Below are 144,179 nucleotides of genomic sequence, written 5' to 3'. Positions count from 1 at the left end.
CTTTTTATTTATCAAATTCTTTTTCAAAACAATAATACCCATCTACATGTATTCTTAATAATTCAATAGTTCGTTTTTCATTTTAGGCCTTTTCAATCGTGAGATCGTGTCACAAAAACGTATTCATGAATTATATTTTGGGGATTAATATTAGAATAATATAATTTTGTGTATGATAATTTGGATAGTGTTATGAAAGTTGTTACTAGAATTGTGATTTCATGTTATATATGAATTTCGTATATATGTTACTTGGAGTTATTTGCTCCATGATTGACTAATATGTATTTAATTTCTAAATCTAAAATACAAGATATTTGCAACTTTTTTTATATAATTATGTCATATATATTTAAAGGTAACAGCCAAAAAATAAAATGCAGATTTGTAGGTTTCTTTCATAGGAAATGAAGATATAGATAGGTATTAATATTTTCATGGTTAGTTTGTGTAATTATTTTTATATTATTTTTTACTCTCCCAGATTTTTTATACATTGAATGTTTTTTTTTCCGATTATATTAGCCTTTTTATATGTGTAAATATATTTTTTTTTATATAGTTCCCACGTAAGATGCGGATTATAATCTAATATATATATATATATATATATAGGGATGAGTTATTTTGATAACCACTACAAAAAAGAACGCGAGAACCAATTTCAGCCCTTCATTCATTAAGATCAGAAATGACATGTTTGTCATTATTAAAAAAGTTGTCCAGCACTCTCTTTCTCTCTCCTCTTATTAAATTAAAAAAATATCTAAATCATTAAAAAACTTTTATCTCACAAACCGTACATCGTTAGACGAAAAAAAAAGCATGGGTAGTCTTGAAATTTCGTCCTCTTTCATTAGAGATGCGATTCGATATACTTTTGACGACTTTTTAAATTTCTTTTTTTTTTATCACGTTCATCCTACACATGTGTAAGTACAACCTACACATGTGTTGGAAAGACCTAGAAGTAGTGAGTTGTATAACCTGCCCATGCGTAAGTACAACCTGCCCATGGGTAAGTATAACCTACACATGGGTAAGTTATTTATAAAGTTCAAAAAAGATGAGGACGCATTGTAAAACCCTAAATGCTAAACCCTAAAGCTTAATTTCTAATCCGATGAGGAAACTACTTTCTAAAAACCCTGGAAAATCTAAACCTTAAATGTTAAACCCTAAAAACCTAAAACGGACGAGGGTTCCCACTCTAGGGTTTAGGGTTTGAAGCCCGAGGCTAACCCTCGACCTTCAAACCCTAAACCCTAACGGCTAACCCTGCAACTTCAAACCCTAAACTCTAAAACTTAATTGCTAATCCGAGGGAACGCTACATTCTAAAAACCCTGGAAAATCTAAACCCTAAAAACCTAGAAAGGATGAGGGTTCACACACTCTAGGTTTTAGGGTAACCCTCGACCTTCAAACCCTAAACCCTAGAGCAAGATGTATTAGGGGTAAGTACAATTTGCCCATGGGTAAGTACAACTTACACATGTGTAAGATGAACTTGATGGAAATTTTTTTTTTTTAAAAAGTCGTCAAAAGTATATCGAATCGCATTTCTAATGAAAGAGGATGAAATTCTAAGACTACCCATGCTTTTCTTTCGTCTAACGATTTACGGTTTGTGAAATAAAAGTTTTTTAATGAATTAGATAGAATTCTATTAAAGTAAGAGAGAGAAAAAAAAGAAGCTGACGAAAATACCCCTCTAGTGTTGAGAGGAGTTTTTATTTTTAATCTTGTCCATCCATTTTCTTTGATCCAAAGGTGTAGAGGAGTACTTGAGTTCTTTTTTTCTATGAGTTCTCAAATAATCCCTCCTCTATAAATATATACTCTCTCTCTCTCTATATATATATATATATATATAAATAAGAGATGAGAATATAAGGCTGTTAGGTATCTAAGCTTAAGTGTGGAACACTCACATTTTTTTTTAATCCATAAAATTCATGGGGGCCCAAACATTTATTCATTAATCAAGAAATATTAAAAAAATTGTATAGGAGGGGTTACATACCTAAGATTAGGTGTCAGACAACCTTATATTCACTTTTCCCCTATATATATATATATATATATATATATGGGGGACCCTTATTTTGAGAACCTATTTTTTTGTAAGAACCGTAAGAACTCCTAATTTTTATATTCAATCACATGTTTTTTTTTATTCGTTCACATGTGAAACGTTGTAAAAATATATGTTGCAAAATTTATTTATTTTTAAAACCTTATATATAGTCGTTTATCACATGTGAAAATAAAATGTGAACAGATTTTTTCACAAATTCACAAAAGGATATTTTGAAGGTTTTTTCAAAAAGTTTTTCTACAACATACATTTTTATATTATTTCACATGTGAATTAACAAAAAAAACATGTGAACAAATATATAATTTAAGAGTTCTCATGGTTCCTACAAAAAAAATGGTTCTCAAAATAAGGAAAGTATATATATATATAGAGAGAGAGAGAGAGAGAGAAAAGTGAGTGTGGGCAGTTATGCACCCAACTTGGGTGAAAACCCTTCACATATCAATATTTTAATAGTTTGAATACCAATATTTTAATATTTTGAATAAATGGTTACCCTCGTGATTTTTATGGTTTAAAAAAAAGTATGTAAGAAGCTTTTCACCCAACTTAGATGCCTATCAGCCTCATATTCCCTTCCCCATATATATATATATATATATAAGGGGATGGTAATATAAGACTGTCGGGTATCTAACTTTAGGTGTGGAACACTCACATATTGTTTTTTTAATCCATAAAAATCATGGGGCTCATACATTTATTCATTAAACAATAAATAGTAAAATATTAATATGTGAGAGATTTCACACCTAAATTTAGGTGTTAGACAGCCTTATATTCCTTTTTCACTGTATATAAAGATTCTACTCGTATTTGAATAGGACTGAAATGTGAGTCCTGACTCCTGACCTACTCGCCTCAAACATCATATCGTGGACGTGGACCATCAACAATAAAGGTACCAAGAACGTGTTTTAGAAAATGACCATATGTAGGATATTAAATTAATGATGTACAGATTTGTTAGGTTTACAACGAGTGGTACAAATTAACTTGATTAAAATGCAGACACATCAATAGTAAAGCATAATACATATATCGAAACTGACGCACAATATTACATGAATATCTTCATATTGGACCAACCCATTGGGTGGAGAATATATAACAATAATAATTACTCCATATATAGGAGTAAAACCATATATATGCAGAAGATTAGCTGAGCCGACGACAGAGGGTGATTCCGTCGCCAAGAGGAAGCATACAAATTTCGATCCTTGGATCAGAAGCCAATGCTTTGTTGAGCTCCAACACGCAATCTCGATAATACCTTACAAACCTTTTCATCGGTGCATCTGGAGGGGCGGCCACGGAGCCACTCCATAAGGTGTTATCGTAACCTATCAACCCGCCAACCTTAACCAAATCGATTAGCCTTTCGTGGTAGTTGAGGTAGTTGTCCTTGTCAGCATCCACAAATATGAAGTCAAATGTTCCATGATATTTTCCCTGAAGATCAATATATATATATATATATATATCATTCATTCAATTAATTACTCAAAAATGCTCTGTTAATTAATTAGATACGTACGTCCTACAGGAAATATAATTTCCTAACATAATTAACATGATTTAAGAAACAAAAAACGTATACAAATGAAGAAACTTAATTAATTTGTCATGATACATACATTGGCAATCAGTTCATCAAGAAGGGGCAAGGCAGGGCCTTCTTTAAAGTCAATTTTGTGAGCAACTCCAGCCTTTTCTATTATGGGACGTGTCAAATCATAGTTCTCACGGTTTATATCCATAGCTAAAATCTGTAATCATAATACAAGTAATAGTTACAAGCTAGCTACTTATTATTACTCTAATTTATTAGAGACAATTATATATATAGTATATCAATTCGTAACATTTTGGAACTGTCGATATAATTAACTAAAATATCTTAAGAAAAGTATATATACTATACCTTGCCATCCTCAGGAAGAGCAAGGGCGGTGGCAAGGAGAGAGTAACCGGTGAAAACACCGATTTCCATGGTGTTTTTGGCATTTATGAGTTTCACTAACATGTTTAGAAATTGTCCTTCATCAGCTGATGTTGTCATAATATTCCTGAATATACATATATATTCATCATAAGAATAACAACTTTGGATATAAACTTATACTACTCGATCAGTATAATATAATATATGGGTTTAACTTGGATGCAGTTAAATCAATTTATTTTTATGAAGTTACCTTGCAAATCGGGGGAGCGGGGTGGGGTGAGGGGATATTTTTGTAAAATATCAATCATTTATATGATTTATGTGTGTGGCTCCATTTATAAATTTTACAGTCAACGATAATTATGTTATGTAAAATTAAAATAACGAAAACTTTAGTAATTATAAACTAAGGAGCGAGAAAACTATAAACAAGATGAATACATGATGTATTGTTATGCATTTGAGAGCTAAATACCTTAGAGAAATTGAAAGATCTAGAATATCCAATAATAATGGTATCGTTAGAATATATGTCAAAACTTATAACACACATATTAACCCTTCATTTTCAAATGTAAAATGATATTTCCTCCTAAATAATTTTACTACTTCCATTTTAAATCATGTGGAATCTATTCTTTTTTCTTTCTTCATATTATACATTTGATTAAGTGTCATGTAGTTTGAACTAATAAAGTTTAAACACAAATAAGTAATTAGAACTATACTAATAAATAGTTTCAAAAACATTTGACATTTCTGCTATATTTGTGTGATGTCACGATGTGTATAAATTATATGAACTTCAATTTCTTTACGCTGCGCATACGTACATATACAGAGAGACTACTTACATTGGATGTTTTGCCGTGACCTCTCTAAGTTCTTTCATAGATTCTGGCTCCCATGGATACACACTCGTTTCAAGTATATACTACAAAACACACAAATATTGAAATAACTTTTAGACGTCCATACTTTCATTTATTATAATTATTTCAATTAATATTATGTTAGGTGTATTATATATATCATGAATCATTGAATAATTTACACGGGCGTATATACGTACCTGATAAAGAGCATCGCTTTGCAAGAGGCTCTTGTGACCAAATTCTTGGAGCCGGCTCACGTGCTCTCCATTTGTTGACTCGGTTTTAGTCTCAATGTTACTCGTCTCATTTTTCGTCTCTCCATTGATTGCCATTTCTTGGTCAGATTTTCAAACCGTGTGTGTTTTTTGTCTTGTACTTAAGAAAAGGAAAGTTATTTTTGTTGTTGGATTTGTGACATGCTGTACGTCCATCCACTGATTTGAGTTACCAAGGCAACATGGAGAGGTGTACATATAATGGATGTGAAAGACCGGTTCAGCAGGTCATGTTAAAAGTAGACCGTTTCAGCAGGTCATGTTAAAAGTAGACCGGTCAGCAAACCCATCGGGGTTTGGTGTGTTGCAGTTGGACCGTATGAACTAATGGCGGGGCCTAGATTTTCATCACCAAACAATTATTATGATACCAACAATTATAAAATTAAATTGTAAAATTAAATTACACGAGTCTATGGTTGTCAATTAACTTTAAAATTAAATAAATTATTAAATTAGTTCTAAAATTGTAGAGTTTTATAATTATGGAGTTGTCATGGCTACCACGTAGCTCCGTCGCTGCCCTCAACCCCAACAACTTGTTGCTTTTGGATACTTTAATTTGTTTTTTAAATTATTTAACCTCTTTTTGCATTAGTTAAAATGGCCATAGGATACTATTTTGATTGGTTTTAATGGATGATCTCAAATGTTCAGATTTGTTAAGTTATAACAAAGTGATACGAACTTAAAATGTAGACGATGGAACACACAACATAGAATTTACAACTTCAAACACGACACGAACACGAATCCTCAAAAGGACTTGACTCTTAAACAACACACCGTCGTCCTTTACTTCTATATACTCCTTGATTCGAACTGACGGAATATCCATGGGACATAGAGATGAATCCTTCAGGATGTTGTGAATTCAATTTTATGGAACAACTCATTACTATCATTTACTTTATATGACATGTGTTCTCATTTGTCTATTTTACAAGTTTCAGGATTTCCATTTTATGGCTCTATTCATTTACTAACGGATATTATAACTTTATCACATTAAAAGAATTCCAGCCTCGAAATATAAGACGTCTCATGCAGTAGTGTCATTGACCAGAATATCATGTTCTAGCTATATTATCTAAAACAAAATGTCAAGCTATATATGTCATAATGAAATTATCTAATCAAATAACTTGTATGTTATTTTATCCAGGAGTTAAAGAAATTACGATCTACTCTATATAGGGGTCCTTATTTTTGGAATCTATTTTTCTTTAATAATCTTAAGAACTTTTAAATTATGTATACATAATGTTTTTTATTCATTCACATGTGAAACATTATAAAAATACATGTTGCAGAAGAAAGTTTTATTCAAAACCTTATATGTACTCATTTGTTAAAATGTGAACGAAAACGTGTGAACATATTCATTCACAAGTTCACAAAAGGCTATTTTGAAGGTTTTTTTAAAAAGTTTCTTCTACAATATACTTTTTTTATATCATCTCACATGTGAATAAACAAAAAAAAAACATGTTATCCAATACATAATTTGAGAGTTCTCATGATTTTTACAAAAAAAATTGATTCTCAAAATAAGGAATGTATATATATATATATATAGGATAAAGTTATTTTGAGAACCTTTTTTTGCGAGAACCTTTAAAAAATTTTCAAATCAAGCCCAACCAATGATTGTTTTTTACATGAAAATTGTTTTTTGACTATTTTCTGAATAACTTATGTGTAATTTTGAAGTTTATAATTGTGTGAAGGCATGAATTATCATCCGTTGTACAATTATGTGAAGATTTGGATTCTTGATCACATGTGATCGACTTGCATACATGTGTTCGTAACAATATTCGTGCACATGTGATCAAGAATCCAAATCTCCACATAATTGTATAATGGATGATAATCCATGCTCCACACAATTATAAACTTCAAAATTACACATAAGTTATTCAGAAAACAATCAAAAAACAATTTTAATGTAAAGAACAATCATCGGTTGGGCTTGATTTGAAAAGTTCTAAAAGGTTCTCGCAAAAAAAAATGGTTCTCAAAATAACTTTGCAATATATATATATATAAGAGATCAAATAAGAAGGTGTCTTAAGAAGAGAAGGGAGAGAAGGTCTTATGAACCAATCACAACGCGACATGTGGATTTAAAAAAAAACGCGGTGACATTTTTGTAAATAAATCAAACTTTTATCAGCCTGGTTTTGGGTCAGCTTGGGTCTGGGTCAGCTTGGGTTATGATCAGCTTTGGTTTGTCAACTTGGTTGGGTCAGCTTGATCAGCCTGGGTTCTAGGTCAGCTTGGTTGGTCAGCTTGGGATCTGATCAGCCTGGGTTCTAGCCCAAGCTGACCCAAACCCAACCTAACCCATCCCAAGCTGACCCACCGACCCCAAGCTGACCCAACCGAACCCCAAGCTGACCCAAACCCGTAATCTACATTTGTGTAGATTAATCTACATTTGTGTAGATTGTGTCAAGCTAACCCAACCCCAAGCTGACCAGACCCCAAGCTGACCCAACCCGGAACCCAAGCTGACCCAAAACTCATAAGCTACATTTGTGTAGATTATGTGTAAATTGTGTCAAGCTAACCCAACCCTAAGCTGACCCAAGCTGACCAGACCCCAAGCTGACCTAACCTGACCAGACCCCAAGCTGACCCAAAACCCATAATCTACATTTGTGTAGATTATGTGTAATTGTGTCAAGCTATCCCAACCCTAAGCTGACCCAACCTGACCTGACCCCAAGCTGACCCAACCTGACCTGACCCCAATCTGACCCAAACCTGACCGAACCTAGAACCCATAATCTACATTTATGTAGATGTGTAGATTATGTGTAAATTGTGTCAAACTGACCTGAACCAGGCCCCAAGTTGACTAAACCATGACCAAAGATGACCCAGACCCCAAACTGACCCAACCCCAAGCTGGCCTAAACCTGACAAGACCCCAAGCTGACCCAGACAAACTGACCCAGACCCAAGCTGACTGACCAAACTGACCCAAACCAAGCTGATCCAACTCAAGCTAACCCATCCCAAGCTGACTCAACCCACTGAGATCCCAAGCTGACCAAGCTTCACAAAACTTTCATTTATTTACAAAATTGCCACCGCGCTTTTTTTTTTTTTTTGTCACATGTCGCGTTCTGATTAGCTAATAGGATCTTCTCTCCCTTCTCTCCTTAAGACACCTTCTTCTAGGATCCTCACCCTATATATATATATACTAGGTGTTTTACCCGCACGATGTGCGGTTATTAAATTTATTTTTTGAAAATAATTTTGACACAAATTCCATAAACCCCAATATCTTTGCCATATATAGAATTTTTGGAATTCATTAAATATGTTTAAATAAGATAATTATTATAAATATTTATAAAAATGACACATGGGATAAAAGCTTATGTGTCAATTTTTAAAAATAGCTTTAGATTGAAAAACGTTTTAAAATATTAAGATAACTACTCTTTTAATAGATATATAGATATATATATATATATGGAAAAGCTCTCTTAAAGAAGCAAGAATTATTAAAAACCTTTTGAATCAAATGTAACCATTAGAGGAGAGCGATGAATGGTTAATATATTTTGTAAATAAATTGAGGGAAAAAAAAAAGGTTTATGCTTGTAAGGGTAAGATTGGTATATCAATCTTAATTAAACACTCCAAACAATTCTCTCGGCTTTTTTTACCGTCACTTCAAATATCCTTGATTCTCGTGGTTAGTTACAACTTACAAGCATGAATCATTTAGATTGAAATTAATTATTTGACTAATTACTTAATCAATTCCATCAATTATATATTGGAACATGACATGATCAAATATATGTTTTAAATGGATCCGTATATATATACTTTTCTTTTCTTTTTTTTTTTGAAAATTATATACATACTTTTATATTTTAGGGTATTTTATAATTAAATATATGTACATTGAATTTTACATTATCCATATACACATCAACTAATCTTATGAAACATCATTTACAAATTACTTGAATACATATGATCTGGTCATGCAGATCCTTAACTAATACTATGAAAATTTTATTCAGAAATTATTTACATACATATGTTCATTGTAATGTTCATGCACATATGTTCATACATGCATACATACGATCTTATGATTGGTCATTCACATATGATCGTCAACTTAACTACATATGATCACTGTAATTTCATGCACATATTTGCATACATGCATACATATGATTGTTTATGCACATGCGATCATCAACTAACTACATAAAAACATCATTTTATAAATTCTTTACATACATATGATCATGATAATGTTCATGTCCATATGCACATACTTACATACATATGATAAATAAAAATACATTCTCATACGATTGCATATATGCTTATAAAAAAACATGAATTTATACATAATTGCATTTGAGAAAAAAACATAAATATAATAAAATAGAAAAATAAAATTCCACCGCTTAAACTTCTATTTCAATTTATTGATTCTATGGAGCATTGATACATGGATGGAAACACGAAAATAGACCCCTGTGTGTATATTATATATTATATATATATATATATATATATATTTTGTTGGTAGAGCATAGAGAAAAAAATAAATTAAACTTTTAATTTTAGCCATCTGATCGACGTCGAAGTATCAATCAAAAATAAAACCTAAATACCTTATACTAGATAGGGTAAGTGGGTATCGTTCCCGCGAGGAGCGTCTGTGGTTATAGTCAAGTTTTAACAATTTTCGTTTGACAACTTATTGCGAGTTAATGATTTGTGTCGAGTCCACCTAGTTTAGGGATTAAGACAGGTCATCTAATTAACATAGGTTGTGCCCAAAACTGTTCTTGTCAAATAATAAAATTATGTCTATGTAATTTAGAATAAATACTCGGTAAAGTTTATTAGGTAAATTAACGCAACTTTTGGGATTCGGGAGGGATGCACTTTTTATTATTGTTTACAAGTTCTCTTTATAATATTGTCTTGTTTTATTAGTTAAGTCTAGTTAATTAATTTTATCTTTGCTTTAGTTAATTAAAATTAGTTTTTATTTTTATTTTTAACACCAAACGAAAATTGTTAAAACTTGATTATAACCACAGACGCTCCTCGCGGGAACGATACCCACTTACCCTATCTAGTATAAGGTATTTAGGTTTTATTTTTGATTGATACTTCGACGTCGATCAAATTTTGGCGCCGCTGCCGGGGAGCGAGTGCGCTTGTAGTTCAAGTTTTATTTTTCTTTATTAATCTTTTCTAGTTAGTTATTTTTATGTACTTTTAAAATTTGAAAAAACCAAAAAAATTATAAAACTTTAGAAAAAAATACAAAAAGATTTTCTCTTTTTATTATAGTATATTTTCTGCATTTATTATTTCTTGTTCTATTTTACGCGTTTGTTTTTGTTTTTATTGGTTTCAGTTACTTTTAGTGCATGCATACTAGAAATTCCGATAGGATTTCACCATTGTTACACGATCCAGAGATTGAGAAGACTGCTAGAGCAAACAGAAAGACGGCAAAAGCATCAAGTAGTGAAACTATTGAAAATTCACTAGTTGCAAAGGAGTCACAGTTTGATTTCAAGGATTTAGAAGATTCATCATCTGACACAAACATGGGAGATCAAGAAGAACGTGGAGTGGATTCATACTATCGTCCGGGAGTATACACGGATGCATCACCAATTGCTTATCCGGCTGCTGCTGCTAACAATGCCAACCGGAGGTTTGAAGCTCGACCTCAATTGATTAGCATTCTACCTACTTTTCGAAGGACTGCATCAGAAGAACCATATGAGCATCTTACAGAGTTTGTGGAGATTTGTGCTACCAATCAAGTTAATGGCTTCACCGAGGATGAAGTAAGGTTACGTCTTTTTCCTTATTCACTTAAAGATAAAGCAAAAAGATGGTTTTTGTCATTAAGGGCGGGGAGCATTACTACTTGGGCGGAAATGAAAAAACAATTTCTTGAAGAATTTTATCCAATAAGTAAAACTTCTGATGTTCGAAACCAGATAAAATCTTTTAGACAATTGCCTAATGAACTTTTTCATGAAGTTTTTGAACGTTTTAAAGAATTGTTAAGGTCATGTCCTCATCATGAAGTGCCAACATGGGAGCTTGTCAAAAAATTTTATGATAGTCTTGATTCAGCAAATAGACAACTCTTACTCGCTGCCAGTGGTGGTGTATTTTTAACTCGCACTAGTGAAGAGGAATGGACATTTTTCGAGAAACTAAGTAAGGGTTCCAAAACCCAAGCTTTAGTTGATCGATGATCATCTAGTAGTGCCCCTGTACATGCTGTCTCTAATTCAAGAAATTTTGATAATAGTATTCTCAATGCACTTAATAAGAAACTTGATCTTGTACTCCAAAATTTCGGGAGTGGTAGTACTAATGTTTTGCAGGTACAAGATGTGTGTGCATCATGTGGAGATCCGGATCACTTTGCTAACTCATGTCCCATATCGATGCCACCCATTATGGAAGAGCAGGTGAATGAAGTGCAAGGTAGGAGATATGATCCATATTCCAACACTTATAATCCGGGTTGGAGAGATCATCCAAATTTCAGATGGAATGGTGATAATGCAATGAACTCGCAAAATCTTAACCAAACAAATCAACAATTCAACCAACCACCAAAACCCTTTCAACAAAGGCCTCAACAAAATTTTCAAAATCAGGCTAACTTTCAGAGGCAACCTCAGCAATATGGTCAACAAAAATACCCGAACCAACCACATCCATATCAAAACCAAGGTCAAGGGTCATTCCAAGGGCAAAATCAGAATCAAAATGCTAATCAATCATCTAGCTTAGAATCACAAATGCAGTTGTTCATGGAAGATATGAAAATGATGACCCAAGGCTGGGATGTGCATATTCAAAGCAATAAGCAACAAACCGAGGCAAACTCCAAATCTATTGCTGCTTTAGAAAGACAAATGGGACAACTTGCTGAGCAATTGGGGAGGAGAGAAGATGGGAGGCTTCCAAGCTACACAAATTTAAATCCAGCACACAAGCCTTAAGGTCAGGGACATGTAAACATGATTAGCTCACTTCAGAATGGTAAAGTGTATGACAACAAGGTTCAGATCCCAGACATGCCTACAAACAGGTATGATCAAGGTAAGTTTTCTTTTTCTAGTAATGATGATGATGTTTTGGAAAATGATGACGGGTTTTCATTTAAAAATGGGGAGGGTAATGAAAATAATGAAACTTTTGTGAAACCTCACACTCAACCCAAAGTTGGGGAGGATGATGTGAATGTTAACACCCCACCATTCCCAACAGCTTTAAAGACATCGGTCTTCTCTCCCTATGGGAAAAAGGGACCAAAATCTGATGATATGTGGGAAATTTTCAAACAAGTTAGAATTAATCTTCCATTAATTGACGCAATTAAGCAAATTCCAGCTTATGCAAAATTTTTGAAAGACTTGTGCACCCAAAAACGGAAACTTAAGTCATCATTGCCCAAAAAGGTGGAATTAACCGAACAAGTTAGTGTTGTTATATCTGGCTCACTTCCACCAAAGTTGAAAGATCCAGGAACGCCTTTTATTTCTGTAACTGTTGGTAACGTTTTTATCAAAAAGGCGTTGACGGATTTTGGTGCAAGCATCAATATACTTCCATCTAGTCTAGTTGATCGGTATGAGTTAGGTACTTTAAAACAAACTGATATTATTATTCAACTCGCTGATCGGTCAACAAGGATTCCAAGAGGTATTTTAGAGGATGTGATTGTGAAAGTTGAGGATTTTTATTATCCAATTGATTTTATTGTGATGGATACTGAGGCATCGTATAGGGATACCCCACCGACGATCATTTTGGGTCGTCCATTCTTGGCTACAATTGATGCACGCATTAATTGTAGAACAGGGGCCATGGATATTTCTTTTGGTAACAAGAAGCTAAGAATCAATATTTTTAATACAGTATCGGCTTCTATTACTAATGATTGTTATGCTATTGATGCTATTGATGAACAGGTCCAAAAGCATGCAACTCGTATGCTTAAGGACGATGTTTTTGAGTGTTTTTATGCAGATGATGAAGAATTGTTAAAGGTAGAGGAGGTGAATGCTATTGAGAAAGCAGTTGCTAGCACAGTAGATTCACAAATGCCACCATGGTCATACAAGTTTGAGCCATTACCACATAGCATTGATACGGCCACTAAACCATCATTGGAGACACCTCCTACTCTTGAACTTAAACCTTTACCTTCTCATTTGAAATATGCTTTTCTTGGTCCTAATAAAAGCTTACCAGTTATTATTGCTTCTGATCTTTCAGGACCACAGGAGGAGGCATTAATGGAGGTGCTTGGAAAGTACAAAGCTGCTGTTGGATGGACCATTGCTGACTTAAAGGGGATAAGCCCATTGTTGTGTATGCACAGGATTGTAACTGATCCAGATGTTAAACCATCTCACGATGTTCAAAGACGGTTGAATCCCAATATGCGAGATGTGGTAAAAAAGGAAGTGCTAAAATGGCTGGATGCAGGTATTATCTTTCCCATTTCGGACAGTCAATGGGTCAGTCCGACTCAGACTGTTCTGAAGAAATCTGGCATCACCATTGTTGAAATGGAAGATGGAGAGCAGATTACTACCCGTCCTGTCACGGGATGGAGGGTTTGTATAGATTATAGGAAGTTGAATCTTGCTACTTCTAAGGACCATACCATTACCCTTTATTGACCAAATTGTAGAGAAACTAGCTGGCCAAAAGTTTTACTGTTTTTTAGATGGCTATTCAGGTTACAATCAAATACCCATTCATCCTAATGACCAGGCCAAAACCACTTTTACTTGTCCATATGGCACCTACGCCTTTCGAAGGATGCCATTTGGTTTATGCAACGCACCCGCTACTTTTCAGCGTTGTATGATGAGTATTTTTTCTGACATGGTGGGTGATTCCTTAGAAATTTTTATGGATGATTTTTCTATATTTGGTCAATCATTTGAAGCGTGTCTAGGTCAATTAAAAAAGGTTTTAAAAAGATGTACCGAAACAAATCTTGTTTTGAGTTGGGAGAAAAGTCATTTTATGGTTAGGGAAGGGGTTGTGTTAGGGGATGTTGTTTCTGAACGTGGTTTTGAGGTAGACCGGGCCAAAGTACAACTCATTTCCACTCTCCCACCACCGACCAATGTTAAGGGTGTCCGTTCATTTTTAGGACATGCAGGTTTTTATAGGCGATTCATTAAGGACTTTAGTGCTATTTCTAAACCATTGTGTAATTTGTTGTTAAAAGATGCACCATTTATTTTTGATGAATCTTGTCTTAAGGCCTATAACTTGTTGAAGCAAAAGCTGACTGAGGCCCCAATTTTGCAATCACCGGATTGGACAAAACCTTTTGAAATTATGTGTGATGCAAGTGATTATGCAGCGGGGGCGTTTTGGGACAACGGGTTGACAAGAAGCCCGTTGTGATTTATTATGCAAGTAAAACTTTTTCTGAAACTCAATTGAACTATACAACAACTGAAAAAGAATTACTTGCTGTTGTCTTTGCTTTAGATAAATTTTGGTCTTATATTTGGGGGTCTAAAGTTATTGTATTTTCTGATCATAGTGCTTTAAAACATCTATTGGAAAAGAAAGATGCAAAACCTAGACTGATTCGGTGGATTCTTTTGTTACAGGAATTTAACCTAGAGATCCGTGATAAAAAAGGTTGTGAAAATGTTGTTGCAGATCATCTGTCTAGGATTCCTCCACCGCCATTTGACCCAACTGAATTGATTCAAGAAAACTTTCCTGATGAAAGTTTATTTAATGTTTCTAATCTACCTTGGTATGCTCACATTGTTAATTATTTGGCTACGCAGAGATTACCAGAGCATTGGAACAAGCAGAAAAAGGATTACTTTTTCTCTCAGCTGAAGTACTATATTTGGGAGGATCCGCAACTTTACAAGATGTGTCCGGACCAGGTAATTCGTAGATGTGTGCCCGATCATGAGCACAATGATATTCTTGCACATTGTCATTCTTTTGCATGTGGTGGTCATTTTAGTGCAAGAAAAACAGGGCATAAGGTACTTCAATCTGGTTTCTTTTGGCCAACTATTTTTAGAGATGCCCATTTATTTGTTAAAGCATGTGTTAGGTGTCAAAAGGTTGGTGGGATATCTAGACGGGACATGATGCCTTTGAACCCTATACTTGTTTGTGATATTTTTGATGTGTGGGGCATTGACTTTATGGGTCCCTTTCCTACTTCCTTTGGGTTTGAATACATTTTAGTGGCAGTTGACTATGTTTCTAAATGGGTAGAGGCTGAAGCTACTAGGACTAATGATCATAGTGTAGGGCTTAAATTTGTTAAGAAAAACATATTTGCTAGACATGGAATTCCCAAAGCTATTATTAGTGATGGTGGATCTCATTTTAAGAACTTTAAATTTGGTAAATTACTTAAGCACTATGGTGTGAATCATAGAATTGCTACACCCTATCATCCACAAACAAGTGGACAAGTTGAAGTGTCAAATAGGGAAATTAAAAGGATTTTGGAAAAAACCGTTCGACCTGACCGCAAGGATTGGTCACAACGATTGGATGATGCTTTATGGGCATATCGAACGGCATTTAAAACCCCTATTGGCATGTCACCTTATCGACTTGTTTATGGTAAAGCTTGTCATTTACCTGTTGAACTTGAGCATCGTGCAGAGTGGGCTATTAAGCAGGTAAACATGGATTTGGATGAAGCTGGAGTGGCAAGAAAACTTCAATTGTCAGAGTTAGAGGAGATGAGACGAGAAGCTTATGAAAATTCCAAGATCTACAAGGATAAAACCAAAGCTTTCCATGATCAACATATAGTGAGGAAGTCATTTCAGGTAGGTCAAAAGGTATGGTTATTTAATTCTCGTTTAAAGTTGTTTGCAGGTAAGCTGAAGAGTAAATGGACCGGGCCGTTTATTGTCACCAAAGTTACACCTCATGGAGTAGTGGAGATTAAGAATTTGGATGGTGGCGAGCCATTTATGGTCAATGGTCAACGGTTGAAGTTATGTTTTGAGTTGGAGAAAGGTGCAGCCATGACTATGGAGGTGGTACATTTTGTGCCATCTCAATCTATCAATTAGGCTCCAACCAGGTATCGTCAAGTTGATGACGTTAAACTAAGCACTGAATGGGAGGCAACCCATTAATTTAGTTAGTTTTTGAGTCTTTTTATTTTAATTGTTTTTTAGTTATGTCATTAATAATACAATTGTTCATCAACTTTGACAGGGTCAAAGTTGGGGAGGGGTTTGTATTAACTTGTTTATTTGTGTCAACCCCGGGAGAGTGAAAGATGTGAATTTTTGGACTAATAGACTGATCTCTAATTTTGAGCATTGAGGGCAATGCTCGGCTCAAAGTTGGGGAGGGGAGTCAAATTTATTGTTTTGTTGTTAGTTTACTTGTTTGTTAGTAGGTTCAAGAAGAGAAGAAGGATGGTGCAATAGAAGAAACACAATGATGGTTGCTATGCATTTTGAAAGTCAACCAAGCATCAGAGTGCATCATCTAAACCCGGGAAGTTTCGTTTTTCTTATACTTTTTATCTATTTTCCCTATTTTCCCATAGTTTTAATTTAGTTCACTATACAACTTGGTTGTCGGGGGGAAGTAAATAGGAAAAACCGGGGTAATTTTGAACTTTTGCGATGTTTGTCCTCAATGTTTGATTACTTTTTGCAACATAGGAATAATATAGTAAGTAATTGAACTATTCCTTTTTGGTACAAATTTTTAATCGGGAAATGTAAATCTCAAATGATTGATAGGGCGATCCCTTCTAGATTGATAACATGACTAGCACACTTATATCCCAAAACACCAATTCTGTGAGATTCTTGATCATTTATAGATATGTTAGGTGTTTACGGATTTGGATTGATTGGCTTTGTAAATTTGTCTCTCTCATAGGCTTTTGAATTTATTCAAGAGTAAGGGTTCTACTTAGAACTTTGAACTATGATGTGCAAGTTTGAGGTTGGTTTTTCCATTTTCCGGCTTTCTTCTTTGATATGAGTGTGCCGGTGATCGCATTGATTCTAAAACTTGTCCTAGTTGATCATTTCGAGACCGCAGTGAGATCACTTCAGTGATATAGGTATGACTAGAAGACGAAGAGGCAAATTAGGATTAAACCCTTTTTCTTTGAATTTCACCCCTTGTTTTGTTATTTGTGTTCATATTCATTGTTATGTGCATGTTTTTAGTAGCTAACTACACTGGTTAGTGAACCACCACTGTGAAACCCTTGTTACACTCATTTTTAGTGTAAGATACAATTAGAAAACCTGTTGAACCTAGCCTATTTCTTTTGTTTTAAATCCACCCCAGATATTTCACTTATCCTAGCCATACCGATAGTCGAAATCCTGGTGGGTCATTGGTTGTCTATGCTAGTTGGATGGTTTGGGTTTGTTAAGTTGTGTTAGTTTGATATATTTTGTTAATGCATTGTAAAGTTCAAATGAAATACCAATTAGACAGGGTAAAAATAGTTCACAGGAAAAAAAGAGAGGAATAAAACAGAAAAACAGAAAAAAAAAAAAAAAAGTAAAAAATGAGAAAAAATGAACTTGGACTGTCAATTAGTATTTCTTACATTTAAGTCAAATTATTATAAGTTGGTATGTTAGTTAAAGCCAACAATGGTTTGTTATGGTTGTTTAAGTCGTCTTGAATGTAATACACCACAATGGTATCAGTTTTTATTGGTCTATTGAGTTGTATTGTCAGGATTATTTCTTTGGGTTTATGGATAAGATGGCAACTAATGACACGGGTTGTGTTGGACTAGACTATGTTTTTGAATTTTTAATTTCTATTATATTATACATTTTACAACAATTATCCTAAATATACCATATCCCTTATTTTTAATGACCTTTCACAACATTACAACCCTTTAAAAGTCCTCTTCTTATGGTTGTACCTGGTGCTTACGCCATGTCGGTGGAGATTTGATTCTAGAACAAGCCTATGGTAAAATAGTATGCATCACGATTAGGCGTTGAGTGATTATGCATTATACAACCCAATAGTTTGTTAGTTGGAGTGTGATAGTGAGATATGTTTCGTTTCATTTGAGCAGTGCTTAGTCGTATTCTATCGAGGCTTGAGAATCATTTGAGTATTGTTAAACATTTCAGTTTTCATTTAAGATTAAAACTGTCTAACCATTTTAATTCTTTTCTAATTTTATGGTTTAGCTTCTTTTTGTTAATTGTCATGTCTTTCATATTTGTGTACCGAAGGAATAATAAAAGATTTTGAAAGATGGATTTGCTTGAGGGCAAGCAAAGCTTAAGTTGGGGAGGTTTGATAAGTCATAATTATATTTATATTAAATGGTCTAAAAATAATTATATAGATTAATTTTTTATAGAATAGGCCTACTTTGATATATATTTCGCGAATTTCAAATTTGAGTTAAAATGATGAAATATGGCTTAAAATAGTGATAAGCAGATCAAAAGCCGATAGATGATGGCACTGCAATATTACAAATCAATTAAATCATCAATGTACAAGTGAATAAAGGGGGCGTATAAGTCTTCAAAAGCACAAGCTAGATACAATTACATGCGCTATATTTGAAGTTATGAATTAATTCCATCTACGTGTTGGTTATTTGGAACTCACGTGCAACAACATAGCAAGACAAAGTTAATAGTTTGCCATTGTAGGCTTATTTGTCCAAATGGGCTGTATACCACATCTTATGCAAGCAAAAAGCCCATATGATGGTATTGTTTTTGTATGTCGGTTTGGAAGCTAATACGTGGGCATCAAGAATTAAGAAGACTATATATATAATTGTTTATCAAGTTTTGAAGGAGTATCTTTTTCAGAGGGATTTGGAGCCGACCATAATTCTCGAAACACATAATATAATTCGGCTGGCAATTAATTCGAAGGGGATTTTGGTCGACATTTAATATCATTCGACATAATTCTCTTTGGCGGCTCACATATTTTCGGACGAACAGAAGACATACGCGAAGCAATATATCACCATCGAATTCATGGAGCAACTCTTATCAATGGTTGGTGATTTGAAGACTATGTCCGGCTAAAGTTTTTGTAATCTCTCCCGATGAACAATTGTTAGTTAATTTTATTTGATGAACTTTACTTTCAGTCGCGTAAACATTGTTCTTTTTATATTATAATTCATATGACTGATTGAGTATTTTATTCACTATTATTTGATTTGAATTTTCGTAAAACAACTTATTGCGAGTTAATGATTTGTGTCGAGTCCACCTAGTTTAGGGATTAAGACAGGTCATCTAATTAACATAGGTTGTGCCCAAAACTGTTCTTGTCAAATAATAAAATTATGTCTATGTAATTTAAAATAAATACTCGGTAAAGTTTATTAGGTAAATTAACGCAACTTTTGGGATTCGGGAGGGATGCACTTTTTATTATTGTTTACAAGTTCTCTTTATAATATTGTCTTGTTTTATTACTTAAGTCTAGTTAATTAATTTTATCTTTGCTTTAGTTAATTAAAATTAGTTTTTATTTTTATTTTTAACACCAAACGAAAATTGTTAAAACTTGATTATAACCACAGACGCTCATCGCGGGAACGATACTCACTTACCCTATCTAGTATAAGGTATTTAGGTTTTATTTTTGATTGATACTTCAACGTCGATCAAATTTTGCCATATTCATCATTTTAGCTCAAACCTGAAATTCGCGAAATATATATCAAAGTAGGCCTATTCTATAAAAAATTAATCTATATAATTATTTTTAGACCATTTAATATAAATATAATTATGACTTATCACCATCTAAAATCATAACCTTTTAAATCTTAACCATTCAAATTAAAAGTCAACTTTAACTAACTTAAATATAGTAACTCTTTCATTTTAATTAAGAGTATTATGGTAACTATTTAACACATGATAATTACATTTAAATGGCTCCAACCACAACACGAGCAACATAGATACGAAAGTCAAAAATGCATGACTAAAATCATATTCGATATTTATCTTATACTAATATGAAAACACAAACATGTTCATTTCATTTTAAAATGTCAAAATTTTATACAGAAAGATGAAAACAATTTACATTAAATTTAAACATCACAATTTAAAATTTTCTAATCATAACAACTATTTAATTTTTCTTTTCTTTAAAAAAAGTTATTACTTCAAACTTTATATTATATATATATAGTCATCATTACATAGAAAAAAAAAAGAGTTAACTTTTATTTATATCTAGCCATTTAAAATTTTAAATCATAGTTAAGCCCTTAAATCTTTTTTTCAGATTCAAAGTCAAATTCTTAGAAATATAAAAGTAAAAAATGATAAAGATAGAAACTTTAATTGTACTAAATATACTAATTGTTGTTAAAGTTATTACATTAGTATACCAAGAAAAACACAAAAGTGATCAATTATATGATTATAAAAAATAAGAAAATGCTAAACATAACCCTTAGGTCTACATTTAATGTGAATAAAAAAAATTTGTACCTTTCGTATGAAAAGTCAACCCCTTTAATTTTATGGTAAGCGTACAACATAGAAAATAAAATAGTAATACCTTTTTAGAGCTACATTTAAGATACAATAAATAATTATACATTTACTATAAAATTTAGGGCTAAGATTTTTGAATGAAAATTACGTTTTTTAATGAAAAATACATTAAATAGTTGTATACTCACCATACTTAAATCAAATTTTAAAATGATGTTTATAAACTTTACTTATGAAAACAGGTGAGGGTGACGACGATCCACTTTACTAACCGTCGACTTTAAAATTTCTAATGCATGAGTTAATAATTATAAATAGAATTTTAATTAAAAAATATATATAAATATAAGTATAATATTATTAAAACGGGTTTTGGCTAAGGGGTCCAGGTTGACAAGTTGTCATACCAACCCAAACCCGACTTGATATCAAAATCGACTTGGAAATCAAAACCAAAACCTACCAACCCGAACCTACCCACCATCACAAAAAAAACTGGTTGGTAATGGGTTGGTGGGGTTGATTTCAGGTCATATGAGTTGATGGATTGGTAGGCTGACACATTAAATGGGTTGATCTCATGTAATATGGGTTGGTAGGTTGACAGGTTGATTTCAATTCAACCGTGTTGTGGATTGTCGGATCAATGAATTGGTGAGTCGACCTATTAAAAAACATTATATTGATTTAGGTCAACCCGACTTTGAAAAAAAGTTGGCGGGTTACCGGGTAGATATTCACAACCCTAACCAAGTTTTCTTGGTCGGTTTCAAGTCAAATTTCGACTAAGTTCGAGTATTGACAATCTTAATATATATCAAACCAACTCTATATATTTTATATCAATAAGTATTCAAATTAAGACTTTATTTTAACATTATGATAGATCGATTTCATAATAAACTTTATTTTTGAAAAAAAAGTTAGTAAGTTTACTCAGTAACCCGGTCATCGACCAGATATTAATCTAGTTCTATTATGTGTATGTGTATATGGAGTACAAAGAATAGTAAGATATGTATTTAATAGGTTTTGTTACTGCGGGAACAAAATAAGGGATTTTTTCATAAAAAAACTAATTATTTAAATTACAATGGTACCTTATATTGATGGAAAAGAGTTTCTAAAAGTTATTACCTTTTAAAAGGTTTTCAATATAACTTTTCGATATAAGAATATATATATATATATATATATATATTCAATTTTTAAAAGAAAACTATTTGATTCATATTATTAAGCATTTCTTATATAAAAATATAGGTGCACCACCAAATATTAACATGACATTTATAGTCATACATGCAAAACAATTTCTTTTAACATTTTAGTATTATATTCTTTTATTTTGATTATCATTAAATTATTTACGTTTGAATTTCATTTGACTTTATTTGGTTCTTTAAACTTATTTAAAAGATATTACATTGACAAACAAATTATAAACAAAAATTTACAAATTTATGTGTCATAATTAGAATATGAAAGAGAAACATGAAAGAGGAAAACATATTAATTAATTTTCCACCTCACATTACATGTAAGTTTGTAACAATTTGTTTCTAAAATTTATAAACTTATGTGTTACCAATAGAATATAAAAAGAAAAACATGAAAAAGAAAACAAAAATTAATTTAATTGATCCACCTCATATAAAATGTAAGTTTGTAACAATTTGTTTGTCATTATAGAATTACTCTATATATAAATCTTATTTTGAATATGTTGTAACAATTCGTATATCACTGGATTAAGTCTAGTTTAAAAAACATAAACCTTTTAAAGTCCAACAATTGATAATTTAAAAATAACAAAAATATAAAATCAATAGTAAAATTGGATAATTGAAAAAATAAAAACCAAACTTATCAAACTACCCATCTAAACATCAACTCATACTCTCATAGTTTTATAGCCACATGTACAACCTAACCATATCAAACCACTTGCGTCATCAAATTTCCTATGTAAACAACTGACCCACCAATTAAAAACACTCCCTCGCCTACCAATACATGACTACCAATCAATAACAGTTAAACACTACGAAACAAGTAATTATTATAAATTTACTGTTTTTCGTTTTTAGTATTTACTATCTAGACTGAATTGCCTTCTCGCTAGATAAATCTGTTTGCTACCTTCCTTTTATTTTTTTGTTTTTAGTAGTTTACTTAAGAATTCGTGACAACCCACAACCACTAAAATTACCCATATTATTAGACTATATTTTGGCAAGCGTCCATGTAAACGATCTCATACTTAACACTTGCCATTCTACACGCAACCGAGTTCTTTGCCCGTTAATGTGTTCTAAGTTTGAGGTAATTACTTGCACAACATTTATAAATTTAAAACCTGTATTATTTTCAACTTAAAAAACAATTTTGCTTTTTTTCTAAAAAAAATACATCACCCGACAAATGAGATTGGCCGCCAATCAATGAACGTAAGAACCTTGCGAGAGATTTTCTACAATTCCCACTCGAATGGCTACGATTGATGGATCAAGACATCCAATTTGTTGTACAGCCTCACGATCATTTAAACGAACCCGTGTGTGGCATAGCCTTGCAAAGAAAACGCGACATCGTTGACCCGCGATGGATTGGTTTAGTGATGTTGTTTTAGTATTTAGGTTTTAGAATTGTTTTTTTTTAATTTAGTAGTATTGTGTTTTTTTTTAGTTATATTGTGTTGTTTAAGTTTAATGAAAACTAGTTTTTTATCCGGGCGTTGCCCCAGAGAAATTAAGGATGCATAAAATTTGCGACACGTACAAGGTGGTTGATACATATAAATAAAAAACGTAGGTGCAAAAGTTTATTTAAAAGGTATAAATAAACTCATAAAATAATTACACTACTATCTTTTAAATCAATGCCTTTGGGGGAATCCATCTGGGTTCGAGTCCCACTTCCCACATTTGTGGGGGTGTATTAATGGGCATTTTTCGAGAGTCATGGGTTTCATCCTAGACATGCGTGTAATTTAGGAGTAGGATTAAATTAAAATGTCATTCTAAGAAAAATACATTAATAACCTACACCACTCGTCATCGCCGCTATCACCACACCATCCCCACTAACACTATCGTCGTTGCATCATGCAAATACACATTTAACATTACCCAAAACTTTTATTGTAAAAGTTAAAAACACTTGAAGTTTACTTTAAGGGGAGAAAGTGAAAAAAACAAGTGACCAAGGTTAGCAAGTTCAATAGTTTGATGATAAAAATTTGAAAACATAAAAGTTTATATAAGAGGTAACTGTAAATAAGTTTAAAAATATGTAAATAAGTCAAAAAATCATGTGGTCAAAATAAAAGCTAGAAAACCTAGGGGTGCAAAGTGTAAATAAAGACAAACAAAATTTAGGAGCAGAAAAAGAATTTGAAAATTTGTGGTCAAACTGTAAGCAAATCCAAAAAGTTAAATGGTTAAAAGTCATTGCTAAGAAACCTGTGGGGTTTAAACTTTAAAATGAAAATGAGAAAAGAAAAATTTTAGGAGACAAAAATAGGAAATCGAAGTTAGGGGTAAAGCTAAAAGCTTAGAAACTTGAGGGGTTGAAAGCAAAAATTAAAAAGAGTGAAGTTAAGGGGCAAAAGTAGAAAATAAAAAAGTTTGGTGAAAAAGTCTAAAAAAATGAAAACATTAATATTCCTAAAAATGTCTTAAATATATATATATATATATATATATATATATAATGTGAGGCTTAAAGTATGACCCTTATTTTGAGATTTTTTGTAAGAACCTTGATAATTCTTAAATTATGTATTAGATTACATGTTATTTTATTTTTGTTTATTCACTGATTCATATGTGAAGTGTTATAAAAATACATATTGTAGAAGAAAGTTTTTTCAAAACCTTATATATACTTATTTGTTAACATGTGAACGAAAACATGAATATATTCATTCACAAGTTCACAAAATGCTATTTTAAAGGTTTTTAAAAAAAGTTTATTCTACAACATACATTTTTATATCATATCACATGTGAATGAACAAAAAAAATATGTGAACAAATATATTATTTAAGACTTCTCATGGTTGTTAAAAAAAAAATGATTTTCAAAATAAGAAAACTATTATATATATAGTATATATATAACTAGATCATTATCCCGCGTAATACACGGGATGAACATATCTAACTAACGACTTTAACGTTTTTTAATACTGTATACATGCATAAATATCAATAAAACATATCAGATATTTATATGATTATTATCTATGAACCAATAACTCTTTATATGTGATACTAAAATTTAAGTATATTTTTGAAAAAGAAATAATATAAAAGGTAGATGTCAATCTTTACTCCATTCTCGTATTGAAAGTAATGGTGGAATATTTAAACTAAGTGAAACAAAAAACAATATGAAGATTACTTCAATGAACGCCAATGAAACGATGGTAATATCACCTACAACGAATAAGTCGAATATCCACACATATTAACCATATATCCGCACTTAAATGTGACACAAGTCAATAGTTTTTGATTAGAATGGACACAAGTTAATACTTAGTGTAAATATAAGTTGTGTGATAAATTAAATTTGAAAATTAACATGCACCTAAAATTGTGGAAATTAAAAACTCTACATTCCTTAATGTGAATAAATTCTTACATATTTTTAAGTGTCTATTATTATAGTTTATCATAACTATTTCTATACTCTGAAAAGTGTGAAATTTTAATTTAATATAATTCTACACATTAAATCACAACTTATGGACACATCAAGAATTTGACATATACTTGTACAATAATAGTATGTCATGTTTTTCTTTTTATATGTATAAAAAAGATCTAATGCCAGATAAATAAATAAATAAAAATTTATTAAGCTAACTATCCAAAAATAAATAAATAAGGTATTCAAATTTGATTTTAAAAAAATTCCAAAATGTACTCAAACTTGAGGTAATAACGAAAGATAACATTTCATTAAGATAAATATATGTGTGGATAATATATATGATATATCATAAATATAAAAGTTATGCATCATTATATTTTCATTTTTTTTTATAGGTGTGGATCATTTGTCGCAACAGATGATCTAGCTTATGTTGTCTTAAGCGGGTTCACGCTAAAGAATCCTTCACCCTCAATACCTAGTAGGAAGGGAAACTCCCAACTAAACCGTTCGAATACACGACATTTAATTAGGATAAAATCATGTCCCCTCTGCAATACTCAAACTTGTTTCACTTGAGGACTTTATTGTGAATCTAGCTAAAATAATAATTTAATTTAAAATATAGAAAAAAAAAAAAACCAACAACTATTTTAAGAACCTAAAATAAATAGATAAATAAATGAATGAATAACTACCGAAGTTTCCTATAGCTATATTTAATTTAATTAATCGATAGATAAAGACATTACATTTTACATAAGAAAGAATTTCATATGACATATATGGTATGTAATTTAATATTTAGTAAGTTAATGAATTTAGGGAATATATTTAAAAAAGTTAAGTGATGTAAGCAATATAATCTAAGGGTTAAAACTCAATTTTGACTTTCATTTAAAAACTATTATTTTTTTATAAATGAATTTAGAAGGTTGTTTTATAATTATTGGTATTATTTTTTTATAAATGAATTTAGAAGGTTGTTTTATAATTATTGGAAGATGTATATAATATGAGGCTTATTTGGTAACTTTTGGCTTGGGATTTGACAAAAAAAATAGCCCTACACCCTTCAATTTGGTAGATTTTTAACAAGAAATAAAGAGAACACAAGATAAAAGCCTATTGGATTAAAATTTACCAAAACTTGTCGATCTGTGGCATTACACCCTTTCCTCTAATATTATTACTTTTGTTTGTTTGTTTTCATGTTTAGAACCAAAAAGTAGATTATTAGTGTAAGATTAGACATGGGTGTATCATGTATGAGTGTTTTGAGTTTCTGATTCTATTTTGGGTAATTTTTGTTTTTTGAGTTTAATCTATATATATCTTATGACTGTGACCTATGATATATATCCATATCCATCCATATCCCATATCTATAAAACGATATTTATATGATACGGATTACGGAGTACTGTATATGTGGGAAAGAACATGACAATGGTCAATGGAGCAAATGAGTAATCATGCTCCAAGCTTGGTCGCTTATTGTTAAGCCCAGTAGGGCCGTAGCCCGTAGGGGTGTGACAAGGCTGGTCCAAGATCATTTGTCCAGACTGGGTTCAATATATTAGCCCACATAGATAACAGACGAATAAGGTAGTATTAGGCTTATTAGCTACCTATTTATTGCAAAAATAATGGGTAAGCACCAATGCCGCTTTATATGGGTTTTGGGTCTTAATGATATATAAGAGAAGTTAAAATGTAGACCGTCTTACCCCTACCACAAGGATATATAGAGGCTGCTTTCAGCTTCCATTGAAGATTAAAAAAAATAACCTTTAGCCTTACAAAACATGAGTATGGAACATTAACATTTGTTTTCAAAAGAAAAAGTATCAACCACTTACGCAACCTTGTTGGTTTTATTGCAAAAGTAATGATAGTATAAATTACGAATACCAACATACCAACTCTCAGTTATGGTATCCTAGTGCATGTTTGGCGTTGTATTTTTAAAAGAGATTTTGCATTTTCAAAATAAATTTTGCGTTTTTTAAACTGTGTTTTAAAAAGGCATATATGTACATGTTTATTTAAAACTGTGTTTTCATAGCAGATAATCACTTTTTCATCCAAACATATTTTTAAATTATCTGTGTTTATAAACTTAATAACCAGATAATCACTTCAAAACATAATCACAGCCATCTTTTGGTATTAGTGTTGGTTATAGCGTTTAGAAAACACTGGTTAAACTTTTGAATCATGTAATACATTTGCAATAAGAGCATTCACAGTGCCCAGAACTCATCCTCCAAGGACTAGTCTCTGTCAGCACCATATCAGTCCAAGGACTAATCAAGGACTCATCCTCCAAAACACCCACAATGCCATGATTAGTCTAGGACCCACAATTTATTTCACTTTACACTTCTATCTAACCAAAGAAAAAAAAATTCAAGGACTCGTCCATGATTTTTTAAATAAGTATATATATAATATTAATATGGGAAAAATAAGTATGAGACTATTATGTATCCAACTTGGGTGAAAAATATCTCACATACTAATTTTTAAATATTTTGAACAAATGTATGGGCCCCATGATTTTTATAGTTTAAAAAAAGATATGTGAGAGGTTTTTTACCCAATTTAGGTGCCTAATAGCCTCATATTCCCATCCCCTACTAATATTGATGTATTTAATATATGAGTTTTTTTTAATGACAGCCCTTAGGGTTGTCAGTATTAATTAATTTGATGCATTAAAATTTATACATTATTTTGCAAAAACTCAGGGGGCGATTATTTATATATAAAGTACTACTTTTTATTCATGTAATAAGTTGTTAACGACCATCCTTAGAGTTGTTATTATCATTTTCCTTAAAAATATATATGATAACAAAAATATATATACTTAACATCGTATTTGACATTAAGTAGAAAACTGAGTAAATATAGTCATATCGATTAACTCAAAATAATAAAATATTTATTAAATAAAAAAGATATGTGGTAATCAAGGAATGTGTCACCTCTCATTTAAAGAATATTTAAATTCTGTTTTAGTATGTTGATGCATGCCTTATTATTTTTCATTTTTATTTTTGTATGTTTATCAAAATTCAATAGTCAAAATCTTATTTTATTTATTTAGATAATAAAAATGCAAATATAAATCTAGAAAAATGACGAGTGATTCGGTCATTTTGGTCGTATGAGAGAAATATTGGTCATCAACGAAAAGACATCAAGACATGGTTATTATTGTATTTATTTAGTCGAAATCATAAAAAAGTACAATGTCTACGATTGAAAAAAAGAACATGGTTACTCGTGTTTGATATTCATAGGTCAAAAAAGTATATATAAAATTAATTAACAATGGGCAAAATTAAAATAAAGAAGAACTAGTTGTTTACCCCGGCGTTGCCCGGGGTAGCAGTTTTAGTGTTTCTCATAATCGTTTATCTTCTAATGCACATTATGTTGAGTTTTAATAGGTTATTTATAGGTTTTGCGATATCGTACTATTTTATATGCTCTGTGTTTCATAATGATGCATCAACATTTACATAAATTTAGTAGATGTTAATAAAAAAAATAAATTCGCGCATTGTCGCGAGAGTTTTTTTTTTCGTGCCTGAAATTACAACTTGTAAAATATTTGTTAAAAATATTCTTTTAAAAAAACTACACATGTGATCACATATTTCTATTAAAATAAAAGAATTTCTAGTCATTGAGAAATCAATAAATGAAATATTTTTAGATCAAATGTTAAGTGTTAATAGAATAATAGTCTGTTAGTCAAGTGCATTAATATCCATTCACTAATCACTACGATAAACTATTTTAGTTGGGAAAAAGTATATAAAGTCATAAGAATTAATTAATTTAACAAAAAATATTAATCATCATAAAAATCAATATATGAAGTGATGGAAGTGGAATACACGGAGCACGTGGGCTAGAAACGTGGTTATCCATTCAGCTAACATTTTGTCATCTACTCACTGAATAACCGAATGCAAAACCATGGGCTAAAAGTAAACCTTCATCAATAAAATCTCGTGTACGTCAAATTTTAGAGAAGATTTAAGTTAGCTACACGAAGACTCGAACCATGTTATCCAACAAAACTTAAGGCTTAACTAATGACATGATGTATTGATGTGACCGACTTCTTTCCATAATTAGGAAGTGAATGTGTATGATCTAATAGAATCGAAAAACATGTCAAAAGTTCGAGAAGAAGCTACATGAAGACTTGAATCAAGTTATCCACCAAAACTTGATGCTTAACAAAAGACATGTGATCGACCAGCTCATCTAAACATGGCCATGTAAAATGATTTATTAATTAAACTGGAGTCAGATTTTGTTAAAGTTTTGTATTGTGTTAAAGTTTTGTATTGCTATACGAGCTATATATTCCAACACAAAACTCAAGGTTGGGGATCGAGGCAGCATGATTTTTTGAAAAATCAAATCGGGAAAAAAAAATTCAGATTGAGTTTTTTCTAATTAATATACTAATAACTTATAAAGGTATACGTGATAGGAAAATTAAAAAAAACAAAAACAAAAGGAAACTTCAAAAGTAATTGTCTAAAAACGTGAATACAATTTTTCAATTCAAACATTATTTCTAGGAATTGATTAATAACATAAATCATCAAATAACTCACGATCCGGCCATGTTTGACCAAAGTTGATCCGAGTGTATGATATTGACCAATTTTTAGTCCGAGTATGAGAGACTTGTATCGATAGTCCACCAATATACCGTCTTTACCACTCGTCGCCACTGTCTCCCCCGTCATCATCACCCATGCCGCCACCACCATACCGTCGCCATTATCATCATCGTTGTCATATCTCATAGCCACACAGGTATGTGTCTAGTTATTAATTAAAGAAGACTAAAAGCAACCATACATGTAATTCACATAGATTGAAGTTTAAAGGATCATAAATTCCTTATAAACCCTAACATGTTTAGACAACCAAATTAAATCATAAGGTGGTGTTTGTTTAATGACTTAATAAAAAAGTCTTCGATTTAATCAAAAATACATAATTCATTAAGTTTTAAAAAAGTTTGTCTTTTTGACTTAATAAACCAAAAATAAGTAGATTGACTTAATCAATTTAGTCACTTTATTATTCAGCAACTTAATGACTAATAAAACAAATGGGAAATGATATTTGTATCATTGTTTTTGATTAATGTACCACAAAGTACAAGTTTTACAGCTGATTGTACAAGCCAGTATTGCACATGTGTGGTACATTAATCAAAACAAATGGTACCAATATCATTTCCCAAAATAAATAGGCCCTAAGTAACATCACATCTTTTATATGCGAAGGAATATTTCCCTTTCTGGAATCTGGATTTCTATCTGTTACAAAAATAATAAAATAATAAAATAATTAAAACAATTGGTGTTCATTGTTATGCGTCATTCTGTATCCATAACAACTCTAAATTGATAAAATGGTAAAACCTGATGTGACGCTGAGGTGACATTCTGGATGGTTTTGCGTAGAGCAACCATACCTGATGCTCTTACTAGTACAAGATTGAGGAATAAAAATCAATGTTTGGGTTAATCGCCAATAGTCCATTAGTCTATTACTGTTAAACTTGAACTGGGCCCTACTTTACGTTTGAATGTAGGCTAGCTATCGGTTAATCGCTAATTGCGTTTCCACCCTAAAAACCTGGCCATATGCAAAATAGCTAATGAGTTAAAAAATGCTACAGAGATCTTAAGTTTTTTTTTTTAACCATTAATTGGCTTAATTGATAAAATGACTGAATAAATAATATCGGTATGAATTAAATCAATATAATTATTTTTTGTTTATTAAGTCAAATAAACAAACATTTTTAATGACTTAATAAATAAAATATTTTTGACTAGGTCAGTTTTTTTATTAAAACTTTAAACAAATACTACCTAACAATAAAGGGTGCCCATATTGATACCACTTTTTCCCATTATTGTGTCATACTATTCATCTTTTATCGCAAACAATATACATAAACAATGCATAAAAAAATGATAGATTTATAAAAACTTGTGGTATTATTATCAATTCTCGTTGTTTATTAGGAGTGGATTTGACGTGGTAGTCATGCTAAAGTTAGAGTTGATGAAAAAATATAGGCTTTTTGTCTTATAATCAGATTACAAAAGTTGATTCATTTGAAGCAAATGGTTTTCAAACAATGGTTTCTTCTTGAAATTCGTTTCTTTTGTAGATGTTTCATCTCGAAATATAAGTCTAATAATCAATCTTGGAATCTGAGTTTCATGGTGAGCATTGATCAAATAATAAGTTGTCGGTTTTAAATGAGAAGGAAAAAAGATAATTTGATATTTAATTTGTGGTTTCTTTTTTTCTAGGTACCCTTAAGAGTTAAGATAAAGTATTCAAGTGTATGTGTGTAAAATAAAATAAAAAGTGTACGTAAAACATTCATGATTACTCAATCAACACAATACAAACCTTCACAAACTTAAATAATTAATTAAAGAAGGCATTTGATTTTTGTGTTCATGTTTGTAATTTAATAAACAAACCTACATAAAAATAGAATTGAGCTGATTAATGGTAATGAATTCTTTGCTGAAGGTTCAATTTACATGTTATTAATCGATTGTATTTCCGAGTAACGACAAAAAAGGAAGGAAGATTCCAGTACACTTAAAACTCATACTACACCTGATTGAGATTAATTGGGACATTAGAAGTAGGTCTTATGAAGTTATTTTTGAAACCAACCAATAGTCCATTCAACAGTATGTGGGATTGTGGGTGACCATTAGAAGTAGGTCTTATGAAGTTATTTTTGAAACCCTGATACACTTGTCCTCTCATACAAATTTATACGCACTCTTTAATGTCCCGTTCATTCTCAACCGAACCCCAAACCCATTTATAAAATTTAAACTAAATCTTGAACCAAATAAAAAAGCCACTGTTGTCTTTTACGGGTTATATAGGTACAATACATTGAGGTTGTATGAAGGATGTTAAGATTTAAACAAACCTTACCTCTACATAGATAGAGACACTGTTTAATTACGGTTCAATCTAAATGATATAGATGAGGATCGAACCTCTAACTTATGTCTCCAAAGGCCAGTGTTTACCACTGATCCAAATCACGCTGCTTAAACTAAATCTTGAATTTCTCTATTATTCTAATTTTACGTTTATTGGCAAAAAAATAATTTTATTTCTAATAACTTAAAATGCAAAAAACAAGTATATTGCATATTTTACTCATACTCTCTCAACCCACATTAAATGTCTAATTTTGACTTGTCAAATTTTTTGTTTTTAATTTTGACCGTATAATTTTTTATTTGTATTTATAATACTTCATATAAAATATATATATTATATATACTTTTCATAGATATAAGTCATATAACTTTCATTAATTATATAATATAAATTAAAATTAGATTTTATAATGCGACAAATACTATTTTAGTTTATGTGTGTTGAATTCTTTGTTTCAACGACATTAAAAGATATTTAACTATTGAAAGTATCCAACGCTGAATTGTAAGATAGCCCTAAGGCCCCTGGGCTTAGGGGCGGTACCACATGGGGGCCAAAGAGGGCATTCCTCACTCAAAATTTAGATTTTCTTATGTATTTTTAAATTTTTTATTGATTTTTAAAAAATTTCTTATAGGTTTTTAACATTTTTACCCCTTATATATATATATTACGGATTTTTTAATTTTGTCCGCTCTAAAATTTTTTCTAGTACCTCCTCTGGCTGGGCTTTAAGATAGTATAATTGTGCACAAAACTAAATAATTGCGCATGGTTTGAAACATATACTTTTACTCACTAGTCACTACACAGAAACAAGTTTCCTAACAAATGCCTTCGATTTCTATGTATGCGGCATGTTACTTTTGTCTTGCAAATTATTGTTGGTACTATTTGTGTTAATACTTCTTATTAAGTGACATTCAAAATAAACAATATTGTCTTAGCTGAGTTTACGATATTATAAAAAAACCTTATAGGCATGTCACTCGGATCAAAATCATGACAGAGAAACCCTTACTTCACTACAACAAAAAAGTCATATATTCACACTTACTTTTAAGAGGTGTGAAAAAATTTCGTAATTTGTTCACACTTAAAAATGTTTAAAAAGTATACACATTTAAAAGTGTGAAGAAATTTAAAAATTTATAATTTTTTCACACTTATATATGTGGAAAGAAAAAGTTCACACTCAAAAGTGTGAACAAATGTCAAACATATTCACATTTAAAAGTGTGAAAGTTATATTGTAACACCTAAATTTTTCACACTTCTCTTGTGTGAAGAAATTTAGTGTTACAAATTAATCCTCACACTTTTAAGTGTGAATAATTAAGATAATTTGACACACTTAAATGTGTGAAACTTTTTTTTCCACATATATAAGTGTGAAAAACTTATAACTTTTTAAACTTCTTCACAATTTTATAAGTGAATATTTTTTATACTTTTTTAAGTGTGAACAAATTAAACAATTTTTTCATACTTGTTAAAAGCAAATGTGAATAAATGAAATTTTTTTTGTAGTGATTATGTAGATTTGCTAGTCATGCGACTTCATTTTGTGTGATGGTGCTCGTATTTAATTTAGGTAACATACACCACATAACCTAAAAAACATAATTGCATACATCACATAGTCACCCGAATAATTCACTACATTATATAAATATTTTTTCATAAATGGCTACATCCGTATGCCTTTAAATTAAAAACGAGTCAGTAATATAGTATGACCAAAGAGGTTAGATAATTAAAAAATGGGAGAAGTACTTTTACCAAGACCGTCCAACAAAAGTATCCAAAAGCAACTGATTGATGGTGTTTGGGGTTCCACGCGTTGGGTCCAACTGTAAACACACCAACCCCAACCGGTTTGCTGACCGGTCTACCTTTAAAATAACCGAGTGAACCGGTCTTTCACATCATTATATATACCCCTCTCTAATGTTGCATTGTTAACTCAGATTAGTGGTTGGACTGCTTGTAGAAAATCCAAAAATAAGAATAACTTTCCTTTTTTTACGACGTATACAAGACACAAAAAACACACACGACCTGAAAATCTAACCAAAAAATGGCAACCAATAATTATGGAGAGACGGAAAATGAGACGAGTAACGTTGAGACTAAAACCGAGTCAACAAATGGAGAGCACGTGAGCCGGCACCAAGAAGTTGGTCACAAGAGTCTCTTGCAAAGTGATGCTCTTTACCAGGTACATACTATATATATGCGTAAATAATTCATTTATTCGTGATATGACACGCGCAGCTTAATATGAAAATAATAAATGAAAGTATACATATATTTCTGCCGTTTAAAAAAAATAATAAAAATAAAAATATGGATGTATAAAAGCTATTCGAATATTTGTGTGTTTTGTAGTATATACTTGAAACGAGTGTGTATCCAAGGGAGCCAGAGCCTATGAAAGAGCTTAGAGAGGTCACGGCAAAACATCCATGGTAAGTAGTCTCCCTAAAACTTGTACATATATATGCATGGTATAAAGAACGCCCACCATATCCCAACCAAGTTTTTTTGGTATGTCGACCACACCTACTATTTGCAGTGCGGACCCCCTGCCTGTAATGGCAAATCTGGCAAAAAATAGCGGACCCCTTGTCAGTAATCGTTGCAAATAGTTGGATATGGACAAAAACACCACAATTTGCAACGATAGTCTGGTTTAATTACCAAAAGTCTGGTCGGGATACCCGCCGACATAACGAAAGTTCATTAAATAGTGACATCACACATACTGACAGATTTGTTTTTAAACTTTAGTAGCAGCTCAAACTTAAAATTCTTATTTAAACCAAAAATTAAGGGAAAAAAAAAGGTTTGAAAAAAACGGGCCATAAAGAAATAAAGTTTTTGTAGTTCCTGACAGCATAAAAGATATTAAAATATAACATGAAGAAGTATAAATCACTTTTTCCCTATTTCAATAAAGAGTGAATATATGACAAACAAGTGCGTGACACACTCGCTACTAGCTTGCATGACACATTCGTTTAGACTTTAGAATTTAAAAGATGAAGGTCGGGCTCAAAAGATAACGTTTATTAATTACAATGGATATATATATATTCGATGGATCAGGAATATTATGACAACATCAGCCGATGAAGGACAGTTTTTAAACATGTTATTGAAGCTCGTAAATGCCAAAAACACCATGGAAATCGGTGTTTTCACCGGTTACTCTCTCCTCGCAACTGCCCTTGCTCTTCCTGAGGATGGCAAGGTATATATATTATATATATATATATATGTAGATAAAACGCGCAACTTTATATATACGATCGAGTACTTTTTCAAGAAATTAAATATATATTATTATGTCGACAGTTACAAAATGTAAATATTATTATGATATGTTACAGATTTTAGCTATGGATATAAACAGAGAGAACTATGATTTGGGACGTCCCATAATAGAAAAGGCTGGAGTTGCTCACAAAATCGACTTTAAAGAAGGCCCTGCCATGCCTCTTCTTGATGAAATGATTGCCGATGTATGTATACATATATGATGACAAATTATTACTAATTAAGTTTCTCCATATATTAATTAACTAGTACTCAGACCCGTCCATTGGACGGGTAGTTTCAAGATATATAAATCTTATAATTATTGTGAAACAAAAAGTGTATGATCAATATCACAATTTAATATATACAAAACCTAAAGAAGAAACATATGAAAATTAACACGATATAAATATTGATTCCTATCTTTTTTTTCCAACTTTAGTTAATTAAAAAGAGAAACAAAAAGTGTATGACCAATATCACAACTTAATCAATACGAAAGCTAAAAAAAACATATGAAAATTAACTCCATATGAATACTGATTCAAGTTTACCCTTTTTTTTCAACTTTAGTTAAATAAAAAGGGAAACAAAAAAGTAGATAATAATAATAATAATAATAATAATAATAATAATAATAATAATAATAATGATAAATATTTTTTAAAAGATTTTTTTATTAAAGGTTGGTTATTTTTTATTAAATAAACATTAAAAAAATAGAGAATTAATGAAGAGGGAGTATTAAGCTAAAGGAGGAGGATTAGGGGTGTCAAGTGTACCCCCAACCCCCTCTTTTAGTTATATTATAGATTTGTATCTTTTGCTTGCTATACGTTTATATATATATATATATATATTTCATATAATTCATGTTTTTGATAAATTAATTTCCTCTATCTAAAAGCATTTTGTTTTTGGGTAATTAATTGAATGAATGATATAAATATTGATCGTTAGGGAAAGTATCATGGAACATTTGACTTCATATTTGTGGATGCTGACAAGGACAACTACCTTAACTACCACAAAAGGCTAATCGATTTGGTTAAGGTTGGCGGGTTAATAGGTTACGATAACACTTTATGGAATGGCTCCGTGGTTGCCCCTCCAGATGCACCGATGAGAAAATACGTAAGGTATTATCGAGATTTCGTGTTGGAGCTCAACAAAGCATTGGCTGCTGATCCAAGGATCGAAATTTGTATGCTTCCTGTTGGCGACGGAATCACCCTCTGTCGTCGGATCAACTGATTTAATTTTTCTGCATATCATATCATATGATTTTATTTTTATATTATTAATTACGTTGTCCACGCCCAATGTGTGTTGTGGGTTGGCCCCAATATAAAGAGAGTCATGTTTATGTTGGTATTATGGTTTACGATATGATGGATCGATGTGATAAGTGATGGGGTCCTCAAAGTGTATTATATTGAGTATATATATATATATATAGAGAGAGAGAGAGAGAGAGTGTTTGTGTGTGTGTGAAGTTATTAGGACATGATTATGTTTTAGACGTGTTTTCATTAGTATAATTTTCATCAAATTTTATATAACACAAAAATATATATTTGAGATCAAAGTTTATAAAAATTGACTTTGAAAATTCAAATTATGACACTTTTGATGGGACGGAAGGAGTATATTTACTCTATCTATTATATCCTGTTTATGTTAAAATTTCAAAAATATATATTTGAAATCAAACAAAAGAAATAACTTTAATTTTATTTTTTTTATATATATTTACTCTATCTACTATATCCTGTTTATGTTAAAATTTAAAATAAACTCAACCTCAATAAATAAAAGTTACACAAAGTCTTGTGTTATCTTGAATTAATCCGCACGTTTTAATTACGTAGTAGCTCTAAACTTAAGCACAACTTATTTGATTATTTCCAACCTTGTAATTATAATGATTTGTGGGAAGATTCCATATTATATTTAGTGATGTACGTACGTGTGTAAGTGTGTTATTGATGGCCGGATCGATGTAACTAACCAAAATCGTCCTCGCTAGCCATTAAAGTATTAATTAAACCATTCATTCGGGTTCTATATATAACTAGAGGTTTCAAATCGTTATGGACCACTCTAGTATATATATATCTCTATATCTATACTATATTATAAAGCAGATCTCCCATGTTTATATTTTAAGTTTCAATATTTACTTTCCCAAAATACCCATATATTAATTCTATATTTACCTAACACTCTTTCTCTCTCCTCAAATCTCAACCAATCATTTCTATTTCTCTCTCCTCCATAAATCATTTCTTCCTCCAACTCATTCAAAATCTTTTATCTCAAAAACCGTACATCGATAAATTATAAAAATTATATGGGTATTATTAAAATTTGATGCTCTTTCATTAGAGATGTCATTCAATATACTTTCGACGAATTTTTAAATTCGAGGGCGGAGCCCGTACGGTTAAGGCATTTGGCTATCACACTCTATGACCTATCACCTCCACCATCTCAACGCCGCAACGCGCGGGTACTTGCCTCGTATATATATATAACCACAGTCCACAAACCCAAAATATGAAAATACACTTAATTTTTTTTTAAAGGTGTGGATGATTTGCTCGCAACAGTAGATCTAGCTTACGTTGTCTTAACCGGGTCCGCGCTAGAGAGCTCCTCGCCCTCAATACCTAGTAGGAGGAGAAACTCCCAACTAAACCGCCCGAATACACGATATTTAATTTGGATAAAACCGTTAATCTAACTAAGGATAAAATGTGTTTCTTTTTTTTTCTTCACAAATATCCCTTTTAATAAGCCCGGACTTATAATAAAACGGGTACAATAAAATCTCGTGTACGTCAAATTTTATAGAAGATTTAAGTTAGCTACACGAAGACTCGAACCATGTTATCCAACAAAACTTAAGGCTTAACTAATGACATGATGTATTGATGTGACCGACTTCTTTCCATAATTAGGAAGTGAATGTGTATGATAATAGAGTCGAAAAACATGTCAAAATTTCGAGAAGAAGCTACATGAAGACTTGAATCAAGTTATCCACCAAAACTTGATGCTTAACAAAAGACATGTGATCGACCAGCTCATCTAAACATGGCCATGTAAAATGATTTATTAATTAAACTGGAGTCATATTTTGTTAAAGTTTTGTATTGCTATACGAGCTATATTCCAACACAAAACTCAAGGTTGGGGATCGAGGCAGCATGATTTTTTAAAAAATCGAATTGGGAAAAAAGAATTCAGATTGAGTTTTTTTTAATTAATATACTAATAACTTATAAAGGTATACGTGATAGGAAAATAGAAAAACAAAATAAAAAGGAAACTTCAAACATAATTGTCTAAAAACATGAATACAAATTTTCAATTCAAACATTATTTCTAGAAATAGAATAATAACAGAAATCATCAAATAACTCACGATCCGACCGTGTTTAACCAAAGTTGATCTGAGTGTATGATATTAACCAATTTTTAGTTCGAATATGACGGGCTTATATTGATAGCCCACCGATATATCGTCTTCACCACCCGTCGCCACTGTCTCCCCCGTCATCATCACCCGTGCCGCCACCACCATACCGTCGCCACTACCAACATCGTTGCCGTATCTCACAGGCATGTGTCTAGTTATTGATTAAAGAAGACTAAATGCAACCATATATGTAACTCACACAGCTTGAAGTTTAAAGGATCATAAATTCCTTATAAAGCCTAACATTTAATCAACAATACTAAATTTATTAAGTTATCAAAATGTTTGTTTTTTTAACTTAATAAACTAAAAATAAGTGGATTGACTTAATCTATATTACTTATCAACTTAGTCACTTTATTAATTCAGCAACTTAATGATTAAAAAAACAAATAGGCCCGAAGCCAACATCACATCTTGTATATGCGACGGAATATTTCCCTTTCTGGAATCTGGATTTCTAACAGTTACTACTTGTTAGTTGTTACTAGTACAAGATGGAGGAATAAAAATCAGTGTTTGGGTTAATCGCTAAGAATCGGGGTTGGACCAATAGTCCATTGGTCTATTACTGTTAAACTTGAATTGGGCCTACTTTACGTTTGAATGTTGGGCTAGCTGTCGGTTAATCGCTAATTGCGTTTCCACCCTAAAAACCTGGCCATATGGAAAATAGCTAATGTCAAGTTAAAAAACGCTACAGAGATCTTAAGCTTTATTATTATTATTATTATTATTGTTATTATTATTGTTGTTGTTGTTATTATTATTATTATTTTTAACTATTAAGTGACTGGATTGATAAAATAACTTAATGGATAAATAATGTCGGTATTAATTAAATCAATATAATTATTTTTTGTTTATTAAGTCAAATAAACAAATATTTTTGATAACTTAACGAATAAAGTTATTTTGACTAAGTCATGATTTTTTTGTTAAAACTTTAAATAAACACTACCTAACAATTATTGGTACCGTTTTTTCCCATTATTGTACCACACTATACAACTTCTATCGCAAACAGTATACCTAACTTGTGGTATTATTATCAATTCTCATTGTTTATTAGGAGTTTACTGACGTGGTAATCATGCTAAAGTTAGAGTAGATAAAATATAGGCTTTTTGTCTTATAATCAGATTGCAAAAGTTGATTCATTTGAAGCAAATGGTTTTCAAACAATGGTTTCTTATTGAAATTCGTTTATTTTGTAGGTTTTAAAGTTAGAGAGCTTCAAAGGGTATTTCAGAGTACAAGTGTACGTCTTTATTAGATGTTCCATCTCAATACATAGGTCTAATAATCAATCTCTTTATAACTTAATGGCACCAACTTTTCATGTTGGAATGGGAAACACATTTTTAAGAATTTCATAAAAAAAGTTTTCCAGTGAAGTAGGTTTGAGTTCTGCATAGGGGTAGAGTTTTATTTCAATTAAATGTCATGTCTTCGGACGGGGGGTTTCTCATGCTACTAGGTATTGAGAGTGAGAGGCTCTCTAGCGCGGATCTGGTTAAAAGAACGTAAGTTAGATCCCCTGTTGCGAGCAAATAATCTACATCTTTCAAAAAAAAATTCAATCTTGGAATCTGGGTTTTCATGGTGAGCATTGACCAAATAATCAGTTGTCGGATTTAAATGAGAAGGAAACAAGATAATTTAACATTTTTGGTTTCCTTTTTTTATGTGTGTGAAAAAAAAAAAAGTGTATGTACCTAAAACATTCATGATAAGTCAATCAATACAATACAAACCTTCACGAACGAATTATTAGACGTTTATGAACAAACTTAAATAATAATTTAATTAAAGAAGGCATTTGATTTTTGTATTCATGTTTGTCATCTATCAATATATATATAACAAGGTGTTAAAATCATTCATAAACAAACAAGAACCTTTGGATGGATTCCATCTTTAATTTAAAACCATTAGATCAAAATTTAATTATTTTATCTTTATTAAATGACAATATTAATACTTATACTTTTTATAACTATACAAAAAAATCCTCTCTATATTTAATTTACACTTTTTGATTTTCCATCACAAATTTACACTTTTTACACAATAATTTTAATATAATATATTTAATAGATTAATAGCTAATATATATCCTAATAATAGAATAACACTATCTATCTTAGATCTTATCCAATAAAATAATAGTTAATAGCATATGAAAAAAATAAAGCATATTTTAATTTGAAATATTTAATATATGTTTCATATAAAATATATAGATCAATTCCCTATTAATAAAAATAGTAAGCTAAATATGCATGACTATTGTGATTACTATTATAAAGGAATTTGAAAAAAATATAACATTTTTACATACAATTATATTATCAATGTACTGTACATTTACCAAAAAAAAAAAAAACCCTTTTTCCAACCCTTTTTTTTCTATTCTATTTAAAATGAAAACAACTTAAATTTTTTACTCTAGAGAGGTTTGTCTAAAAAATAATGTTTCCAACCAAGTGATGTACTTTCAAAGAAGGGGCATGTGATAATAAACTCAATGTTTGTATGTATTCTTTATTTATTAACATTTTGTAGGAACAAAATTACAAAAATACCCTTAAAAAAAGTTTACATTGTATCAAAATTGGAGTGGAGACTCCATATGGTTATATTTCATAAATTTTGCAAATTTATCATAGAATAAAATGTAAACTCAATACTAATGCGTTGTCTATGATGGATTCTAACTCGGCAATTCAAAGTATTTAGGATATATTATTTTTCTCTATTTCGATTGATAAAGATCACAACTTCATTTTTTTTGTGTGTAGAAGGGTAAGGGAGGAGGGGGGTCGAACTCGGAAAATGAAATGTAATAGATCTATTGGAAGACAATTGTCAGGTAAAAAAGTTGGTGGTTTAGGTTTTGGTGGTTTAGATACTCTTAATTTAGCATTGATATGTACAAATGGATATGACATGTGGTTCAAAATCTGAATTACGTTAAGTTTAAAATCATCAATGTGATTCATGGTTCTGAATTTGCGTTCCTGTGTAAAACAAATAGTAATAATATGTAGGCAAATATATGTTCCTCATTCTCGGAGGCATACTCGATTGCTAGCCCCTTTAAGATGTTATTAAAGAACAATTGGGAGTGAAAATAAGACAAGATTCACCAAATTGGAGTAGGGACTCCATCCATGGTTATATTTCATAAATTTTGCAAAGTTATTACAAAATAAAATCAAAACTCAATATTAATGCGTTGTCTATGATAGATTCTAACTTGGTAATTCAAAATATATTTAGGATATATTATTTTTTTTCTCTATTTCAAATGATAAAGATCACAACTTCATTTTTTTGGTGGAAGGGGTAAGGGAGGAGGAGGGGGTCGAACTCGGAAAATGAAATGTAATGGATCTACTAGAAGACAGTTGTCAAGTAAAAAAGTGGGTGGTTTAGGTTTTCGTGGTCTGGATACTCTTAACTTAGCATTGATATTGTACAAATGGATATGACATGTGGTTCAAAATCTGAATTATGTTAGTTTTAAAATCATCGATGTGATACATGAATCTGAGAGTGTGTTCCTGTGTAAACAAATGATAATAATATATGGAACATCATTCTCTGAGGCACACTCGATTGTTAGCCCCTTTAAGATGTTATTAAAGAACATTTGGGAGTGAAAATAAGACAATATTCACCAAGTTGGAGTGGGGACTCCATCCATGGTTATATTTCATAAATTTGGTAAAGTTATTATAGAATAAAATCTAATCTCAATACTAATGCGTTCTCTATGATGGATTCTACTCGGCAATTCAAAGTATTTAGGATATATTATTTTTCTCTATTTCGATTGATAAAGATCACAACTTCATTTTCTTGGTGGAAGGGGTAAGGGAGGAGAAGGGGAGGGGGGGTCGAACTCGGAAAATGAAATGTAATGGATTTACTAGAAGACAATTGTCAGGTAAAAAAGTGGGTGGTTTAGGTTTTGGTGGTCTGGATACTTTTAATTTAGCATTGATATGTACAAATGAATATGACATGTGGTTCAAAATCTGAATTACATTAGGTTTAAAATCATCAATGTGATTCGTGGTTTTGAGTCTGTGTTCCTGTGTAAAACAAATGGTAATAATATATAGGAAAATATATGTTCCTCATTTTTTGAGACACACTCAATTGCTAGCTTCCTTAAGATGTTATTAAAGAATAGTTGGGAGTGAAAATAAGACAAGATTTTGGAATGATCATTGGCTTGATGGTGGCAATCTCGCAACTCGGTTTAGAAGGTTGTATGCCTTTGCACCATCTAAAAAATGTGTCATGATTGATATTTTTTATGATACGACATGAAAATCCGAATGACATCGAGATATTTGTGATGAAATTGATAAGCAATAACTTTTGGCATTAAATAATTTATTTAATCAGTAAGACTTAATGAACAACACAATAAGTGTTGTGAAATTATCAAGGTCAAAAAAACAAATGTTAATAAAGTGAAATTGAATATTTTAATTTGTTAATTATTAATTAAGAAAATAATATTTTAAATATATATATGTATAAAAATATATTTACCCGCGTATTACGCGGGACAATAATCTAGTTTAATAAACAAACCTACATAAAAATAAATTTGAGTTGATTAATGGTAATGAATACTTCGCTGAAGGTTCAATTTACATGTTACTAGTGTTGTACCCGCGCGATGCAGCGGGGAATAAGAAAAAAACACCGGTGGTTTGATGGTGGTTTGTGGGGCGGCGGCGATGAAAAAGAAAAAAAAATAAGCCGACAGCGGTGGATGGTGGTTTTTGGGGCGGTGGTGGATGGTGTTTATGGGGGGATAGCGTACATAGAAGGTGGATTGTGGCGATGGATGGTGGTATTTGGGGCGGTGGTGGATGGTGTTTATGGGGGGAGAAAATCAGAGAAGGGGGGAGGGAGAGAAAATCAGAAATCGGATGAACGTATGTGTGTGTAATGAGCGTGATGGAGAAAAAATAGGGTAGTGTAAATTAGGAGGGCATAAAAGACATTTTAAAGGTAGAGGTGTTAAAAGAGAGGTGTGGTAGTTTGCTTATTAAGGAAGTATAGATTAATCGATTGTTCCGAGTAACGACAAAAAAGGAAGGAAGATTCCAGTACACTTAAAACTCATACTACACCTGATTGAGATTGGGACCTTATACAATGATGGTTGAGTAAATGTGACCATTAGAAGTAGGTCTTATGAAGTTATTTTTGAAACCAACCAATAGTCCATTCAACGGTATGTGGGATTGTGGGTGAACCCTAATACACTTGTCCTCCCATACAAATTTCTACGCACTCTTTAATTAATGTCCCATTCATTCTCAACCGAACCCCAAACCCATTTATAAAACTTAGACTAAATCTTGAACAAAGGAGAAAACAGCCACTATTTTTTTTACGGGTTATAGGTACAATACATTGAGATTGTATGCAGGGGCGAAGCTAGGTTCCTAATTTAGGAAGGGTCAAAAAATTTTTTTCAGCTGTATGCTAGTAAAAAATGTCATCGAAACAACATCAATTTAGTTTATAAATAACAGACATATAGTTCACATAGTTTTGAATTAAAATATGCAATACGTTTATAACAAAACAATAACGTAACCTTATACTAAACTATATAAAGTATATCTAATTGACGAATACTTATTAGTTACATTAATAAATAATTTAATAATGAATGAGTTAATGTCAAAATAAAAATTTATAGGTTCATAAGACAATAAACATGTCAAAATAAAATCATAAATTAATAAGATAACAAACTATGATGATATATAACATAATTGATAGTAAAGTTGAACTATTAGTATAGCAACAAACTATTACTCCTACTAATAACAATAATGTTTAAAAAATAATAATAATAATAATAATAATCGGAAATGAAAAAGTGATACTAGCCAACAACTAATAGTCTAATATATAGCAACAAATAATTGTCAACTGAGATTGATTAACAAAGAAAATAGGATGTGTCATTTTATTTTAATGGATCAAAAATATAATATTGGTCACACATAATACTCTATGTGCTAGTGCTTTTGGATGGGCCATGGCCCTCTCTAGGCCAAGAGTGGCTCCGCCCATGATTGTATGAAGGATGTTAAGATGTAAGCAAACCTTACCTCTATATAGATAGGGAGGCTATTTTCGGTTCAACCTAAATAATATAGATGAGGATCGAACCTCTAACTTATATCTCCAAAGGCCAGTGTTTACCACTGATCCAAATCACGCTGCTTAAACTAAATCTTGCATGAGTTTCTCTATTATTCTAATTTTACGTTTTTTAAAAAAGTAATTTTATTTCTGAAAACTTAAAATGAAAAAAACAAGTATGTTGTCTTACTTATACTCCCCCAATCCATATTGAATATCTAATTTTGATTTGTTAAGTTTTTTGCTTTCAATTTTGACCGTATAATTTTTTGTTTGTATTATATAATATTTTATATATAAAATATATGGACGAGTTGAGTTTAGATATACTTTTCATAGATATAAGCCATATAACTTTCATTAGCAATATAATACAAATAAAGATATTATGATCAAAGTTAAAAGAAAAGAGTTGATAAATTAAAATTAGACATTTAATATGAGAAAAATATTATTTTAGCTTATGTGTGTTGAATTCTTTGTTTCAACGACATTAAAAGATATTTAACTATTGAAAGTATCCAACGCAGAATTGTAAGATAGCCCCAATGGTCCTGGGCTTTAAGATAGTATAATTATGAAAAAAACTAAATAATTGCATGTTTTGAAACATATACTTTTACTCACTAGTCACTACACAGAAACAAGCTTCCTAATAGATGCCTTCGATTTCTATGTATGCGGCATGTTACCTTTGTCTTGCAAATTATTGTTGGTACTATATGTGTTAATACTTCTTATTTAGTGACATTCAGAATAACTTATACTGTCTTAACTGAGTTTACAATATTGTAAAAAAAAAAAACTATAGGCATATCACTCGGGTCAAATTCATGACAGAGAAACCCCTAATTAAGTAGATCCGCTAGTTATGCAACTTGATTTTGTGTGTTGGTGCTCGTATTTAATTTAAAATTTTGGCCTTATCACTAAATAATTAGGCATATAATATGGTTTGTTGGCCTCTCACTTATCTATTAGCAGAGTATATAATACAAGGGAAGTTTTTCATATATATACAAACTTAACCATGTTGAATTTATAACTTACACAATATATGTTAATTGTAGTTTTATCACTACGTCTCGTAAAAAAAGGAATTCTATCTTATCGATCAATTTCTCATCTTGGTATTAACTAGTCAACTTATCATTTTAGACATCATCTTCTATTGACTTTCGTTGAATCTAGAGGTCCAAACTAGCTTGTAATATTTTGACATCTATTAATCGATCCATATCGAAATTTAGTAGAGGATAATAAATAAATAAATCAATTCGAATTAGAAAGAGTTGCCCTAAACAATCAAAGTAAATGATTAGGGATGTAGGATTAATCAGTACAGTTTTTCAAATTATTTGAGTTAGCTTTTATCTTTTCTTTTCCTATACGTACATATATTCTATTTGAGAGTTGTGATAAAGCTAGCTAGCATGCTACTTGAACCTCTTTTCTTGTAAGATTCGTGACACCGATATAAGGAAAACAGAAAATAGACATATTGGGCTGGCTCTTTGAACCTTTTTTGTTCAAAAAATACAGTGCATGTGTTTAAACTCACTAAACTATTCCAAATTAATCTATCGATCTACCGGTTGACAGTTGACACCTCCCTAGTCCCTACGATGATATTCCTTTCACAGTACACATTCATTAACTAATGGGTCATGGAAGAGATATATAAATGTGAAAATGAATGTCCAAATGTTGAAAAAAAAACTGTTACTATACAACTTTGTGTGTTGAATTAGGAGATGACTATAATTAATACAAATAAATGGGTTGGTGGTTATAGTTATTAACATGAATCCCTCTTAAAAACACTATAATCCATACAAACGTTGAAACAAACAAATAAAAGCAAACCTGCTAGCTACTAGAATCATGATGAGCCGTGAGCTAGACGACGAGCCATTGACTCCGGCCGGCCGGTTGTTTATCCAGCCAGAGACCAACATTGTTGTCCTTGGCTGCTTAGGCACTCACGAACCACTCCGAGTCGATGACATTAAAGCCGTTATCGCTGACTCGATGCTAGCAAAACATCCACGAATATCAAGCCTTTTGGTGGTGGACAAAGATGGCCATGAATATTGGAGAAAGACAGAGATCGACGTTGATCGTCATGTCATCGTCTGTCATGACTCCATTGAAGGAGCCAAAGACGACGAAGATGCTGTCAACATCTATATGGCTGATCTGACTGTGTCGTCCCCACTGGGGACAGACAAGCCATTGTGGGAAGTTCATCTGTTAACTTCCCACAAATTTGCAATCATTCGTGCTCATCATGCACTTGGTGATGGGGTGTCAATGTTGTCTTATTTTTTGGCAATGTGTCGTAAAGCTGACGATCCTGAGAAGATGCCTTCCATGACATCGGTTGTTGATCCTAGAGGTAACCATGGGAAGGAATCCATTGGAAAGAAGTTGTGGAGGTTGTTGAAGGTGGTATGGTTCACAATGGTGTTTGTGTGTGACTTTATAGCCAGAGCTTTGTGGGTTCGGGATGAAATGACGGTGGTGAGTGGTGGAGCTGGGGTGGAGCTTTGGCCAAGGAAGTTGGTCACATCAAGATTTTTGATCGAAGACATGAAAACTATAAAGAATTCCATCCCTAAAACAGTACATACGCCTTTCATTACAACTTATTTATAAATTTGTTAAAGATGTTATATATATTGTTTCTTTATTTCTCAAAACAATGTCAATATAACGTTCTGTTTCACGCAGACCATAAATGATGTTCTATTTGGTGTAGTTTCGTGCGGGTTATCAAAATATCTAGACACTCGACCATCTAAATGTAAGTATATATCTTTGACTATTTTCTCCTGAACAAGCTGAAAAAAGATGTTGTCAACTAATAATCGATCTATACCCGGCCCCTTCTGTTTTAGCGTTACGTGAAGGTTTGCGGATGACTGGAGTGGCCATGGTCAATCTGCGACCTCAAAGATTCCAGGTTAATATTTTCTGATTCATCATAAAGGAAGATTAATTAATTAAGTACATCTACTCAAGCTTTGCTAATATATATATGTTTCTCACCAACTTCTACTACTTCGTGTACATATTGTGCATATAAAACTTTTATTGCACTATTTTAACCTCTTGGAGTATTTTTTTAATAAATCGGTGATGTCTACAAATGTCGATCCCATGACAACTTACTGTATATATATGGTAACAAAGTAACAGGTACCTTGATGGCAAGGTATATTTATACGGATAAAATAAAACTTCCACTTTTAATATACATATTTAGAAGTTATGGGACTTTTTTGACATACTCGATACATATACTGAATATGTGGATTTGTGTAAGAGTTGGTTTTCGTTTTAAGTAAGTTTCTTCTGCACATTTTTTGACTTGCGTGACATATAAAGTGAAAGCAAAACAAATCAATTACTCGTACTACATAGATAACAGAATTGCCAAAGTCACCTAATTAAGTGAAACTTATTTGTTTTAACAGGATTTGGAAGAGTTGATGGAAGATAGATCAACAGGATGGGGAAACAAATTTGGTATGTTGGTGTTACCCACATACTACCACAAAAGTGGGTCGGATCCATTGGAGTATTTGAGGAGGGCAAAGACCATGATTGACCAAAAAAAGTCCTCCCTGGAGAGCTTTTTTTCCTACAACTTTGGCCACTTGGTGATGACCATCTTGGGTGCAAAGGTGATTTCGATCTTTTAGTGTTTACATAATAAGGTGTTTCGGGATCAAGCTGGCACAAATTGATCAGTCGTCGACACTATGTATAGGACATTCTAATACACATTTGACATATTTTTATACCAGCTAGAGAGTAAGATATACACTGCAAATGAACTTGCTTATATGTAAAATGGGTTCCAAATTGATTGACATATATAACTAGTGCACAAGTCACTAATTTCTTCTTCTTCTTCTTTTTATCCCCTTTTCTTGCTTTATTTTCTAACAATTGGATATTTTATTTTTCAGTATGCAAGCATGTTGAATTACAGGATACTCTGTAACACGACGTTTTCAATCTCAAACATGGTCGGTCCAAAAGAGAAAATAACTTTTGCAGGTCATCCGATAGACAACATGAGAGCGACTCAATCAAGTTTACCACACGTACCTTTCTTAGAACTTAAAGTTATCCTTACAAGTTACTACTGTTCAGGAAAAATGATTCTAATAAAACTTAATTCAATAATTTCTTTAATTTCTTAACAGGCGATTACAATGCAAATGGTGAGCTATGCAGGAACAGCCTATATGCAGATTCTAGTTGCCAAAGATCTTATACCTGACCCTGAAGTTTTAGCTAAATGTTTGGAAGATGCATTGCTTGAGATGAAAGAAGCCGCTACAAGTAAGATCGAAGGAAAGTAAAATGTTATCAGTACACTGGGCAAGAAATAAGCTGATCGATCAGATATATAATAAATCAAAAACTAAATCTGGTTCTAAGTTTTTTACTTTGTTTATGCATATCTCTTAAGTTTCTTCAGTTGATTTGGTATGGTCTGTAGTTAACTAGTTATATTGGCATCATTTTGATAGCCAGCTATTTAAAGACATGTAAAGAATTCGTTTTGCGTAAGGGGTGATGAATACTTACTTTTTTCAAAAAGTTAAATATATTTTTGATGTACCTTAATTAATTTTGTTTATCCATGATATATTTGTTCCAATGTGTGTAATATATTGTACTATACTCGTAGTATTTTTAGTAAATTTCGGTTGCAGCAACTACTGCAAACCGGTCAACCATGATTGTTTATTGATATACTAGTTATACGGGGGAAAATGATAAAGATAATCAACTAAAATAACGGAAAGAAAAAATTGCCAAAGAACACAAACCCGTATAAAAAAAGTTAATGTCTATAACTCTATAAGAAATCAGACCTCGAAACTTTTAATTCATGTCCAAAGCCTACAAAATAAAAAAAAAGGGTATAAAAAAAATCCATATCTAAAACCCAAATAAGGAGGCCGGAAACAAACCAAATACTTCACTATGACATTTTTTCGAACACCTGATAAGCATCCTTAAAATCAAGTAAATATCAATGAATAATCGATCTAAATCGACAAAGGCGACACCTCATATACTCTCATCGATTAACTTAACTCTTTACTCCAAGCTTCAAATTTAAAGACAAAGATATCACAAATTAAAAGATTGGTGACCAAGATCGTATGTTCAGATTAAGCAAAGCAGCTTGTATTTAAAAGAAAACAACCATTTATTTTTAAAACAGCAAATTATCAGGACCAAAAGAAATTAATCTTGATTCTCATTAAAAATTAGGGATATTTAGAAACTCGAACATACGTACCAGTCACGTTTGATACTTTACTTCCCCATAAGTATGGGGTGGATTAATTGGAGGTTTTTGAAAATTTTGGATTATTGGTTGTAGTGAATAGAATACCTTTCTAAAAAAAACACTCCAAGTGGACCAAGTCTCCAACTTTCTTATCGATTTCACTAAACAACTACGAGTAATTTATTTGCCCTTCGTCACAACTTCACAAGTATGTCAACTAACCCCTTAATGCAACTAAATGACTAATTCATTTTTCGTCCATAAATCATGATAATTTGATACGTAAACCATTAGTCCACGATCTATGACTAGATGGCCCATTTCTAGTGGCCCAAACTTTCGTCCGAAACAGGAAAGCAAGAAATATCCATATAACAACAAGCAAGTAAGCAACCATATAGATCTGTATCCTCTTGCGAGTACGATACAACAAAACCAGATTATGTATTATTAAAAATGAAACCATTTGTAAGATATATAAGAAAACTTATCACAAGTTTTGATTCATATACTACTGTATACATCACTAACTAATTATACAATTTGATATAAAAATTGTACAATTAGAACTTATGGTTAGTTGTCATTATCTCTTATTTAAACGAGCTTATCTCTTAAGATATCCTAACATAGAAAAATACTAGATTAAATTCATACAATGAACGGTCTATCGAACATCCTTATCATTACTAATTTTAGTGAAATATATCACTTTATTACATATGTTATCTATTCAATACTTTAATCCTTAAACATAAAACGAAAATTGATATCAACCAAAACCACTGATATTTTAAATTTGATGTAAACCGATACTTTTACCAATAATTATACTGTATATGAACTTATTTTTAAATGACGTCAAAATTTGTATATGAAGTCATTTTCTCAAACTTTAACCCGATTTTCCGTATACTTATTTTGTTTTCTTTATTGCTTGTAAAGTGACATGACAAAAACTCTTCACATCGTATTTAAAAGTCAGAATTTCAGAACCAATACATAATATATGTAAGTCCCAACTCATTATATATATCTGTCTCTCTCTCTTTCTCTTTAATAATGGGTGTAGAATCTAACGAACCACTAACACCGGCTGGCCGGCTGTTCGTACAACCTTCGACCGAACAAATCATAAACTGTGTTCTTGGTCTCGACCACCCGGTTGGGCCCGAACTCACACGATCAGTCATCTTAAATTCTCTTGTCATCAAACACCCTAGATTTACAAGCCTTTTAGTCAAAGACAAAAAAGGCCGTGAATATTGGCAAAAAATCGAACTAGATGTTGACCGTCACATCATTTTCGTCCCTGACCCTATCAACAATAATAACGATAAGGACAGGGACGACAATAAAGACGATGATGAAACAGCGGTCAATGATTATATCGCTGACCTGACTGTTTCATCTCCATTGAGCTATGACAAGCCTCTTTGGGAGGTACATATTTTAGCATCACACAAGTGCGTCGTGATGCGTCTGCATCACGCACTTGGTGATGGTGTTTCGCTCTTTTCGTTGATGCTAACTATGTGTAGAAAAGTTAGTGATGGAGATAAGATGCCGGTTGTTGAGCCTTTGGTATCATCTTCGAGAAATGATCATAGAAGAGAACATCTTGCAAGTAGATTTTTAAAGTTGTTGAAAATGATGTGGTTTACATTGATTTATATGTTCGAGTTTTGTTTGAGGACTTTGTGGGTTCGAGACAAGGAGACGGACATTAGAGGAGGAGCAGGGGTCGAGCTGTGGCCGAGGAAGCTCGTCACGGCTAAGTTTAGCCTTGACGACATGAAAATGGTTAAAAATGCCGTCGTGAACACGGTAAAAGTTTTACTATCTTTTCGGTCATTATTATGTCGTTTAATTGAACTTGGAAACTTGATATAATGAAACTTGATTAAAATATCCAGTTTATGCTTAAACAATGTGACCATAAAACTATCTCCCTACACATTATTGGTCAAAGTTTTGAGGCACTAAGTAATATTCAAACATGTGGTTTGTATCAAATTTGACTAAAACATCATTTGATACTTTTTGCCATTTCTTCGTTATTCTATCTACTTTTAGTATTACATACAACTATAAATCATAATTATTTTATTTGAGAGCTAGATATAAGATGTTCGATCATACCTTTAATATCACAATAATGATCAGTGGTATTAAAATTCGGCAATGCTATCGATCTCATGCCCGGGCTATATTGCCTAAATTATAACTAAATATGTTTATATTAATTGACTCGAAATTTCCATCTCTAATATGTACAATTTTAGTGCTTCATATGAAAATTTTTAAATTTATTAGATATTTCTAAAAGTGTCTATAGGTCACATGTTAAGAAAATTAACACTCTTTAAAGTTTCTAGTTGCTGTTTTTAACGGTATAAAATTAGTTTTTTAGATATATAATATCAATGTTCTTAGTTTGTATCTAAACTTACAAAGTTTCTCATCTTCTCCTTTGACTACTAGCTAGCTAGACTAAGAACTCAATCATGTCCTTGTGCAATAACTCAATGGTTGAAATACCATCTCTTTATTCATGAGGTTTTGAGTTCAAACCTTGAGGAGGATATAAGGAAGTCCCTTTATAAGGGTTTGGCTTGGCGAAATTCATTTTAAAAAAAAAAAAAAAACTCAATCATTGACAAAGACACAAAGTAGCTCTCTAACTTAATATAGAAATATTGAGTTTTTTCTAACTAATGCTTATTATCTAGCTTCTTAATAAAACTAACCATGTTAATTATGAATATATAATAATACAGCCATTCAGGTATATATATATATAACACGTGTTCTTAATTGTAGAAAATAATAATTTCCTTTAAAATACAAAATACGATACATGTAACAGATTATATTGTTGCTTCAAATTAATTGCTTAATTTGTTCATTCCAATAAAATATTCCTAGCAATCATACATTTTTCACTGTACGTATATCATATACATACACCAATGACGGAGTCAAGTCTCAAAGCTTAATCATTCGGCCTCTTTCCAAATATGTCAAACATAAAATCATAATTACATATTTCCACTTCAACTCATTGAGAAAAAAAATTGCACTGCGCTATATACACCATTATAGACACACATCAAATGTTCAAATTAATGCATGCAAACAATATACGATTGAAATCCTTACATATTATATGTGTCGGACAATCATATCACAGCAAATTTAAATATGTCTACCAATTGCGCTTTTACCCGTGACATTTTTTTTACCAATGGTCTTTGTCCGTCTCAATCAATATGGACCAATCTACCAACTTCCAATAAAAAGTTTTGAAAATTTACATGTATATCTATCTATATCTACACTATATTAATAAACAAAATATCATCCTCTCTTTTTAACTATCTACCTTTAAAATACCTAAAATACCCTTAATATTCAACACATTTCTAACTCACACACTAAATCTACCCAATATATCTTTAAAATATTTTACATCCATATTCATCCAAACTATCAATCTCCTTTATTAATTAATTTAAATATTTTCACCTAATATCTCAATATATAATATTCTTAATAAAGTTATTTACAAAAGATACATTTCTTAACCATAAAATAACTACACTATCATTTACGTTAATTACTTTTACATTAATAACTACATCGATACCGCCACTAGCACCACCCGTTGCCGCCGCCACCGCCGCATTGCGTGGGTACCCATCTCGTTATATTAATTAACAAACTATCCTCTCTAATTTTCAACTTTCTAACTTTAAAATACCCAAAATACCCTTAATTTTCAACACATTCCTAACTCACACACTAAATTTAACCAATATATCCCTAAAATATTTTACACTTATATTTATCCAAACTATTTATCTCTTTTATTAATTAATTTAAATATTTATACCTAATATCTCTATAATATTCTTAATAAAGTTATTTACAAAAGATATATCCCTCAACCATAAAATAACTACACTACCATTTACGTCAATTAATTTTAGATTTAATAATCACATCATTACCACCACCGCCACTAGCACCACCCGTTGTCGCAACCGCCGCCGCATTGCGCAGATACCTATCTCATTTTGTACTACATAAACTATAAAATTCCGTATATATTATGTAAAATTTCAATTTAAAATTTCCCACTTCGGCATATCATGAATTGAAACACATAAGATCATTAAAGTAGATATCCATTGATAGCTAGACATGGACCATAAAGATCTTTAATATAGCCATCTGTGATAGCCGGGCCGGGTCCATAAGACATATGTTCAGCTGAGTAATTAATCATCATTAACTAAACTATAATTAACCAAACTTACTGTACTAAAAAAGATCATATATTGAATCAAGAGAGTTTAGGTGAGGCTCTTAGCCTCTTAAAAAAATATATGAACGAACAAAAGAACATGAGCATTTATTTAAACCATTTATTATTATATGTACTTTCATACATCTAGTACTATATGCAACAGGATAAGAAACTAGAATATAAGCTTGGCCAATGCAACTTTGGTAAGTAAAGGGTATCATACAACATAGAAGTTGTATCTAGATGATTTGGCGGTTCATATATAGATACAACTTCCCATACTCTATATATGGATTACATATGTTAAAGTACGGAGTAATTAATTGTATAAAATGTTGAAATGCAAATATGTCAATATATTGAACTCTTGAAAGATCTAACCAATACTAATGCTCAAGCCTCAAAGTAACTCAATGGTCCATGATTCCTTGTATAATTAAAAATATAAAATTGCAATTTTGTTCCGCTTTTTAAACATTATGTGACTTAGGGTGTGTGTGTGTGTAAAGAATCTTGTTCTCTTATTGTACAACATGCCAATTCTTGGCCTCTGTTTTTTCCTCCTTTTTCTGGATAGTTTTAAGTACAACTGATAAGGTAAATGAATTGACCATACAATTACTTGGTAACATTCATTATGGCTAGCTATTTAAATTCCATACACGAACATATATATACACATACACATATACTATATATTAAAACGGTGTGGCTCGCTACAACCAGTTTTTTAATAAACAAAATATTCTTTGTGATTTACTAAACTTTGAAGAGTTGTATGAATTGCAGAAGAATTGTATAAAATGTTGAAATCAATACATTGAACTTATGGAAAATGTAACCATATGACTAATGTTGTATGTAACTCAATGGGCCGTGTTTTTCTTATACAAGTAAAAATGACAACTTTTTTTGGCTCTTTGTACATAATGTGATTTAGGGTGTGTGTAAAGAATCTTGTTCTCTTATTGTACAACATGCCAATTTATGACCTCTGTTTTTTCCTCCATTTTCAGAAAGTTTTAAGTACAACTTATAAGGTAGATGAATTGACCATGGTAATTGTAACCATAACATTCATTGTGACTAGCTATTTAAATTCCATACACCAACATGAATATACATATACATGTATCTTCTAAATAAATGGCATGGCAAAGATACAACGCCCATGGATAAGGGGCGCCTCAATCGTTTGTGGGTTTAAGTGAACTTAAGAAATAAAGATACTCGGTGGTTATATCAAAGATTACACCATTTTAGACTTAGTTGCTTACAACTCGGCTTCCAACAAATCTAACCAGGGTAATCCCTTTACTCAAATAACTCGCTTCCAACAGAGTTTGTTGGCGACGGGTAGTGACTTCCATCTAATGAGGTGACCATTGGTTGTAGTGGCGTAAGCAATGTTATCTATGGGGGTATAAGAAGAGGTGTGTTGCTAAATTGTGCCTCATTTCAATTGAGTTCTATATTAAACAACAAATAAATTGTCGCTAAAATTGTCTATGTAATCATCAATCCATCATGTAATATTACAAGAGTACAATATAAACTATGATTTGCGACTAATAGCTTTTATAAGAAAAAAGAAGACAGGGAAGTTTTTTTTAAGATCCTCTTTACCTGTTCAATTTGCTAATCATCATACAAATTTGATAATGCAGACGATCAACGACGTCCTTTTTGGTGTTATATCCTTCGGGATATCAAGATATTTGGAAACTAATTCCACAAAACGTAAATAAACTCTCTATGATCTAGTCCTTGTGTCTTCAGTACTTATAAACATTTATTCAAATCAATATTTACCTGTCTCTTGTAGCTCTTCAAGAAGGGCTTCGAATCACTGGTGCAGCCATTGTTAATCTCAGACCATCACCAGGACTCCAGGTTACTTGCTGTTCTGCGTACTTATTTCACTTCGCATTTTTAACACAAACTTATATTTAACAGTAGTAGCAAAATGTCCCAAAGTTGACATAAATTGGATATAACATGAATGGTAATCTGATCAGGATCTCACAGAATTAATGAAGGGAAAATCAAGATCAAGGTGGGGAAACAAATTTGGCATGATGCTCTTACCAGTTTACTACCATAAAAAGAGCTCGGATCCACTGCAGTATTTAAAGAGAGCAAAGATGATGATTGACAGGAAAAAGCTTTCATTAGAGGCTTTTCTATCATACAAAATCGGCTATATTATTATGAAATGCTTTGGAGCAAAGGTATCACTCAGTTAAATAACTTGATAAATTGATATTTCGTAGATGCATTATGTTTTCTGGCTAACAGTTTAGGTCTTCAGTTTGCAAGCTATCTTAACTACAGGATCATTTGCAACACTAGTTTCACTATATCAAATGTGGTTGGCCCAAAAGATGAGTTCACAATTGGAGGTGTCCCAGTTACCTACATTAGAACAACGTCTTCAAGCTTAGCACATGTAAGAATCTATGATCTCCACATACCCACGACTTAAGGTGGCAATTTAACCTGTCACTTACAAGTGGATCATTGGGGTTGTGTTTCATCGCAAATGGGCAGAATAGAAAAGCTAACTGAAACGATACCATAAATATGGGTCAAACGGTCGAAAGTTGCAGAAAGTCTATTTTAATAGATACAACCTCCTAATTCAATTTAGGGCCCTTCAATAAACTTTTAGATAGTTATTGTAAAAATATTGTTATTATTATAGTCATAAGTAACTCAATAATACCGATATTAATAACTTATACCATAAAAAAGTATTAAATAAAGTGTCTAAGAACCCACCAAGGTCGGCTCGTTTTGATAAGTAAAGATAACCCAGTTCTGACCCGAACACTTTTACCTTGCCATATTGACACCTCTTCACAAGAAGTGAATTAACATATGCCTGATGCTTGTGTTGATACAGGCAATTACTATGCACATGGTGAGTTATGCAGGAAAGGCTGACATGCAAATTCTTGTAGCAAAAGACCTCATTCCACACCCAGAAAAATTAGCAAAATGTTTTGAAGATGCACTTCTTGAAATGAAGGAAGCTGCATTGAAACTGAGAGGCGATCTACCATCTAAACTTCCATAAAGTTATGGGTATAAGAATGATGTTAAATATCAGGTAGGAAACTAGATTTGTAGGTGCTACCACGCATGTTAGAAAGTCAACAGTTAAAAATGCTACGAGTTTGAAGTAAATATATGTGGGCAAATATGTGGACATTGGCATAAGCTATTAAGGTCCATGACAATATTCCAACATATACCATTTAAACTATTAATCCTAAGTGATCAGATACAATATATTATTCACAAGACTAACCTCGAAGGCCATCACCGTTTTTCACTAAATCTTGTATAAAGCAAAGGCAAGCAGTTTCTTCTTGTTTCTTCCCCTCTTCCTTCTAAACAGAAGCTTCTTTAGCAACGCAATACCTTTACGGCGTGTCTTACTTGGTACAATTGGCAAAGTCCAAGGTACAATGTTTTTTACTTTGTTTAAGGTGTTGCAAGTGTCATAATATGGGGCAGATGGTTCTATTGTGTCGGTGGTGCTTATAATATCTTTTATCGTCGGGGATATTATAAGATCCTCTGCGTTAATGCCATCCTCTGCTGCCATATGATAACGTAAAGAGTGGCTCAAAATGTTGTTATCGTCTAAATTTGCTGTCATCTCCAATACCTACAAAATCATGTGTATTAAGGTCTGTAAGCAATCTGTAAACTCTTACTTTATATGGAAGCCGATTTCTATGGACAACTAACTATGCATTGGTTAAAGGAACTTACATTCTCAAGTGGTTTTCCTTCTTGCTCGAGATCCTCTATTACCTCATCCTTACCAGACAAACTGTGCAGAACATACTCCCAAATCAGACAAATTTTCGATTTCGGGAAATACTAGAATACTAAAAGAAAATGAATACGTGGAGTAGTTCTCCAATATTTCAGAAACTAGTAATTTTAGGAATTAAAAAAACAAAAGATTTGGACAAAGTGTTTCAGGACACCGCCGTTTCACTGGTACAATAAATATAACCCGTCTTGGCCCAACCCAGCTGGCCTCATTTTCTTCCAGTTCTAAACAGAAGTATACCTGGCTAGTTGGAGTTGTAGCTCTAGACATGTTGCCTCTAGATCTTCACGGTGGTGACTCTTATCCTCCAACTCCATTTCTAGAAATGATACCTTTTGAAAAGCTTCTTTTATTTTAAGTTTGGCAGTAGAAAGTTGATTGTCGAGTTCATAGTTGATTAATTTCAGATTCTCTAAGTGGTCTTCAGTTGTTCTCTTTGATTCTTTGAGGCATTCAACTTTGGTTTTGAGACAGACAATTTTCTTGTCTGATTCCAAAAGATTTGCCGCCATCTCATCATGATTATTCCTTTTGCCCATACTCAAGTTGCCGTAATTTTGTTCATTAGAACTCATTCGAGCAAGTTCAACTTTCAAACGATGAATTTCATTATCTTTTTTAATTGAAATTTCTTTAAGAATCTTGTTTTCTTCTTCCACTTCAAAAAGCTGCTTTATCATTAAACTCATTCTTCGTTCCACTGCCTCAGGATGGTTGGTTGCCTTCGCTTTTGAGTGGCCTGGGATCCGCTTTTTCACTAACAAGCGCAACTTCTGACGTTCAGCGTCTAGCTGTTGTCTGTTTGCCACATCAGCATGCCGGCTTCTCATCTTGAGTTGCTTCTCAAGAAGACGATACTCATATCTCAAAACATAGTTTCCTCTTTCGGTGGAATCAAGTCTTGAAATGAGTTCATTGAACTCTTCTTTTGCTTCTGAAATTTGATTACTTACATTTTTCATTATTACCTCTTTTTTAACAAGGACTTTAGAAAGCCGGGCGTTCTCCAGAGTCAAATTTGCTAGTTTCCTCCTTGCTTCTGAGTATTTTGTCTCTAGCTTTTTATGTGTTCTCTTGAGATTTAGCAATTGGCATTGTTCTAGTTTTAAAGAACTTAACTGCTGCCTGCAATTCAGTAGCGCGGTATTTAAGTGAACTAATGTTTCGTTTGCAGCTATTTTCTGCTGCAAAACGTCTTCTAGTTCTTGCTTCTGTGTGGCCAGTAATACTTCAGCCCTTTTTCTGCCTAAAAGAATTTAACACATCCGAATGAAAAGCTATCTAAAGTTGGGGTGCAAACTTACGTTATGGATGCATAATACAATTGAATAGAAAATTATTTTGGTGGGTTATTTTATATTAGTAACGGGTCAAAAGTTGCCTGAAGTGGTACCATGGATTAAACATGTCAAAAGTTTCTTGAAGCGTATTCAGATAGTTACAATATTAAAAATCATTCTCTGTAAATCAAGTTATTTAAAACGTTAATTACTTTACTACAACAGTAGATATTTAAAAACTAAGCCTTGGCAAGCTGGTCCAACCTGACCACATCCGATTTGACTTCCACATGAAAGTAACCCGTCTTGACGAGAGGCTAATTTGCTGCATTATCCAAGCCCGCCCACTTTTTCACCTCTACAATTGGATTGCAGGAGTAAAAAACAGTTGATTACCTGTGTTGGCGTCTTGTGCTGCTTTTGCATGTTCAGCCACAAGTCTATCTTTTGCATTACATTCACAGAGAAGATAAGCTACATGTTCATGGAGGTTTCTTATAGTTTCCTTTACAACTACTTCTTTTTCATGGGGAAGCTTCTGCATAATATAAGCACAAATAGTCTAGAAATTACCTGTTATGAAGACAAGATTGTAGATATATTGCCTAATTTCAATCAAGTATTAGTGTATGTATATATACATTAAAATTAAGTAAAAGAATTTCTCAGTCTACCTCTTCTCCAGTTCCTTTTAATGAAAATTCAGTGTCGTTTTCCATAGAAATCGAATTCTCCAAAGATTTTTGCACTTGAAGCCATGTTTTCTGGTCCATCTTTTGTTCTGGTCATCACATATAACAGAAATAATTATAGAACAAACTACAAATTGTAACAGGGATCACTAGACTTCCTGTAAAGTAACGGTAGCACATAACTTTGTGATCAAAACTCGTTTATGATCATAACACTTAATATTGGCCGCTAAAGGAAGTTTGAAGCACGTTGATGTGGTGAAAGCTTTTTCAAGATTACCATGCTTTCTACTAATAGATTAAAGAGCTTAGCTAAGCACTAGTTAAGATGAATACAGGGTATTGAGATTCCTTCTAAAACACATTTAGTAAACTCTCTCAGTTAATGTATTTTCAACCTTTTTTTCAATTTGAAATCACATTGCAATAAATGCACCTTAACTTTTGCCCTCAGCTGCACATGTAGACAATACCTGAACTACACATGATGACCAAGACTATATCATTGTAATAATAATCGGTTTTGATAATTTATAGTATTTGTGGTAAATTTTAGGGCAGATTCTATTAAGGAAAAAAAAAACATTTTTGCCAAATTTCCTAAAGAAGGGGTGCAATTGAATCAAGCCAATTAACTGACTAGTAATATATTTGAAACGGATTCCATTCGAGTATCGGTCCATTAGGTATTGGTTTAAGGGGGTGTTTGGCCTAGCTTATTTTAGGGTGTTTATGACTTTTTTGGCTTATTTTCCACAACAAAAGCCATTTAAGTGTTTGTTTTAGCTTTTTTAGCTTACGCTTTTTGGTTTATAACAGCCATTTTTAAGAAGGCCATAAACAAAGCTGTTATAACAAAAGCCAAGAGTTTCATTTCCTTTTCCTTTCAAAAGCCAAGAGCTGATCCAAACACTAGATTAAGAGCTTATAAACTTATTTAAAAGAAAAGAAGCCAAAAGCTACTTATAAAACATAAGCATAAACAAAAAAGAGAAAAAAAAAAGCGCTAAGCCAAACACCCCCCAAAGTATCAAGCTGCTTGAGTCGGCCTTCGAGTTAAAAGCTTTGTTATTAAAATATTCGCTTGTGCTATCATACAACCTTACATAATAATACATATGATGATATGAATGACTATGATACATAACTACTATGGACAAGGGCGTAGCTACATAGGGGCCGGGAGGGCGCCCGACCCCCCAAAATTTTTTTTGCGATGTAGGGGGTATATTGTTTTCGTGTAAAAAAATTTCGATATACTCGGTTTCGACCCCCATCTTAATTGTGAAATTTTTTTTTTATATACTAAGCAATAAAATTGATCCATTACATTTTACATAAGCCAACAAAATTACTTAGCCCAAACTAAAACTCATTACTTAATTAAAAATTTAGCCCACTGAATTCAAGGTTCTTAAAGGTCGAAAGACTGAACTCTAATTTCTTCAGTGAATCGAACTAGGTACCAACCGTTTGTCTCCTTTTTAATGTTTACTTGTCTTGGACAAATGTTTAGTTTTGCCGTGATTGAAACTTTTTTTTATAATAATAGTATCTAATTTTTTACCCGACCTGAATCGAATCACTGACCCGAACATATTACCTGGAAAATAGCGTTAGGAACAAAAAAATTTAGATCCCGACCCCCCACTCAAAAATTTCTAGCTTCGCCACCGACTATAGAGGTCCTTATGGAAGGTCTCTCTACTTTCTAGGTAGGGGCTATCTACGTCATACCTCCCCAATACCCCGATCACAGGGATTGGGTCTTGTTGTTGTTCTTGCACATAGCTACTATTCCATCTAAAGGTATTGAGGTAAAAGTAAAACCAAAATCCATAGAGACAAAGTCGAGTAAACCCAAGCTCTAAATTTTAAAGATCTATAATAATAGAGTCGTATATGCTCGAAACTAGTGTTTAATTCATAGCGCTCAAGGTAGCTTTTGCATTGCGTAAAGTGTCGAGTGGACTACTACCCCAATAATGTGCAGACAAAATTAAGAAAGTAATGCATAACTAAAAAAAAAACATGAAATACTAAACATAAAAATACTAGTAGAAGGAAAGAAAGCGGAAGCTTAAAACTAAAAAACTCTAACCTGTAAAAAAGAAAGAGTATGAAAACCAGCTCAGACTAAGAACAACCATTCATTTTTCCATAATATATGTCACATTCTCTTACACTATTTCTGGGTCATTATAAACAGTGATGTGGTTTTGAGAGAATGTTTGAAAATAAGATGGCCATGATGATGAAAATAATAATAGAATAAAAAGGAATCGAAAATAGTAGTCGAGTGGAGCTAGCGGTGGTGAAGAAACAAAAGGAAGTGAGGATAGAATTTTAGGAAACAAGGATGTCAGTTAGTAAATGTAAAGCATGACAGAACCGACTGGACGGACGTACTGATCGAAATAGTATCAAATGACTTTGTCTCCTGTGCCCGACATGTATTTTATTACTCGCCATACTCCTACTGTGTATGCATCATTTATCGGGGTGTTTATTCGGTCGGTTTAATCGGATTTCGAGTTATTCGACCCAATTTAATCGGATTTTGAGTTATTCGACTTGGTTTAATACGGTTTAAAAATTAAAAAAAGCATAAATTATGATTTTTTTAATCTTTATATTTCTTTAACCCCTTACAAAGAGAACTTTATTAAAAAAGTAAGCATATTTTTTTCCCCACGCAGCTCCTTTCAGCACCACACACTACAACACCAGAATATCATATCTACTCTTATAACAAGTTGTCACTCCTAAAACCAAATGACAGCCAAATAAAATTACAACTTTGTTGTCGTGAAATCACACTCTGTAACCAATGTATTCATCAAAAAATGTTGTTATAGAATTCTGTTATAACGTACGTGTATTATCCTCGTAACTCATAGTCCAAACCAAAATTTTGGATTATCTGGGTTTTGCTCAATCATATAGGGTTGGGTTTCAAGTTTTCAAATTTAACCTAGACAAAATTGATGTTTTTCATTAATATATATATCTTTATTAGTTTTGTGTATAGTTATAACGCTTTTATGATAATTAATTACAATCTATGATTATAATGTTTGAGATCTGATAGTGTTAAGAGTGTCGACATTACAACCCTTCAACCTCACTCAACCTATGGTTTTAATGATGTTAACTCCACTCTACCTTTTTCAACCCTCTAACCTTCTTTTTTAAGCATCACCAACGGTAACTGCATTTTTCTTATTTATTTATTTTTTAAACTAAATTTAAAACAAACCTAATACTTAGAAGATCAATACCAAACTTAAAACATTACTTAATGGATATCACTACTCATCTTCATCATCCATCTTGAATAATGGGAAGTCTTGGGCATGAACATGATCAATATCATTAAATCCAAGTCTAAAATGTGTCTATCTCAACTAATGTGTCCTCATCAAATACCGATTGGCCCAGATGATCCCTTATATGAGCTAGCTAGATTACAAACCACTTTTATCTTCTTTTTTTTTTTATGTTGGTTGGGATTTTTTTTACATTGGTATAATTGTTGATCGGTGATATGTCCATTTATATATACATTCTCATATCGTTTCTAAGTCGTTTTAAGCTTAATTATGAGCAAATTACATGTATATTCGATGCTTTGATGGTATTGTTAGTGGTTGTAGGCTTAGAATAGGTGAAATGGTTAGAAACAGATTTTGGATGACTAAAAGATGCATTACGATGGTTCATGGACGCATACGAGTGAAGACGGAATGAAAACTACAAGTCTTGGCTGAAAACAGAGCAGGTGCGTCGCACCTGGAAGATTGGTGCGGAGCATTTTCTTCTCAGAAAGTTGGAAGATGTGAGAAAGCAGGGAGGTGCGGTGCACCAACCATGTGGTGCGTTGCATATCGGGCAGAAGGATTTTTGGAAACAAGGCTAGGTGCGTCGCACCTGATGCTTGGTGCGTCGCACCTATAGGTCGGTTTGTGAAGACTTTTTGAAAACTCTATAAATACAAGACCAAAACCCTCTCATTCGATATACAATCACCTCTAGTCAATTTTAGGGTTCTTTGGGGCAATTCTCAGCAGCTTTTTCGTCCATCAAGGTCCAAGAGTTGTTCGTGAGCTTCAAGGCATTCGGTTATCGATTTTCTTAGCGTTTACTTGTTTTCTACACATTGGTACAATATGTTCTCTTATACTTTTACTCTTTGTGCTTTGTTTATGATTACGAGTAGCTAAATAATTCGTCATCCACTGAGATGAAGTGACACATTGAATAATAGTTGCATAATCTTTTGAATTCAAGTTGATTTGATTTAACGTTGTGTCGTAATCTTAGCTTATTAATTCTTTGTTATTTAACTCTTAATTGCGGATAGTTATTGCATGATCTTAGTGGTAACTAGGTTGTGTAAAAGTTATTTTAATTGCTTGGTTAGAAGCGATTGTTTCTATGACGAGTACGGTAGAAAGTAACTAATAGTTAATAAGAGTTAACGGGTTAATGGTTGGGTACAATCAATAGACACAATTGTTATCTAAATTACCAAAACAATTAGTTGATTAGGAAAGTTATGAAAGGCGTCTCGGGGTACCGGTCTTAGTAATGGAACTAGTTAATTAAGGGAATTGAATAAAGTAACGAACTTGACGGGTACGGAGTGAGTCTTTGTTTAGTTCTCGGTTATTAATCAACATATTCGAATTGGTTCTTCATTTAAGTGCAACCTAAATAATGTGTGTCATGGAGTCGAAGTGGATGATCTTCTCATCCTATTTGATGAAAAACAATTCTCTTTTTGATAAATTCTTAGGAATTTCTAAGTCTTTCAATCAACTAACTTTTAATATAAAATCAAGATGACGTGGTGTCTTTAAAAACCAAAATCTTTTTTAACTACTTAAAACTCGCTAGCTCTTTGTAGTCTCCGTGGAACGAACCTTTACTTACTTTAATTTATATTGCATACGAACGGGTCCACTGCCCGATTGTGTGTGGTATTCGATTCGGAGTATTTTTAAGGATTTTAATTTAACTAGATTTTCACACATCAATCTGTGAAATGTATCTTTTTTTAGAAGATTAAATATTGTATATGTATTTTTTTTTAAAGGAGAAATGACATCCATATCGCACCCCACGACGGTGTTACGGTGCAACATAGCTTTTAGTCGCATCACACGAATGCCAACACTCTAATTTACAATTGATGACAACTATATGAAGTTTATCCGGATGACAAAAAGTTTTAAACTTTAATGAAACACCCTCATTGATTTAGGGATGTGAGTCATATATCTATATTGAAAAATAAGTAAGAAAAAGAAGTAGAAGAATTTGTGGCAAAACATTAACATGGTTCAAAGAAGAACTCTCAAGACTTGTCACAATACATTAATTTGGATTATAATGTTGGAGATGTTGGAAATTCAAACAGTGAAGATAAGTTGATTAGTAATAGTTCGGGATCAACAAAACAAGATACAAGGATTACATTTGAGGATTTTCAGAAGTAATCATGTAACAAAGACTTATTGTAGATGGAATTGGGGATTTAGGCGTTAAAAAAGTTATAAGGCACAAACTTTTTATAACATATACATCGTACTAGCTATGTTAAAAATCTAATGATAACTCTTACCTTTAACTCCCAAATGATATTATAATAATCAATTTTGATTTACATATTTGTTTCTCATTTAAATAGAAACCTTTCATGACTATCTACTAAAAATATTTTAAAGTCATAATATCTTGGAATAAATTTTAATTATTCTTTTTTCACTACTTTTAAATATTATTGAATAATGTCATAAAAAAATCAAGATTATATATCAAAAAGTCTTTTTAAAATAAAATGACATCATCATAATTTTGTTTTATTAGTATAAAAGAAGAGATAAGAGATTATCACATTATATATATACTAAAAAACTATATGTTTTCACAAGTTTTCAATGCATATAAGGTACAACTGATTATTGCATACATAAAACAAAAAAACCAACTTAAAAAATACTACATTTTAAGCATCAGGTATCACTTCCCACTTATTTTTACTTCTCCCCCTCAAATTATATAAATCTTAAATTTTTCCCCTTGGCTTTATTAACTTTTAATTTTACCCTTAACTTATATAACCTTTTCAATTCACTCCCCCAATTTAGCCACTATCTTTTTTCAAGATTTATTTTCTAAAATTCTAAATATATATTTTTTAAGTTATTTTTTTTAGTAAAACTTTGATACATATTTTGATTTTTTCTTTTTTAAAAATAGTTAAATCATTTGTTAGTAAGGTCGTCGTTATCACCATCATCTTCGTCCAGTGTGTCATTATCAACGTTAGTATATTTCTAACTACATTCTTATACATACATTTATAACTTGAAAAATACTAATATTTTACTAAAATAAAATGCTCCGTTATATATATATATATATATAAGTCGGAGGCATTTTTGTAAACAATTTTTTATTTGTTATCGGAAACGGAATATATAAATTTTTAGGTCTTCATGTTTTTATTAAATAACTTTCACATGGTTACGATTTTACTTTTTTCGTCTAGAAAGAATATCCCGCGGCAACACGCGGATACTATAACTAGTTAAATTCTATAATACTCATATGAGTTTACTATCGGTTTTTGGTAGAAGTTTATTTAGAAACAAATTCATATTGTTATTGTTACACAATTTGATACCTACATAACTTTCTAAAACTTTATGTTTTCCAGCTATAAATGGATTAATAATTTGATTTACACCTTAAAAAAACCCTCATCAACGAAAATAAAAGAAAAAAGAAGGTTAAACAAACGAAAGATATCTCGTAAACCAGAATCGTAAATAAAAACAAAATCCAAGAGTCCATACATCCTTCACACATCTTTCGTTTTCATAACCGTCCCATCACGCCGTGAATCCAATCTCCACCGCCATGACGGACCAACCAATTCCTTTTCCGGCCGCCGTGAATGCCGAAAACTTATCAACATATAATAATAATAATAACAATGACGAAGAAGAAGAAGATGAAGGTGATGTATGTCGGATCTGTAGAAACCCGGGCGATTCGGATAATCCGTTAAGGTATCCGTGTGCTTGTAGCGGCAGTATTAAGTTTGTTCATCAGGATTGCCTTTTACAGTGGCTTCATCATAGCAAAACTCGTCATTGCGAGGTTTTTTCTCTCTCTCTGTTTTTTTTTTTTTGTTTTTTAAATTTTGTCTTGCTTTTAAATGAATTTGTTGTTTCCATACTTTTGAGCTCGGTTCAACTCAATCAATAATTCAATATTGAAATAATAATAAAATCAAAGTTACAAAATAATCACTTGATTATCTCAAGTTTGCATTTGGCAAGACTCGAACTTAGGATCCCGGGGAAGTGGTGGCCGGTGGCTACTGGGCTATTACCCAGTGGTTTACACTTGTATATTTGTAGAGACGAGAGCAAGTACCCGCACGTTGCGGCTGTAAAATGATGAGGGTGATAGGTCATAGGAGGTTATATGTCATAGAGTGTCATAGCCAAATGCCTTAGTCGTACGGGCTCCACCCTCGGATTTAAAAATTCGTCGAAAGTATATCGAATGACATCTCTAATGAAAGAGCATGAAATTTTAAGAACACTCATATAATTTATATATACGGTTTTTGTAATAAAAGATTTTGAAAGAATTAGAGGAATAAAATGATGTATGGAGGAGAGAGAAAGTTGTATGCATTGATATATAGTACATCATGCATTAATATGTGTATATTGTTGAAATTGAATGTTAAAAGTTGAAAAGTGGATTTGCTTTATAATATAGTATAGAAGTATAGATATATATATATCTAAAAATATCTTCCGCTTTTCTTTATATGATTAGAGACTTTAAGTTTACTTGGTATCATGTTAAGATGAGATGTTTATATTTAATGATGAAATAGATAAACATTGATGAAAGTTTTTTCCATCAGTTGTTTAGCCATGAGGATCTTACATCCATGATTTTATTACGTTAATGATTTTCATTTTGGCAGTGTTCTGCTCTGAAATAAGAATGACCTATAATTATTTTGTAACTGGTTTATGAATGTCTATGGCAGGTTTGCAAACATCGATTTTCATTCTCCCCTGTGTATGCCGAGCATGCCCCTTCTAAGCTTCCTTTTCAGGAGTTCGTAGTTGGGATGTCAACGAAAGCCTGTCGCGTGTTGCAGTTTGTTATGCGCCTCACTTTTGTGCTTTCTGTATGGCTTGTCATAATTCCATTTATTACTTTCTGGATTTGGCGCTTCTCGTTTGTTAGGACTTTTGGTGAAGCTCAGAGACTGTTTATGAGTCATATCTCCACTACAGTTATTCTTACCGACTGTCTTCACGGGTTTTTGCTCTCTGCAAGCATCGTCTTCATATTTCTTGGGGCTACATCATTGAGAGACTATGTTAGACATTTAAGAGAAATTGCGGGCCCAGATGACAGAGAGGACGAAGGAGATAGAAATGGTGCTCGTGTTGCCAGAAGACCACCTGCACAACCTAACAGAAACCTTTTTGGTGACAATGCTGGCGGAGCACAAGGAATTGGTGGTGCCGGTCAGATAATTAGAAGAAATGCAGAGAATGTTGCAGCCAGATTGGAGATGCAAGCAGCTCGTCTTGAAGCGCATGTTGAACAAATGTTTGATGGTTTGGATGATGGGGAAGGCGCAGAGGATGTTCCATTTGATGAGCTAGTTGGCATGCAGGGGCCTCTTTTTCATTTGGTGGAAAATGCATTCACTGTGAGTACACTCTTTTGTGGTTGCTTCTCTTTATTGTTGCTATATCTTGCAATTGTTTGTGTATGTGCAAGTGGTGTTCTGTTGGGTCATAGACCTCATGTTTTCAGTCACATGTGAGTATTACTTAATAAGGTCCTCCCACCAAAGTTGGACTCTATACCATGGTCTATCCTCACAAAAAATTTTTTAACCTGGTACAGTATTGTTAGTTTGTTACATATTTGACTTTATAATGTGTTGGAAGACTCGTATTGTATAAAATAAAAAGAGAAGTTCTGACCGGTTTACTTGGAAATAGGCCATCTTTGATGGGTTAACAAAAATTAATTAAAAAATAAACAGGTCAAATAGGTTGAAAGTCATTCGAAGCCTATAATCAGTTTGTATTGCTTTTGCAAAAAATTAGACCAATATAATAATGATATACTTTTGTAATAGAATTTAACATTTCAGGAACTTCCGTATGTCGCATTATCTTTTATTTCATGCCATGTTGGTCCACATGCTTTCTAATTCTTGATTTTCTTTTCATCCTTCAGGTTCTTGCTAGCAACATGATATTTCTTGGTGTTATGATTCTTGTGCCATTTCACCTTGGACGAATCATACTGTATCACCTAGCATGGATATTATTATCTGCTACGGACCCTGTCTTTTCAACTGTTGTACCACTGACAGACCAAGCACTTTCTCTAGCCAATATCACTTTAAAGAACACTCTGACTGCAGTGTCAAATCTGACATTCGATCACCAGCCAGATGATACTGTCATTGGCCATGTTGCTGGGATAATTGAATCAAATGCTACCGGACTTATTAACTCATCAAATAATGTCACAATTTCTCTTGCGGATAATATTCTACCAGGAGAAACCATTGGGGCATCATGGGTGGCTGATGTCACAACTCTTGCTATTGGTTATATGTTTATTTTCTTGCTTATAATTTTCTACTTTGGGACTGTTGCATTAATTAGATGCACTAAAGGAGAGCCGTTGATCATGGGAAGATTCTATGGTATTGCTTCAATAGCAGCGACAATCCCTTCTCTTTTCAAACAGTTCTTGACAGCAATGAAACATTTAACGACTATGATAAAAGTGGCCTTCCTTTTGGTAGTTGAGTTAGGGGTTTTCCCTCTGATGTGTGGATGGTGGCTTGACATTTGTACTATAAGGATGTTTGGCAAGTCGATTGCTCAACGAGTCAACTTCTTTTCAGTGTCTCCGTTGGGAAGCTCATTGATTCATTGGGCTGTAGGGATTGTCTACATGCTACAAATATCAATATTTGTCAGCCTTCTTAGAGGGGTATGTATCTGATAGCCTTTTGTTTTCTAGAGGTGTCAAAACTGGTAATCGTATGTCCACAACAAAACAGGGCCAACCTGACAGCACTTTCTTGTCCAATTATTTTGCAAGTAAATCTTGTTTGAAATATGATTAAAAAGCTTAATGGTTGATTAGTAATATGATTTCTGTATAATAAAACGATTCAGGATGTTCTAAGCATTTAGTACTTATTAGACGTCCTCCGGCGTATTCAACACGTCTGACCCAGATTGACTCAATAATATCATGTGAATGGGTTGAAATGTTTTACATATCTGAACTGCGAATCTCCATACTGATCATTCAATAATTACTGTTCATTTCTGCAGGTTTTGCGTACTGGAGTTCTTTATTTTTTGCGGGACCCAGCTGATCCTAATTACAACCCCTTTCGTGATCTAATTGATGACCCGGTTTATAAACATTCTCGTAGAGTTCTATTGTCAGTGGCTGTTTATGGCAGCTTAATAGTAATGCTTGTATTTCTACCTGTTAAACTTGCCATGCGAATGGCTCCCTCCCTCTTCCCTCTTGATATTTCGTAAGATTCTTTACACTAAACTTCTTTTTTATGATTTGATGCTCCTTTTGCTTACAAAATGATCATTTGTCATTGCAGAGTATCCGACCCATTTACAGAGATTCCTGCTAACATGCTTCTCTTTCAAATATGCATTCCATTTGCTATTGAGCATTTCAAGTTGCGAACAACAATCAAGTCACTGTTACATCATTGGTTTGCTGCTGTTGGTTGGGGACTCGGCCTAACTGATTTTTTATTGCCTCAACCTGAGGATAATGATGTACAAGATAATGCAAACCGGGACCCGCTGCAGCAGGATTGGTTACCTCCTCAACTAGGGGACCATGAGCCAGACGTTCGATTTATGGATGCCATAGATATGGATAAAACGGTGCAGGCAGAAGCTGATGGTGATGAGCAGTGTGATTTAGAGTAAGATGAACAATCTGAAGCTTTAATTCTAATTTCCCTTGGATCATTGAGCTACAGTTTCGTCTTAAAGAATAATGCACGATTATCTTTTGGCTTCGTCTAAAACTTTTTTTTTTTTCAGAAGATGCAGATTTGTGCTCCGCATCGTGCTGCTTTTGTTGGCGGCTTGGATGACACTTCTAATCTTCAATTCCATGTTACTTGTAGTGCCTGTCATGATCGGACGGGCATTGTTTAGCGCAGCTTCCCTGCTCCCAATCACACATGGCATGAAATGCAATGGTAAGAATCTTTACTGAAGGAATGTTTGATCACTAGGGTGTGATGCAACTGACGCTTTTTTTTCTATTTATCTACCATTCTGCATTAGAGATTGCCCCTTTACTATTGAATAGATTGATTTACTGATTTAGCGTGTCTAACCTCAAGATGTTCAAATCAAACTATTCAGCTAGAAAGATGTAATCAGTAATCAGAGGTAAAGACAATCATTATTTAACTAAGCTTTTTATTAAACTGATAAAATACCAAAAGGATTACAGAATATGAATAGACCTTGCTTACCTTGGAGACTAAGCTCGTTAACTAGTGCTAATGGCCCAGGCCCTAATAAACTTAATACGTGTCATTATTCTAAGTTTCTAACATCCCCTTTCAAGCTGGAGCATCCAGCTTGTTACAGATATAACTAATCCAGCTCCTCTTGAATCTCCTTGTTGCAATAATCTAAGACTTGAACACACAGAGATAATCAATCTCAGTTGGAATCACACTGAACCAGGAAGCAAACTAAAAAGGTCTCCATAGATATCACTCATTCACTTGGGATCTAACCAAAGTAAGACAACATGAAGATAGGTCTCAACTAAACAAAACTTAAAAAGACGAAGCGACCTGTCGATGCAGGTCTCAACTAACCAAACCTCAAAAGACAAAGCAACCTATCTCGACAGGTCTTAACTAAAAAAGAAAATCTTAAATCATCAACAAATTACTTGAGATCAATAATCTTCTTGGTCACTAGATACACTTATCTTGGTAACCAGACGCACATTCTGTCCCAGCAGTAGCAGAAGTAGACTTAACAGAAACTTTAACATGAGACTAAGGATCACTGGCTACAGAATGATGCTCAGCCATAGCTCCAAAGTTAAATCATCTCCAAATTTCCAATTATCGTAAGAAAATCAGAAACCAAACAATAACCACAAACTTCAAATAAAAATCAGACAAAAGAAACCCTAAAGGAATTAAAACACGAAATACCAAAAGGATTACAGAATATAAATAGACCTTGCTTAACTTAGAGACTAATCCCGAATAAGCTTAATACGTCTCAATTGTTTTAACAAAGAGGAACATCTCAATTGGGTAGAATGTTTAAAGATCTCTTAAAATCTAATTTGAATGCATGAAATTTCTAGGTTGTTCTATCCAATGATTAGAATTATTTATTTTGTTTCTATAATCATAGTTTATGCATTTGAATATTATTACAGATTTATATGCTTTCATTATTGGAAGTTATATCATCTCAACTACGCTGGCTGGTGCAAGGTATTGTATTGATCAAATCAAAACAGAGAAAGCAACAGTTTTACTAGGCCATATTTGGAAGTGGTGCTCCATCATTGTGAAGAGTTCTTTGTTGTTGTCAATATGGGTAAAAGATCATATATCCTTCTGCTGCTTGGTTTTGTTAAAGCATGTTTCCTCTTTCCTCGCCTTATTTGAGATGTATGTTTTGCAGATTTTTCTCATCCCAGTATTGATTGGATTGCTGTTTGAACTTCTAGTAATCGTACCAATGCGGGTCCCTGTGGATGAAAGCCCGGTTTTTCTTTTGTATCAGGATTGGGCTTTTGGGCTTATTTTCCTCAAGATCTGGACTCAATTGGTAATGCTGGACCAGATGGCGCCACTGGTGGATGACAGCTGGCATTTGAAGTTTGAGAGGGTGAGAGAAAATGGATTCTCGGGGCTACAAGGAGTATGGGTGTTACGAGAGATAGTTATACCTATTATCATGAAGCTGCTAACGGCTCTTTGCTTCCCTTATGTTTTAGCTAGAGGGGTATTTCCAATATTTGGGTACCCATTAGTGGTCAACTCAGCTGTCTACAGGTTTGCGTGGGTGGGGTGCCTTGGGTTTAGTTTGGTGTGCTTTTGTGCCAAGAGGTTCCATGCTTGGGTCACTGACCTTCACAACTCTATAAGAGATGACCGCTATCTGATTGGCAGAAGACTTCATAATTTTGATGAGGATGTAATATTAAGGAATAGGCGTCGTATTTCCATAGAGGGATGAGAAATGCAAGTTGTTTCAGAAGATTTTAGTTTGTGTAAATATTATTGCTGAAAGGGTAGGCACCGATAGAATAGATATAGGCAGATGGTGATTGCATACTTGTAACATAAAGATGCCATTTGCTTTACCCTCATGCGAATGTTATAATGTGCTAGAACTTATTTGCATGTGTCCGTGGATGAATCCAAACTTGTTTTGTTCCACTGATATTACAGTGAATAGGTTGGTATTTTTTTTTCTAGCAGTTGCCGCCTAAGTTCAAAGTTATATTTGGAGAGTCTGCTGAAGAGTTTTTTGTAGGGATGCGACTTTTTTCGTGTAACATCCCGAATTTGTTTATTCATTTCGTGGACTTTGACCGTTAGTCAAAGTTGACTTATCGTTAGGTGGCCTTATATTTTAGGCGAATAATTATGGTGTTAATTATTATGTGTTTACGTGGATAAATATGGATAGATGTTCCATTTATGGTGATTAAATGTGTTGATAAATGTTTACCATTGATGCCTGTTAAGGCGGTATGTATTCCCTATAGTGTTAAATCAATATTGATGTCGTTAAATGAGATTACTTGAGGTTATTAATTAAATAATAAGATTTGAAGGGTGTAAAATTAGTAAAACTAGTCATTCCGTCATTCCTTTGTATTGAAGTTATATATATATATATATATATAATAAAAAAAAGGGTTAGTCGAGTTTTGCGTAGTCGTCGAACGAAATTAAAAAAAAAAGGGTTTTGAGCTATTGTTTCCTGGAGTCGTGCACAACAAAGAGAATCAAAATTAAATCCATTCTAGACGTGTGCGTGTGTGTATGATCTTGGGTCTTGTGCGTCAAACAGAGATAGGGGAGGAAAAAACGTTGATTTCAACATAAAGGTATTGTTGTCTTTTGCCTATCCGAAAATTGCTATATAATTGTATATATATGTCTTTTGTTGTTAATTTGATTTTGCACTAGAAAGTTTGGGAATGGAAATTGTCCTTCTGCTCTAGTTATTATATCCTACGTAACAAATATTATTAAATTAGTGTATATCATAAAATATATGTTTTTTCAGGCGTCGAACGTAGTGGCTAATAAATAAAAAAAAAGGAGATAATCTTGATGTTGTCAATTGTGTTCCAAAAAAAGTATACAATTTATCCATGTATCGTAGGGATCAACAAAAGATATATATAAAAATAATAATAATAATAATAAAAGTGTCTGCAACTTGTTTTGTACGGTTTACAAGAGAATAAAAGGAATTGTTGGTTTCTTAATTTTTGTGTGTAGTCACATTCTAAAGCTAGTAATGTTGTCAGTATTGTTTGTGGTGTTGGGACACTTGCATAGGTGTCAAATGGTGGGGTATTCCATAATCTTTTAAAAGATATTCACTATCCCTAAAAATCAAATATCTTTGTATCAATTACCAACACCACTTGACGCCGACGCTACCACATCGCAACTAATGTCATCGCCGCCACATTGCGCGGGTACCATGCTCATACATATAGGCTGCAAACATACCTACAAATATGATGTTGACAATGAGATATGATTAATGGATAAACTATAAAAAGAGAAATTACATACAATCATTATTCTTCTCTATCGAAATCTTGACCAATCATGTGCATCTGATTTTTAAACATACATGTAAGCCTACTAGATTACTCACATTTATCATTTGTCAATGTGACCTTGGTTGCACTAGTAACTGTTATTTGAAACCTTAACTATTGCCAAACCCTTGCAAAGTGTAATGATATTGTTCGGCACGTTTGATAATTCAACACACAATACCTATGTAGACATTATATCATTCTTAAAAAGGATATAACAATAAGCCTAGTGTCAATCTTGCCAGTAATGTTTCCGAATAGGTGATAAACATAATTTACCACCAACACGAACACACTGCATCACTACAAGAATACTGCAACGAACTTTATCACTACATATAAAATAAAGTAAAAGATCCTGAAGCGAATAAATTAAGTAAAAGAAACCGCAGCAAGCTTTATCAACGCGGAAAGATGACAAATAAAACTGTTTTATTAACGTTTATCCTTCTTTGTCAAGAACCTATTCATAGACCTTAATGAATGCCGAACCCTTGTAATTTGCAACTATATTGCTCAGCACATTTGAACATTCAACACAAAATACTTGTGTAGACGGCATCACTTCAAAACAGGTTAGAACAATTTTAAAGCCTCTTATCAATCTTGCCAATAATGTTTCCAGATATTTGATAAAGGCAATGAACATAAATTACCACCAAGGCACTAACACAGACAAACTACTCCGTTATTGCAGCAAGCTTTATCACCACAGAAGAAGAACAGAAAAAATAAAGTAACTCATAAATAAGTATCGGTTTCAACCACACGTAACAGTTAATGTAACACCACAAAAAGCAGACGAAGGTCAACAATCTTCAAAAACAAAAAATCCAGCTTTAATGAAACTAGCATAATATGAAATCTTCTGACTAAACGCCTCCTTTGTCTTTAAGAAACAATGCCATCATTCAATGACAATGCAGCAAGTTGGTCAGCAGGGCCACCGGCCTGTTGCTGTTGAGAGACGTTCCTGAGAACCTCCATGGCCTCCGCAACCTTTGCCTTGAGGGCATCTGGAGATTCGAGCAAGTGAAGAACCTCTGTCTGATCCATCTCTAAAAGCATTCCTGTCACCTTTGCAGCTGCTTCAGCTTCCAGCTGTTCCACTAGTGGGTACAGATTTTCACCCAACATCTGGAAAAGTCAACCTCAAACCCATCAAACATTTATCCCAAACTAGTATTTCCGCATAAAAATATTATAGAAAATAACAGAATCAAGTATTTTTTTGCAAGAAAATCCTTCAGGTGAGAAGATGCTAAAACTTTTGAAAGTATATAAGAAAGTGGAGGGGCTTACTGTCCTTTGCTCCGTTGGAGAAGCATTTGCAAGAGCAGAAGCCAAAGCACCAATTGGAATTGGCTGTGAGATTCCAGCATCACGCAACTGCATACCGTTCCCAATATCATATGGAACAGAACCCATTGACACATCACCAACATTTCGACCAGGTGGGTAACGATACACTCTGCCCCCTCTTGGAATCATCTATTGTCCCAAAAAAAACTCAATGAGGTTTTCTAATTCAACTTTGAACAAACGGTAGCAAGTAAAGAGTGATATAACACACCTGCTGCTGCATAATGGGAATGGGCTGTTGCTGATTCTGTTGACCAGGAATACCAGCACGCCTGCCGCCTGGACGCTGCCCCTGCTGGCCTGGAGGAGCCATTGGCATGAAAAAGTTTGGCATTGGCCCTCCACCAGGCCTCATCCCAGGAACAAGTTGCTGCTGATAACCGAAACCAGGCTACCGAGGCATAACCAAAGAGAGCGTAAGAAAAATACATAGTGAACGTGATTATAGTTGATCAAATCGTAAAGGCAAAATGATAATTTACTTGAGGAGGGATGAAAGTAGGCTGAGCTTGACCATAAAACATTTGTTGACCTAGACCAGGACCACCAGGGGGGTACATTGGCATACGAGGAGCTCCGGCAGGGGCCATTGCAATTGGGCGCATCTGGGAAAACTGTGCCTGCATTGATAGAATTACAAATTACAATGTTATTAATATGTATGATATCGTACTTAAACAGCAAGAACAAATAAAACAGTATTATGAACAAACCTGCAATCGTGCCCTTCTATCTTCTTTGCGTTGCGCAACAGCTACATAAAGAGGTTTGCTGGCAATCATCTTTCCGTTCAACTCCATAAGCTTAAAAACCAGACAGATAAGATCAACCATTTACACACAAAAAGTAATATAGATAACTGCAAAAATGGCCACTTACTGCTCTAGAAGCTTCCTCGGAAGTTGAAAAGGCAACAAAACCAGAGCCTTTGCTAGTACCATTAGGATCTCGCATAACCTGTTGATGAAAAACGAAAGATAAGAATCATCTTTCACTTCAATCGCTATATTTAACATATATGTTTCGGGTGCTTTTTAATGAACAGACCTTGCAGGAAGTTATGTTACCAAAAGGAGCAAACAATTCCCTGAGGCTTTCATCAGAAATAGTATCATCTAAATTCTTTATGTACAGGTTCAGCCCCTGCGATTTGTCCACAGCCTCCTTCATTGTTTGCTCAAACTTTTGTTTTAACTCTTGCTCCCTTTCATTCTTCTTCTGGGCTTTTCCAACATACCACTCTTTGTCATCAAACTTTTGCCCGTTCAGACCATCTACAGCTTTCGCAGCATCATCAGCATTCTCAAAGTTAACAAATCCAAAGCATTTAGAGTTACCCTCGGCATCCCTCATTACAACAGCACTAGTGATTGTTCCATATTCACTAAATGCCTTGTTTAAATCGTCGTCAGTTGTTGCTTCAGAGAGATTTTTAACAAAGACATTAGTAAATTTAGTCTTGTCAGACGCCATGTCCCTTTCTTGCTTTCGTAGGAAAGGACCCACATAGACTTGTTTGTCATTCAGGAGCATGCCATTGAGCTTCTCGATAGCTTGTTGTGCAGACTCCTCAGCTTCAAACTGCACAAACCCGTACCCCTTTGACTGACCAGTTGAGTCAGTAGCAATCTTGCAAGAGAGGATATTTCCAAATGTTGAAAAAGTGTCATGAAGTGCTTTCTGGTCAATCGCTTTATCCAAATTCTGAAAAAGAAAAATGAAGTTAATCACCAACAGAAACAATGCTTGGTCATAAATCATTATAGATGCCAATGTTTAGATACCTTAATAAAAATATTTCCAGAACCACTTTTGCGAACACTGGGATCACGGTGAGAATACATGATCCTTATTGCCTTTCCATTCAGAGGTGTGAAGTTGAGCACCTCAATAGCCCTTCCAGCTGTCATTCACCAAAAAAAGATCCACTAGTTAGTATTAGGGAATTTTGAGAGCTACATTGTTGAGAAAGAAAACCTTTAGCTTTTCATACGCTATCAATAAATCCAGAATGAATTACAAAACCCACATCATCCGACAATTAAAAGAAGTTTAAGGAAAAGATCATGTAATGACAGAACCTAGTTCATTTAATGGCTTTACCAAGCCAATCAGCTCTAATTCCTTGCTTCATTATCAAGACAGCATTATGAAGTCCTCAATCCAATATCTACTCCATATTCATTTTAATTACAGCACAAAACATAAGTCATGAAAAACAATCATGCTGTTTAATTTCCATACTACACCTCCAAAATCCCTAATCATTACATAATAACACAATACACCAATGCATAACATCAACCACATAACAAACATATTTCTTTACACAGAAATAACATCGGTCACATAACAATTCAATAATGATCTCACAATCTCACATAAACACACTTTACTTAGAAGAAACAATAAAATCAACTTTCGATAACCATCGTCCATCGTAATACTAATTGGCAAATGATATGGAGTCAAATACCATCATATACTAATTAAACACACATAAATCCACCATACTATAAACAACCATGTATTATCATATTTGCTTAATCATTCAAAACCATCATTTCAAAAACACGTATCCGTATACATACACAAACACATTCAGGTTTACCATTCTATCTACATATCAACACAAAAAGCATACATACAGACACACATTCAAATTAACATTATATCAATTATCTATATATTCAACAACCATCATAAAGGTGAATACAAACATACACATACATATACTGATATACACAATCCAAATAACACCATATCTGCAATAACTATCATTTCCAAAACATAAATATATACACACACACACACACACACAATTATATATAACAAAAAAAAGGGGGGAAATAGAAAATAGAAACAAACCATCTTGAGGGTTGACATAGTTAACATAGCCATAACCAAGGGACCTTCTGGTAGACAAATCTCTACAAACCCTCACAGAAACAACTTGACCCAGCTGATTAAACAGCTCATACAGCTGTGAATCTGTCACATTCACTTCCAAATCTCCAACATACAATGATGTCGGCACAAACTGCGGCTGTCCAGCACCGCCACCATTGTTGACTGCTTGACCTGGTTGTTGTTGTTGTTGCTGAGTCACAACTTGCGCCGCCATTTCAAAACCCTAAAATAAAATTTAAGTTTTTTCAAGATTTTTCAGTTTTTTTTTGGATTTTATAACTTCCCTCTTCCCTTCTTATTATAAATCTTGAAACTTTATATATAAAGATCAAACCCCAGATAGTAACTTAACAAACCCTGAATATTTTTTTTTATATAAATTTTTTTATAAAGGTTTTTAAATATGTTTTTTTTTTTTGCTTTTGTTGAAGGGAACGAGGGAAGGATAGATATAGATATGGATAGATTTAGCCGGAGATCCGACTATGTAACGGCGGTGCGCCGCTAGGTTACGGCGGGTGAACAAAAGGAGAGAGAAAAAAGGGTGTGTAATTTTGGGGAAAAGGGGTGAGATAAGGGTTTGAGAAGATGTATAAAAATGGCAAGTCGAGGGTTGAGAGGCACATGTGCGCTATATTTGAGGGGTTGATTGTGAATGTAATGTTAACTTAAAGGGCTATATGTTTATGTTCTAAGAATTCATATCTTTGCCAAATGACCTACAGAGTAGACTCATGTGCTTGTAGGTTCAAACCCTGGTTGAAACAAATAAAAGAAAGAATTGTTATCCCGGTTCCAAGATATCGAACATAAACGGATGCAGCCACCACCAACGTTGTAAATATCAGCCATAGTGATATATCGGTCGACCCCCTTGAAGCAATATATCAGTCGTGGTAGGAATATATATTTATAATTTGTATATTTTTTTACCTTTTGGTTTAAGCTACTGTTTAGTTAATAAGATAAACAAAAATAGAATAATAAACTGAAAATTTTACAACACATAAGACTATTTACAATCGAATTATACAAGTCTTTTAAAATTGTAAAAAGTAAGGTTTTAAACATAAAAAGGAAAAAGTCAACCCTTCGTTTGACCGATAAACTTTAATCCTGGCCGTTAAATCCCGATAATGAACGTAATTGACGAAAGCCAATATATATATGACCGATATGTGAAATCTGGTAAAGGTATACCCCCGATATCCGATATATCAATGATACGTCGGCCGATATTTATAATAATCACTTTATTTTGAAAAAAATACTTACTCTTACATTTTAGTTAGAATATTCACACTACATCCTTACATTCTCTACTCCAACTAGTAATCTATTTGAGTTGTCCATCACAGATATCAGGTTGGCTACCATGCTTAATAGCAACCTTGCTAGACCTCTATTTGATATGTCTTTATATATAACATGTGATAAAGATAGTTTCATATTGAAAAGTAAAAGGAAAAAAAAAAACACATAAACCTGCCTATAGGCACCTATTTTTGAACTAAGTTTATGTCAGTATCGTTATAATTATTATAATATTATGGGTCTTATATGATGAATGTGTAACTATAAATTAGGTCCTTGAAATAAGAAAACTAAATGTAAAAATATGTTTATTTTTACTATGATGATGGATCTTAGCTTTGGAGAACCTATTCAAGTTTACAAATATTAATCATGCATATTTAACGGCTAAACCATTTTATCCCTTTAAACAAGCTATTGAGGATCACTTTACAAATACTATACGGCGTATTCAGTTTACGAAATTACTCCTATAAGTGTTTTTTATTTAGCAATAGCAAATGGATAAAGATTATGGGCTTGATGTTATGGTCATGGACATGAATTCCCATTTCATGCTTCCATCGAAAATAAAACCAGCGGTATAGTAAAAGAATTGGGCTTACTACCATATATAAATCTTAGGCCCCATATATTTTGGGCTCTATGCATGATGTATCGTTTGAGTATGGAGCTGCTCTTGTTTGCTTTGAACAACGGAACGACTGACATCAATCTTTATTGGTTGGGCTTGCTCTCAAATTATTATCATAGATTCATATTGGCCGAAGAATTAATCCAATATTTTCCCATTTGGGCCTGAGGTTAAAGCCCAAAGTCATGTATTTTTCTCTTCTTTTCCCTACACACAGTAGCTATCCGATCATTTTTTGTTTAGGGGTGGAAATGTGGAATTGTTTTTTTGACCATTATAGGCTTATAGCCATAAGCACACACCCATGACACAATGAGATTATTTGACGAAATGTTTAGGGATGAAATGGAATTTGACGAAATGTTTTTCATTTTTCAAATATTTAAATGATGGACGGAATGAGATTATTTCCCTCATCCCCATGGAATGGAGATTCCATCAATTAAGGAAATGTTTACATTCTAACAGAATAATATTCCTTCATCATTGAGCAACCAAATTTAATAAGGAATGAAATTCAATTCCAATTCCATCAGATTCCATCAAAATCTGCGAGCCAAACGCGACCTAACGGTAGTGAAACTTCCACCGCTTGTCATGCCCTCGGATTGACTATGCTAGTGACGTGGTCGATCTCTACCGAACGATGAAGAGACATGTCACTGAGTCCAACCACAACTGTTGTTCAAAAAAAAAAATGAGTTCAATTTTAGACATTTTTATTAGACATATTTATCATTATCTCATCAATTTGTTTTTGGGTAACCAAAGAGCGAGTAAAGAATTTTACATGCATTACTTTCACTTAAAGTTTTACTTGTATTTTCAAAAGCGCCTTATTTGCACTCTGAAAATTTGTCAATAAGAACTTATAGCATGCATTATAAATTGATGTTACTTAACTCTCTTACTTTCTAAGATAACGTAATTAACACAATTATATTATGGATGAATAATGAAGATACAAGTTTACTAGATCACGTCTACCTAATATCATGCGGGGGGGGGGGGGTTAAGCTAGTTTGGTTGTACATTAAAGCTAGAGTAAACCAAAAGAGTTTTAATATTGAAAATTACGGTTGTCACATGCCGGTCCTCACTCATGCATTTCAAAATGTAAAAGTCGATATCAAATGCCTAAAATATGAGCTAATTGTGTGTGTGTGTGTGTGGGGGGGGGGGGGGGGGGGGGGGGTTGGTTTAAGCTAGTTTGGTTGTACATTAAAGCTAGAGTAAACCAAAAGAGTTTTAATATTGAAAATTACGGTTGTCACATGCCGGTCCTCACTCATGCATTTCAAAATGTAAAAGTCGATATCAAATGCCTAAAATATGAGCTAATTGTGTAATCGTTTATTCTATCTGCCAAGTTTAAAAAATGCGTTGGCATTAATAAATACAAGCAAGTATTGACAAGTTTTGCTATTATTTTTAAGAGTTTTAAGGGGTAATCATGTGTGTTGTTAGTTGCATCATGATTAGTGGTAACAAGTTTATTTCAATATATACGAGACGGGGTGCCCGTGCGATGCAGCGGTGATGGTGGTAACGACAAAGGTGTGATTGCGGCAATTGTGGCGATGATGTGCGGCGGTAAGGGTTAATATGGTTATTTAAGGATTGGAAAATCTATGTTGTAGTTTATTTTATTAAGGGTATTATAGGTATATAAGTAAAGATATTTAAATTAGTGAATAAATAAGAAGGGTAATATGGTCATTTCAGGTTCTTAATTACTTAAAGGAGAAGGGCAGTTTGCTTTATATAGTAGTATATATATATATATATAAGGTTATTTTTTTCAATAACCTTTTATATATCAATACAAATCTAATGTTTTCTTTCTTTCTTTTTAATCTATATATACAAATCTAATTAAGGTTTTCCCTTTATATCAATTGAACATTTACAAAAAAAAATTGTTTCTTTTTTGGTTGTTGCACGGTGAGTGCATGGATTATGTCAAGTCAATTTGGATTTACACTAGATTGCTTATTTTATTAATTTGATACGGAGTATAATGTTACATGAACAGCAGAACAGGGGTGAATACCTTTAAAAAAAAAGAATTGTTTTTCACAATTGCATTACTACGTTTACGAAGTACTTATAACTTACTGTATAAATATCACAAATTATGGACCAGCAACGACTAAGCGTGGACCAAAAGGCAACAAACATTACAGCTATGAAATTGACATATAATGAGCCTAAGTAATAGACTACCACCGACGACTATAAACGTCGACTTTTTAGTAATATAGTCCAACGTAGTCTACATTACTATCATTATTACTATTGTTCTTATTGTACGTTGTTATTATTATATTCCCTTCGTCTCATTTTAAATATTTTATTTTGACTTTTCAAGTCTTTTTCTTTAAAATTTGACCGTATTTGTGTTATATATTAGTTTGATGAAATTTATATTAATGAAAAGTATATCTAAAACTCAATTCATTCATATATTTTATAACAAAGTGTTAAAGAATATATACGAAAATATTTACGGTCAAATTTGAAGGCAGAAGACTTGACAAGTCAAATTTGGACAATTAAAATGAGACGGAGAGAATATGTTATTGACCTTTTTAGAAAGAACTATGTACAGATAAATATTATCTACATGCATTTCGAAATAAACTTAAAGTCCCGACCTCCATGAACTTGGTCAATTATTTTTACATATTACAACAAGAAATTAAAGTAGAAAAAAGATAAAAACGAAGGTAAATACTTACGTATAACACTTATCTAATTGTACATGTATATATCTACCAGAAAAAAGGATTACTACCAACAGAAATTTCCTTAGCATTCTGGTAATATTTATCAACTTAACGTCATTGATTAATGTGGCGAAAGAGAGCCATAACTTCGCGCTCTTGGAGCCTGCGCCGGCGCAGGACCATTATTCCATTCGGTATCTGAGGACTTGAGTTCGTTACTTTCAAGTCCTACAGCACAAGGAACGTAAGCCAGAGACTTTTCATCCGGGCAAGTATGATGACTCGAAAAGAACTTCTTACATTCAGCAGGCGTTCTTTGGTTTGGAAGATCCAAAATACAATTCATTTTCACATCAAGAACCCCTTTCTTGATCAACTCCCGACACTGCGGCCCAACTTGTGTAAAATAGTTATAAGATATCGTAAAATTCGATAGCTTAGGGAGACAACACACTGCTTCCGGAACCGGTCCATAAAACTTATTCCCGGCCAAGTTCAAAAGTTGCATTTGCTTCAAACATTGAAACGAATGTGGGATTGGGCCGGTTAACATATTAGATCCGACATCAAACACCGTTGACTTTTTCAAAAGCCCGATTTCATACGGCAGACAACCCGTTAACTGGTTGTTCAAAAACAGAACCTCAAGTAAAGTATTGCAAGCTTGGCCGATACTTTTAGGAATGTTACCAACGAACTTGTTGTTAGCCAGGGTTAAGTAAAGCGCGGTCGTGGAGCCAAGGTTCTCGGGCAGCATTTGAACGAATTTGTTGTTGTTTATGAACAACAAATCGAGATTGATAAGAAAGATTTGCGGAGGAACAACGCCCTCAAATGTGTTGAAACGAAGATCAAGAAATTGTAGCTTTTGGGCATTGAGGACATGGTAAGGGAACGCACCCGTGAATTTGTTGTTACTTAAGTCGAGTTCATAAAAGAAAGGAAGTTCGCCTATACGGGCTGGGAGGGTTCCCGTGAAGTTGTTTGAGTTTGCATGGAAGAAAACTATGTCTTTTAAGCCAAAAAGGAATTCGGATATGGTTAAGTTTGGGCCATAGAATTTGAAGTTGTTGAATTTGACCCCTGCGACGGCTTTTTGCTTTTTATTGGGTTGGATACCGCATACGAAGCCTTTATACTTGCCGCAAATATCTTTGCCCTGCCATGTATCGGTTATATGCAAGGGATCATCTGTTATCTTCTTTCTGAAGGCTTGGATTACTGGGAAGACTCGTCGAAGTAGTTCGCTTTCAAATCCATCTAATGGTACTGGTGATGGTGGTTTTGGCGATGGCCGTGGAGGATGTGATGGAGGTTTTGGTGGTGATGGTGGTTTTGGTGGTGAGGGTGGAGGATGTGATCGAGGTTTTGGTGGTTGTGGGGGTGGGGGGCATGGAGGGGGAGGGGGTGGGGGGCATGGAGGGGGAGAGGGTGGGGGACAATCTGGCATTTCTGGTGGTGGTGACGAAGGAGTACCACCACCACCAATGATTATTTCGATAGCTTGTCTATGGACAAGTTGTTCATCGGCATTGGTAGTAAGAAAATAAGTGATGCAAATGAGGAGCAAAAATGTATAGCCGCCACTCATCTTTTAGTCGCTGATCGATAGTGGACTCAAAGAAAGATAAAGGAATCCGTTTATATAAATGAAGAAAGCACTTCACGGGATGCATATACGACGTAAAGTTGGTGTATTTTTTTTTGTCATGTTTTTCCCTAAAATACATGTTTTTCTTACAACAATCAGTTAACATATAACAAGACTTATTTTAAGTTTCAGCTGTTGTCATCTTTCAACATTTATACGGCAATATTACAGCCAATTGTGTACTCGATGATTGAAGCCGTCTTGAAGCATATACATGTTGCTTTCACATACATTACCTTTAGTTTAAATAATGAAAATTATATTCACATTCTAAATGGAAACGTATATACAATAAAAATTTAACAGGCTTCACTTGAATAAACCATAAACGAACAAGGCATTGAATGAAAAAAAATAAAATTGAGGATAAAACCAAACAGTTTTGATCAGTTATGTCTGGGCTTGATATCAATAACAACGATATTATACAAGCGACTATGAAAGATGATAATGGTGCTATATATGTAACATCCTAAGAATTTTAAGACAAATAAATTAACTCATCTTTGTAATGTTAACATTAAAATAATTACCTAGTATTTAAGTTTGAGTTAGGGTTGATTTAGTTGAAAATTTAGTTGATAGCAGATATCATACCCATCAAAAAAAATGAAAGAGGGTGTGGCACTTAGAGAAAGTGTCAACCATTTTCTTGTTTTGACTCATTTTTTTCTATCTCTTTCTATCTCCATTTTAATTCCAGTTCAATATTTCTTCAGGAGTGTTCGTTCAAATCCAAGAAATTCCTTTAAAGAAATATTAATAACAAATCAAGTTTAATCATAGTGGTGGTAAAATGGGATTTTAGCAAAATGATGGATAGTTGAGATTGATGATTATAGAAGATAGAAATTTGTTAAATGAGATTTAAAAATGAGTCAACTCGAAGAGAATGGGTAAGATATGGATATGAATGATAGTGAATCGATAGCATGACTAAGTGAGTTAGCCAAGATTGTGAATAAACTTTTATATGCATATTGTGTTGATTTGCCAGGTTGAAAGTTTTGTCAATTGTGTTGTAGCAATCTTGATTGTTGTTAGTCACAGAGAAGGTGAGTAAACTTGCATACTCTTATATGTGTGTTGAGTCAATTACCATATGATGGTGAATTCTGTATGTGGTATTCAATTCGACGGTATGACCTAGTTTTGAGATCGGGGCCTAAGAACCCCATAGTTGTACTGAGATGAGGCCTAAGAACCTCTTGTTGTATAGAGATGATGCTTAAAAACCTCTTTGATTATTGTTTAGCGTATATGGATTTATGTATGTGTTGTTAACGCAAAAGTGAGTATGCAAGTGATGGTATGACAGTACCATTGGCTACATGCAATAGTCTTTTGTGTTTTTGTCCTCCTTTGTATATATATATATATATATATTTGGTTATGTTTAGTTTGTTTACCATTTTATAGGTGGTTCCGGAAGAAGGAATTAATTCTAGCTGATTTGAAGTATTGACTCTTGAAGTGCTAGTAGACTTGAAAGTATTTTAGGCCATTCATGAAAGAATAATATTTTTGATGGAGACTTAGTTCATCCCACCCTCAATGGCTCTTGTGACAAAAGTTGGTATTTTGGAACTTGATAAATATGTGTAATTTGTGTACTTTCAGATTTTGTATCATGGTCATGGTGAATTTAGTGTCAAAATGAAGGTTTGAGTTGTTTGGTAAAACAGATAAATGGCCCGTTATTCTGTAAAACGTACACTTGATGAATCGAAAGCTTTTGAATGTTTTGTTGTTTAGCATTTGTCCATTTTGAATTTGGTAAAATAATTTGATGTGTGGAGATCAAATGTTGTGAGTTTGTAATGCAATCGCTGAGGGGAATTATTGACCTCGACACGATCAGTTTTTTTGATTCAGCATTGACTTTTGATCTCGACGAGGGCAATAATGCCCCTCCGCGAGATTTGCTATGAAGTAAAAAAAAATTATTTTTCATAATCGAGTCTTGTCATTTCATTATACCAGAGAGATTCCACACAATTCAAAATGTATTGAAATTGCTTAATCCACCTAGGCTAAAACCAAAGAAAAAAAAACCACGGATGAAGGCGAGTGATGAGCTGTATGATATATTGATGGCAAGTGATATTCGTATCACAATTCACAAATGTTGATTTATCTAACACACTTTAAAATTTTAATCTATAATATATTATACAAGTCGATAACATATGTCAAATAAATCAATTATGTGATATCCCTTCATTCAAGTCCTTGAGTATTAGTTCAGTCATTGAAAGGACATTCTCTATTCAAGATGTCTTGTGTTCAAGCTTTGGGTTAGACATAGAAAGTCCTTATATGAGGGTTTGGCTTAGATATGCTCAGTTTTAAGTCTAAGAGTGCAGAGTTTACCCCTATTAATCGTCATGCCTTCAGGCGTATTAGTAGGGAGTTTTCCCCATCGGTTATTTGAAATAAGTATTTTTGTTTCAAGGAATTATATAGCGCGGACCCAGTTAAGACAACGTACGTCAGACTTTTTGCTGTCGAATCACGACATATGAAGTTCCAAACGAAATTTATCTTAAAAAATAATAAATCAATTATTATGGTATCAAAACCACTTCTCGTAATTATCCGACAAAACTTTGGTCTACATCATCCCAATAAGCTTGCAATTTGCATTACTTCACATGTGCTCGACAGACCCTAGGCCAATGGTGGGTGTCTTTGTTAGGAGGGTATTAGATTTTTGTTTTTTTACTCTATTGTTTTTGTCTAACTTCTACCTTGCAAGAATGTCTTCTATATATCTATACTCATTTATAAAAATTATTAGATATTGTTGAAAGTTCAGAATTTTTGAAAATATATAAATTTACTTATTTATCCATACACACCCATTATTCTATACCCCTAGAGACTAGAAAGGCAGGAAAAAATTATACACATACACCAGAGAGCCAAGGCATTACATGCCACCACCTAATTCCTTACTAGACACTATGTAATCAAGCATATAAAATATCCAGAAGAACTGCAAAATACAACGATCTCAAAAATTGTTTTATATTTATATTATAAAGCAAATTCAATTTTTGTTAAATTTTAAGTTTCAACTTTCAATAATTAAGTTTCAACAATTTATCAAAAGTACTTTACATCAATAACTTAAACTAGTTGTCGCCGCCACTAATAATTGCGCATCGCCACCACAAATCGCCACTGCCACCGCTCCAGCCACGTCACCACCACCAATGCCGCCGCTATTGCACCGTCGTATCGCACCAATACTATCCTAATTATTGTGAAAATATTCACCACTCGGTTTTAGTTATTATTTTAGTAGTTACACATTTGAATCTTTCTAATTACATTAAACATTAGTGTATGTCTGACTGTGTACAATCAATAACATCAAAGATAACTTTTAAAAATAAATCATAAAAGATAAATGATCGATTTAGTTTTGTAAGTTATACTAGTTCTGAGGTTTGTCCAATGGTTGAGTAGTCCCAAAATATATTAATTAAAGCTAAAAAATTAGAATTCAAGTATATTAAATATATACTGAATAAAATTAAAAAACCTAAAAATAAAACATAAAATCTTTGACTTGCACACTATTACTTAACCTCACAACATCTTAAGCTATAAAATCATGATAAAAGAACTCAAGATATGGCAAATAATGAATGATGATAGGTTCTGACATAAAAGTATACTACAATTTAGTTATCACACACAATAAACATCCATAGAATGCAGTTGGTTGATTAAAAAAAAAGATGCACAACTTAGACGATTTAAAAATTCACATAGTAAAAGTATGATTTAAGTAACCATCAATATGACTAATATCACAATTTAACCAATACGAAAACTAAAGAAGAAACATATTAAAACTAACTATATATAAATATTTATTTCAGTTTACCTCTTTTTTTCCAACTTTAGTTAAATAAAAGTTTTACAGTTTGTTATATCTACACTTACTACAAATACAAACAACAATTTTATACTAAACGATTTAGAGTTAAGCTCAATAAAAAGAACAAATATAATTTGACGAATACATACCAATTCATCAACAAAGACCATCTCGATCGTTTTGATTTGGTTAACATGTGTTGGCTTTAGATCATTAAGATGAACTAATGTAGTCGATCTTATTTTTTGTTGTTAAATAAGAAGTCATAATGAACCTATCATGGACAACAAACTAAGTTAAAAGAGATCATAATAACATTAACATAAAAATTCAATTAAATAATAATAATAATGATTAAATATGAACAAAGTATATATATATAAAAAAACTCTTTTTGGTAGTTGATCGTAGGTTTTTTTTTTGTTGAGAATATATGAGGTTTTTTCTAGGACTTTTTCGATTTTTAAGCCTGCGTTACGATATAATTTAAAAGTATTCAATACGTATCAAGATTGTAATCTAACTTTGTTAACGTATGTGAATTTTAATATAATATAATTAATTATAGATTAGAAGGAGAATTAGGCTCAAAGAGGAAGATTAGAAGTGTCAAATGTACCATCGACCTTTTCTTTTATTTATATTATAGATGCTCACCCTTTGGGTTTGACAGGTAAAACGACAATATATATTTTAATTTTATACATTTTCTTAAACAGTTAATGTAGGTTAGGCGGCATTTCATTCATATATCAACTCCAATTTCAAATAAAAATCATTATAAAATAACCCTGTTGTCATTTTTGATAGCCTACTCACACCAAAATTTAAACCTTAGACTCAAAGTCTCTAAGTTTTTTTTTAAGTAGCAATTTATCTATCGATGGTTGGTTACATTAAGATCTCGAGGTATGAAGTCTCTCAAATTTTATAAATGTTAGATTATGGTTTTCCAAAAAGAAAATGCTAAACAAAGTCCTTAGGGCTTCAGTTAGCGTGCATAAAAAGGTTGTATATTTCTATATTAAAAGTCCACCCCCTAAATTTTATGTTAAGTATACGACTATTTAATGCATTTTAACGAAAGCCCTTAAGGCTTCGTTTAACAAAACCCTTTTCAAAATTCCCACAATATCTGCTTATCTGGGAGATAGATATGAATATACCTCAGGCAGAAACTTTAAAAAAATGTCTAATTAAGAATATTAATGCTTCTAAAATAAATAAGATTTTTTGACAACTGAGTAGATAAAGTATTTTCACGTCCAACATGACTAATAAGATTTAAATTTCACCTTTAACTTGACAAATGCCTTAAACAAAATACCCCTTAACGTCAAAATCGGTATATTACATTATCTTTATTTACTGGCCATTTTGTATAAAATATTGGTTTTACAGCCATCTTCCATTTTGTGCTCTTTCAAACGTGCACAATTATAATCTATATAATCTTTTCAATTAGGCATTGGAACATATATGCAAATTAAGAAATATAACTCTTATGTTATCTTCTGTATTTGATGGCAATTTGTTTTGCAAAGTAGCAGGCAACTATTACGAAATTGATGTTTCCGTCTGTAATTCATATGCTCTATATTACTGAATGAATAAATTCAACGATCTCACAAACAAGGGCCTACACAAAGCCATCGAGGGCTACTTTGCAGTTTGCACATATAGGTGCATCATTGGGATCTTTTTATTGATTGGTTGTGAATCCTTATCGCTTAAATGTGGTGCTTTTCAACACTATGATTGACTTCCCATTGTTTGCATGAGTCGACTTCTAAAGCAATGGTAGAAAACAATATGGCTTAATCACATACAATCTGGCCTTTACATATTATAAACAACATTTAAATTGATATGAATTATGCACCCATAAATCGGGATGGCAATCGAAGTGTGTTCGATTTAGAGTTTAATAGTTTATATACTTCAATTCAGACCCAATCAAATATAATAAGTTAATAATAGTGTCAAATAGTTGAACTTAAACCCAACTCATTTACACTGTGTTATTGAGTTTTCTTTTTTAAAAAAAATGAATAGAATGAATTATATAATAAGTTGTATTCTAGAATTTATTAACCCAATCATGTGCAACTCACGTGACATTTTGTTCACCCCTCATATTACAAACAATTTGAGGGGCTTCATCCTTTCCCTTACCATCTTTTTTGTTTTTTTTTTTGTGTGTGTCAAATAGTGATTGGTTTAAGTTTATCTATTCTTATTTTCAAATTGGTTGCTAATTTTCTTCTCCATATTCATAACTCATTTCTACAAATACTGTTAGATTAAAAACAAGATCTATTTCAATATTAAAAGCAAACACCATATTTCATGCACCCGTACAGCTATTAATACTGCACAGTCCGATATGGGTATCCATGGAACATGGTTAATCTTTTCTTTGGCTTTCATATAAAAAAGGTAAACACTGAAGAGAGATGATATGGCCATATGGGTTTACTTTTTTCAGTTTCTATTTCTTTTTCATTTGTAGCCCAATGCACATCAAAATTGTTGATATAAGCCTTTGTAATATGAATATATGATTGGCCCTTGGCCCATACTATTTAGTTTAATTTAATGATCCGTTTAAAATTGAATTTGCAACTGAAAGTTTAAAACTCAGTCACATACTGACATACGTAATTCATTTTATATATTCTTTTATCTCAAAAAGTACATAATTCATTATTTTACTAATTAAACCTGTAGTATATATTCAAAGCAAATCTAGTGGTAGGTTGATTAAAAGTCTTTCTTTTTTGAAAAAAAAAGTTTTAAATAGCTTTTTACCATTAGATCGAGAACATAACTTAATTTCAACTTGACAAACTTTTAATCAAACAACTTTATTCTAATACACTCACACCAATTTTGAATTCATTTATACTTCTTCTAACATTGATAATTTAATATCATAAAATAATGGTAAGAACATTAAAAAAAAGCCAATTGAAAGCTTATTATTGAAGATGCTATCACCAGTATCTACCAATAAACTAAAATAGGATTGAATAGTTTTTTAATCAACATGTAGTCCGATACTAAAACGACATGTATACTTTTAGGTAATATTATTAAAACTCTTATTAAAATATTTTAATAAGTTAATAAATAAACTTATTAAAATATAAAATAATCGTTGAACAATCTTAATTATGTACAAAAACTATTAATGTATATAAATATAAATATACGTGTATTTACTCAAAACCTAAAATCTAATTGCCTAAAACTTTAATATATGTCGTAAACTAAAACCTCTTTCGTATTACCTAAAGAAAAGAGAAACTTTTTCGTATCAATTTTATTGAACGGCAAAAACTCATTCGCATAGGATTAACAACCTATAATCACAATCATTGTAAGTTTGTTCTAATATGATTTGTTCAACCGATGACAATAGTACTATAGTAGTTTTTCATGACCTCAAGTGGTAATTCCCTTTATCCTTTTTTTATGTGCTAATTCTCTCCTCTTTTTTTTCTTTATATTTGTTTGTTGATATATTAAGAACTTAGATTAGATATTTATTAGAGAATATATTTGTTTATGTTACTTTTAAAAAGTTTTCGTTGCCTGTTTTATAAGATTACTTGATTTTATTATTCTATCTACTAAATTATTTATCCGTGTACACATGAAAATATTAAAATAAAACTATCAAAATCTTTTCAACGTTCAATATATACACGCCACATGGATGTTTAAAATAATATTTTTATTTGTTAAACATACGTGTAAGATCGATATAATAAATTAGTTTAGGTAATTTGGTATAAAATTTAAAATTTTGATTATTTTAATTTTGCATCTTATATTTATGTAGATAAAAGAGTTAATATTTATGTACATATAAAATCCGTACAACGTACGGATATCAAGACTAGTTATACTATTATACAGACATCTTGTCCATCATCTACCAATATACTAAAACATAATTAAGGTATTATTTAATCGACACATGGCATATTTGAACGACAAGTGTCACTTTTAGTATTCTTAATTAAATCAAATTAGAATTCCTAATTAGTTTCCACGTACTTTATATAATAATTATTAAATATGGATATCTACATGACTAATTCCAATTCGAAAGAAATAAACTATGGTATGTATTTTTTTTTCAAGGTCTAACAACAAATTATGGTTCTATTTATATATGGATTTTTCTTTCAAGATATAACTTCTAAAAGCAAATTATGGTTCTGTATATTTATATTTATTTATATTTAATTTAATATATTTCTTCACTTATCAACTCAATGTAAATTAATTCATACATATTTAAAGACGTAACATAACTTATATTACGTATAATAAGTTATTGAAACGACACGTGCTGTAATTCTTGATTGACAGATATCCTTTTAATTTACTTATTTTATATTAAAGTAGCTTTTTTAATTATATATAGATTCAATTTCCTAATTAAACTATAACTCTTGGTTTATGGATACAAAACACATTATAACTTTATTTGATTCATCGTTTTTTCATTAATAAGTTTGTCTTTTTTTCTTTGTCAATTTTTCATATCCTATTACTTATATTATGTATAATAAGTTATTAACATGAAGACTTCAAAAATTTGAGTTTACGGTCTAAAATCACAAGGTTATTCACCGTCATCTACTATGCTTATAAGTTCCGATTATGATGTGATTGTAAAAGTTTAATGTAAATCCAAAACTTTAACTAAACATATATAGTATTTATCATTGTTTATTATAACTTAGATTCGATCATCGGTTTACTTTAACCACAATTTATTTCATACCCACGAATCATGTATGATGCATATTCGAATTTCTTTATGATACATCTATATAGCTACGGTACATCGTACGAGTATTACGACTAGTATGACTTATATACATACAATTAATATAAATACACACATAAATATCCTCTCTCTTGATCCTTCCACATCCTTCCCCACAAATACCCAAGGATGAATATCCTTCATTTCATCACTCAAAACAATATCCTTTCTACAAACATCCTCCATGTCACCACAAATTTTTCATGGACATCATTGTTGTGGATAGTCTAAATCTCTAATGCATGTTTTCTCTAACAAAAGCAACATTTTCTTTTGATGCATGTTGTGAAAACTCACGAGTATTGTATTGTCCGTAGACACTATTATTTTCGTTCATGTCTTGTGTCTATTAATTAGCCATGACATATTTAAAAATACATGTATAAAAGCAACATTTTCTTATAGTTCTTACATGTCTAACAAAAGCAACATTTTCTTCTGACGAACGCATATATGTTGTCTCTAATACGAATAAGAAATTGTTTTGCATAAAAATAACAATTAGTTGTACCAAATTTCCGCGTTGTCCTAAAATCGAAACACAGTAAATACCCGCTACATTTCCTACGTACGTGCATATTTAGGTTCTCCCGTAATTAAAGTGTGTTCCCCACATGCATTTTCTTATCAAGGTATTGAGAAGTTCATTAACTATCGGGTCAAAATCATATGAAACTAACACTGTATTCTCGAGATTTTTTTTTTTTTTAAAAAAAAAAAAAGATTGGATAGGAAAAGAAAGGATAAAAAATTACATTAAAAAATGGCATTCTTGAGTTGAAAGGAAACTAAAAGAAAAAAATAGCTAAACAGGATGAAGTGATGAACCCTCCACATCCAACACCCCTTCCACCATCTGCCGCCAATAACCACCCCTTGCACCTTGTCAACACTTGATCCTAATCAATATATATATATATATATATATATAGGGATGGTAATATAAGACTGTCAGGTCTTTAAGCTTCGGTGTGGAACACTCACATACTAATTTTTTAAACCATAAATATCATGGGGGTCCAAACATTTATTCATTAAACAAAAAATAATAAAATATTGGCATGTGAGGGGTTCCACACCTAAGCTTAAGTGTCGGACAACCTTATATTCACTTTTCCCTGTATATATATAGGGGTTAGTTATTGTAAAACAAGTATTAAAGTAAAACAAATAATACAAGATTTTGACCCTTAGATCATGATAAAATTGATGCACGGATATTCACATATATATATTGATACACGATGATTTTAATGATGCACAATGATTGTTATTAAAGGAAAATATATTGTTTAATTTGTTCTACTTTAACACTTGTTTTATTTTACATATATATATATATATATAGAGAGAGAGAGAGAGAGAGCAGTGCTCATGAAGCAGTATATATATACACACACAATCACTAGTATCCACAAAACCCCTTTCAATTTCTGTTCTTTTTCACAAACCCGCCACCATCACCGCTGCTGACGGCGTCGGTGGCAGTTTCAGACCCATTTCACCGTTAGCTCATCACATATCACAAATTAACCCATTACCACAATTAGTCTGCTGTAACATCCCGAACTTTTCGTGTTTGACTATTTGACCTTCCGTTAGTTAACGTTAAGTTCGTTAAGTAAATGTGTGTTATATGTGATTATATGATTAAATGCTTATGTATTTAATATGAATATGTAAATGTGAAGTTTAATGAAAGTAATCAAAGTGACGTTAAGTAATTAAGTGCTTGTTAGATCGTTAAGACTCCCGGTAGAAAGGTAAGCTAAGAAAGTGAAGTTTAGAAGTTGAGGGGTCCCAAGTGTAACATAATGGGCTGATGGCCAGGGGTTAGTAAGCAATTAGGAAGCCCTAATTATCACAAAATCTGCTGCAACGTGTGTATGAGAACCCCCAGCCGATCTCCCTCCCTTTCCAAGCGAAGATTCAACTGTTTCGTGCCGTTTCAATCGAGTTTTGTTAAGATCTTGAATCCCCTAAGTCTTCTACAGGTAATATAGGTAATATTCTCCTTGAAATATGATCTTATGAGTCATAGATGAGTATTCAATCCTGGCCATGGGGTTTGGGTTGGGTTAATTGATTAAACGGTTATCGATTTCATGTTATTCGGGTGATTCAATGATTGATTTATGTGGTAAATGATTCAAAGATTAATTGGTATTTTCAATGAGTGATTTTGGTCTTATTTTAAGTGTATTTGATGTTCATAAGACCTGGAGATGTGTTAAAGTCGTTTGGGATGTGTTTGGTTAGGTTTTGGGGTTGTTTTTCACGACTGGTCGTCGTAACTCCCGTTACGGTTGTGTAACTCCTGTTACCTGGGTAACTGCGATAACACCTCTACTGTCACTCCCGTTACAAATTTTCATAACTCCCGTTAGGTGCGTAACTCCCGTTACATATATTCGTAACTCCCGTTAGGGACTGATTTTTGTTAACATTTTTAAACGACCATAACTTTTGAACCGTAACTCCGATTTTGACAAATAAGCTATCCACGGAACCGTGAGAGAGTCTACTTTCTAATGGTTATGCTTTTAAAAGATGATGATGATTTCAAGTGTTCAGAAAGGTTAATTCAGTGAGTGAATGTCGAGTTCCGTCGAGTTATGTAAGCTCTAAAGCATTAATCGAATCTCCAATGCATCAAGTCTTGTCGTGGGTCATGTTTATAGGTATTGAGACCTGAGTTATGAACATAAGTAAGTGGGTATTTTATTATCTCATTATGTCGTTTAATGATTATAGGTAGTCGGAATACTTGCAAAGCTCGGTAACCTACGTTATCATTTGTTGTGTGCTTCTACGAGGTAAAATACACTACTTTGACACGCTGAGGGTTCAACATAAACATGGTTTTCATATAATAACTTCCCTAATGATAACTTGTTTGCTTATGGGTATTCGGGATTATACGGGAGGTGATATGGGCTATGTATATGCATATTGAAGCCTGAAATGCTACCCCAAAGATATGTGACGTTATGATATGATATGAAATGTTTTGAGTTATTATGAAATGATATATGATATGAGATGATAAATGATATGCAACGTTGTAATGATATACGATATGCAATGGTATATGATGATGTACGTGATGTAACAATGTATGCGATGTAATGACATGCTATGAAATGCTATGTAACATCTTGAGATGAATTGAAATGTGTTATATGTTGATGATATGTGAAATGAGCATGATTACATGGCTTGATCATCTAGTTCACTAGACCTATTAAGTGGCCATGACACGTGCACGTTTAAGGGCCCAAACGTAAAAGATGATATGTGATGATGTTTAGGTAACGTGGACACCTAAACTATATGTGATGAAAACCGAGCTCGTATATGATATGAAAGTGTTAAGCTTAACCCGTACTTTCCCTTGCCCGGTGAGTGCGTATATGGTTGCTTGGGTGGCTCCTTGCAACGTAATTACGTGGTTTTAGTATCTCCGGGTGGAGTGATTACCCACCAATGTCTTTGAACATACGGACTACTCCTGGATTGGCTTGCCATTCCTTAACGACATTGATGGACCGCTGAAAAGCTTATCCATCCAGTCGGGTGTGAGGTTTCCTGTTAGGTCCTATGACCGCCTACACACAAACTTACACCTTATATGTGATGAGTGACTTATGTCACGCCTAATGTAAGTGACTTATTGCACACTATACGATGATGCTTATATGATATATGTGAAGTAAAAGATGACTAGGCACATTTAGGATGACCCATCCTAATATGAAAGATGTTGATGCTATGATATGTATGTGAGACGATATGTTTGATGATATGTGCCTTAATGACTTAATATGACTTTTATATAATGTCTTAAATGGACAAACGTTTTATAAACTATGGGTTATCTTACTTAGCTAATTCGTTAGCTAACACTTGCTCTTTTAAAATGTGTTGTGCCCTCAGGTCCAACAATAGTGAGCAGGTAGATGTGAGAAGATGTGAGGCATGGGTAGATGATCTTAAAGTTGGCTATAGTTTACCCATAGTGGCTGCTCGCTTAGACATTTGCTTTATGTTTAGATAATATTGACTTGTATTGATAATGTACTCGGTTGTTTAATGTTGGGTAATCGATGGATTTCCATTTAGACTTATTTTGATGATATGGCTAGTAACACCATTTAATGAATAAACTAAATAGATTTTACTGGTTTGGACTTTCAAAGTTTACTTCCGCTTTCTTTTGACGCCGTTAGGCGAAATTTTTTGAAAATCCATGTTTTTAAACGATGGGTGTTACATCTGCATTCTGTAAAGAACAAGATAAAGACAAGGTGATTAAGACCTTATACCTGATGATTAAGATCGAAGGAGTGAGAGTGAGGAGAAGGAGAAAATTTTGTGATTGTGTGTGTGAGCTGTTGGTTGAGGAGACAATCATAGACTCTTTCCATCCAAATCAAGTCAAAAATGGACAGAAAGTTTTGGGATAAAAAACCCTAATTTTTTCTTCCCTAGACTTTCTTTTCTTTTAGGAGAAAAACTCAATAATGCAAAAAAGTAAAATTCCTTATCTTTGAAAAAAACTTAAGAATAGTTAGACCGTGGCAAACTATTGATACAAAGATTTTAGCATCTTTTTGGTTAAAAATTAAAAAACCTCTCGCAATTATGATTTATCTTTCTAAAACTTTTGTCTACTAACTAATCCTCTCATAATAAGCCGTAAAATCATAACATCTAGTACCTTTAATATATTATTATTATTTTTCTCTTCAAGAACGAGATGTATTTATAAATTAAACTATGTGAATATACTGACGTGCAGTACTGTTTGGTTTGATATCAAAAGTATTGACTTTTCTCTTCTTGTTACAATGTACATATTTTTCTTTTGCAAATATCAGTTGCTAATAGTTACTTGATTACTTCTTATACTTTAGCTTGTTAGTAAGACATCTCTTCCAATACAATGATTTATTAACACACCTTTTATGTTATCAAATACTATCTTATAAAGTATTTTACTCTTTTTTCAAATCTCAATTAAGTAATTGAACTACCTAAATTACTCATTTTCTTTATTACATAATTTAAACATCTTTACCTAATATACATATAATACCCTTAAATCTCAACAATTCATTTTTCCCTCTCCTCAAATTTCAACCACTCATTTTTTTTCTCTCTTCCATAAATAATTTTATTCCTTTAATCCATTCAAAATCTTTTATCTCAAAAACCGTATATCGATATATTATAAAAGTTGTATGAGTGTTCTTAAAGTTTCATGCTCTTTTATTAAAGATGTCATTTGATATACTTTCGCCGAATTTTTAAATGCGAGGGCGGAGCCCGTACGGTTAAGGCATTTGGCTATCATACTCTATAACTTGATCTATCACGCCCACCTCTCACCGCCGCAACATACGCGCATTATCTCTCGTATACATAATACGTCTAAACTTAGATGCTTCTTTAATTTACACCTAATGGTCCTAATGAACGCTTGTGTTCAAAGAGATGATTAACCTAAAAGGCGTAACTACATAAAAGAAATAGTTGTTGGCAAGCACCAACCTGTAAGTCTTTAATAATGCAATGGCTTTTCGTCTTTAAATGATAAAACTTTTTTTTTTTTAAAGAAAGTGTAAAAAAATTAACTGATTTTTTATTATAAAAAAAAATATGATCAACTATAAAAGAAAGAAAATTAAAAACTTTACATTATACTCCTTCCATGCCAATTTAAATGTTTAAATTTGACTTGCTAACATTTTTAACTTTAATTTTGACCGTAAGTATTTTTATTTGTATAATATAATACCCATTTAAAGTTATATCAATGAAAAATACATTTAAAGTTTAATTTATCAATATATTTTACATCAATTATTGTATATGATACAGAAAACAATTTATGATAACTTTAAAAGTTAAAATAAAACATTTAATTTATGACGGAGAGAGTATATATTTCATACTCTGTATATGCTTTAAATAATGATTCAATCAAAAGTTCAAGATCTTTTGCAGGCGATTTCTTCAATAAGATAATGCCTTTAAAAAGTATTCTCATGTTTGTACGTACAATTAAGTACTCCGTAATTAACACTTTAACACATATAATCGTTTTCAGTTGCTCCGTAAAGAAAAGTGCACATTATTATTGGTGGATTGAGAATGAGATTCTTTAAAATTATTCCAACTTCACTTATAAAGTAGGAATAATTTTAATCATTGGATTTCCAATTCAAAATTAAAAATTAATGTTTTGATTTTGACCATTAGATTTAATTCGATGGTTGAAGTTACTCAAACTTCATCTATGATGTTGGAGTAACTTTAAAAAATCCATTATTGGTCATATAATGATGCAGTAGGTTGTCTTAACAAAAGTACAATTATAACTGTTTAATTGACTTTAATGATTCATATCACTATTACTAATTGTTAGGCCAATAATTATGTTTAAGAATCTATTGGGGACACATGAAATGATTAGTGACTGATATTTTGAGGAACAAATTACGTAAAGACGTTGTTTTGTATTTCTATATCTTAATCACTGATCATCTACTGTGTCAAGTAGTTGTCAACACTAATCATATTAATCATTTTTTCTATATCTATGCATGGAGCAAGCTAGATTTGTAGAAATTCGAATATATATATATATAGTTAATAGTTTTATGCCTTTATTTAAAGGGAAAAATATATAAAAAAGTAACTTAATTATACAAAATTTTTAATAAGGGAAATCTATTTAGTTTTCGTCTATTAAAAGGGTTGCAATTTTAAAAGGTTCGCAATAAAAGAAATATCGTTAGTTTTTAACGCTAACCTTTCGTTAAGTGGCATGTCACCAAGTAATTAATTAAACCACATTAATCATTCATTATTTTTGTATATATCTATACTATATTATAATAATTATTATCACTTTCTCTCTCATAAAAGTGTTAGATGCAAAATTACCATTTTATCTTTAATAAATTAATTTATATTATCAATTCATTATCTTCTAAAATATCTTCACTACCCCTTTACATCAATTACATTAAATCAATTACTTACACCCACCACTACCATCAGTTCGTCACCACCACGACCGTTGTCACCACCACGATCGTTGTCATCACCACCAGTCGTCGTCACCACCAATCCGTCGCCGCATCGCACGGATATAATGCAAGTTCATATCAAAAGGAAAAGGTTTCTTCATCACAAAACATCAATCAGGTCTCATTAAAAAAACATACACACCGGCCAATGAAGGGGGAGGGTTGACAACGCGGCGTGAGCTACCCGATCCCTTATCATCCCATCAACAGAGTGGATGGCATATCAAAACCATTGATTCGACATTGGTTAAAGGGGTATTCACCAAAGTGTTAAGGAAGCCTAAGAACCTGTCCAAATTCACCGGAAAGTGCGGCGAAGTTGAGTGCCTCGGTTGTCATATAGATCCGGCAACAAAGTCAAAGACAAGCTATGTTGCACGGGTACTGGTACGGGAACGGGAAACGGGTACGATACGGGAACAGAAAATGGCAAAACTCAAAAAATCAAGAAACGGGTACAATATGGGTACGACAATGAAAAAATATAAATCATAGTTATGAGATTGAAAAATAAATATACACCATACTTTCTATTGGGGTTTTATATATAAAAATAATAATTTATAAAATTATCTATAATAAAAAATTAAAAATATATTAAAAACTTGAAACTAACATAATTGTTTGAAAATATAAACATAATACTTCAAATTTAGAAAATTAAATACCAGATAAGTTAATATTAATAAACATATAGAAGTTTAAATAACTATTTTAAGTTTATGCTTTAATTAATAAATACTCGTAAAACAAGGTAAATATAATTGGTATTAAATAATTAAGTAATTAGATAGATATAGATAATATCTATATATTAAATAATTAGATAGATATAATTAGTCATGAGTTTATGACAGTTTATATTTGTCATTCCAAAAAAAAAAAAAAAAAAGCTAGCACATAGTACATATAGGGGTATTAAATACTTTTTCCCCCTTTCTTCCTTAACAGATCTAGCAACCACCACCACCAGAGACCACCACCCCTCGGTGCAACTTTCCCGCTGTCTCTTCTAGCAAAGATTCGAACTACAATTTACAGTCAACGATTCCGACAAGAAGCTTACACAATACGCCTTGAAAACTTACAAGAAACGCCCCTGGACTTCTGGAAACATTTAAAAAACGTCCCCAAAAATAGAAACGGTTCAAGAAACGTTCGTTGACTTAAGGAAATGGTCAAGAAACGTCCAGGAAACGTTCCAGCTGTCCCCGTACACGTTTCCGTCCCCGGGAAGTTTCTGGTACGTGGGACGGCACCTTCTTGCCGTTTCCGTGCATCAGAGAAGACAATACCAAAGCCAAAGGTACTATGAAGATGCGATCAAATGGTTCTTATCATGGGCGGGTCAGTTATCTTGTTGGTACTTGAGCGTGAGCCACCGGTGTACTTGCTCACTTAGCCGGTGATCGGAGTATTGATGATGGAAGTGAGAATTATGGTGCAAATGATTATTATTACTATTCTAATTACGATATGGATACATATGCGACTGCTTCGGTAATAGCAAATGAAAAAGAAGATTTATACATTAATGGTGGCAATACCCATTTATACTCCCTTAATAAGCAAACTACCTCATCCCTCTTTTAACACCTCTACCTTTAAAATGTCTTTTATGCCCTCCTAATTTACACTCCCTATTTTTTCTCCATCACGCTCATTACACACACATACGTTCATCCGATTTTCGATTTTCTCTCCCTCCCCCTTCTCTGATTTTCTCCTCCCATAAACACCATCCACCACCGCCCCAAATACCACCATCCACCGCCGCAATCCACCTTCTATGTACGCTATCCCCCCATAAACACAATCACCACCGCACCAAAAACCACCATCAAACCACCATCCACCGCCGCCGGCTTATTTTTTTTTTCTTTTTCATCGCCGCCGCCCTACAAACCACCATCAAACTACCGCCGTTTTTTTCTTATTCCCCGCTGCATCGCGCGGATATAACGCTAGTTTAATAAAAACTGCTTTCCTTTTTTGTTTGTTTTGGTAAACAGTCTCCTTGAATCTCCTATATGTATTTTAATTTGCATTCAAAGTCCACGTAAGCATAATTTAATGATGTGACAGTGATAATGTGACATTTAAAGGATGATTAAAGTTAAAAACTAACGACATTCCCTTTATTGCGAAATGTTTTAAAATAGGATCTTTTTAATAGACATAAACTAAATAGGTTTTCCTTATTAAAATTTTTATGTAAATAGGTTACCTTTTTATTTATTTTTCCTTTATTTAAACTCTTCTATAAATTGTTTAAAATAACTTATCACTTTAATTTTTAATTTGTAGACTTCAAAGTTCAATCTCTATACACAACTTTCATTTTGTTATATGTTGATCAACATGTATCACTGAGATGATAAGATATATAAACTTGTTATATATGATATAACTATATAAGGTGTGAAATCTGTTTCATGACACGAATTGTCTATAGAAAATTTAGGTAGTATGCCACTATGCCTCATTAAATGACGACACACGTTGCGGCGATAAGATGGTGGAGGTTATAGCCAAATGAGTATGATAGCCAAATGTCTTAGCCGTATGGGTTCCGCCCTCGGATTTAAAAATTCGTCGAAAGTATATCGAATGACATTTCTAATGAAAGAACATAAAATTTTAAGAACACCCATACAATTTTTATAATTTATCGATATACGATTTTTATAATTTATCGATATACGATTTTTGAGATAAAAGATTTTGGATGAATTAGAGGAAAAACTGGTTTATGGAGGAGAGAGAAAAAAATGAGTGGTTGAGATTCGAGAAAAGAGAAAAAAAATGAGTGATTGAAATTTAAGGGTATTATAAATATATTATGTAGGGATGTTTAAATTAATGAATAAATAAAAAGGGTAAAATAGAGGTAGTTCAAAATTCTTAATTGAGAATTTTAAAAATGACAAAATGTTTTATAAAATAGTATTAAATGAATCACTAATTAATCGGTAGTCAAATAAATTCTATACCATGTCAAATTGAAACATTTGACAAATTGTAACTTTTACTACTTGTGAAGTTGTCAAAAGCTTTATATATAGGTTATCTTATTATGTTGTTAAACTTTTTCATATTAGGGTTGAATGCATCAAACGGGAGGTTGTTTTGTTTTGTATTTTGGTATATGTTTGTTTTGTATTTTGGTATATGAGAATTTTGACTTCATCCAACAGATCGAACCTCAAAATCTTTTAATCATACATGTGACGTCATGCATACAAATGACTAATATATAGTATATATGCCAAATTGGTATGCTTAAAGATAAAATCACGACACATTGCATGATGTGTGGTAAAGATTAAAAGTGAGATAACATTTGATACATGTGTCAAACATTTAGACATATATTTTAGGCATATCAAATTATCAATCATTTTCCATTTATTAAATGAGCTATTTTTTCACAAACTATTTATTTATACCATATTATAAAACAAATTGCCCCTATCTAAATTTTAAGTTTTAACATTTACTTTTCTAAAATGTCTCTCCTATATATTTTATATTTACCTAAAATAACTATAATACCCTTTTTCTCTCCTTAAATATCAACCAATCATTTTTTTTCTCTATCCTCGATTAATCATTATTCCTCCAATTCATTCAAAATCTTTTATCTCAAAAACCGTACATCGATAAATTATAAAAATCATATAGGTGCTCTTAAAATTTAATACTCTTTCATTATAGATGTCATTCGATATACTTTCGACGAATTTTTAAATCCGAGGCCGGAGCCCGTACGACTAAGGCATTTGGCTATTACACTTTATGACCTTTCACCTCCTATAACCTATCAACCCCACCATCTCACCGTCACAACACGCAGGTACTTTGTCTCGTAAGTTATAACATGTCAAAGTGTTCCTAATAAATCCAAAAAATCAACTATAACCATAAGTCCATTAATTAGTTAAATATTGCCTAACTATTATAGCCGTTTTTGTTTCTTTATTATTATTCACAAGATATAGTCATAATATTAAATAATCTAATCTAATCTCAGAAAGCGCGTTGAATTGAGTATGCTGAATAATAAATAAAGTCAAAAAGTCAACCCAAAATTTTCTATATAATCAAAACCCTTCCAATTACATCATAAAAAAAAAAAAAAAATTAAACTAGAATGGCTACTCATGGTATTCACGGAAATCTTCTCGAAGTCACTGGTACTGTATTATCTTTACTTGCATGATTTCTGATTTTAATTTTTTTAGTTATGTAATTGTGTGTGTGTGTGTATTTTTTTGTTAATAATAAAATTGAATCGAATTGATTACAGTTGTTGGGTGTAATAAACTGAAAGATACAGAATGGATATCAAGGCAAGATCCATATGTTTGTGTTGAATATGGTAGCAATAGATCTCGAACACGTACTTGTACAGGTATTTTATTTTATTATATTATATTTTGTATATATGTATGTATATGGATATATGTAATTGTTGATGTTTGAGGATGTGTGTTTATGCTAATTTTTGGTGTTTATTGAAAAATGGGTGAAGATGGAGGAAAAAACCCGACTTTTCAAGAGAAATTTGTGTATACACTAATAGAAGGGTTAAGAGAGTTGAATGTTGATGTTTGGAATAGCAATACTTTGAAACATGATGACTTCATTGGCAATGGAAAGTAATTTACTACTACTCTTTATTCGATCCGTTTTTACATATTTTTTTCGTGTTTTTGAATTACTAAATAGCTGATGGTCTTTTACGGGTTGTGATGAACATAGGGTTCAATTGGCAAAGGCTCTTTCACAAGGATTTGATGATAGCACTTGGCCTTTGAAGAGCAGCCATGGCAGGTTAGTGTTTCTAGTGCATAATTTTTGGATTAAGTTTGTTTAAGTTGTGCTTTTGAGTTTACGAAATACAAGTAATTATTTTATCGAAATATGCGTTAAGATAACATAACTGGATTAAGTAATTAGAAGAAGCTATTGTTCATGAAGATTCCCATGGTTTGTTTTATATGGAGGATGTAGTTTTGTGTAGTTCCAAAAATGAGTAACCTGTTGAGTGTTAATCATACCTTGAACAAACCAATAATGAAGCAATGAAAGCTCTGAATAGCTTTTTCTTTGTCAATTTGTTGATTAGCAAAATATGGGCAGTGATTTTCGTTTGCTCTTACTTTCGAGTTATGGTAATCATCATGGACTCCCCCATCAATTACGAGGAAAGTGATCATCTTCTATTGGACTTCGTTTATGACATTGGTGGAGACATTTTGTATATAGTATACGCACAAAGGGCTATGGAAAAACATAATGGACGATCACCCTCAACCTTTAGATCACTTCAATGTGTATGTGACTAATTGGTTCATGGAGCTACTAACAAGTTGCTTTTTGAAGAATGACTTGTATGAGTGTTGTTGGTACTTTGAGCTTCCTATGGAGTGTCGGTTGCACAAGTAAATAAATCTCCAGTTGCTGTCACTCCTTTAATTTTCTCATGGGGTATAATATTAGTGGGTTCTCGTATGGGAAGTCTGCCTAGAAGGTTCAAACACTTATCGTTAGAGAGGATGCTGCTTCTGGAGTATCTATAGATCATTTGAAAACATGAGAAATAACTAAATTTTGGAGGCATTCTCTGTGTTTAGAAATAATGTGCCTAAGTCAAGTTTTGAGATAGGGAGAGAAAGCGATGCTTATAACAAGTTGGCCACTACCAAGAATCAATTTCAACCATCGAAATCCATTTAGCCCACCCCAAGCTTGCCATCCAAAGTATGGTTGACTTTATCATCCAGTCTTTGCCTGTGGTCACAGGGCTTTTGGCATAAGTCGTAAATATTGATTGCAATCGTAACTTATGAAGAGATGATTACCACTTGGAACAAGAGCTATAAAAACATATTGAACTTTGACATCATCTTCTTTGCTAGTACAAAGTGCTTGTAACTGCTCATGATTGATTGATTATATTCGTGGTAGCTTAAAAGAGTCATTCCTACTTTTTTCCTTATCTTCTTGTCCTCAATCCTTATTCCCCTAAGCCCTAGCCCCCTACATATTTATAGCATTCTATTATAGTTGAAGACAGCTTCTTATGTCATGTTAATGTTAAGTAATTGCAATACGTCACCAAAGATGAATATCTCACAGAAATTAAATGGATTTAGGTTGTATTTGTCTTTCTAATGAACAACTTTTATTCTGCAGGCATGCTGGAGAGGTTCGGTTGATTATACATTATTCCAATGCCAATGTGAGTTCATTTATGCATCTATTTTACTCTTCAATTTATATTACAAAGAGGCACAAACTTAACACGTTGGAAATGGGTCAAAATCGGTAACTTTATGGTATTTTTCGAAACAGGTCAGGTTCACCCAAAACACAATTTGAACAAAAATAGTTTATTATACAAGAAAATCAGTGTCACATATATGTTAAAATGATATTATGTTATTTCCAAGATAATTTAAAAGGTCAAATTTACAAGGTCAAATGACCTTTCTATCTGTTCATCAATTTGACCTGTTCTAGTATATTCTGTTGAGCTAATTTTGCATATTTTCCTATTTGAACCATTAGAGATAAAGTAACCCGTATCAAACAGTTCATGAATAAGTAGATTAAGAATGCCACTTATAGTTATCAATAAGTTCTACAAGTATGGTCAACATGGTTTCGTTGCAAAGCCAAGTGGCTTGTTCACTGGGTCACCTTTCTTGTTCATGTATCGATTTTCACATAGCCATGATCATGTATACCTTTTGGGCTCTAACTGGCTTAACAAGATTTTATTGATGTGCAGAAACCAGCAGGCAGTCATGGTCCATCAGCTTCATCACACGTTGCACACCAAGCCTTCTATTCCGCACCACCACCACATCCATCAGTATCATATCCTCCACCAGCTACTGCTGCTCCATATCCACCAGTTGGAGGTTACCCTGCACCATCTCCCTACCCCTCATACCCTCCTAATACAGGTGCCTATCCACCTTCTGCATACCCACCTCAGGCTACTCCTTATGCCCAGCCTTATCCACAGGGATACCCACCAAATCCAGCTTACCCTCCTCAACCATATGGATCCCAACATCCTCCTGGTTAGTCTTTGTTTACTCACCTAACTAGTATAAGTATGCTATTACCTTTAGTTTTTTTCTTTGCTGTTCTAATATTTTATTTGTGTGATCAGGTCCTCCATACCCAGGAACATATCCTCCGCCCTATTGAGGTATATTTCTGTCACCTGTCAAACAAAATTGCAATGAAACAGTGGGTTAAATATCCCAGCTATGGCTGGAAGTGAACTTTGTAAGAGTGACTTGATCTTCATGAGTCGAGACTTATTATGTTTAGCCCTTGAGATTTGCTTGCTAGTTGTGACAACAAAACCCCCGTTTTCGTTCTGTATCATATTTTAGTATTTCATGAATTGTTGAAAGTTGTGAATTTCAGTGTTAGCACCTTGTCATTTGCTAGTTGTGCCAGTTGAATCCGATAGCCATTTTTGTATTGTTTCACAATATCAGTCTCCCATTATGCTTAATTGGCTTAGGAAAGTGATGAGTGATGTAATTTGTTAATATTGTCCTTGGATTCAAGCAAACGCCCATCGTATGATTGTTGATGCTGTCCATGGATTCAACCACAAATCCCCATCATATGCACGTATTGGTAAGCCATATCGTGTCTTTGCATCAGATAGTCATTTGTAAAGTATATTTGCTGTTAACTTTTGTTTTAAGATTGATGGGAAGACGTATTCTTTTATTGGTGGGCTTAATTCTTCTGCTGTAACCTTTACGAGATGTGGCTTTTAAAGTTGTAATGTTTGATACTACTTTGATGGAATAAATTGCTTAATGTGTTATTGTTTACATAAGTCAATTCTATTCATATGAAAGCCTTGATAAATGTATTTCCAATAAGATCAAGAAAAAGAAGTTGTATACAAATTCTACTTGCACTCTTTGTCGGCAAGCCTGTTATATATTGTAAGAAACTATGAATCAGAGTCATGCTTAAAAACCTTTTGACGTATATATGCTTCAATGCTTGTGCGCACAAGTATTTAGCTAAATCTTCTTTGGTGAAAAAAAGAAGTATAATACTGTAAATGTTTCACGGAATCGATGGCTTAAGTAAACGTAATACTCATAAGCTATTGATCGTCATAAAGCTCTGGCAATCGAAGTGTCTGATTTAGAACATGATGCTTGGATATTACCCAAGGAATAGACGGTTAATGCACTGAGCTACGTAACTAAGTAACATTTCGAAATACATGAAAATGCTACATGAAGTAAACATGCGTAAGCCTCACCGTTTTGATCTATTCTTGCATTAGGTCATCTTCTCCCGACAAGTGTTATCTTGTCACGAGGAACAATTGATATTGAAATTTTGTAGGGTCGGCAAGGGTGTGTGTCTCGTGAGTAAGTTGTTAGAGAAATTATTGGCCACAAAAATAGTTACGTAGATATATATTCTTGTCAGATTCTAAGTATGGGGTCAAACTCTATCTTATTAAGAAGTTGTCAGTGTGAGAGAGCGCTCTGATTTTAACAAAATCGCAATTGAACGGAAATCAAGTGACAATCGTGCTCACACAAATGCAAACAAAATTGCAATTAGAAAAAATCTACAGGGTTTAAGTGCTTCGGTCAATAAATATTGACATATGTAATGATATTTTTCGAATCTCACAGAGTGTTTCAAAATCCAGTTTTAAATAACACGGATTATTGACCTTAAGATTAGGAAGAATGCATGGGAACAAGAATGGCACCCAAATTTTAAAAACATAGAATTAAAAAAATCATAAAGACCTATGACATCGACCAAATTTTGATGGATTTCTTTAATGCCGTAATATATATTGTTGCTCATGGTATCTCAATAAATTCTCAATATATATTAGTTAATTGAAAATCCATGTGTGTACGTTACATTAACGTATATCTAAACATCATAGATGAAAGTAGTGGGATGAGGCTAAAGTCTCCATCCATGGTAAAGCATCCTAGATTTCAATTACACTTATAAGGATTAACTACAACGTCTCCTTAATCATGGTCATGTCATTTCAATTACGTACACTTAAGGATTAACACGTTTATGTCTCTGCGGAGAAACATATATGCGTTACGGTTGTTCCAAGGACCATTGGGATACCTTGAACCTGACATGATGGGTTAGTAGGTAAATGTGGACGTCCATTGTCATCGTTTAGGATAGACATAACTGAATCGTACGTATAATAGGTGCCATCATAAAGGTGATCATGCTAGTGTTGGATTATTAGGTGCCTAAAACCTATCAGCTAGATCTAGGGTTGCCATAATTGCAGCTTAATACTTTTGATCATAGTTACATTCGAGTCTAAGTATATCAATATTAGTCATGGTAGAAATTACGATGATCTTTTAAATTTAAATCTTAATGAACACTTAAAGACTTTAAATTGCCAATAGACAACACATAATGAACAAGACAAAAAGGCACATATAAGTAATGAAAAATATCACAGTAGTTAACAAACATTATATATAGTTAACTAAACAAATAATAGATCGAGTCAGAATATTACACAAACTTTTCCACATAACCATTTTTAAACCAACTATCCTCTAATATCTTGAACCTTTTTGGGTTTGCAAAAATAAAAAAAAATCAAAATTAGATTCTATAAATTTTATGGTGTGACAAAATTTAGACATGCTACGGATATCTTTGTGAATGTATGAAATTCTGAATCCAATATTGAAGAAGACAAATAACTCTAAGGCATTAAAATATATTAAAACCAAGACTATAAAAAGTAAAGACAAAGCGTGACACCCTGTCTCATAAAATATGAAGTCTCTTTTTCTTTGTGTTTTTGAGAGTCGAGTTTAGCATAGTCTTTCCACCCCCCCTGTGGGATACACAGAGAGAGAGAGATCGAAAGTTTAAAAAAGAAACAACCAATAGATATATACAAGTAGATAGTATGATAATAAGCTAGCAACATTAATAAATATCAACACTTTTCTTTCTTCCTTATTTCCTCATGGCCATTTCTTCACCTTCATCTATCCTAGATACACTCTTTTGTGAAGAACAAGAAATTGATCATCCATATGAGGATGATGATTATAATGATAATGATGAACATTATGATCATAGTCATGTAATACTTACACAAACCACCCTCCAAGATTCCTCACATCTCCATAACCCCTCTTTGAACAACAACCAAGATTTCTTTTGGGAAGATGAAGAGCTTGTATCTCTTTTCACCAAAGAACAAGAACAACAATTACAAACACACCCTTACACTTTATCTTTTGTCAAAACAGACCCTGTACTTTTACTTGCTCGCAAAGAAGCAGTGAATTGGATTCTTAAAGTGAAATCCCATTTTGGATTCACACATCTTACTGCCATACTTTGTATTAATTATGTTGATAGGTTCCTTTCTAGTCTTCATTTCCAGAAAGACAAGCCATGGATGATTCATCTTCTTGCTGTCACTTGTCTTTCTTTAGCTGCTAAAGTTGAAGAAACTCAAGTGCCAACTCTTCTAGAACTTCAAGTATGTTTCCATGCATGATTTTCTTGTACTTCTTTCATTAATGCTTGTACCTTTATCAGACCATACTATCATTTCCTACACAAATTAAATGTTTAAGTTTCTTTTTTATATATATTTTTATTGTAGGTGGACACAAAGTACTTGTTTGAGCCAAAAAACATACAAAAAATGGAGCTTCTAGTGATGTCAACATTGGAATGGAAGATGAATCCAGTTACACCAATCTCATTTCTTGATCATATTGTAAGAAGGCTTCAACTAAATACTCATCTCCAATGGGATTTTGTCAACAAATGTGAAAATCTCATTCTATCCCTTGTCTCAGGTGATTCATTAGTCAAAGTCAATATTTTCACTCAATTTGACCAAATGTTAAACCATGTATCAAGTTATTACGAGTAAAAAACAACTTTACATGTGTATGGTGATTAAAATGTTTTTTTTTTGTTGGGATTGTTTTGGTTAAAGATTCAAGATTTGTGGGTTATCAACCATCAGTATTGGCCACAGCTACGATTCTTCATGTCATAGATCAAGTTGACTTTATCAATTCTGTTGACTATCAGACTCAGCTTCTTGATGTACTCCAAACCACCAAGGTTTGTCTACGTACTGTCTTACTCCTTTGTACAATTGTACCAACACTTTATAATTTTATATGGTTTCTTTGGTCCAAATTTTCTGGATTGATACGGGTACAAGTCTGATTGCACTTGGTACAACATTATTTTTAAAGAAGATTGATTTTAAATCGAGTGTTAGTATTTCCCCAACTTAACTAGTCAAGTTGAAGAACTTGAGAGAATCTTCACCCTATCTATTCATGTTATTGATTGCCCTTAAGCTATCTGCAATTCTAATGACGGCTAGGGCGTCCTTGAGCTGTCATATCATATCCTTACAAATTCTTATACATACTTATAAATCTTTCAAATCTTATAATTTTATCTCTAATCATACAAACATCTTTACATATCCTTTTACCTCCAATTAAAAACAAAAATATATTAGGTAAGGACACCTAAGGGCATGCCGTTAGGTAGGACATTCTTCAAAAAATTCTTTAGTTTGAGACAAGTTTCGACGGCAAAGGATATCTAAGGCCTTAAGGGCTTCTAAGGGGGAATTGATAAATCTACAACAACTATTAGTCATTTACAATAAATGTACATGATTTACTGCACATTTTACAACTACGTAAGACATTCATTGTTGTGTATAGCAAATAATTGTTGTAGATATATCATTCTCATTCTAAAGGCTCCTAATTGGAGATAGCCTTAATATTGAGAAATGATATATCTACAACTATTTTTTTCCATCTACAACAATATATGTATTGTACAGTTGTAAAACGTGCTGTAAAACATGTATAATTGTTGTAGATGGATAAAAAGTAATGTAGATATATCACTTCCCATTTTGTTAAAAATAAAATGCTTTGTCAATATATAACGCAATATACACCAAATTTCAAAATCTTCTTTCCAATCATTTTACAGACTACTGTATTTTATTTTTAATTTTATATTTAGATTGTTAGCTATATATCTAGCGCTTATTTCATATCAAACTCTTAAATATTACGAGTAGTTAAAATTAAAATATATTTTATGTAAAGTTTTTTGAGAATAAAATCAAATGGGATACATTAAAGTAAAAGGCAAACAATCAACATATAGGCGGGTGGTAAGGCTTTAGTTTTTTTTTAAAAAAGACCTGAGTTTAAATCTTTAGCTATGAAGTTATAGCGTAGCATTAAAATAGAGCAGAATTTCATGTAAAATTAAAAAATCTTCTAAATCATTACTCAATTATAAATCATGTTTTTAATCTTGTATGTTTTTAGACTTGAAAAGGGTAGAGAAGTATAGATAATTATTTATAAACCAAAATTATAATTATTCTAACAAACAACAATGTACGTAGCACTCATGAACCATATTTATTTTTTCTAAAGTTTTTGCTATATGATTATCCATAGGGTTCTGTTGCTAACGATCTTTAGGGTCATCAATTATGTATTATATACATGCATAAAATATTGCCCATTTGCCTTCTAATTCTATGTAATTAAATCAGATTGATCAGAGTCATTTTATCTATTATATATAAGAGATGATTGCCAATTAACGATTAACGATACAAGTTAAAATTTGGTTATGAGGCAATTAACAATGTAATTCATGGCATACCCAAGTTCTAAGTTATACTTAATTATATACGAGTATATATATACATTCAATATTATTACTCCTGTTTAATCCATAGAAAATATGCAGGAGAAAGTGAAGGAGTGCAATGAAAAGATTATGGAGGCATCACATTCAAGTTCGATTATTCCTAAAAAACGAAAGTTTGAAGAGGATGACACCTCAGTTGGTGTAATGGATGCACATTTCCTGTCATCACAATTGACGTCACCATCTTCTTCTCCTCCTCATTGCCATCGTTATCAACCTACGATCAAGAAACTGATCAAGATCGAACAACAACGAGCATACATTTTTTTTCACTAAGTTGCAAAGCGTTTGTTAATGTTGCTTCTAGCCCTTGTTAGATGTTCGGAATATGTTAATTATGGTTGTCAATAATCTTTTCGGTTAATTTATGAGATAAAGTTTGCTACTCGTACATTCAAGTCATGAGTCTTGGTTAAGTTTATAATGGAGCATTAAGTTAATTTTTTTTAATGTGCTAGCAATTACTTAACTTGATTAATACATAAATAATACTCTTAATAATTAAGGTAAGGCTATAATTCGAATTAAGTTCCAAATCACTTTGAAAATCAGTTAATTGAACGGAAAATTACATATATAGAAAAATATTATTTACGTTACAAACTATCCTATGAAAACTTAAGTAGAAAAATGTTATTCTATCTTAAATACAACTTGTGAGTTAAGAAGTTGTCTCTTGCCATTTTGGTTTAATAAAAGCATTTTTAGAACGATACATGCATTTATAAATTAAACATCTCATGTAAACATCTAATGAAATTATTTTATATTAAATACAACCTGTGATTGTGAACAAGTGTACATATGACCCGATCGAAGACTTGAAAGTTTAGTGAAAAATTCTAGAGCAAGCTAGGAAACAACATTCGAGAGACCAGCCCAAAAAACAGCGTTGTCTGTCTGTTTTTGCATCTTCTGATATGATAACACTCTAGACTAGCCAACTCATACTTCTCACTGATTTACTTCATTTTCATTCCATGCTTTGACTATATATATATATATATATATATATGAGTGATTGCATTCAACAAATTACCTTCATAGTTTATACTTCTAATTAATCATCAACAAAATCAAGAGCATAAAATATACAATACTTTACCAATCATACATGTTGGGTGACCTTTAATTATGAGACATGATGCAAATGTTGTGAGCAAAATAAATAAAGATTGAAATGTCACAATCAAAATAGTGTTGAATAGTTAAAGGCAAAATGTTTGCGATATTGAATTTGGGGGACAGTAAATCATTTAAAAACTTATTGGAACTTTTATGTTGTATGGTCCAAACAAATTTTTCTTTTGTTTCATGTCTGAAAGTCAAAACCACTATTAGTATCTACTTTTAGAAGATTTGGTTAAACTGTTTATTTAAAGATAGAGATTGTTTTTGTTTGGGATTATGTTTTATAGTAAGTGATTGTTATCTTTTAGATCAAGATTTGATTAAACTGTTAAATTAAAGTTAATTGAGGGTGTTTTTTGTAGACAATAAGTGAAAAGCATGTCAAACCTAAGAATGAAAAATATTATCTACTCTAAATATTAAAAAGCCTCGACCTCGATGCATCAAATATTCTTTGGATTTTTTGATTTGACCTTATTCCCTTACTAAGTCCTGGACATCGCGTATGTGTGTGTGTTTGTGTGTTTTTCAAATTTTTACAAAACTGCATTCTGTAACATTAGTGTGTTGTCATGTGGACTTGTAAAAAGACATCACTTTTTAACGAGTATAAAATAGGTTTTGACTTGTGTCACCCATGTGAGTGGGCATGGCGCATCCATCCCATTATTGATTTTCATAAATCTCAATTTTCTAGTTAGGTTAGGCCTTAATTTTTAGAATATCACATTTGAAAAATCAAAATAATTTGGTAAAGCAGAAACATTGTATAAATTTTAAAGTCTAAATGTTTCAGGACTTTTTAAATCTACTATTGAGTATTGAGGTCCTAGCTTGTTCGGGCTAATGGTTGACTCGGCTAGTCGGCTAACCTATAGTTTCTTCAATTTTCCTTTCCAAAATAATAAATAAAAATTAACCGGGTCTCTTTTGAATAGTGGCTTGAATATGTCTTTATTTGTACATGTTTTTCAAATTTATGAGCAGAGTACATGCTACATACCTATTGTCTATTGAACCAGTTTTCATCAAAATTCAGGTTCAATATACATACTTTACTATCTATCTTTATGTCCATATCATCGTCCATCATTCTTTACTATTTTCCTCGTCTAAAGGAAAAGGTTCATGTGAGATTGTGAGAACCATTTAAAATAGAAAAACCATAAAAAATTTTAAATTATAACTTGATATTCATGTGTGAATGGAATATGTCAACAAATTCGTTCAAATATGAACGGATCAAGTTATACTTAATATTACATATGTTTCTATGTGAATATTTCTCACATGAACCTTAACACTAAGTAACTTGATTTTCTTTGGTTCAATGGAGGCAAACCATGATGACAATCGTGAAAAAAGGTGCCGAGACCGGAGGCCTTGACAAAAGAGTGGAAGTGGTAGCTAGTATTCACTGTGTTGTCGCCGGTGATACCCATTCGGCCGCCACATGCTATTTTTAGATTCAATTTGGTCGTAACTCTTGTTTAATCTCTTTGTAACACTAGCAACACTTACTAGTTATATCCTATAATTGTATTTAAAAAATCTAATGTCAAGTATATCTGATGATATTTATTCTTGTATTTAAAAAATCTAATGTCAAGTATATCTGATGATATTTATTCGTACATACTTGTTGTATCATAAAGAAAAGGGGCATTTTGCTAAAGTTAACGCATTTAACTCAAAAGATGTATTTCTAATATCCAAACAACTTAATATTTGTTATAAATTGTAACGCAATATGACCATATGAGGTACAATCAAATCATGGCTGAAACCAAAACAGATAGTATGATATCTCAAAAAACAAGACCACAACCACTCACATAAACCCAACCCAAAAAGGGCCCCTTAAAACTACCCACCCACCCACCACCTTCTTTACTGTCGAAGTGTCAGATTTGCAGTGGAAAAATGAACATGCATACAAACCTATATACATACACACACACCAGCCTTGTGATACAAATAATTGTGCATTACTTGCGGCTAATTTTCCAGAGCATAGACTCAGTTTCTATTCGTGGTCCTCTCATAAATTTGGTACAAATATATTGTCACAGTCAACTTCATTCAAAAACTAATTCTCTATTTTAAGAGGGGAAAAAAAATGTTTAAATGAGTAATACAAAGAGGACAAAAGTATATTGCATGACAAAGAAAATATACTAGTAAGTGCATAACTTCTTATAGATGCTCCATGTTATATATGCAATGCCGACATTTGATCTTGTTTGGCTGATTAAAACACACTTTAATTAGATACTCTTTATTATGGTCGTTTTTTCATGTAAGATGTTTGGCAAACTTGGTAATCAGAAGAAAGCTAGGAAACAATCACATAACATTAGAGAGTTCGGGGCCAAAAAAAAAAAAACCCATATATTATCAACTTTACTAATGATGTTCTTTGAGTTTGAATACAAAATTTGTGGATTCATAACTAAAATTATAGTACTAAATTTACCTTTAAAACTAAAGGTCCAAATTTTTATTGAGTGAGTTCAATTCGCCTAATTAACCCAACTCAATCACTCATTACATATCACCTCCATACCGGCCGGTGGGACGAACACCAAGAACTTGTATTGTTGGGCAACAAGTAGCTAGTATTTACACAAATTAAACGTTTCACATTATATAATAGTAGCCACACAAACCAAGATACTGTTGGGTTGGACCATATGCAAAAAGTGAAATCCGACCATCCTAAAGGAGTAAAGACCATATATATATATATATATATATATATACGAGCATAGTACTCGCGCAATGTGGCGGCGCTAGCGGGGACAACGGTCTTGTGATGTCGGTGATAGTATTATTGGTGGTGGTGGCATAAAATGTTTTAGAAGATAAGGGTTGAAGTGCAAATTAATTTATTAAAAACATAAAATGTCCAAGGGCAATTTCGGTAATTCAAAGACAGAAGTTTCTAAAATTAAAAATAGGCATTTTGCTTTATAAAGAAGTGAAGATAAAGATAAAAATAGTACTAGCTAACTCGTGATCTCCAATAGGACCAGTACCAATCCCTGCATATATACTTTGTCTACTAATTCATGACCTCCAAATCTCCAATACTAATTAAGTCTAATCAATATGGGTCATAAACTCATTCATATTGCCATAGAATCCCATTTTATTAATTTGACACATAATCTGATCGATGGAGATTATTGCATATTGAAAACATTGGCACAACATGTCCTTTTCGTTTTAGTATATGCCGGTCCAGTGGCCCATAACATCTGAAAGCAATTTAGCTGTCATCTTGGAAGCATCTATGCTTTCCCTAGAACATATGTACTTTGTAATAACCAAAAGTCTTTTAAAACTTTGAAGGGATAAGTATTTTGTAATGTAACAAACTTTGAACGAATGTCTATGGTAGGAAATAACTAAAGTTGTGTGTATTGTATGTAAACAACTCGAAAATAATGTTTATTGTATGTAAGAAAATGTATTCAACCAATTAAAATCAGACAAGTGACACCTCTATATGGTTGCCACGTATGTTTTGTTACATACAATAAACATTTTTTTAAAGTTGTTTACATACAATACACAAAACTTTAGTTATTTCCTACTATAGACATTTGTCCAAAGTTTGTTACATTCCAGAATACTTATCCCAACTTTGAAAAGTCTAGATATACAATAAAATACATATATATTAACTTGAGCTAGAATGTATGGTATCACAAGTAAAAAACAATATTATTTATGGTAATATTAGTTTATAATAATTTCATAATGAAATTGTTTGGTAAAATCTTGAAAGAATAATCCTCCTTGTTCTCTGGATTATTTCATATGGAGTAATATATTAATTTGCGCAAAATGTTTCATGGATGTATTGTCCAACTCCCACTCAAACTTGCAAGCTTTTATTGATTACGAGTATTTCATTTGTACATTACATGAATATTTCTTCAAGTAAGTTGACCAAATTACAAGCTTTTGGACTTGGATGAACTTGGGCTCATGTATAGTCCATACCATTTACATTTTGGGCCATACTTTTGATAGGCCTAAAAGGCTAACAGTGTGAAACTGTGAATCTACAACCAGCTTTGAACGTCAAAGATGTCTTCTAATTAATGGTGGCTTAGAACTTGCACGTAATCGCACGCCTTTAAGATTTCATCAAAGAACAGTGTCACTAGTAATAGAGTGTCTGTAGTGGCTGGAAACATTGGCGGTGTCGTGGCTAACGACGTGAGGAATCCGGAGTCGAGTCAGTCGACCACTACCACCCCCGCATTGTTCATCATCATCGGGCCAAAGTCGTTCATTGTGTGAAAGCTTATAAAATTGGGCATTCAAGTAAAAGGGATGGATAAGAGAAAATAAAAAGACATGTTACATGTCCTTGGGATTTAGCCCAATTGGACATTTAATGCCCCTTATGTCTTTCAGTCAAATGTTGGTCACGGGTTCAACACCTATGCAATTTATATTGGAAAGTCATTGCCAATGAGGTGGAGCATGGGGGTTTTCTCTAGCATTTACCTGGTTTCCCACCAAAACGGTAGTGAGACTTCCACCGTCAGTCATGCCCTCGAATATTGACTGTGCTGGTGACATGTTCGATTTATACCGGACAATGAAGAGGCAATGTCGCTGAGTTCAATCACCACTGCCGTTAAAAAAAAAAATGTTACATGACTCATGAGTGATGTAAGTTAGATCATGTGTCTTATGGGCCAGTCCACTAGTGGTTCTTGTGGCCCAATCTTGGATAATGGGCTCTAAATTAGTCTCTTAAAACGGCGCCCTATCTTGATTTAAAAGGTTTCCAGGCTTCCAGCCGTCCCCAACAAAACGGGTCTTACTGTCTTACAGAACCTTGTTTTACTGACAAATGATAAATTGATAATATTACTTGTCTTAATTCTTGTGGGTTTGTAATTAAACGTCATTGCTCGGATTTGAATTTGAAAACTTCAAACAGTCAAAGACTCACAACATTACGGTCACCAATATACAAAGTTGCCGATCGATGAAGCTGGTAACCATCACCGCCAAACTTTTAAGTTTTAACTATGTATTCTTGCTAAACAATCTGAAACATTCGACTCACATACATATATATATTTCTAGTAAATGTATAGCAGTATAGGGGAAAAAGCACTCTGGTATTGACGTTCTCTTTTCTCAACATCACACTAATTTAAGGACATGGCACATGTGCACTGCACACACTTGATTAAATTGTACAACTTGTTGAATAGAAAAACAAAATTGGTTAGTACCTTTCTAAAAGCCAATAAAACAGGGAACATCACATTATGTACCAAAATGTGATCCTTTGCTATTATTTGCACATATCTCTATATATAAACCAAATTACAGAACGTATCACCCATACAAACTTTGCATGAGCCAACACACTCCAACTTATTAGCCCTAACAATAACATAATGACATTTGAAAAAAATTAAAGAATAAGATAATATTAGAAATTTAATAATAAGATAATATTAGAAATTTAATAGAATTTACATGTTATATTCATACAATTTTAGATAATTTTTAGGCTAATATTTTAAAAAGATTTATCATTTTCCAATTAAGATAAATAGTAGCTTTAACAAACATTTCACTTATATATTGTCATCACCCATTCATGCTAAATCAAGATTACTATAGGGTGACGATACGTGAATCATCTTTTTATTTACAAACTACCAATCTATGTTGCAACACTATAAAACACCATAAATTTGGTGATGTAAAAATAAAAGTCAATCTATTTTTTAGTGCAAGAGTTAGTTAAGTTTCATGTGTTCATATTAAATTGCATATAGTGTTCTTTTTGTAACAGATAATCAAAAAAGAAGAACTGAGATAGTGAGATACTTGTATTAATAGAGTAGAGGTTCACCAACTTTTTATAACATGCCTTTTTTGTTTTTTGAACAGTATTTATAACATGCCTTTATCCTAACAAATCTCAATTCTCAACCCCCAAACCATTCCTGTTGCCGATTGGTTATGTATTAAAGTATTCAGAGAGTCATATTGCATTAAACAAAGTTATTTTATACTTTCTTTATACCATTTAAGTAGATCTTGTTTGTGTGCACATAAATAATTTTTCCAATCTTTTATAATTAACAGTCCCAAGGATTAAATATCAAATGAATAAGTTTATAGGCGGCTGATATCCTGAACATGATGTTGGTAACTCGACCAGATTATTAATGACAGGGCCCGCTTTTTACTCTATCATATATACCATTATAGACATGGGGCCCACACTTTCTGATTGGAATACCAAAAGATGTGGTTGGGATACCCAGAGTGAATTTATATCTTCAATCTTTTTAACATTAATTAATTTACATACACATATACTCCGTATGTAAGTGTTAAATGAATTATTACATATTTCGTCCGTATCCAACTCTCCAAGTGGGTAATACTACTGTCAGTCCCTACCCCAATCACAACCACCAAAACTTCCTCAATAAAACCCCTATTCCTTTCATCATCATTTACTAAATGCATCATTCCCTCATTATTACCATGCTCTCCTCCACCACCACCTTCCTCCTCTTCTTAACTATCATCACCGCAACCGCCACCACAACATCTCCCTCCGATATATCTGCCTTAAAAGCAATAAAATCCTTAATCAATCCCAACTCAATCCCATCATACTCTTGTTTGGCCTCATGGAACTTCACCTCAGACCCTTGCCAAAACCCACACATCACACATTTCCTTTGTGGCCTTTCTTGCTCTGAATTCCGAATCACCCAACTCACATTCGACCGAGCCGGTTACACGGGCTCCCTCTCCCCATCCATTTCCCAACTCACCCAACTCATCACTATCGATTTATCAGATAACAAACTTTCCGGCCCAATCCCAATTTCCCTATTCTCCCTCCCAAATCTCCAAACTCTCAACCTTCGTTCTAATTTATTCTCGGGCCCCATCCCACCTTCCATTTCAAATCTTAAATCAATCCAAACAATCGACATTTCTCACAACTCCTTAACCATGTCCATCCCAGACACATTTCATTCCTTACTAGCATTAACTCGACTCGATCTAAGTTTCAACGGGCTCACGGGCCCAATCCCTTCCCTCCCGATAAACATTATAGAACTTGCGATCAAATCAAATTCATTATCAGGCGATTTAACAAAATTATCCTATACCATAACCGAAAATCTTGAAGTAATCGAACTAAGCAACAACTCCTTAACGGGAACAATACCAAATTGGTTTTTTCTCCAACCATCTTTACAACAAGTAAACCTTGCTTATAATAAATTCACAAATTTAAATATCCCAAAACCAGTCGAAAGCAATTTAATTGCTATCGACCTAGGATATAACAATATTGTTGGGAACTTATCGCCCAACTTTTCAACCTACCCATTACTCTCTTCACTTTCGCTTAGCTACAACAAATTACACGGACCGATTCCAGCTGAATTCGCGAAAGTAAGGCGGTTATTTTTGGATGGAAATTACTTAAGTGGGCTTCCACCACAAGAGTTTTTTACCGCAAAATCGATGGTTTCCGGGAGCTTAGGTGACAATTGTTTGAAAATGTGTCCAATATCTTCGCAACTTTGTGTAAAGTCGCAAAAGCCATCATCGATCTGTCAGAAATCACAATATGTTGTTGGTGGTGGGAAAGCGAAACCAAAGTCATAGTGTCAGAATGTCAGTCCATGTTTTCTGTTTGTTTGTTAGTACAATATAATTATTAGTAAAGTAATATATTGATTTTTAGCAATGTTTAGATATTAATAACTTTTATGTGTCACACATTCACACGTCTATGTTATTGTATTACACAGATATACTTTATTAATCTTATTTTGACAAAATTATATATATTAGGTATGTAGTGTGAAAATTTTCTTGTAAATATTTATATCTTTTAAAGTTTAATATAACGTTATATATATAAGATGGTCGGCTCTTGATTTGCATATTCCAAGTTTTATAGTCCACACGTTAGATTATTTAAAGAGTTAATTACTGAAATGGTACCTCACGTTTGCGTCATATTACTGGTTTCATATCTTTCCTTTCAAAATTACGCTGATCATACCCAACGTATGCAAATCTCCACTCGGACCATACTGGAGGCTAACGCCGTCAGCTGGCCGTTAAAACCTCCCCCACGTGACTTGCACGTGAGGGGTAAATATGTAATATCGCATTTCCTAATTAATTAAATGGTACCTAACGTTTGCACGATATTGCTGGTTTCATACCTACATGTTTCTTAATTACTTAAATGTTACCTAATGTTTAGTTATTAATTTTTAATTTTTTTAATTTTTCTTTTTTAAAAATTCTCCAAAACTTGTTACAGTTTAATAAAAATAGTCAGAATACACTTATAATCCACTCAAAAATAATACTAAATAGCTATTTTATAACAAAATATAAGTTTTAAAGTTCACGAATAACCAAAAATAGCAATAAAGTATCATAAAACAATTTTTAAAAAATTTGTGAGGAAATTTTTTTTTTTGAAAAAATTCCGGAAAACCGCAATGGTAATACCAGAAATACAAGTCAGTATTTACTGCGACACGACGCTTAAAGCAATGTTTTAAATACCCGTAAATACCAGCTGATATTTCTAGTATTCCTGGATATTTCTGGTATTACCGTTGCGGTATTTCCGAAACTTTAAAAAAGAAAATTTTATTTTTTAAAAAAAATTATTTTTATGATACTTTATTACTATTTTTGGTTATTCGTGAACTTTAAAACTTATATTTTGTTATGAAATAACTATTTGGTATTATTTTTTAGTGGATTATAGGTGCATTTTGACTATTTTCATTAAATTATAACAAGTTTTGAAGAATTTTTATAAAAGAAAAATAAAACAAATTAAAAAAATATAAAAAAATTAATAACTAAACATTATGTACCATTTAAGTAATTAAGAAACATATAGGTATGAAACCAACAATATCATGCAAATGTTAGGTACCATTTCAGTAATTAGGAAATGCAATATTACATATTTACCCCTCACGTGCAAGTCACTTGGGGAGGTTTTAACGGCCAGCTGACGGCGTTAGCCTCCAGTATGGTCCGAGTGGAGATTTGCATACGTTGGGTATGATCAGCGTAATTTCGAAAGGAAAGGTATGAAACCAGTAATATGACGCAAACGTGAGGTACCATTTCAATAATTAACTCTTATTTAAATGACACGTAGGTTTTAACATTTGGGAAACTAGTATTTTTATGGTTGGGGGTCATCCGTTATGGTTCTGCCATTTTAGTATCGAAATAATTAGAACCTTTATGATTAATCTGCTAGCAAAATGAATAGATAATATTCATGTTTATAAAAAAGAGAAGAAAATGCATATATCGGTTTGTTGGCTTTAATCTCGTTAGTAATTAAACGATATGATCACCACTTTATTAGCTTCATATAAAAGTATGTTTGTGGTATTTCTTCATTTTACCTTACCATTAAATAAAATTGTCAATGAAAAATGCTAGATTTATAAACAAAAGTTCACATATTATCTAGGGATGGAGCCATGAATTTTTTCGTAAAAAGTTAAATTCTAAGTCGTAATTGTAGTAAACTATCATAAAGCCCATAAAGGGTTTAATTTTATGTAGCCATAAGTATCTACACATCATTTATATTTTATTTTATGGTTAAAATTAACTTCTAATACCGTTTTCTATGAATTTTGAGTCCTAAATACCGTCTTTGACGGTGTATGGGAGATGTTGAGATGTAAATATTCTTACCCCTGTCAAAAATAGAGATGCAGCTTTCAGGTTTTATCAAAAGTAGAAAATGACCCCTATCCTTGCTGGACATGAGGATCAAACCCATGACTTCTGTTTTCAGAGATAAAAGCTTTAACTACTAATCCAATCCAGTTAATTATTTTATTTTATGGTTCTCATTTTTATTCATTCCAACAAATTACAAAAGTGTCGACTTAAGTTTTTGATTTGTAAGACTAAGCATGTTAGATTATATTGGTGAAGCCACCGAAGTCCACATATATAGCGATATAGATATGATACTTATATTTAATAGACCATGATGTGATAATTAATATTTATGTATATGTACTACCATTAAATTACTACGTATTATATACAGTATGTGGTTAGTAAATACGAGTAGCAATTAACAATTTTACTACTATTATTATTAGTATCTAGTGGGGTTTTTTGATGGGCCACCAACTGGTAGCTTTACATTTATTAGTGGAGTTTGGTGACCAATGGTCAAAGCATTCCTGCACAACTGGGTCCGATATTATTTCCAACAACGTCCATAATAAATCTATGTTGTCCATAATAAATCTAATAGGCACATAGTAACATCACCGGACAAAAGTCAACCCTATCAGGGCATTAGTGGCGATGTCGCCATTAATACTCTGACACTGACAGGACCTCCGCTAAGACATGGGGCCCGCATTATTAGCGACGGGTGTTACCCTTTTTGATCTGGTGGTGTTACGCTCCTCGATCTAATATGACAAGCTATAGCTTATGCAAAACTTGGACCGTTATATTATATTTCCGATTTCCGAATTATGTTCACTCTGCTAGTTTGATAACTAGCCTTTTAGAAGTTATTTATGTCATTGATGTTAATTTCGTGACATACTCTTATTAATTTATTGTGTTTGGATTTAAAATAGGACGGTAAGGTCTTATCTCTTATGTATGCCATGTAGGCATGTATCATAGTGAAGTCGTGAAATTTGATGGTTTATCATGTTTTTTTGACGATTTTGTTTAGATGGCTTTTATCATTTTTCAATCGGATGTATGATGCAAATGTATTAACTATTTTCAACCGAAGTGTTGGTTTTATGGTTCTCAGTTTAACCGGTTACTGGTCCAATCTTGTTACATCTTCCTACATGTGTCTATACAAAGTTTATGAAATATTATCCAAACGTCATTCATATTTATAGGTTTTATAGCCTGTTTGCCTGTTTGGTATGGAAATTTAAGAATAGGATTCTCGTTAGCTATGATTAATGTAGTTTGATACAAGGGGTTTGATTATTAAACTAGATTCAAACACACAAAATAAATATTTTAGAAAAGAATAACGTACACTGCATTTTCGTAAGTATTAAAATGATGTTTTTAAATGACGCCTTATCAATATATCGAAAAGTGACCGAGCAACGGAAAAAGAAACTAATATATTTTTGAAGCTTAACATATAGCTTCAATTCCGCAAATGTTGAAGGGTGTGCATACCAAGATGTCAAATTTTAGCATGAAAACACTCAATAAGATGGTGCACGTACCAAAACATACAAAAACTTGTCAAAAACTCAAAATATAAGGGATGGACTACTATTGTTACAATGTTACTCCATGGCGATTCTTTCCCCGTCAGCATAGTGGTGCCAATTTTATATGACACATGCTGATGCCAATGTTTGTCGATATGAAAAGAATGGAAATAGCGCATACCAATCTTCGGTACCGAAGATACATGGTGCCATTCCTTTCACCCTAAATGGCTACTCAATTTTTTTTAAATAGACATTGAAAATGATATTTTTAAGAAAACAAACTATCAAGATTCATTGCAAACTTTAATATAAGTCTATCATACTCAAACAAAGAGCAAACAAAAACTTGGAGCAACTAAAAACAGCCTTTAATATTACGTGCTTTTAGACTTTTAGGTTTTAGCCACTATACTACAAATATCATATACATGGGGTGTTTTGTGTCGGTGTTCTGATTAAGCATTTTTAAATGTTTCACTTTTAAACCTCAACATATTTGGGGGTTAAGTGTTCTAAATTAGGTGGTCTTTGACTGTTTGTTTAATTCTTGTAGCTTAATTAACAATGCTTGTGCCTACCGAATAAAGTCATCAGTCTTATTAAAGTATTAAACACTTGCTATGAAGCTTCTCATTTCAAGTTTTATTTCAAAACAAATTACAAATAAAAAGCTGATAAGTTGTTTAGCTAAAGCAATTGATCTCAAAATAAAACTTAAAACCACCAATTTAATTCATGCCTCATCGAAATATAACTATTTTAATTACTCTCCATACTCAAAAAGAGACTTTTTTTTTTCACGTTACTTAAAAAAAAAATCTCTTTATTTATATTCCAAAAAAAAAAAAAGAATATTAATACCCAAACAATCAAATCAAAAACTTTATCTCTTCTCTTATATAAACAAAAGAAAATTGTGATGATATCATCTTTATTAAAGGAAAACCTACTTGTCATTGTGAGATATTTTCTTACTAATTATTTATTTTTATTTAATTAATTTATGACATCATATCTAATTAAATTTTGATTTTCTATTCTTTCATTAAATATTTTCACTTTTAAATATTTTAATTTGCTACATGTGAATGGGTTACATGTTTTTTTTTAAGTTTTATATATATACATTTTTTAATAAACATCTTTTGGTAAATTAAAGTAAAATTTTTTTTATCTGCCCGTGCAATACACGAGTTACTAAGCTAGTAAAATGTAATAAATTACAACTTTTTAACAATAAATGAAACTATTACGAGTATTATTTTTGCATATAAAATGATAATAATAAAAAAGATACGGAGTATCTTCTTACCTTGGGCTCATGGGCTGGCTCAGATTAATACGGGCTTATGCCCAATAACAAAACTTTATACCAAAAGTTATTTATACCTCATTTTAGTAGTTTCGTCTTTCTTCTTTCTGCTATTAATTTTAGGGTTTTTACCTAAGCTGGGCCATTTTTGTATTATTATATATTATTACAACTATTTTGCAAATCAGCAATGGGAAAGACTAGTAAAGGGTCAGTAACTTTTTTTTTTTTTTTCTTACCACAAGCTAAGTCCATTTTTCAATATGTTGTAAAATCTGAATATTATTAAATATTGGTTTTTGTTCAGGAAAGATGAATCTAAACACGCTGATAGAAAGTATGAAAAGAAACTTGAGTTTTATGCTAGTAAGTGTACTAGCTTCATTTTTGTGACTTTTAATTTGTGAAATGTTTATAGTTTAAGTAATTAATTTATGGAATTAGTGGTATAATATTTACAATGTTTAAGTTGTTTAAATGCTACTGCTTAAGGATTGAAATTTGATTATTTAATCAGTGGGGGTGTTTTGATATTGCAGAGGTTAGAGATACAGTTGCTTTAGGTGCTCAAAAGGCTATCAAAAAGGTTAGTTTTTAGTATCTTAAATTCTTAATTGTCACAACATAATGCCACTCGTGTACTTGCTTATGATATGTTTAATAACGTATCAATGTGGTGTGTGTTTTGCTCACTATATTCTGTGAACTTTCTCTTTTTAATATTTAGTGTATGTCAGGATTTAGACGGTGATCGGGTTGGAATGTGAAACAATTGAAATATGTAATGTATTTAATTAGATGAGAAAAAGTTGCCGAGGTTGAGGTAGTAGGTGGGCGGGTTGTAAAAAGAATTATAAAAAGCTTCAGTTGGTTTTGAGTTTTGCTCTGTAAAAATTTATCAAACATTTGAAATCATCAGTAGTGTGTATGTCTGCATAACGGGCAAAACCTGAATGACACTTGGGGCTTAAAGGACAAAGCTTTTAAGAGTTTAAGGGACTTTTATTTGTTCAGTATCATTCCCACGATATGCTAATAGTAGAGTTCCATACCAAAGCCTTATACGGCTATACACTAGGTCTGTAGTGCGAGTTAAAATTTACTTTCATAGCTTTGAGGTATGTTCTGTTTGCGTTATCTCTAAACCCTCAAAAACGTGTAGTGTGCATGTCTAAATCATCGGAATGAACCCTTTTAAGTCAGTTGGGGGTTATAAAAAGAAACTTCCGAGGACATTTATTTGTTCTTCGTTCACCAAATACTTCAGGACAAACTAGGTGCTACCTTCATATAGACCACAATGCCTGCTTTGTATTATGAGCAACTATGGTGACTAAACGGAACTATTTGGATTTATTGCTAGCTTCACCTCACAATAGTGCAGGATTTAGCTTTACCATTCTTACTTTTCATTAAGCAATGTAAAATATCCTTTTGAGGAAGTCATGATAAAGAAAATTTGGCTGCTAAAAGAGTCGTTATTGAATACCAGAAGAAGAAACACAGAAGCCGACCAAAGAAATTGAAAGCATTCAATCTTTCTTCCCTAGCAGAGTTCCTACCTGACTTGAAGCCTTCCAAGCAAACAACTCCTGCTGATTTCAAAGTTACAACTAAATCAAGGCAAAAGCTTGTGTAAGTGCTTCAGTTTTATTTAAAAACTCATTTTCCTAAGTTTCATTTGTAATTCCGCTGATCACTTTGTTCTTTGATCAGAATGAAGGAGTCAAATCAATTGAAAACAGTTCTTAATGATCCTGTTTTCAAAGCTGATCCGTTGGCAGCTTTACACCAACATTTACAAAGCACACAGCCTGTTTCAGATGAGAAACCGCCACGAAGGTATGATACCAGAAAGAAAAGAAAGAACAACAAGAAAAAGTCTAAAGGACCATCCGGAACCCAGTCCATGGAAGAATGATCCAAAAAACTGGTAGTTCTTTTATATCTTTTTTGTCCGTTTTGTAATTTCTTTATGCAATTTGAACATCAGTTGCTAGCTTTATGCAAGTAGACGGTGTGTTCTATTAGCAATATCTACTTTAATGCCGAGTAAATATTGGTAATACGGTTGGAATATCTTACTGTTGTGATGCTTTTGTTGTTTCATGTATGCTAAACATTGAAGCGAACAAGAATCCCAGAGTATATTCACAAATAACTTACACGTTTTACTGTTCAGTTGATTTTTAAGTTTATTGATGTGAAAAACTATTAACAAAACCTACCTGGAAATCTGCCTTCTGAATAACCTGTAGGGAAAAGAGCTTACAGTAATTTTAAAACCTTTTCACACTTCTCTAACAACTAAAACGACAAGTCTTTGGCCGCCATCACAAATAATGCGCGACACCGTAGTCAACATTAATATCAAAGAGCTCTCTCAGCCAACCCCAACTTCCGTTCTCTCTGCCCGCCTGGTCCCTACCAATGAAGCTGAAGTCATAGCTCGCCAGGTCGAACAAGAAGCTGTAACTGCTGCCGAGGCCGCCAGTGGTGGCGGTAAGGAGATGTTGGAGGCTTACGTTGTCATTATCACTTATCAGTAACCTTATGGGGATGATTGTTGTTAAGGCTAGATCTGAGAATGTGACGTCTACAGTCTACCACCACGACCGCTGTCGGAAAACCAAAGCCGCCATCATTAATCGAAGAAATAAATGAAAAGATAAGTATTTGGCCACAATCACAAATAATGTGCGACACCGTAATCAACCGTATCATCAAAGATCTCTCTCGGCCAACCGTAACTTCTGTTCTCAGCCGCCAGCTCCCTACCAACGAAGCTGAAGTCATAGCTCGCGAGGTCGAACACGGAGATGTAACTTCCGCCGAGGCCGCCAGCGGTGGCGGTATAATGGAGATGAGGAAGGATTACGTTCTCGGTGAACAATTGTTTATGAGGCTGAGAAGTTATCTAAGTGATAATGGTGCCAGTGCTACTGATGATGGTGACTATGCATGTGAATATTAGTTTTTTTTAGATTCGCATGTGATGATGGTGTTTGGATATCTAAATGTTTCGATATACGTATATCTATCTATATTGATATTTTATATATATTTGGTTTCTTACTATTATGTGGTTAATGTTGCTAATATAGGAATGTAACTAATTGATGCTACCATTATGCAATGTGCTTCACATAGGAATTTATCAATTTACACACTTGGGTGTATCTTACTTAAAACCCTATATTGGAGTGCATCTGGTATGGGCGTAAGGTAAACATGGTGTATGTATGTGTGTGATGGGATGAAAAAATGATGCGGCGTCTGTGATTGTACTCGGTCGTCCTTTCTATAGTTGATACTCTTTATATCGTAAAAGTTACTATCTACTCTGCCCAATGACCAGAAACCGGTAACTTGTTTTTGTATGTTATATTGATTATATGGTTACTTATACTATTTTCTAGTGGGTACAAATTGAAATAGCATTATACAATTGCAAGATCTAGAGTTTAATAAGTTGAATGCTAAGTTTATTGGTCTAATATTGTAATGTACGTGGTTGCCCTGATATTTTTAGCATTGAACTTGTGTTTGCCGGAATTTAGTAACAATATTGCATTGTTTCATATATATACAATTATACAGTGGTGTCAAAAGAGTGTTCCCCTTCTTGTTTCCTGATTATCTTGTTATCTTTATTAGAACGTTTTGTTTATTGACTTTATTCTAATGTATCTTTTATTACTTAGAAGATTGTATTAAACTTGAATTATTGTTATCGTAATGTGGCTCGTGTTTCTAGTTATCAGAATATACGATGGTAAAAGTTGGAAGTTGTGTACGTCAAAAGGTAAGTTTTATGTTTAATATATAGCCAAGTTAAACATTTATAATTATATACAATGAGATGTAGGTTGCTGGTATTGAACTTATATTTACTGGAATTTTAGTTTTGTTGTTGCGTCTAGTTTGATGTCTACAGATAGAAGCTGATTGCATACTTTTGGAAACATGGGGATATGCTTTATTGCTGAGTTTCAGTTTGACTTTTGACCATTTGCCCGTTTTGATAGAAATTAGCATGGTTAGGAAGGAACACATTAGAGTGTCAACTGTCAAGTTAGTATTCATATTCTGAATTTACTTAATGGCCATTTAGAATAAAAAACTTTTTGTTATTTGTAGAGATAACATAGTTAAGTTTGACCTGCTTGAATGGATAGGTAATCTTAGAGTGAATATGCTAAACTTGAATTCCAGGTTGGCTTATCTAGCGAATTAATAGTCTACTATGACGGTTTGATGCCTAAGATCTGATACATTTAGGCATGGTCCTTAGGCTCTGGAGTAACTTGACCAATCTTTAAGGTTTGGATTTGTTATTGACTGGAAGTTCGATAAGTGATTGATTAGTGCACCAAGTAGTGATGAAAGCAAAGGTTGATGAAAGTAGGAGAGACAAGCCAACAGAATGGTTGTATGTCAAAGTCAAAAGCTGCTGGTGCATTGCCGTCAGAGAATATTTGTTTATCTGATCATGGTGACATAAATGGTGTGTATGTCTGGGAATTAGTTGGAACTTGTCCAAAGTTAATATAAAGAAAATGAGGTGAAAAACAATGTAACTAAATCTGGACCAGTTTAAATTAATTTGCTTTTGGTTTTGAAGTGCTCAGTATTCATATTTGCTAGTTCTGTTGGATCAGATAACTTCTAGACTTCTGAAATGGAAGGATTTGTTTATGTTTCATTTAAATTTAACTTGTGTAGTGTTATTCTGTGATAATCCCTGATGATTAGTATCCAATTTTCATAATCAACATCTAAAAGAAAAGTTGTTCAAGAATAAGAACTTATCTATACATGGAAGAGTATATGGCTTAGAAAACATAGGACTATGCTTTGTTTTTGAGTTCCAGTTTAAGTCATTAATTGTTCACTCTGAATTTTTTTCTTTTTCTTTGTTATATGTAGTGATGTTCTGTATGTTGTCATGGTTCTTTAAAAGTTGCTAAATCAGAGTCCCCCTATTTGGCAATGACCCTTCAAAGGTATCTTTGTTACTATGATTTTATGTAGTGATGTTCTGTATGTTGTCAATGAGCCTTCAAAGGTATCTTCGTTATAATTTATGGTTCTACTTATTATGTATGATCTGCTAGTGGCATTGATATGTTAGTTTATAGCAACATGAGAACAAATTTACCTGCCATTGTTTGCTTTTTATGGGTGTATCTTACAAAGGGGTAACATGGATATTACGGTTAGGAGACAAGGTAGACATGCTATGGATTATGTGGCTTCAAAATTGCACAGTGAATCAGGGAAATATATAGAACAGAACACGTAGGATCAAAAAACCGAACCTCTGGACTAGGTCAATGACAATCACCCAGAAGGGCTGAAGTTGGTAGGCTAACTTACGACTTTTGTTCTAGGATTGATAGTTACATAAGAGATACATTAGCAGAGTCCGAATTATACTAAATTAAAACGAAATCTTTGATGTGGGGCAAGTTTAAAAACGTTATGTATATAAAAGACGAATAAAAATAGTCAAACCAAATGTTTAAAAGCAAAATCGTGACCAGGTTTCATTGTCAAGAAAATAAAAACGAAAACTTGATGTGGGACAAATTAAAAAACGTTATGTATATAAAAAGACGAATGAAAATAGTCATACCAAATGTTTAAAAGTAAAATTGTGACCAGGTGAAATTTATTTGATGAAAACATGAGAACTCAAAAATTTAGTGTCAAGAAAATAAAAACGAAAACTTTAATGTGGGGCAAAAGTTAAAAGATAGAAAGTTTAGAAGGTTAAAAATGAAATATAGTAAAAGTTTATTATGTGTTATATGAACTTGTACATTCTACGCATAATTTATTTGTACATTCCTATAAGTTTTTAGTATAGCATATTTATACACGGGTAACTGGGTAAGTGGTAACAGGCCTATAGAATAGATCCCGCTAGCTGAAGTAACGCCATCCAAAACTATATTAAAGAAGAGGTACGTAAGGAACCTTGACTTCATGACTTGCTTCTAGATATACAATTATATTCTACTTACGGAGTATTATTTATTTAAGGGATAATGACATCAGAATATAACCTATGTAGCACCGAAATGGGTACGACAAAGGGGTACAGAAACGATACGCGAACGGGATACGGCAAAACTAAAAAATGCAAGATACGAGTACGGCAATAAAAAATATACAAATTTAAAATATATCAATTTTTTATAGACAGACTTGAAACTTTAGATATTATGTATAACTGTATTTGTATAATATATGCTTGATCAGTGATCAATCATCGAAGGTTTAGTGTTTAATAATTGGTTTTGAAATTAAAAAAAAAAATCGAATGTTGATCAAATTGTATATAATATAGTCTGCTTGGAATACGAAAAGTCCATTGAACTCTAATATTAATTAGATCAGTATGGAAACTTAAAAAAAAACGTTTCGCTATTTATGGAAAATTCAAGGAAAAGTTTCAATCGTGTTTCGTACACGGAAACGTTTCCATGGAGTTTCTGAAACGGGTACGGCTAACTGTTTGGAGTTTCGGTGCATCATAGAATATAACTAACTATAACTAAATGGTTATAAGTGAACTACTCAAATAGTTATGTGATGTATATACTTTCATTTTTTAGGTTATGTGATGCAATGGGTGACCGGCTAAACAAGTAGTCGGTTACCATTCATTTAAAATTTTACCTACATGGTATGCTGACTCACTTGACATTCATGATAAAAATGATGTGGATTTACAATACCTATAATTAATTCATATATTCATAAATCCGTTTTTTTTTTCTATAAACACATTTTGTGTAGTTTTGTTGTAACTGTTTTCGAGTATTTTAGTCTAGCTCAAGCCTTTTTAGATCTTATTTAAGTTTAGGCATATTAATTTTCTTTAACATTTATTGTATAGTAATGAATAAACAAATGACCTCGATTAAAATATTAAGATATAAACGTAAATAAATGACAGCTTTATATATTACCATGAGTTTGCTAAATAGAGTTTTAAAGTTTTTGTTAAGATGTATTAAATAGTTTTATACTTTTTATACTTATCATAAAGTTCAAAAGTGACTGTAAATATGAAAGGATACGATTTTTGTATTTAACATAAAGCTGAATGAAACTGGAAGCTAGGGGCTGGGCGTAAATTTAAAGTTTTTATTTGTAGAATTCATTTTGGTAAACGAACTTTTGGGGCTCCCATTTTCAAAACAAATAACCTAAATCTTATTATCCAAACAAAGTTGTTTTTTATCTTTGAAGTTTTTTTCAAGCCCAATCACTTGGCCCCAAAAAACCCCTAAAAGCAGCCACTTTAATCTACTTGTCCTTATATCACTACTCACTTGACAAAAAACCCTACTAGGTAAAAAGTATTTTATCTTTGTTGTCTGGTAATTTTTCTCAGTATACCGAAACAAGAAAATCAAAGCATTTCTACCATGTCCGGCTCCAGAAAGCAAGATCCATCATCAATCATCGCAGAAGAAATGGCTAAAGTGTTCGGAACCAAGTCGTCCAGGAAATGGCCGCCAACCAAATCAACACGCGACGCCACCATCAAACGAATCGTCAAATATCTCTCCGAAACCTTCCAGATCCCTGCCACCGAAGCTGACGTCACTGTTCGCCGTATCGAAGAAGAAGCTTTCACTGCCGCCGGCAGCTCTTCTGCTCCTGCCGCCCGTATCTATGATGTTTACACCCAGGAAATCCATAACAGAATGACGGAGTATTCTAGAAAGTGAGGCTTGAGAATTTTTATTTTATTTTATTTGGATTTGTTTTAAAATTTTGTGGAGCTAACATATTGTTAAGTTAGACCTGCTTGAAAGGATAGAGATTCTTAGAAGTGAATATGCTAAACTGGAACTCCAGGTTTGGGTTATCTAGCGATTTAATAGTCTATTCTGATGGTTTGATGCCTAAGATCTGATACATGTAGGCATGGTTTTTAGGCTCTGGAGTAACTCGACCAATCTTTAAGTATTGGATTTGTGATTGTGATTGATGGGGAGTTCGACAAGTGATTGATTAGTGCACTAAGCAGTGATGAAAGCAAAGGTTGATGAAAGTAGGAAAGTAGACAAGCCAATAGAATGGTTGTATGTCAAAGTCAGAATTCAGAAGCTACTGGTGCATTGCCGTCACATTATTTTTGTTTATCTGATCAAGGTGACATAAATGGTGTGTATGTCTAGGAATTAGTTGGAACTTGTCTAAAGTAAATATAAAAAAAATGAAGTGAAAAACAATGTAACTAGATCTGGACCAGTTTAAATAAATTTGCTTTTGGTTTTGAAGTACTCAGTATTCATATTTGCTAGTTCTGTCGGATCAGATAACTTCTAGGCTTCTGAAATGGAAGGATTTGTTTATGTTTCATTTAAATTTAACTTGTGTGTATTGTTATTCTGTGATAATCCCTGATGATTAGTATCCGATTTTCATAATCAACATCTAAAAGAAAAGTTGTTCAAGGGTAAGAACTTATCAATACATTGAAGAGTATATGGCTTAGAAAACAGAGGACTATGCCTTGTTTTTGAGTTCCAGCTTAAGTCATTAACTGTTCACTGTGAATTTTTTTCTTTTTCTTTATTATGTGTAGTGATGTTCTGTATGTTGTCATGGTTCTTTAAAAGTTGCTAAATCAGAGTCCCACTATTGGGCAATCCTGTACAACTTGCGTATCTTTCGGTGTGTTGTCACAGAACAAACTTGTTCGCATCTTTATTTGGTTAGTACGTAGCAGCACAAGTTTATTTTTTGTCTTTGATGAGATGTGGGAACTGCTTGAAAGTGCTCATCAAGACTCAAGATAGAGAATGATAGGAAACACTACAAGTTTTTAGCGAAGGGTGACAAAGATGCGCAACATGATGTCCGGAACCATATAAACATTGGTTTATTAGAAATAAAACCGAGTTAAGTCTATCATAATAAGTTAAAAGTTTTCTTTATTCACCTATCTAGTTGATGGTAGACTGCAAAAAGGCAACATTCAGTTGTTGAGATGGGAAATTAGGATTCTCTTTTTTCTATAGAAACCGATTATCAATGATTGGTGTTGATAGGAAATCTTTTTGAACACCTAAGTAATGAAGAAGACGATAGTTGATGAATATAGGAAAGTGTGAACTAGTTGTTGACATCAGAGTGAGATAACACCCACAGTAATTGTTATGCTAATGACTTAATGAGCCATCAATCATGATGGATAATCGCTATTTCTTCAGTTACCCATTCAGACATTTGAAAAGGGTAATCAAAATGGAAGAAAAGAGCAAATCATCAGGGAGAGACCCTGACCCTTCATTTTATGCTTATAGGAAGAAGTACATAACTAGTTTATTATGCTATATAAGAGTAATCATATCACTAATCTTGAAAATAGATGTCAGATTTTTGAAAAATCCATATCTTGGGTAACTTTTGGAAGAATTCCGATTGATGAAAATAGTGAATATGAGTTGTTCAGGTTATTTTTTGGTCTAAACCAACCACTGTTGAAGTCCTTGTAAAATGTTGATAGTTGGTGGTAGCGTTCGTGAGATGAGATGAGGAAACAAAACTAGTGGTTATAATCTAAGTAAAATCCAACCACAAGGAACACATAGTGGTCTAATTCGACCATTACATCTACAATTGCTTTTTCTGGTCAAAAATCTGAATGGTAATCCCTACGCCGGGGACCATGCCAATGCTGAAACATTAACCTTATTAGTTGCTTACTTTAGGAAACATAGGGCTATGCTTTATTGCTGAGTTTCAGTTTGAATCTTAGCATTTGCCCCTTTTGATAGAAACTAACATGGTTATGAAATTGTGTCACCGAGCACTTTAGCGGGTAGTTTAGCAATCAAGTGAGTATTTGTATTCAGAATTTACCCAATGGCCCATATAAAAACCTTTTGTTGTTTGTGGTGCTAACATATTGCTAAGTTAGACCTGTGAATGGATAGAGATTCTTAGAAATGAATATACTAAACTTGAATTCCAGGTCTGGGTTATCTAGTAATTAATAGTCTACTTTGACGGTTTGATACCTATGATCTGATACATTTAGGCAGAATTTTTAGGCTCTGGGGTAACTTGACCATTCTTTAAGTTTTGGATTTGGGTGACAAAGAGCATTCTACTTTCTCTTATTTGGTTGCTGCCAAGTTTTTTAATTACATGTAGAATACAAAAGGTTGTGATCATAGCATCAAAGGGGATATGTCAGCTGGATTGAAAGTTTGAAACTGCTAGCTAAGAGGGAGAATGACACGAAACAGGACAAGTATAGAACAATGAGAAATTAAAATTAATGATTACTGCCATTTGAAAGCACGATTATTAGTAAGAAGAGAAGAGTAATTCATAGTCATTTAGGTATAACTTTTACGTCTTCCTAACCATCTATTTGATGGACTACATAGTCGACGATAACCCTTTTGAGACTTGTCAATAGAATGGTTGTATGTCAAAATCCGAAAGCTACTGGTGCATTGCTTCACAGATTTTTTGTTTATCTGACATAGATGTTAGATGGTGTGTAAGTCTGAGCATTTGTCCAAAATAAATATAAAGAAAATAAAGTGAAAAACAATGTAATTAGATGGTGTGTATGTCTGGGCACTTCTGATTTTGATGTGCTTTAGGCTTTTGAAATTGAAGCATTGGTTTTTGTTTCAGTTAAAATTAAATTGTGTAGTAATATTCTCAATAATCCCTGATGATTAGTATTCGATTTTGATAATCAACATCTAAAAGTTAAGTTGTTCAAGGATAAGAAGTTATCGATACATAGAAGAGTATTTGGCTTAGAAAACAGAGAACTATGCGTTGTATTTGAGTTTCAGTTTTAAGTCATTATTCGTTAACATTTGCTGTGAATTTCTTATTTCTTTATTATATAATGTAGTGATGTTCTGCATGTTGTCATGGTTAAATCGAGTTCTCTTTAGTAAAGAAGTGGATTTCCTTTTGTATGGGCTAGCCCCTCCTCTCCCGCTATCTAGGTATCGAAGTTGCTTTCCTAGAGTTCTGGATCGATAGAGTAAAAGAGTAACTAAATCGGAGTCGCACTTTTGCAATTCCTCAGTTTTTTTGGTGTGAATTGACTGGTCTTATGAATACCTAACTGATAGTTATGGGTTTGTCCTAGAACAACCTTGATTGCATCTTTATTTGATTAGAAACAAAACCTACTTACATCATGAATATAATAAGTTTAATGTCTTTATATTCATCTATCCAGTAGAAAGTAGAGTACATAAAGGTAACAGCCAGCTTTAAGTTATATAGACACACATTATAGTGGTTTGTTCATTTAGGGCCAACTTTTAAGTTGGAAACCAAAGGAGAGATCTTGACCAAGAATTAATCATAAACTAGTTGAATACTAATATGCCAAGAGTCGTGGTAACAATAATCTTGAAAATATGTTAGATTTTTGAAAAATCCATATCTTGGGTAACTTCTAGAAGAATTCCAATAGATAGATTGTGTTGTTTATGGCGAAATTAGATGATAATGATGATGATGATGAAGATTAACTTGTTGGGTTATTTTTTGATCTAAACCAACCATTGTTTTGTAAAATGTTCATGGTTAGTGGTAGCATTCGTGAGGAGTGTAAGATGAGAAAACAAGACTTGTCGTGATAATCTAAATCCAACCACAAGGAATACACAGCGGTTTCATAATCTAATTTGACAATTCTATCTAAAATCGTTTATTTCTGGTCAAAAATCTGATTGGTAACAGATGAAACTTTTAACCCTTTTGCCTAAAGAAGCATTATGTGGACATCACCAGATGAATAAAAACCTTCAACTTTCATAAAGTAGCATAGCAACTTAATAAAAGCATACAACTCAAGTGCAGCATTCCATATGAAGGACAACAATCACAACAAAAATACAAACCCAAAATTATTTCCCTTTGGCAACACCAATCTCATCAAAACTGGGATCTAAACCAAAACCAGTCCACCACCAATTGAGTTTACTAAAAAGCACACTACAAATCTAGGAAAACAAACTCCTCAACCGCAGGGATCTCCCCAATCCTTTTTAGAGCCGCTTTGCTTGGTGGCTCATCCACACCAATCGCCATAATGGCTTGCTTTCGTGGTGCAATCCTTCCAACACTCATGAAGCTCACATTCACATTCTCTTCACCAAGTATGCTTCCAACGATTCCAATCATACCCGGTTGGTCAACCTGCCTGCAAAGAATAATGTTCCCTTCTAAACTCACATCAACTTCAAAAGCTCCGACTTTGGTCAAATGTGGAACTCCATCCTTGACCTTGCCTTCCACCGTGACCTCCCCAGACTCGGAGATTGCACTGGCAAACCTTGACTCAACATTGGCAATCTGGACCTGGATGGACTGGAGTGGGCTTTCGGGTGAGCCATCTAAGAGCACTCTTTCTTCACTAATGCGAACCCCTCTTTGTTTGGCAGTGAAATCTGCATTCACTAAGTTGACAAAAACACTGGAGATGGGCTCGATTAGACCTTTGGTGACCATGGCTCGGAGTAGTCTTGTGTCAAGATCATCAGGTGCTCGGGCAGAAGCGTAAGAGACTTTTACAGATTTCACTCCGCTTCCACCAGCTACTAGTTGTACAGCCAACCTTCCGAGTTTTTCAGCAAGTGTCACATAAGGCTTCAGTTCTGTAAGAACCTGAAATAAAAAAGCATGTTAGGATACCCTAACATAAATTTCCAGCTCTTCTTCATTTAATAATTCACATATGTATATAGCATGCTGAGCAAGAACAATATTCAGAAATGTGAATTTAAACTCAAAAAATACTTGGTGAACAACATGCAGATAGTTTGTTACCTGCTACTAAACTTGTAGATGTCTGTATATCGAAATGTTATGCATTTTCGAATTGTAATAGCAAGATTCTGTCTTTTGATGTTAAAGTAGTTGACAATTCTTATTATTTGAGAAACTAGCAAGTGAAATACATATAAGAACGGTCTCCTACTCACCTCATGAAAAAAGAAAGTCATTTAGTGAAATAGGAGTAGAAGTTTTCAAATTTATGTTAAAACTTCTTAGGAAACAATATACAGAGGTAACAGGCCTATAGAATAGATCCCGCTGAAGTAACGTCATCCAAAATTGTATTAAAGAAGAGGTACACAAGGAACCTTGACTTGCCTCTAGATAAACAAGTTTACTGCATTATTTATTAATTCAATAATCCAAAACTGATTACCTGAACCCCAAATAGCTACAAACAGAATGTCTAATTAAACAAAAAACATCCGATTATTGCGACTTGAAAACACAATGATCAGGTACTATACAAACACTCTGTATATTAAACAAGGGATAGATAACTAGTCTCAAACCAAAGGGATTATAGCCAAGCGGGATTTGAGTTGTCCCATCAATGGGAGGTTGTTTGTTCAAGCCCAATAATGGAAAAAACCTATTATGTGGTGTTAATCTTTGTCTTTCCAAAGGAAAAAAAAGGAAAACTAATAGAAAAGTAGTACCTCCGCAGGAACCATGGGAGCATTCACCGCAGTAGCAGCAAGCTCACCTTTTAGAGCTCCAACAACGGCTTCAGCAATTTCTATAGCCACTCCTTCCTGCACAGATTTCAAATATTAGACACCAAATATATATATTTTTTTAAAAACCCATAATATTTCCACTTATTCAACAAACCTGAGCTTCCATGGTACTAGCACCAAGATGGGGAGTAACAGTTACATTCTCATGTTGTATCAACCTGCTATCAGTTGGTGGTGGCTCTACCGTGAAAACATCAAGTGCAGCCTGCAAGTGCAGTATAGCCAAATTATGTACCCTAACCAGCTAACAAATATTTGATAAAGACAAAAATAGCAGATAGAAGTACCTGTGCTACAATGCCAGCATCTAGTGCCCTGACTAATGCATCTTCATCTATGACTCCACCACGAGCAACGTTGACTATTCTAACTCCTTTTTTCATCTTTGCGAAATTCTCATCGTTCAAGATCTTTGATGTAGCAGGAGTGAGGGGCATGTGGAGTGACAAGAAGTCGGCTGTTGAGATGGCTTCATCAAAACTCACCAAGTCCACTCCTATAGCATGAGCACGGTCAGCTGGTGCATAAGGGTCGTGGGCAATAACATGCATACCGAGACCCTTAGCGCGTCTGGCAACTTCAGTACCTACCTTTCCAAAACCCATCACCGCAAGAGTCTTGCCAACAAGTGATACACCCACATATTTGTTCCTCTGCCATTTCCCTGCAATTATAACATTGTCAAGAAATTAGTTTCATAAATTCAACCTTTCCATATGATCAAACTAGAATGTAACGTTGGGGTAAAAGTAAAACATATCAAATGCACAAGCATGCCTATTCCCTCCTTTTCTACTTATATTCATTTTCCAGGAATCTCATTTTCATGTATCTAGATGTCAGATAGTTGGAGCAGTAACTGGTTCTTAAGAACATACATAAAGAAACAACGAACGATCCTTTTGAACGAGAATATTAACATTCTGATTCTTAACAGAAATCATTTGAGACAACTAAAACAAGTGAACAGAACCTAAATGTTTTTGAAATATTATACAGGCAGAAACACACAGGGGAAAACTCATTCATTCTCCATTTGTGTACGCTCCTAATTTATTACCATGGATACACCGTAACAATTAATGTACCATTGACAAGTGCCATAATCTACAGTATATATATATAAAAAAAAACTATTTAAGCAGCCCGCATTACTTCGAAAACACTGAGTTTGTAAAATGGGAGGCCTAAGGTTCGAAAACACTTAGTTCAAGTGCTTATCCACTTATTCCCTATATTTAAAACATATAATTAACACAAAAAATTTGTCAAATACTTTTCATCAGCTTATTATATCAATTGTCAGTTTATCACTTTAATTTGATATAACCTAGTTAACACTGAATCATAATTCACAACGCCTCTTGGCTATGAACGAGTCACGGTGTAATCCCCACCAACCACAGCCAATTTGTAAAAAAAAAAAAAAAAAATGTTTGGTAGCCGACATCGCACTCACTTGATCCCAATCACCTCAAGTAACTTGGACACGCCCCTTGAATCAAAATGACCAAACTCCATCCTAACCAAAATCCCAAATCTAACCAACTACACAATGTTTACATTTCATCATCACAAATTCTAAATTGATACCACTTCAATTATTAACTTTCAACTATTATTATGATTATTTTAAATTAATAAACCCTAGATCCAAACAATATAAAATAACCAGATCAAAAAAAA

General features: G+C 32.7%; 13 protein-coding genes, 2 long non-coding RNA genes and 1 other non-coding gene across 17 annotated transcripts in view; 9 read left to right on the top strand and 7 right to left on the bottom strand.

Annotated features, from left to right (window-relative positions):
* Positions 1-3,086: 3,086 nt before the first annotated feature.
* LOC122595132 (caffeoyl-CoA O-methyltransferase-like) lies at positions 3,087-5,368 on the bottom strand. Its single transcript, XM_043767446.1, has 5 exons — positions 5,128-5,368; positions 4,910-4,989; positions 4,032-4,176; positions 3,745-3,876; positions 3,087-3,559 (listed from the first exon to the last, which is right to left on the bottom strand). Exons 1-5 carry the CDS (start codon positions 5,260-5,262, stop codon positions 3,266-3,268), a joined length of 786 nt encoding a protein of 261 aa, XP_043623381.1. The 5' UTR covers positions 5,263-5,368; the 3' UTR covers positions 3,087-3,265.
* Positions 5,369-11,211: 5,843 nt separating this feature from the next.
* LOC122598720 lies at positions 11,212-11,317 on the bottom strand. Its single transcript, XR_006323709.1, has one exon. It is a non-coding gene; the product is annotated as a small nucleolar RNA R71 (small nucleolar RNA).
* Positions 11,318-34,459: 23,142 nt separating this feature from the next.
* On the top strand, positions 34,460-37,178 carry LOC122596020 (caffeoyl-CoA O-methyltransferase 1). The gene is made up of 5 exons (XM_043768517.1): positions 34,460-34,701; positions 34,872-34,951; positions 35,592-35,736; positions 35,876-36,007; positions 36,765-37,178. Exons 1-5 carry the CDS (start codon positions 34,561-34,563, stop codon positions 37,056-37,058), a joined length of 792 nt encoding a protein of 263 aa, XP_043624452.1. The 5' UTR covers positions 34,460-34,560; the 3' UTR covers positions 37,059-37,178.
* A 10,184-nt stretch (positions 37,179-47,362) lies between these two features.
* On the top strand, positions 47,363-49,895 carry LOC122598542 (wax ester synthase/diacylglycerol acyltransferase 11-like). The gene is made up of 6 exons (XM_043771136.1): positions 47,363-48,105; positions 48,214-48,286; positions 48,381-48,445; positions 48,960-49,169; positions 49,458-49,595; positions 49,698-49,895. The coding sequence occupies exons 1-6, from the start codon at positions 47,365-47,367 to the stop codon at positions 49,854-49,856; spliced, it is 1,386 nt and encodes a 461-aa protein (XP_043627071.1). The 5' UTR covers positions 47,363-47,364; the 3' UTR covers positions 49,857-49,895.
* Positions 49,896-51,823: 1,928 nt separating this feature from the next.
* LOC122595011 (wax ester synthase/diacylglycerol acyltransferase 4-like) lies at positions 51,824-58,424 on the top strand. Its single transcript, XM_043767290.1, has 6 exons — positions 51,824-52,627; positions 56,780-56,852; positions 56,938-57,005; positions 57,131-57,343; positions 57,424-57,561; positions 58,018-58,424. The coding sequence occupies exons 1-6, from the start codon at positions 51,863-51,865 to the stop codon at positions 58,189-58,191; spliced, it is 1,431 nt and encodes a 476-aa protein (XP_043623225.1). The 5' UTR covers positions 51,824-51,862; the 3' UTR covers positions 58,192-58,424.
* LOC122595013 lies at positions 57,304-58,128 on the bottom strand. The gene is made up of 3 exons (XR_006323178.1): positions 57,952-58,128; positions 57,623-57,676; positions 57,304-57,527 (listed from the first exon to the last, which is right to left on the bottom strand). It is a non-coding gene; the product is annotated as an uncharacterized LOC122595013 (long non-coding RNA).
* Positions 58,425-58,431: 7 nt separating the features above from the next.
* On the bottom strand, positions 58,432-60,721 carry LOC122595012 (filament-like plant protein 7). Its single transcript, XM_043767292.1, has 4 exons — positions 60,639-60,721; positions 59,203-60,208; positions 58,896-58,956; positions 58,432-58,788 (listed from the first exon to the last, which is right to left on the bottom strand). Exons 2-4 carry the CDS (start codon positions 59,922-59,924, stop codon positions 58,450-58,452), a joined length of 1,122 nt encoding a protein of 373 aa, XP_043623227.1. The 5' UTR covers positions 59,925-60,208; positions 60,639-60,721; the 3' UTR covers positions 58,432-58,449.
* Positions 60,722-67,747: 7,026 nt separating this feature from the next.
* Positions 67,748-74,530, top strand: LOC122596324 (probable E3 ubiquitin ligase SUD1). Its single transcript, XM_043768875.1, has 8 exons — positions 67,748-68,104; positions 69,018-69,695; positions 70,235-71,005; positions 71,356-71,567; positions 71,646-71,981; positions 72,103-72,263; positions 73,481-73,644; positions 73,732-74,530. The coding sequence occupies exons 1-8, from the start codon at positions 67,862-67,864 to the stop codon at positions 74,287-74,289; spliced, it is 3,123 nt and encodes a 1,040-aa protein (XP_043624810.1). The 5' UTR covers positions 67,748-67,861; the 3' UTR covers positions 74,290-74,530.
* A 2,092-nt stretch (positions 74,531-76,622) lies between these two features.
* On the bottom strand, positions 76,623-80,741 carry LOC122598350 (polyadenylate-binding protein 2-like). Its single transcript, XM_043770940.1, has 9 exons — positions 80,132-80,741; positions 79,048-79,166; positions 78,311-78,967; positions 78,143-78,220; positions 77,977-78,066; positions 77,746-77,883; positions 77,475-77,654; positions 77,204-77,392; positions 76,623-77,038 (listed from the first exon to the last, which is right to left on the bottom strand). The coding sequence occupies exons 1-9, from the start codon at positions 80,385-80,387 to the stop codon at positions 76,793-76,795; spliced, it is 1,953 nt and encodes a 650-aa protein (XP_043626875.1). The 5' UTR covers positions 80,388-80,741; the 3' UTR covers positions 76,623-76,792.
* Positions 80,742-84,727: 3,986 nt separating this feature from the next.
* Positions 84,728-86,473, bottom strand: LOC122595615 (uncharacterized protein At4g06744-like). Its single transcript, XM_043768020.1, has one exon. The coding sequence runs from the start codon at positions 86,439-86,441 to the stop codon at positions 84,972-84,974; it is 1,470 nt and encodes a 489-aa protein (XP_043623955.1). The 5' UTR covers positions 86,442-86,473; the 3' UTR covers positions 84,728-84,971.
* Positions 86,474-106,428: 19,955 nt separating this feature from the next.
* Positions 106,429-109,793, top strand: LOC122597726 (elicitor-responsive protein 1-like). Its single transcript, XM_043770290.1, has 7 exons — positions 106,429-106,532; positions 106,646-106,750; positions 106,871-106,997; positions 107,101-107,172; positions 108,538-108,583; positions 109,136-109,433; positions 109,526-109,793. Exons 1-7 carry the CDS (start codon positions 106,490-106,492, stop codon positions 109,561-109,563), a joined length of 729 nt encoding a protein of 242 aa, XP_043626225.1. The 5' UTR covers positions 106,429-106,489; the 3' UTR covers positions 109,564-109,793.
* Positions 109,794-112,190: 2,397 nt separating this feature from the next.
* On the top strand, positions 112,191-115,543 carry LOC122595787 (cyclin-D3-1-like). Its single transcript, XM_043768230.1, has 4 exons — positions 112,191-112,909; positions 113,036-113,234; positions 113,378-113,508; positions 115,192-115,543. The coding sequence occupies exons 1-4, from the start codon at positions 112,385-112,387 to the stop codon at positions 115,426-115,428; spliced, it is 1,092 nt and encodes a 363-aa protein (XP_043624165.1). The 5' UTR covers positions 112,191-112,384; the 3' UTR covers positions 115,429-115,543.
* A 7,255-nt stretch (positions 115,544-122,798) lies between these two features.
* On the top strand, positions 122,799-124,155 carry LOC122596752 (probable leucine-rich repeat receptor-like protein kinase At1g35710). The gene has a single exon (XM_043769382.1). It carries the CDS (start codon positions 122,803-122,805, stop codon positions 123,970-123,972), a length of 1,170 nt encoding a protein of 389 aa, XP_043625317.1. The 5' UTR covers positions 122,799-122,802; the 3' UTR covers positions 123,973-124,155.
* Positions 124,156-129,000: 4,845 nt separating this feature from the next.
* Positions 129,001-130,980, top strand: LOC122597827 (putative ribosome biogenesis protein slx9-like). Its single transcript, XM_043770401.1, has 5 exons — positions 129,001-129,111; positions 129,209-129,267; positions 129,441-129,487; positions 130,394-130,536; positions 130,618-130,980. Exons 1-5 carry the CDS (start codon positions 129,092-129,094, stop codon positions 130,820-130,822), a joined length of 474 nt encoding a protein of 157 aa, XP_043626336.1. The 5' UTR covers positions 129,001-129,091; the 3' UTR covers positions 130,823-130,980.
* A 5,166-nt stretch (positions 130,981-136,146) lies between these two features.
* On the top strand, positions 136,147-137,204 carry LOC122597969. Of its 2 annotated transcripts, none has more exons than XR_006323504.1 (2): positions 136,147-136,645; positions 136,724-137,204. It is a non-coding gene; the product is annotated as an uncharacterized LOC122597969 (long non-coding RNA). The 2 variants fall into 2 exon arrangements; XR_006323505.1 differs by having other exon boundaries at positions 136,720-137,204.
* Positions 137,205-140,707: 3,503 nt separating this feature from the next.
* LOC122595435 (D-3-phosphoglycerate dehydrogenase 1, chloroplastic) overlaps positions 140,708-144,179 on the bottom strand; it is a 4,185-nt gene continuing 713 nt past the window's right edge. The window contains exons 2-5 of the mRNA XM_043767794.1: positions 142,781-143,157; positions 142,588-142,698; positions 142,413-142,508; positions 140,708-141,582 (exon numbers count right to left, since the gene is read on the bottom strand). Of these exons, the coding sequence (XP_043623729.1) occupies positions 140,911-141,582; positions 142,413-142,508; positions 142,588-142,698; positions 142,781-143,157 (1,256 nt within the window). The 3' untranslated portion in view covers positions 140,708-140,910. The remainder of the gene's footprint in view (positions 141,583-142,412; positions 142,509-142,587; positions 142,699-142,780; positions 143,158-144,179) is intronic.

This window comes from Erigeron canadensis, chromosome 4 (assembly GCF_010389155.1).
Source record: "Erigeron canadensis isolate Cc75 chromosome 4, C_canadensis_v1, whole genome shotgun sequence".
Lineage (NCBI taxonomy): Eukaryota > Viridiplantae > Streptophyta > Magnoliopsida > Asterales > Asteraceae > Erigeron > Erigeron canadensis.
The sequence above is the reverse complement of the archived record's forward strand: the minus strand, read 5'-3'. Positions and strand labels throughout refer to the sequence as shown.

What these genes read in the sequence shown, in the direction of transcription:
- LOC122595615 (XM_043768020.1), bottom strand. Translation starts at nt 86,441, where the DNA reads ATGAGTGGCGGCTATACATTTTTGCTCCTCATTTGCATCACTTATTTT.
- LOC122595787 (XM_043768230.1), top strand. Translation starts at nt 112,385, where the DNA reads ATGGCCATTTCTTCACCTTCATCTATCCTAGATACACTCTTTTGTGAA. An exon ending in CAACTCTTCTAGAACTTCAA is followed by an intron (nt 112,910 to 113,035) that starts GTATGTTTCCAT and finishes TTTTTATTGTAG; the next exon opens with GTGGACACAAAGTACTTGTT. An exon ending in ATGTACTCCAAACCACCAAG is followed by an intron (nt 113,509 to 115,191) that starts GTTTGTCTACGT and finishes GAAAATATGCAG; the next exon opens with GAGAAAGTGAAGGAGTGCAA.
- LOC122597726 (XM_043770290.1), top strand. Translation starts at nt 106,490, where the DNA reads ATGGCTACTCATGGTATTCACGGAAATCTTCTCGAAGTCACTG. An exon ending in GACTTCATTGGCAATGGAAA is followed by an intron (nt 106,998 to 107,100) that starts GTAATTTACTAC and finishes TGATGAACATAG; the next exon opens with GGTTCAATTGGCAAAGGCTC. An exon ending in TACATTATTCCAATGCCAAT is followed by an intron (nt 108,584 to 109,135) that starts GTGAGTTCATTT and finishes ATTGATGTGCAG; the next exon opens with AAACCAGCAGGCAGTCATGG.
- LOC122595132 (XM_043767446.1), bottom strand. Translation starts at nt 5,262, where the DNA reads ATGGCAATCAATGGAGAGACGAAAAATGAGACGAGTAACATTGAGACT. An exon ending in GTCACGGCAAAACATCCAAT is followed by an intron (nt 4,177 to 4,909) that starts GTAAGTAGTCTC and finishes ATGTATATTCAG; the next exon opens with GAATATTATGACAACATCAG. An exon ending in CTCTTCCTGAGGATGGCAAG is followed by an intron (nt 3,877 to 4,031) that starts GTATAGTATATA and finishes TTATGATTACAG; the next exon opens with ATTTTAGCTATGGATATAAA.
- LOC122596020 (XM_043768517.1), top strand. Translation starts at nt 34,561, where the DNA reads ATGGCAACCAATAATTATGGAGAGACGGAAAATGAGACGAGTAACGTT. An exon ending in GTCACGGCAAAACATCCATG is followed by an intron (nt 34,952 to 35,591) that starts GTAAGTAGTCTC and finishes TCGATGGATCAG; the next exon opens with GAATATTATGACAACATCAG. An exon ending in TTGATGAAATGATTGCCGAT is followed by an intron (nt 36,008 to 36,764) that starts GTATGTATACAT and finishes ATTGATCGTTAG; the next exon opens with GGAAAGTATCATGGAACATT.
- LOC122597827 (XM_043770401.1), top strand. Translation starts at nt 129,092, where the DNA reads ATGGGAAAGACTAGTAAAGG. An exon ending in CTCAAAAGGCTATCAAAAAG is followed by an intron (nt 129,488 to 130,393) that starts GTTAGTTTTTAG and finishes ATTGAATACCAG; the next exon opens with AAGAAGAAACACAGAAGCCG. An exon ending in AAATCAAGGCAAAAGCTTGT is followed by an intron (nt 130,537 to 130,617) that starts GTAAGTGCTTCA and finishes TTCTTTGATCAG; the next exon opens with AATGAAGGAGTCAAATCAAT.
- LOC122598542 (XM_043771136.1), top strand. Translation starts at nt 47,365, where the DNA reads ATGATGAGCCGTGAGCTAGACGACGAGCCATTGACTCCGGCCGGCCGG. An exon ending in AGAATTCCATCCCTAAAACA is followed by an intron (nt 48,106 to 48,213) that starts GTACATACGCCT and finishes TGTTTCACGCAG; the next exon opens with ACCATAAATGATGTTCTATT. An exon ending in TGACCATCTTGGGTGCAAAG is followed by an intron (nt 49,170 to 49,457) that starts GTGATTTCGATC and finishes TTTATTTTTCAG; the next exon opens with TATGCAAGCATGTTGAATTA.
- LOC122595012 (XM_043767292.1), bottom strand. Translation starts at nt 59,924, where the DNA reads ATGAAAAATGTAAGTAATCAAATTTCAGAAGCAAAAGAAGAGTTCAAT. An exon ending in CTACAACTCCAACTAGCCAG is followed by an intron (nt 58,957 to 59,202) that starts GTATACTTCTGT and finishes TGTTCTGCACAG; the next exon opens with TTTGTCTGGTAAGGATGAGG. An exon ending in AAGGAAAACCACTTGAGAAT is followed by an intron (nt 58,789 to 58,895) that starts GTAAGTTCCTTT and finishes ATGATTTTGTAG; the next exon opens with GTATTGGAGATGACAGCAAA.
- LOC122596752 (XM_043769382.1), top strand. Translation starts at nt 122,803, where the DNA reads ATGCATCATTCCCTCATTATTACCATGCTCTCCTCCACCACCACCTTC.
- LOC122595011 (XM_043767290.1), top strand. Translation starts at nt 51,863, where the DNA reads ATGGGTGTAGAATCTAACGAACCACTAACACCGGCTGGCCGGCTGTTC. An exon ending in AAAATGCCGTCGTGAACACG is followed by an intron (nt 52,628 to 56,779) that starts GTAAAAGTTTTA and finishes TTGATAATGCAG; the next exon opens with ACGATCAACGACGTCCTTTT. An exon ending in CGTCTTCAAGCTTAGCACAT is followed by an intron (nt 57,562 to 58,017) that starts GTAAGAATCTAT and finishes GTGTTGATACAG; the next exon opens with GCAATTACTATGCACATGGT.
- LOC122596324 (XM_043768875.1), top strand. Translation starts at nt 67,862, where the DNA reads ATGACGGACCAACCAATTCCTTTTCCGGCCGCCGTGAATGCCGAAAAC. An exon ending in TGGTGGAAAATGCATTCACT is followed by an intron (nt 69,696 to 70,234) that starts GTGAGTACACTC and finishes TTCATCCTTCAG; the next exon opens with GTTCTTGCTAGCAACATGAT. An exon ending in CTTTGTTGTTGTCAATATGG is followed by an intron (nt 73,645 to 73,731) that starts GTAAAAGATCAT and finishes TATGTTTTGCAG; the next exon opens with ATTTTTCTCATCCCAGTATT.
- LOC122598350 (XM_043770940.1), bottom strand. Translation starts at nt 80,387, where the DNA reads ATGGCGGCGCAAGTTGTGACTCAGCAACAACAACAACAACCAGGTCAA. An exon ending in ATAGAAGGGCACGATTGCAG is followed by an intron (nt 77,884 to 77,976) that starts GTTTGTTCATAA and finishes CTATCAATGCAG; the next exon opens with GCACAGTTTTCCCAGATGCG. An exon ending in CTCCAACGGAGCAAAGGACA is followed by an intron (nt 77,039 to 77,203) that starts GTAAGCCCCTCC and finishes TGACTTTTCCAG; the next exon opens with ATGTTGGGTGAAAATCTGTA.